The 141,922-nt window shown below is 47.6% G+C and overlaps 2 protein-coding genes and 1 non-coding gene across 3 annotated transcripts; 2 read left to right on the top strand and 1 right to left on the bottom strand.

The window, feature by feature from the left end:
* The first annotated feature begins 18,028 nt into the window (after positions 1-18,028).
* On the top strand, positions 18,029-26,728 carry Zc3hav1l (zinc finger CCCH-type containing, antiviral 1 like). Its single transcript, XM_048337713.1, has 4 exons — positions 18,029-18,432; positions 19,730-19,865; positions 24,010-24,271; positions 26,363-26,728. The coding sequence occupies exons 1-4, from the start codon at positions 18,029-18,031 to the stop codon at positions 26,512-26,514; spliced, it is 954 nt and encodes a 317-aa protein (XP_048193670.1). The 3' UTR covers positions 26,515-26,728.
* A 58,015-nt stretch (positions 26,729-84,743) lies between these two features.
* LOC125347501 lies at positions 84,744-84,850 on the bottom strand. Its single transcript, XR_007210252.1, has one exon. It is a non-coding gene; the product is annotated as a U6 spliceosomal RNA (small nuclear RNA).
* A 1,963-nt stretch (positions 84,851-86,813) lies between these two features.
* Kiaa1549 (KIAA1549 ortholog) lies at positions 86,814-141,319 on the top strand. The gene is made up of 20 exons (XM_048337712.1): positions 86,814-86,841; positions 87,260-89,938; positions 91,638-91,726; positions 93,360-93,537; positions 95,101-95,231; positions 98,439-98,622; positions 101,806-101,865; positions 104,740-104,888; positions 108,457-108,634; positions 111,281-111,465; positions 120,262-120,458; positions 122,607-122,722; positions 124,384-124,589; positions 127,083-127,306; positions 127,400-127,553; positions 131,400-131,717; positions 138,625-138,671; positions 139,079-139,236; positions 139,973-140,118; positions 140,462-141,319. The coding sequence occupies exons 1-20, from the start codon at positions 86,814-86,816 to the stop codon at positions 140,666-140,668; spliced, it is 5,634 nt and encodes a 1,877-aa protein (XP_048193669.1). The 3' UTR covers positions 140,669-141,319.
* The last annotated feature ends 603 nt before the right edge of the window (positions 141,320-141,922 follow it).

The following is a 141,922-nucleotide window of genomic DNA, read 5'->3' as shown; positions in this document are numbered from 1 at the left end:
AATAGGCGACCGGTCGTCTCCAGGGCCCAATTGGCTGGGTGAGCACCCCTTTTGCTATTCCTTTCTTTTCGGCCACAAACAATGTGAATGGTTTATTTACGTCAGGTAGGCCTAAGGCTGGGGCTTCTAGAAGGCTTTTCTTGATTGCCTCAAAGGCTTTTTGCATCTGCTCAGTCCAATGAAATTCTGGGAGGTTTTTGGTGGCTTCATATAAAGGCTTGGCCATCTCAGCGAACCCAGGTATCCACAGCCGGCAAAAACCCGCCGTTCCCAGGAATTCTCTGACTTGTCTCGCTGACTTAGGCACAGGAATTTTTAGCACAGTCTCTTTACGTGCATCTGACAGCCAACGCTTGCCCTCTTTTAATATGAAGCCCAGATAGGTGACTTCAGGTTTACAAATTTGTGCCTTTTTAGTGGAGGCCCTATAGCCCAAATTGCCAAGAGTCTTTAAGAGCCTAGCTGTTCCCTTTAAACAACTATCCTTGTCTGGAGCAGCTATTAACAAATCATCTACATATTGCAATAGACTTATTTCAGTATTTTGGGAGCGGTACTCACTTAGGTCTTCATGTAACGCCTCATCAAAGATTGTAGGCGAATTCTTAAATCCTTGAGGCAGCCTGGTCCAGGTCAATTGACCGCTTATCCCGATTTCAGGATCGTGCCAAGTAAATGCAAAGTAGCTTTGGCTCTGTGAGGCTAAGGGCAGGCTAAAGAAAGCATCCTTTAGATCCAACACAGTATACCACACATGGCTCGGTGACAGGGAGCTCAGCAGGGTATATGGGTTTGGGACTGTTGGATGAATGTCCATTACTCTCTTGTTAACTTCTCTCAAGTCTTGCACTGGTCTATAATCATTGGAATTAGACTTTTTTATAGGCAATAATGGAGTATTCCAGGCTGACTGGGTGGGCTTCAGAACTCCTAAATCTAATAATTTTCTGATGTGAGGAGTGATCCCTTTCTTTGCTTCTAGTGACATAGGGTACTGGCAAACTCTTACTGGGTCAGCTCCGGCTTTAAGTTCCACAAAAATTGGAGGACGATGTTTTGCCAGTCCCATTCCCCCAGTTTCTGCCCATGCTTGGGGAAACGCCTGTAGCCACTCATTTTCTGGAGACTCGGGCTTAAGATGCTGGTATAGCCTATACTCTTCTTCTAACTTGCTAGTTATTAGTATACTAACAGGCTTTTCTCTTGAGTTCGTCACAGAAATCCCACTGTCTGTGAACTGTATCTGAGCTTTCATTTTCGTTAAGAGATCACGTCCAAGCAATGGATAGGGGCAGTCAGGGATGACTAAAAACGAGTGGGTTACCTGGCCCGCTCCCAAGTCCACTGTTCTTTGAGTAGTCCATTTATAGGGTTTAGTGCCCGTTGCACCTTGGACCCATGTTGTTTTAGTGGACATCGGCCCTCTCGGGGCTAGTAATACTGAATTTTCTGCTCCCGTATCTACCATGAACATGACTGGATTCCCCTCCACTTTTAATGTTATCCTGGGCTCAGGGAGGGGATCTGAACCCCGACTCCCTCAGTCACTGTCCTCAGCCATCTCTAAGGTTGACAACACTCTTGATCCTACTTTATGTTTTTCCTCCTTTTTCTGGGCTAGCTCTGGGCAGTTTCTGATCCAATGCCCCTCCTTCTTGCAATAAGCACATTGATTCTTCCCCATCCTTGGTTGGGGTTTGGGCTTTTGCTCCTTACTTGGAGAGGAGGACTGTCTAAAGTTTCCTGCCTGCATAGAGGTCAGGATTTCCCTGAGTTCCTTCTGTTGTTGTTCCAAAATCCTAGCCAGACTCCTTTCCTGTCTTCGTTCTCCTGTTTCTCTCTTATTATAAACCTTTTCCGCCACTGCTACTAGATCCCTAATAGATTTTTCCCCAAGCCTGTCTAGAGCCTGCAATTTCCGCTTTATATCCGGTGCGGCTTGATTTACGTAGGCAAACATAATCATCTGAGCAGATTCCTGGGTCTCAAGATCATATGGGGTGTATTGACTAAAGGCTTCCATAAGACGCTCAAGGTATGCTGCCGGACTTTCACTTTCTCCCTGTCTGATATCATAAACTTTGGCCATATTTGTAGGTCGGCGAGCCGCCGCCTTGAGACCTGCCAGCAGAGCCTGGCGATAGACAAGGAGTCGCTCCCTACCTTCAGCCGTATTGTAGTCCCATGCTGGTCGGGTCTGGGGAAAATAGGTATCAATCAAGGCAGGATCCGTGATGGGTGCTCCGTTGGGGCCAGGGATAAGTCTCCGGGCCGCTTCTTGAATACGACCTCTCTCCTCATTGGTGAAAAGTACCTGTAAAAGCTGGCTACAATCATCCCAAGTGGGCTGGTGAGTGAAAAGTATAGTTTCAAACAAGCGAATTAAGTCCCGAGGTTTCTCAGAAAAGGGGGCATTTTGGGCACGCCAATTGTAAAGATCACTAGTAGCAAATGGCCAGTATTGGAATTGTTGTCGACCGTCCGCATCCACAGGACTTATAGGGCGTAGGGGAAGGGTAGTAGATTTGTGAAGAGATGTAATTCTTTGGCGCCGGCGAGTTGATTGAGCGGGGCCCTCCGGGGCGGAGGGCACAGCTGAAACATCTTCCTCAGAGTCCTCCTCTTGGAGAGTTAACTGGGGTGGGGCGTATGGAGGGGGAAGCATTTCCTCCTCTGTGCTTCCTCCCTGGAGGACAGGTGGATATAATTTCTTTTCTCCCCTCTTAGGTTCTCTCTTGGCACCCCGTGTTTTTTGAGTGAATATTGGGGTAGGGGAAGGAGTGGAGGAGGGAGTTGGTAAGAAAGGCCGAACCCAAGCTGGAGTGTCCCTGTCAACTAGTTCTTTCCAGGTGTCTATATAAGGAATCTGGTCTATATAGCCTGAACGAGGGGCTTCGATTAGGCTTTGTAAGGTACTGATCTTAATGATGTCAAAGCTTCCCTCAGGTGGCCAATTAACTCTCTCAAGGGTGGGCCATTCTGACTTGCACAGGGTAATCCACTTTTCCTTCTTAAGGGCCACACCTCGGTTCTGAGCTATCTCCTTGATCTCCTTCCAGTGAACTAGAGTCAAATCTAGGGGGCTAGATGGAGGACCCCAAGATAGAACGTTACCCATAGCTCTGATCAGATGTTTAGTCCAAAAGGCTACAAAAGAAAAGAAACCAAAACAATTAATACAGAAGGAAAAAAACATAGGCAAGATCAAGAACAAGAAAAACTGGAGATTTCCCAAGTTGGCCCACACATCCCCCTGCAAGGATGCAGAAAGAGTGAATTCAAGTTGAAAGCGGGGCTCCAGAGATCCCCCTTTAAGGGTGAAGAGTCTGGGACATCCCCCGGTCTCACCAGGATTGTCAAGTAAGTACATCTGCTTCGACAACCCCTTCAAGAAATAAGCAAAAGCAAGACAAACAAACAGGCACATTACAGGACAAGACAAATGAACAGCGCTGTTTTCTTACCTTCGGAGTCTGGGATCTCGGGGTCTCTGGGGCTATCCCGGACGAAACCCCAAATGTTGTGCCAAGTTGCAAGACCACCCCCAAGAAGACCACCGAGATTCAGACACTCCAAAATGCAAAAGCAAGGCAAGGCTTTATTTAACGAGCTGCCAACTCGGGCCTCGTCCTACCCACCGACACAGCGGAGGTTAGGAGGAAGCCCCGAGCTGTGATTACACAGGGCTTATAAAGGCAAAGAACAAGGTTACAACAATCAGCTGTGCAAGCGAGATTAGAACACAGGTACAAATCTGATTGGCTCAGGGTTCGATTCTAAAATGGGGTTCACGTGGTGGGGCCTGACTTCAAAGTCTGGCACCTCAGTACCTCGGTGGCAAAAGTGGGAATACCTGCTACTCATTCTGTGTGACTAGGACAATAATACATTCACTAGATAAATGGCTGCAAACCTCATGCCTCAGGCGACACAAATCTAACCTGGCAAACATGCTATGTCCCACACAGCGGGAGTGACCAGTACTCATTTGCAGGCATTGTCTAGGACTCATCCAGTTACTGCAGGGCCCATACTGGCAAGGTAAACAGAGGTATGGCAGGGGCCATAGTTTTTCATCCTTTACATACTTAAGAGTGGCACTTGTCTCTACCATATTCTTCATCCTACAATGAAGTCACTATATATAGTGACTATTTCACAGTGGCCTAGAGGGTAGGATGCAATATCAGATGGTTCCACTTCTTTTTGTTGTTGTTGCTTGAGGGCCTGGAACTCAGGGCCAGAGTGCTGTCCTTGAGCTCTTTTGCTCAAGGCCAGTGCTCTACCACTTTGAGCCACCAGCTCCACTACCAGTTTTTGAGTGGTTTATTAGTTAAGAGTCTCACAGGAACTTTTCTGCTCAGGCTGGCTTCTAACCACGGTTCTTAGATCTCAGCTTTATTATTATTATTATTTATTGTCAAAGTGGCGTACAGAGAGGTTACAGTTTCATACATTAGGCCTTGGGTACATTTCTTGTACTGTTTGTTACCTCCTCCCTCCCTCCTCCCCCTTTCCCTCATGATCTCAGTTTCTTGAGTAGCTAGGATCCAAGGAACCCTGTAAGCTTGAGCTTAATCAAGACATCATTTGCCTCATGAAGATGCTTCCAGTTTCTGGACAACAGCTGACCTCTGACTCTGTGCCTTACAGTCACTACTGTAATGGGGTCCCAAGGGAAGGGGACCACAATGTAATGGGGTTCAAGGGGGAAAAAAATCCCTCATCCCTCCAAGAGTCCACCACTCAGAGACAGTCTCAAGTGAAAGATGGATTTATTGGGGAAGCAAAAATTATACTGACCGGCCAGGGACACAGCCCAGATTCCAGAGCTGGGACTGCGACCAGAAAAAGCAGGCTGGCTGACCAGGGCCACAGCCCAGACTCAGGAGCTGGGACTGTGCGCCTAGGGCCAAGCTTGGGTTAAAAAGGCAAACACCACATGGTCAAGCCTGCCATACACAGGTGGCCAATGAGGTTACAGCACTTACAGAGCATGCCAGGTCACACGCAGGTGGCCAATGGACTCACAGTCTGCCTCATAACAACTGTTTGAACCAACCTATCATGTAAGTTAGACTTGGCACACTGATTTGGAGGGGCTCACATGATGCAGGCGATTCGCCTACTCACCGAGGGTACAGGTTTAACCTTGAACATTCCACACCTCAGGTGGTCAAGCAGTTCACACAATCTTATCACAGCAAAGGGGAACTTCCCTGGATAGGGCCGGGGAGATCTTAGTGAAGATGGAGTTAGCTTCTACTCTCTTTAAGTAATCTGAGATGGAGTCACTCTGACACCCCTCAACAGCCAGTGATGGCACTGGCCAGATCTGACCTCCATCTTACAACTGCACTGTCAGGTGTTTCCTCTTTTCTCAGTGTTTCATCAATGCAGTAAATGGTGTCGGTCTGCCTAGGGAAAAGATTGGAAGAACTATTTAACACATTGCTGCCGTGGTCTTGCAGGTGCTTTACCTAGGGAAACTAGACACTTCTTCAACTCAGTGGCTTCTGAGTTCAAGTATGGAGACTGGGTAAGGAATTGTGATTATGTGAGTTGGCTATTCTTCTAGTCAATCTGCTTTTTAAATCTTGTTCTTTGAAGGGAGGTGTAGTGCTGGAGTTTGTGTGAAGGACTGACCCCCACCCTATTGCCTCAGGCCCATAAGACAGCAGGCAGAAGCTCTACCTGCAAACTGGCTTTGATATGCTGGCCAGACATTTCACCTAAACCCAGCAGTAAATCACCCCCTGTGGGCCGAACAGAAAAGCCCCTACTTGCTACACCTAGTGGCTCCTTCATTAATCTCTTGAAGTGGGGAATGAAGAGTTAAAGTAAACCCCATTTTCAGGCAGCCCCGTTTTGTTGTCTGTTTAAACTATGAGCAAACCCAGGGCAAGCTTATTAGGGCCCAGCTGGTCAAGAACTCTAACTGCCTGGGAATGCTTAACTCTAACCGTCCCCAGAATGTCTCCAGCCCTGAGCCAATCAGATTTGTACCCGTGTCCTAATCTTGCTTGCTTGAACACCTGATTACTGTAACTTTGTTTTTTGCCTTTGTAAGCTCTGTGCAATCGCAGCTCAGGGCTTCCGCCTAATCTCCGCTGTGTCGGTGGATAGGACAAGGCCTGGGCTGCGGCCCACCTGAATAAAGCCTTGCCTTGCTTTTGCATTTCGGAACGTCTGAGTCTCGGTGGTCTTCTTGGTGGTCGTTTCGCGACTTGGCATAACACCTCCTAGTTTAGACTCCATATAAACCTGGTCCCAAATTCACCCCTTTGCACAACCTCCAAACCTGTGGGAGGGTCAATGCCCCTAGCTGTTCAATAAACAGTCCTGGCCTGTTGATGTTGAGTCTGGCCTATTCCTTTTCTGTTCTCCTCCGTTTTCCTAACACTATGTAAATGCTCTGTTACTGTGCCAACGCCTCAGCCCTTTTTGCTTTAGTTTGTTTTTAGAGTAGGTTTTGCTTGGTTGGTCCAACCTCAGACCACGATTCTCCTTTTGCACCTTATGAGTTGCTGGGATTACAAGTGAAGGCTCCTCTTTCATTAGTCATGTCTTACTAGCACTACTGAGCTTTTTCTTTTTAGACAAGAGTCTTAAAGTGTTATTCAGACTCCTCAAAATCACCCTCCTCTCACCCTCTCTCTTTTTTTTTCCTTGTCAGTCTTGGGGCTTGAACTCTGGGCCTGGCACTATCCTTGAGCTTTTCTGCTCAAGGCTAGTGCTCTACCATTTTGAGGCCTAGCACCACTTCTGGTTTTTATGGTAGTTAAGTGGAGATAAGAGCCTCATGGACTTTCTTGCTCTGGCTGTCTTTGAACCTGAATCCTTAGATCTCAGCGTCCTGAGTAGCTAGGATTACAGGCATGACCTATCAGTGCCTGGATTCTATTTCAATTGTTATGTACTATCACTTTTTCACACTTTAGGGAAACATCTTCGCAATAATCTGTAACTTCTGGTTTTTGCCAGAATGCTATACATTGTATCCTGAGAGTGGGCACTGAAGTCAATAAATTCTTCCATATACAGCCATATTTCCATGTGTTTAACAGTTTTCTGGGCTGTGACCCTGGCCGGTCAGTATACTTTTTACTTCCCCAATTAGTCCATCTTTTTACTTGAGACTGTCTCCGAGTCGTGGACTTCTGGAGATGGGGGATTCCCCTCCACCCTCGGACCCCTTTACATTGTGGTCACCTCCCTTGGGGGACCCCATTACAGAAATCAGTGTCTATAGTTTAAAAAAAATACAACAAGTGACTGAAAAGGGAAAAGAAAGAATTGTTAAGTAACCAAAGGAAGAATTTCTTTTTTTTTTTTTTGCCTGTCCTCAGGCTTGAACTCAGGGCCTGAGTTTCCTTTGCTCAAGGCTAGCGCTCTACCACTTGAACAACACCGGCACTTCTGGCTTTTTCTGTTTATGTAGTACTGAGGAATTGAACTCAGGGCTTCAGGCATGCTAGGCAAGCATTCTACCACTAAGCCACATTCCCAGTCCCTAAGGAAGAATTTTGGTCGATTCTTTTTTACTTTTTAATTGTGCCTCTCTGTCTATTGCCATTTATCATTGTTATTCTCCTGGATGATTTGGGCATATGTGGGAATTTCAAAGAAAGAAAGTGAAGGAGAGGAATATGGGAATATGGCGGAGTGGCAAGAGTGCTTGCCTCATATACATGAAGCCCAGGGTTCGATTCCCCAGCACCACATACATAGAACATGGCCAGAAATGGCACTGTGGCTCAAGTGGCAGAGTGCTAGCCTTGAGCTAAAAGAAGCCAGGGACAGTGCCCATGTCCTGAGTTCAAGACCCAGGACTGGCAAAAAAACAAAAACAACAACAAAGCTTTATTGTCCTAAGTTTTCCAAGGATAAAGGTGCAATGAAAGTAGAAAGTATTTCATCCCAGACTTACTTTCAAGTGTGTGTGTGTGTGAGTGTGTGTGTGTGTGTGTCTTAAGTGGTAGAGCACCAGCCTTGAGTGAAAAAGCCAAATGACAGCATGAGGCCCTGAGTTCCGATACACACGCACACACGTAGAAACTTGTAATGTAAACTAGATGAAATTCATTATATAAATGCTCAGGCATGACTATGTTATACTCCATGAGACAGACATTTACTCTTGCTCGGAATGGGTGTTTGTTTTAAGAGTTAAGGGAAGGGGAACTTCCTGTAAAGACATTCAGGGAAACAAGAGGTTAGAGATAGAGGTAACACTGGAATGAAGACCAGTATTAGAGTAAGTTGTAACACGGCCTATGCCTTGTCTGTCTATGGTAAAGGCTTTTACCGTACCTGAAGCAAAGGTAACAATAGCACAGGACACATTACGGATTGTCTCAGAGAAAATAGATGAATTGTAATCTCTCAGACAAACGCGCTAGATCCTACGTAAACGTCCAGCAGGACATTAGACAGTCATGCAGGTGCAGAACAATTCTTCCTCCCGTAGAACATCTGTTCTGCATCTGGCAGCATCTACTCGGTGCCCATGTGGTCCTCACTTACTACGAAACCAATAAGCCGTCATGTTCTGATGCCTACAGTGAGAACTGAAATCCAGATACTGGGTCTAAGTGATGCCATTGGTCCTCATCGCCATCTTGGCATCTTAATTGATGATGGGAACTTGTCACCCAGTTCTGAAAACTCTGTAGCCATGATCTGGGTCATGCTTCAAACCGCAGCTGTGTGGTGGGTTGCTTAGCTCCAGGAGAGTCTTGCTCTAGGGAATTCATTTCCTGGATTGCTCCTGATCTCCCCCCAACCCCTTGTGTGGCTTTTATGAATGCTTTTGCTAAGTTTAGTTCCTCATCCCTATCATGTAGTTTTTGCCTTTTTATGAATGGAGTTTGAGTTCCTTTGAGACATAAGTCGGCTCGCAATTGCCAGCTTCGTAATAAAGAATCTCGATTCTACTTCTGAGTGTGTCTTCTCTGTATCTTGTGATTGAATTCCCATATAACAGAACCAGCTGACCTAGTTTGTGTCCAGCACTCTTAGTTTAGCTCAACTGCCCATTCGGTCAGATCCTTTCCAACCTCTCAAACTCTTGTGCCAAGTTGTGAGACCACCACCAAGAAGACCACCGAGACTCAGACATTCCGAAATGCAATAGCAAGGCAAGACTTTATTCAAGCGGGGCCGCGGCCCGGGCCTTGTCCTACCCACCAACACAGCGGAGGTTAGGAGCCAGCCTCAAGCTGCGATTACACAGAGCTTATAAAGGCCAAAGACAAAGTTACAGCAATGAGGTTTTTAAGCAAGCAAGATTACGGGTACAAATCTGATTGGCTCAGGGCTCGAGGTATTCTAGGGGAGGTTAGAGTTAAGCATTCCCAGTCATTAGAGTTCTCGACCGGCTGGGCCCTAATAAGCTTGTTGTGGGTTTGCTCACAGGGCCTGCTTATTTTCAGGTTCACGTGGTAAAGTGGGGTTCACGTGGTAAAGTGGGGTTCGCGTGGTAAAGTGGGGCCTGACTTCAAAGTCTGGCACTTCATTTCCCCCTTTTTCTCTTTGGTACCTTGGGAGCCAATCATGGCTCCATTCTGTCCATTTCAATGGCTTGCATGTCTAGGGGATGATATAGAAGTAAGGCATGGGCCAGTAGGGCCCAAAGTAGTAACCAAAAATAACTCTGGTCCCTCGGTTTTAAAGGGGGGCTGATGGGTGAAAATCATCCATCTTCTGTAACTTCTTCAGGCTGACTCAGGGGCGTTGACCTTACCTAGCCAGAAACCTATAACCTTAGTCTACTTTACCAAGGGACTGCACACATCAAACTGGACAGGACTCCTGCTCATCACACTCGGGAAGTCGCTTATTCAGGTTCGGGTCCAAGTGATCTGGCACATCCCAGTTGCTTGTGGCCAGATCACATAAGTAAGTCTGGCCACCAGGTTCTTAAGGGGGCTTCCTTAGTTGCTAAAATAAGGGGGTCACCCCACTTTGGAGTGAGCTGCCAAAATAATTGGAAAGGCTGGTGAGGGTTAGCGTCAACATTAGCCAGGGTAGCAAAGAAAGAAGGCAAAAAAGAAAATTATAACAATATTCAGTCTAACATTGTTTTCTTGAGGCGAAGGTGAAGCGGCTGAGTTGGGTGCTTGGAGACCTCCCATGTTCCATCATGGTAGTCGTCGTCCAGGGCAAAGAGGTCAGCTGGCCTGGCATGGAAGCAATGAACCCAAGTGGTGATGCCGTCTAGGGTCCCTTCCACTGTGGTTGTAAGGATTTGGGGTTATGCCTTAGAACAAACACCCAGTCCCCTGGTCTGAATAAATGGGGGGTAAGGACAGAAGCAGAATCATATAATGCCTTAAGTTGGGGCCACATATTCTTGTACATGAGCTGCAAATAATCGAGTTTACACAAAAATTCAGCATCATCCAAATCAGCAAGCAATTCAGTCTGAAGGCTAGGGATAATAGGCGGGGGGTACCCGTACATTATTTCAAAAGGAGTAAAGCCAAGCTGATAGGGAGAATTTCTTCCTCTAAGCAGAGCAAAAGGAAGGAGTGACACCCAGTCTCTAAGGCCAATTTAGTTAGGGTCTCTTTTAGAGTCCGATTCATTCTCTCTACCTGTCCTGAACTCTGGGGTCTATGAGCACAATGCAATTTCCAATCCATCCCCAGTGCAGTGGCTATTCCCTGACTTACTTTTGAGATGAAGGCCGGTCCGTTGTCCGACCCAATGGTGGATGGGAAGCCATACCTAGGTAGGATTTCTTCCAGGACATTTTTAGCCACTACATTCGCGGTCTCATGCTTTGTTGGATAGGCTTCAACCCATCCTGAAAAGGTGTCTACAAAACCTAGCAAATATTTTTATCCAAGTTTTCCAGGTTTAAATCTACTTCCCAATACACACCTGGCCTATCCCCACGGAGGCGAGCTCCTTTAGTAATCTGTTGATTAGGGGCATTGGTAAGCTGACAGACCTTGCAATTTTTAACAATATCTTCAATAAGTTGATCTCCTTGTCTAATTTTCACATTGGAGTGTGGGAGCAAGTCCTGCATTCTTCGGGTTCCCATGTGAGAAGCTCGGTGGATTCTCTTAAGGATCCCCTTACCCAGCCCTTATGGCAGGATAAGTTTCCCTTCACAAGTTTTCCACCAGTCATTGTTTCCTTCTCTGTTCGGGGTTTTGTGGGCCATGGGATTTTTCTTTATCCCCTCTAAGTCTTCTTGGGAATACTGGGGCACAGGAGGCAAAGCTCGTGGCCCTGGGTCTACTAGAGTCAATACCTCTGTTCATATAGAAGCTTGACTATCTCAGCAAACCCAGGTATCCACAGCCGGCAAAAGCCTGCTGTTGCTGTTCCCAGGAACTCTGACTTGTCTGGCTGATTTAGGCACAGGGATTTTCAGCACAGTCTCTTTACATGCATCTGACAGCCAACGCTTGCCCTCTCTTAATATGAAGCCCAGATAGGTGACTTCAGGTTTACAAATTTGTGCCTTTTAACACTCTAGTTTATAAAAGCTTTTTCCTGACTGACTGGGGAACTGATCTCTGATGACCTTTGCAGGCCTTTAAAAGATCTCAATAAGGACACAATCTCAGGTCTACAAGCTTTCTTTCCTGAACAGATGTATCAGCTTAAAATTCTCACTGCCAGTCAGAGCTTTGTTTTTTTGTTTTTTTTTTTTTTTTTTTTTTGGCCAGTCCTGGGCCTTGGACTCAGGGCCTGAGCACTGTCCCTGGCTTCTTCCCGCTCAAGGCTAGCACTCTGCCACCTGAGCCACAGCGCCACTTCTGGCCATTTTCCATATATGTGGTGCTGGGGAATGGAGAGCTTCATGTGTAGGAGGCAAGCGCTCTTGCCACTAGGCCATATTCCCAGCCCCCAGTCAGAGCTTTGAGTAGATGCGGGGGGGGGGGGGGGGTTGGAATTTTAAACTCTCCTCTCATTTGACAAACCTACCCTTACTAACCACTATCACAGATGACTGGCAAGTTCCTGCCCAGTAGACAGACATGGGCATTAGAAAGGCATGCTTATGAACTATGCTTCTAGGACATCCCGGTTTTGGTTAACTTTTGAAAGGCCAAACAGGAGTGACTCTAGGATCTGACACCATCTCTGCCATCCAAGCAGTGGCTTACTGCCTATGGATGCTCCATCACTTTTGTCCCAGGAGGAATGACTTTTCACTGAACTTGGACTCAGGGCCTGAGCGCTGTCCCTCAGCTCTCCAGCTCTAGACTAGCACCCTACCACTTTTGAGCTCCACACCACTCCATTCCCAGCACTCTGCTGGCTGATTAGAGACAAGTCTCTCACAGGGACCTTTCTCTGCTTGGGCTGGCTTTGAACTGCAGATTTCAGATCAGTGAGTCTTACAAGAGGCCACTTTACTCCAATTAAAGCAACAAGGTGGTCCACACAGAAGTAGTTTTTAAGCATGCTCTCTTACCTGCAACTTATTAAGGGCCAGTATTAGATCTTTTTTTTTTTTTTTTTTGGCCAGTCCTGGGCCTTGGACTCAGGGCCTGAGCACTGTCCCTGGCTTCTTCCCGCTCAAGGCTAGCACTCTGCCACTTGAGCCACAGTGCCGCTTCTGGCCGTTTTCTGTATATGTGGTGCTGGGGAATCGAACCTAGAGCCTTGTGTATCCGAGGCAGGCACTCTTGCCACTAGGCTATATCCCCAGCCCCCAGTATTAGATCTTGACAAACTTGTAGGAATCACCTGTGCTTCTCTGTGGGCCTGCTGGAAACTGTCACAAAAAACCTACAAAGAAGCTGGAATGGCAATTAAACATTTTGGTAGCTATAATTCTCCTTTTCTCACTTTGCAATCATTATTTAGGACAATTTTACTTCCAAATTTCTTATCTAGAAATGTATTCTTGATTTCCAAAGCCTTTTTAACACTAACACAACACTTTAGCTTTTATCTGCATTGGAAAAACTAAAGCTCACAGGCATTCTGAAACCAGGTGCCGCCCTTTGCCAGGAGCTGCTTGTTTCAAAAGAGCCTCTTTTTTTTTTCTTCTGTCCCCGTTACTGCGTGGCATGAAGACCTTTAAATTTTTCCTTAATGCAAGAATTACAATTAGAAATACTTATCCATTCAGCTTTCCAATATATTAGTGAGAAATATTGGCCCATTTTGCCATTTCTTCCTACATACATAGAGTTAATGAGAGTTTACTTCTATCCCCATTAGTTTAGCATATATATATATATATATATATATATCCTTTTAAATCCAAATTTCTGACACTTAGCTCTGATTTTTTTTTAATTTTAATTAAAGAACCCTGAGAAATCCTTTTTTAACTCTAGTTCCTTTTTAAAACAATGCAATAATACCTTTAAAGCATTTGGTAATGCCCAAACTTGATGACCATTTGAATTTAAACTTAAACTTAGTTTTGCATCATACTGCAGTCTTGAACATGTTCACACTCACACATGCACACACACATACATTTTCAAAAGATCTTGAAGTGCACTGAATAATCATCGGCAGTACATTTTAAGACAAAAACCTTTAACAAATAATTTTAGCATTCTCCAGCCTCATTTTCCAGGGCTTGATAGTTTTAGTAAAACATTTTTAGTCTTAGTAAAACATTTTAGCACATCAAACAATTTTCTGCTTAAGAAGGCTGGGTGTAGGGCTGGGGATATGGCCTAGTGGCAAGAGTGCCTGCCTCGGATATCCGAGGCCCTAGGTTCGATTCCCCAGCACCACATATACAGAAAACGGCCAGAAGCGGCGCTGTGGCTCAAGTGGCAGAGTGCTAGCCTTGAGCAAAAAGAAGCCAGGGACAGTGCTCAGGCCCTGAGTCCAAGCCCCAGGACTGGCAAAAAAAAAAAAAAAGAAGAAGGCTGGGTGGGGGTCCCCCTAGAGTTCTTTTTTGTGGACATTCTCACTGATTGACTGATTGTGGGCTGTCACCTGTACATCTTTCCAGTGAGCTAAGGTCAAGTCCAGGGGAGTGGAAGGAACGTTCCCCATCATCTGTTTGTCAGTCAGGCACAGCGCAAGAAAGAAACACACAAAAATAATCACAGGCACAAAGACCAGACAACACTTACAGACAGACTTAGGGAGCCGCGGCTTACAGGTTCGACTGTGTCTCTCCTGCCCCTGTGAGGGGGCAGACCACACAGTCTTGAGGCTCTCTCTCTACCATTCCTGTGTAGGAGCAGACCAGACAACCCCGAATATAGAGTGGACTGGACAGGTGCCCGTTAGAAGGGCCTCCCGGTCCAGTCCTTCAGGTTCAGGGTGGTAGTGGGAAGCCTGAGCCCTCTGTGGAGGGCTTGAGGTGTCCCCCAAGTCCTCCAGGACTGCCCATACGAGCGTGTCCACTCCGGCTGGTCCTTCACTACCTACAGGTTCAGATTCAGGTGGCTGGCCAAAACTACAAATCACACAGAAACAGACACACAGAATGAACAGCGCTATTTTCTTACCTTCGGAGTCTGGGTTCTCGGGGGTCTCTGGGGCCATCCCAGACGAGCCCCCAAATCTTGTGCCAAGTTGTGAGATCACCACCAAGAAGACCACCAAGACTCAGACATTCCGAAATGCAATAGCAAGGCAAGACTTTATTCAAGTGGGGCCGCAGCCCGGGCCTTGTCCTACCCACCAACACAGCGGAGGTTAGGAGGCAGCCTCAAGCTGCGATTATACAGAGCTTATAAAGGCCAAAGACAAAGTTACAGCAATCAGGTGTTTAAGCAAGCAAGATTACGGGTACAAATCTGATTGGCTCAGGGCTACCTACTTTAAAAACCTAACAGATTCACTGATAATATGGTTGAATTATGTTGAATACACTCAATTGTTTATGTTTCAGTAGTTGAGTTTTATGGATTCTTTGGTTAATTTGAGAAATTACTTAATAAAAAGAAAATAAATAATTGATTTGGGTTTCCTGCCTTACTTACTGTGTTTGTAGGTATCTCCAGAAAATGATCGATTGAAGATATGGTTTACTCGAAAGGGGAAGATGTGATTTGCCTCTTCCAGTTTCTTCATTCCCAGCAGCGTGCCAGGGCAAGGCCAGGCTGGTGATACATGTAGGGACCCATAGGGGGCAAAAAGGCTTTCCTCTGTGTGTGTGTGTGGGGGGGGGGGGGTAATGGGGCTTGAACTCAGGGCCTTGGGCACTGTCCCTGAGCTCTTTTTTTTTTTTTTTTTTTGGCCAGTCCCGGTGCTTGGACTCAGGGCCTGAGCACTGTCCCTGGCTTCTTCTTGCTCAAGGCTAGCACTCTGCCACTTGAGCCACAGCGCCACTTCTGGCCATTTTCTGTATATGTGGTGCTGGGGAACCGAACCCAGGGCCTCATGTATAGGAGGCAAGCACTCTTGCCACTAGGCCATATCCCAGCCCAAGTCCCTGAGCTTTTGCTCAAGGCTCACACTTTACCACTTGAGCCACAGTCCCACTTTCAGCTTTTTTTTTTTTTTTGGCCAGTCCTGGGGCTTGAACTCAGGGCCTGAGCCCTGTTCCTGTCTTCTTTTTTTGCCCAAGGCTAGCACTTTGCCACTTGAGCCACAGCGCCATTTCTGGCTGTATTCTTTATACGTGGTGCTTGGGGAATTGAACCCAGAGCTTCACATGGTAGGCAAGCACTCTACCGCTAAGCCACCCTGCCAGCCCTTAATAATGCTCCTCACACTTAGTTTTCACAGCTTCTGTTGCCTAATGTCCCTCAAAAAATCTACCCCTTCCCTTTTCATCCCTCACCTGAAGGAATGAATCCAGGGCATGCTAGGACTGAGCCCGTTTGTATTTTTTTCTTTTTGAGATAGACCAGAGAAACTGAGGCCCTTGGAATCAGCAGACAGGAATTGGGAGATAATCATCTGATCCAGGGCTTGATTAAAAACACAAAAGCACAGAAGCACTACTTTTGCTTTAAGAGGTGCTTTTTACCTCACCAACAGCAACATTCCGCTAAAAAAAAAAAGAGCAACCTGTTTAGAACAGCTCTCACTCTGACCTTGCCTGCATGCCCAGCTGATTAGCATGCTCCAAGACTGAGAAGAAAATCATAGATACTGATTCTGGGAGAATGATTCCTTTGGATCCAAAACAGTATTTACTAAGAAAATATTTCTATCTAGGATAGACACCTGTCTTGAAGGAGTGTGTGAAGAACCTACCCTTTATCTGAAAAAAAGTGCAGACATCAGTGACTCAAAAGTTTTGTTTAAAAACCTCAAGTACAACAGAGACCCAAGGTCAGCAGGCTAACCTTGAGGTCTCTCAGCCCAAATGACAAATACTGTAACATCAAGGATGAGAAAATGTTACCAGGTGTTAGACCAAAAGGTAACCTGTGCCCCTGGGGTAGATAGGAACCAAATCCTAATTCTACTTTCTTTTAGCCATAAATAGCTGTGATGTCAAAACAGCTGGGGTGTCTCCTGTGAGCACCCCCACTCTACCTGCTACACGGTGTCTCTCTTTATGCTTGTGCAAAAAGTTCTGCCAAATTTTCTTACCATTGTGACTTACTTGTTCTGGGACAAAAGCCCTGAATGGAAGGTCCTTTTTTTTTTAGGGGGGGGGGGCTTGAACCCAGGGCCTGGGTGCTGTCTGAGCTCTTGCTCAAGGCTAGCACTCTACCACTTGAGCCCCAGTGCCACTTCCGTTTTTTGTTTTTGAGTTAATTGGAGATGAGTCTCATGGTGATTTTTCTAGCCAGGCTGGCTTTGGCGTGGGATCCTCAGATCTCAGCCTCCTGAGTAGCTAGGATTATAGGCATAAGCTATCAGGAGTCAGGCCTTCATTTTTTGTTGTTGTTTGTTTAAAGGAATCTTCGCCAACTCCCACTTACCACCGGTGACAGAGTCATACTAACATCCAGGCTGGTCTCAAACTTGAGGTCCTTCAGCCTCTGTGTCCCGAGTAGCTTCGTATCCACTAGCCTTCTATGAAAGGCAACTGCATACGAGCCGTTTACTTTAGATTGTCCACGGCAAGCACAATAAAATCTAGGCTTACAGCAGCTCCTCAAGCCTGTTTTTTCCTCACTACTGTCTTGTCTTGCTTTCTACAAAGTCATTCCTCTCATTACTACTATTCTTAAAATTGCTGTTAATGGGTTAGGGATGTAGGTTAGTACACAGTGCTTGACCAACATGCACAAGACCCCAAAACATTCTCTCTCTCTCTCTCTCTCATACATGCACACCACCCCACAGACAAGACCCCAAAACATTCTCTCTCTCTCTCTCTCTCTCTCTCTCTCATACATGCACACCGCCCCACAGACATCTCTAAACCACAGGGTCATAGCTAAAAGGGACAATGCCTAGGCCCCAGGGCAGACAGGTGGACAGACACACAGACAGACAGACAGACAGACAGACAGACAGACAGACACACAGACACACACCCCACCACCACCACCACAGACATCTCTAAACCACAGGCTCATAGCTAAAGGTCAGGGACAATGCCTAGGCCCCAGGACACACACACACACACACACACACCACCACCACCACCACCACCACCACCACCACACAGACATCTCTAAACCACACATTCATAGCTACAGGTCAGGGGTAATGTTTAGGCCCCAGGGCAGACAGATGGACAGACAGACACACACAAACACCACACACATCTCTAAACCACACATTCACAGCTACAGGTCAGGGACAATGCCTAGGCCCCAGGGCAGACAGATGGATGGACAGAGACACAGACACACAGACACACAGACACACACCCCACACCACAGACATCTCTAAACCACAGGCTCATAGCTACAGTTCAGGGACAATGCTTAGGCCCCAGGACACGCGCACACACACGCACACAAACACGCACACACACACAGTGCGGCCAGATCACATTTCCAGCGTCATCAGTGCCCACCCGTGACGTCAGACCCGACCCCCCACCCTCCGGCCGCCCCTGGAGCGCCCCGGGCCCCTCCTCAGCTCCCTGGCCAGGCCGCCGCGGAGGCCCTTCGCGGGCCGGCTGGGGGTGGCGGCGGCGGCGGGGCGGATCCTCGCGGCCCGAGCCATGGCGGCGGAGCCCACGCTGTGCGCGTTCCTCAGCAAGGTGCTGTGCGCGCACGGCGGCCGCATGCTCCTGCGGGACCTGCGCCGCCACGTGGAGCTGTCGGAGGCCCAGCTGCGGGCGGTGCTGCTGCGGGCCGGGCCCGAGCGCTTCCTGCTGCAGGCGGCGGCGGCGGCGGCGGCGGCCTCGGAGGGCGGCGGCTGGGACGCGGAGGCCGAGGTGGCGGCGGCGGGCGGCGGGGCGGGCGGCGCGGCGGGCGCGGAGGCCGCGGCCGAGGCCTGCAGGGTGGTGGCCGTCACCGCCGCGCGCCTCTGCGCCCGCTACCAGCGCGGCGAGTGCCCGGCCTGCGACCAGCTGCACCTCTGCCGCCGCCACATGCTGGGCCGCTGCCCGCACCGCGACTGCTGGTGAGGGGCGCGGGAAGGGGGCGGGACCCCGGACCCCCGGAGGCCGCCCCACTGCTGGGTGCGTGCGTGTGTGCATGTGTGTGCGTGTGTGTGTGTGTGTGTACACTAGCACTGCAGCTTGCAGGGCCTTGCACTGCATCTTACTTTCCAGAGTTTATGAGGGTAATTATTAAGGTGATGTACAGGGGGGTTACAGCCCCCAAGTCAGGCCATGAGTACAGTTTCTCCCCGAGCAATGTCACCCTTCAGTTGTATAGTTCCTTTCCCACACACGGTGCCCCCCCATCCTCCCAATGGTGGGTAAAGGCCCAGACCAGACACAAAAGAAAAAATAAGGTGGAGGGGCTGGGAATATGGCCTAGTGGTAGAGCGCATGCCTCATATACATGAAGCCCTGGGTTCGATTCCTCAGTACCACATATACAGAAAAAGCCAGAAGTGGTGCTGTGGCTCAAGTGGCAGAGTGCTAGCCTTGAGCAAAAAGAAGCCAGGGACAGTGCTCAGGCCCCGAGTCCAAGGCCCCAGGACTGGCAACAAAAACAAATGAACAAGAAAAATAAGGTGGAAACAGCAACAAAGGGAAAAAAAACACCTTTTGTTTCCATTTCCTGGAGCCCTTTTCTTTTTGATAGGCCTCTCTTTTACTTGTTTGTTCACTTCTTGCACTTGAAGTCCTCTTCGGGGATATCCTTGGCCCAAGACTCTGCCACCGTCCAAAAAAAGGTTACGCGCAGCGTACTAACATTTTCATTTAAATTCTTAGCATCATTTCTTGTAGTGAGGTCTTACAAAAAAATGCTTCCCAGTGTTAAAATGGGTTGTAGCCATTCTCAGGGACCTTAATGACTTGAGTGTCCTTTAGGCTCTTAGCATAGCACTATTGTTGCACTATTATCCGCAGCTTTATCTAAATCTCTGCATAAACACATTTTGGTAAGCTGCTCCCTGGCTGGCTGGCTGGCCTTGTGCTTTTGCTTAGCTTTATTTCCCTCAAGGCTGTGCTCTACCACTTGAATCACACCCCTAACTCCTGGCCTTTTGCTGGTTGATTGAAGATAAAGGGTGTTTCTGCCCTGCTGTCTTCAGACCAAAATCATCAGATCTCATCGTCCCCAGGAACTAGGATTTCAGGCGAGGGCCACCATATCCGACCACCTCAGTATTTAAATTTTTATTTTCTCAGTACTTGAGAAATTGACTTCGCCTGTCAGCTGGAAGGAAGCTCCCTGGAAAGGGACTTGCGTCCACCTCCCCTTCCTAACCTGGGCTTCTGACCAAGGCTGTTGTACTTTCCTAGGTCCATCTGTACCCTTTCCCATGACATCCACACCCCGGTCAATATTCAAGTCCTGAAAAACCATGGGCTCTTTGGCCTCAATGAAGCCCAGCTTCGCATCCTGCTTCTGCAGAACGACCCGTGCCTTTTACCAGAGGTGAGTCACTGCAAACCCATTGCTACATTCTTACACGAGTTTACTCATTGGCTTTTTGGCTTTAGATCTGAATTCTAGTGGCTTGGGAGCTATATGAGTTAGGCTCAATTTCGTGTGTGTGTGTGTGTGTGTGTGTGTGTGTGTGTTACTTGGGTGTGCCTAGCAGGATAGGACCCCAACCTTGTTAGGAAGGTGTTCTGTGACTTAACCCACGCCCCTAGCTCTTTTTGCCCTAGTTATTTTTAAATTTATTTTATTTTTAATTTTTTTTCCAGAGCCCAGAACTGAACTCAGGGCCTTGTACTTGCCAGGCAAGTGTTCTTCTGCTGAGCTAAATCACCAACCCCTATTTATTTAGTTGGTTGTGGGGCTTGAACTCGGGTTCTGTGCACTGTCCCTGAGCCCTTCAGCTCACAGCTAGTGCTCTACCACTTGAGCCCCAGTGCCACTTTTGGTTTTCTGGTGGTTAATTGGAGATAAGAGTCTCACGGACTTCTTTTTTTTTTTTGGCCAGTCCTGGGCCTAGGACTCAGGGCCTAAGCACTGTCCCTGGCTTCTTCCTGCTCAAGGCTAGCACTCTGCCACTTGAGCCACAGCGCCGCTTCTGGCCGTTTTCTGTATATGTGGTGCTGGGGAATCGAACCTAGGGCCTCAGGTATACCGAGGCAGGCACTCTTGCCACTAGGCTATATCCCCAGCCCCTCACGGACTTCTTTTCCTGCCCAGGCTGGCTTTGAACCTCAATCCTCAGATCTTCGCCTCCTTAGTAGTTAGGATTACAGGTATGAACCACCAGCGACGGCTGCTCTACTTATTTTTTTTTTTTTTTTTGCCAGTCGTGGGCCTTGGACTCAGGGCCTGAGCACTGTCCCTGGCTTCTTCCCGCTCAAGGCTAGCACTCTGCCACTTGAGCCACAGCGCCGCTTCTGGCCGTTTTCTGTATATGTGGTGCTGGGGAATCGAACCTATGGCCTCGTGTATCCGAGGCAGGCACTCTTGCCGCTAGGCTATATCCCCAGCCCCTGCTCTACTTATTTTTGACTGTGGTCTCCCATTTATACCCACATGGACGCGGTCTTTCTCTTCCTACGTAGGAGGGATGATAGGCACTTGATGCCACCCATATTTATTGAGCTGGGGGCTCACGAACTTTTTGCCCAGGCTAGCCTCAAACCTCAACCCTCCCAAAACTCTGCCTCTCTAGCAGCTGGGATTACAGAACTAAACCATTCCATTATGCCTGCTTAATTTTTGAGTCTCAAGATATACCCGTTATAATTGCTACTATAGCAAATTAGCATGTTTGTCTCTGCTTAGCTGTATAAAGAATTTTTAAAAAGGAAGTAGGACTCCAAGTGACTATTATGGGACTATCACAAGTAGAATTTTCCAACCTGGTGGTACATGCTTGTAATCCTAGCACTTCGTAGAGTGAGGCAGGAGAATTGTGAGTTTATGGCGAGCCTCTGCTATGCAGTGAGACGCACCAATGAAATAAAAACAAAACAACCAAGCCAGACCCCACCGCCAAAAGCAGGATTTTCTAATTTAGCATCGTGATCCTATTATAAACATTTGCAGGTGCTGTACACATCGTGAATACTGCCATTCATGATGGTGGTCCTGTTTTAACTCCAATGATGTTGGAGTCCAGAGGCAGGAGAGTCATCCATCGTGAGCTGGGAGTTTGGTGCAGGGGCAGCGGCCACCATTGCAGCAGAATCCGTACCCAGAAGCGGCTCTTAGGAGCCACAGGTTTCTCCTTGGCCGTTTCCTGGCGTGAGCTATCAACAACCAGTTGAGACAAGGTCCTGATCCAGCCTCGCCTTAATCTTGGAATCTCTCTGACTCAGTCTTTACAGTCGCTGAAATTACAGGCCTGGGCCACCACACCTGTCAACCTTTTTATTTTTTGGCTGTTTTTGTTTGGGGGGGGGGGGGTGATAAGGACCTGCATGAATTACTGTAAGCAGTAACCTAGGATACAACATGTATTATCAACTCTATCACACTGTACCTGAGGCTTCCAGAACCATCCATTCTACCTGAAACTTTGTACCATCCAACCTACTTCTCTCTATGCTCCCAAGTTGTGTGTGTTTGTTTGTTTGTTTGTTTTTGGCTAGCCCTGGGGCTTGAACTGGCCTGGGCACTGTCCCAGAGTTTCTTTGCCTTAAGGCTAGCACTCTACCACTTGAGCCACAGTGCTACTTCCAGCTTTTTCTGTGTATGTGGTACTAAGGAATGGAAACCAGGGCTTCATGCATGCTAAGCAAGCACTCTACCACTAAGCCACATTCCCAGCCCCCCTCCCCCCCTTTTTTTAGCCAGTCCTAAGGTTTGAACACTGGGCCCTGCACTGTCCTTGAGCTCCTTTTTGCCCAAGGCACTCTACCACTTGAGCCACAGCATCACTTCTGGCTTTTTCTGTGTTTAATTGGAGGTAAGAGTCTCATATACTTTCCTGCCCATGGCCACTTCAAACCCCAATCCTCAGATCTCAGCCTCCTGAATAGCTAGGATTATAGTCATGAGCCACCGGCATCTGACTCCTCTGAGTTTTAAGAGTGTTCTGATTTTTGGACTGGGGTCTATTCTTGATCTTCAGCTTGGCGCTATGTCCCGCTGTTTAACTTAGTCTATATTTTGATAGCTAATAGAGGTTGTTTTGCCTGTTACTCTTCTTTTTGTTTGTTTAATCAGTTCTTGTTTCCTTTTGCAGATTAGATTTAGAATTAGTTAAATTTCTAAAACTACATTGTAGAAACTTGGAAGGTTAAATTGCATTAAAATTATGTGTTTGTTTTAAAAAATTCATGCCAGGGGCTGGGAATATAGCCTAGTGGCAAGAGTGCTCGCTTCCCATACATGAAGTCCTGGGTTTGATTCCCCAGCACCACCTATACAGAAAATGGCCAGAAGTGGCACTGTGGCCCAAGTGGCAGAGTGCTAGCCTTGAGCAAAGAAAAGCCAGGGACAGAGCTCAGTCCCTGAGTTCAAGCCCCAGGACTGGCAAAAAAAAAAAAAAAAAGATGTTTTGTTTTTAAGTTGGTTACGTGTTCTGTACAATTGTGCATATTTCAGATCAAGCAGTTGCATTCCTGTCTTGTCATTTAACACGTTCCTCTTTCTGAATATTCTAAAGGTTTTTTATGTTTAGTTCAAGTCCTGGTACTGGGGCTTGAACTCATGGCCATGGGCTCTCTCTTCGCTTTTTTTCTTAAGGCTGGTGAAAACACTTGAGTTAAAATTAACACTTGAGCAATATTGCCATTTCTGCCTTTTTCCTAGTTAATTGGAGATAGGAGTCTCTTGCATTTATCTGCTCAGGGTGGCTTTGAGACTCTATCCTCAGATCTCAGCCTCCTAAGTAATTAGCATTACAGGTGTGAGCTTGTAATCTTAATTAATATTACAATTAGTATTAAAAGTAAGAGTTGAAAGAAGATACTATGTAATTCCCAGCTTAGAGAAATTGTGGTTTAGGGCTTAAAAGCCAGAAGCTGAGGGCTCACGCCTGTAATTATAGCTCTTCAGGAGGCTGAGATCTGAGGACTGTGGCTCAAAGCCAGTGTGCTCAAAAAGTTTGTGAGACTTTCATCTCTGCTTAACCACCAAAAATCTGGAAGTGAAGCTGTGGCTCAAATGCTAGCCTTGAGTCAAAAAGCTGTGGGAGGCCTGGGAATATGGCCTAGAGGTAGAGTGCTTGCCTCCTATACATGGAGGGTTCGATTCTTCAGCACCCCATATATAGAAAAAGCTAGAAGTGGTGCTGTGGCTCAGAGGTAGAGTGCTAGCCTTGAGCAAAAGGAAGCCAGGGACAGTGCTCAGGCCCTGAGTTCAAGCCTTAGGACTGGCATAAACAAGCAAACAAACAAAAAAAAGCAAGAACAAGCTCTGGGACAGCATCCAGGGCCCCGAGGTCAAGCCCCAGAACCACAAGCAAAAATAAATAAGTACATAAAAAAAGTGGAAACTGAAGTAGAGATGTGGCTCAAAGTGGCAATGAGCCAACCATGAGCAGGGAAGGTGAGTGAGAGCACGAGGTACCGAGTTCAAGTCCCGGTACCCCCATGAAAAAAATAAAAACAAAAGAAGACACAGTAGCTCTCATGTTTGATATGTTCCCTCACTTCCGCTCCAGGTCTGTTTGTTGTACAACAAAGGTGGCTACCCCCCCTTCGGGTACTGCAATCTCAAGGAGAAATGCACCAAGTTCCATGTGTGCAAGAACTTTGTGCATGGAGAGTGCCTAGTCCAGACGTGCAAACGGTCCCATCAGCTCATCCACGCTGCCTCCCTCAAGTGGCTGGAGGACCAAGAACTAAGCATCTCAAGTGTGGTGAATTTTCAGATCATCTCTGCCTACAAGCATGCGAAGTTGCACCAGATGCTTGAGAAGAAAGGTAGGCATCTCCAAGGGGGCCGAGAACCAAGCATCGGGAGCGCGGTACTTCATTCTTCACTGCAGAAAGGAAGGAAACTCACTTGAGAGCCAGGCGCTGGTGGTGGCATATGCCTGTAATCCTCACTATTCGAGGCTGAGATCTGAGACACGTGGGGCTAGGCCAGGCAGACAAATCTGAGAGACAATCGCCACTTTATCAGCAAAAAGCTGGAAGTCCGGGTATGGCTCAAGTAGGAGAGCTCCAGCCATGAGTGGGAAAGCCAAGCAAGAGTATGAGACCCTGCGTTCAAGCCCTAGTGCACACACACACACCTACACACGCACACACACACACACTTGAAAGTAAGTCTTGGATGAAATACTTTCTACTTTCATTGCACCTTTATCCTTGGAAAACATAGGACAGTAAACCTTTGGTTGGTTGTTATTTGTTTTGTTTTGGTTTTTTTGCCAGTCCTGGGGCTTGAACTCAGGGCCTGGGCACTGTCCCTGGCTTCTTTTTGGTCAAGGCTAGCACTCTGCCAACTTGAGCCACAGCGCCACTTCTGGCTTTTTCTATATGTGTGGTGCTGAGGAATGGAACCCAGGGCTTCATGTATAGGAGGCGAGCACTCTACCACTAGACCAAATTCCCAGCCCCGATCCTCTCATTTGAAATGAAGCATATAGCTAGAAACGTTTGGAGCCGTCTGAACAGCTGGCCTGGGAGCAGAGGAGGGAGATGCTCCAATAATTACGTTGGAAACTCACGGCCCTCCAATGTCAGAAAATGAATAGATCCACAAGAGATCAAGGAGAGATGAAGGCTCTTTGCTTCTGCGGGGAAGGGTGCGGAGCCACTCTCTCCAGAGTTTGGCAGGCACACTGGGCAGGGCCGACTGCTTGGCTTTTATCCCAATCCAAGCTGTCCCTCCTCCTCGTCTAGGACTCGGGCTCCTTTTTTCAATTGGTTACCAGGTGTGATGGGATAATAGAAGAAAGTGAGAAAGTACTCCAACCTCTCGAAAAAGTTCCCACTCATGGGCTGGGAATATGACCTAGTGGTAAAGTGCTCATGTCTTGTATACATGAAGCCCTGGGTTCGATTCCCCAGCACCATATATATAGAAAAAGCCGGAAGTGGCACTGTGGCTCAAGTGGCAGAGTGCTAGCCTTGAGCAGAAAGAAGCCAGGGACAGTGCTCAGGCCCTAAGTTCAAGCCCCAGGTCTGGCAAAAAGCAAAACAAAAGTTCCTACTCAAGGTGGAGTGGAGGGGCTCTATTGTTTAACATGGCTGGCTGGTCACAAACCACACAACACAGCTGATGGTTAGCATTTGAAGACAAGAAACAAATGAATTCTAAGAAATACCAGTACTGAACAGTGACTGGTCACAAGATGGGAGATATTTGGTTTGACAGAAAAGATTGCCTTTTCCTCTCATAACTAGGAAGTTAAAGAACGTATAAGATCACTTTATTATATTTAATGAAAGGTTTTGTTTTTGTTTTTGTTTTTTGGTTGTGGGTCTTGAACTCAGGATCTGGCCGCTGTCTCTGAGCTTTTTCACTCTACCACTTTGAGCCACAGCACCACTTCTGGTTTTCTGGCAGTTAATTAGAGGGAAGAGTCTCACAGACGTTTTCCTGCCAGGGCTGGCTTTGAACAGTCATCCTCAGATCTCAGCCTCCTGAGTAGCTAGGATTACAGGCATGAGCCACTGACATCAGTTCTTTTATTCGTGTGTGTGTGTGTGTGTGCTGGCAATGGAACTTGAATTCAAGGCCTTGCAATATTGCTTGGCTTTTTTGTTTGTTGAGCCACACTTCCACTCCCTGCTTTTTGCTGGTTAATTGGAAATGCGTGGGTTTGCTTCAAACTTTGATCCTCAGATCTCCTGGATTACAGGCATGAGCCACCATTAGCTGGCTCTTGTTACACTTTCAATATATTAGTTATATATTTCAATGCAGATCAAACTAACTCTCCAAGCTCCTGTATCAGGAATCTTGTCAGAGGCCTGGGACGCCGCGCAGGTACTGCAGTATAAAGTGGAATTTTGACAGTAAAGGTGTCATTGGCAAGCTCGTCTCTTCGTTTTTCCTTTTAGATAACTCAGCTTCTACGGAGCACTCACAGGACCTTGAGGAACAAGGAGCACACAAGGCTGGGGCAGCAGAAGCCAGGCCTCTTGTCCCTGTCCCTGCTCTGTCAGCTGGCCAGCCCTGCCCAGGTCAACCTGAAAGGGCATCGGAGAAGTGAGAAGTTTGACCATCTTGGAAGATTCGAAAGCACGGCTTTGCTAATAAGCTTTTGTTTGTAACAGTTGGTTCATTACTTATGAACAGTGTTCATACTAATACCTACCTCACAGCTTGTGGCAACTAAAGATGGAAAAGGAGAAAATGTCAGCTTGGGAGGCAAAAGTTGGAGGTGGGGTTGAACATAGAATAAGCAAGAGAGGGTAAACTCTTGAGTCCAGGGGCTGGGGATGTGGCTTAGTGGTAGCATGCTTCCCTCGCATGTATGAAGCTCTGGGTTCAATTCCTCAGCACCACATACACAGAAGAAACCGGAAGAGGCACTGTGGCTCAAGTGGTAGAGTGCTAGCCTTGAGCAAAAAGAAGCCAGGGACAGTGCTCAGGCCCTGAGTTCAAGCGCCAGGACTGACAAAACAAAACAAATGAACAAACAAACTCTGCATCTAGAAGGGGGTGAGTCTAGTGCAGATCCTACCATGCAGTTTCAGTTTTATATTATTTTAATTTAATTTTATTGTCAAGGTGATGTACAGAGGGGTTACAGTGACTCAGCCTCCTGAGTAGCTAGGATTACAGGCATGAGCCACCGCACCTGGCCTAGTGAAAGCTTTTTTAAAAAAGAAAATTATTAACTGCCTCCAAAAACATAATATTTGAGAAATGGGGACAATGTAGTAAGTTTTCATCAAACTAGATTTATTTAATTTAGAGAAATTTTCCTCATGAACTCTATTGGAAGAAATGTCCTTTTCAAAGTGAGAAATTGCTGTAATTTTTCTTACGACAGCGAGTTATGAGCTATACAGTAATTTTTTTTTAACTTCAGTTGTCAACAACAGTTCTCTAAAAGTATGTTTTTTTGTATTATGTTTGGGGCATTTTCTTCTCATTCTGCGTTTTCCAGGTTTTTTCTTGTCTTTTTTCTTTTTTTATTTTATTTTAAATTTTTTTGGCCAGTCCTGGGTCTTGAACTCAGGGCCTGAGCACTGTCCCTGGCTTCTTTTGTGCTCAAGGCTACTAGCACTCTACCTCTTGAACCACAGCGCCACTTCTGGCCATTCTCTATATATGTGGTGCTGAGGAATTAAACCCAGGGCTTCATGTATATGAGGCAAGCACTCTTGCCACTTGGCCATATTCCCAGCCTTTTCTTTTTTGAAATAGTACTGGGGAATCAAACCCAGGGCTCTATGCATGCTGGACACAGTGCTTTACCACAAGCCCTGCCCCAGCCTTGGTGCTAGCTTCTTTAAAGAGAATATATCTTTACATATTATTATTATTATTATTATTATTATTTACTCTATCATTTTATTCTATATATTTTTGTTGCAACCCTTATGTAACATATATGAAAGTATACCCTTAACATTAAAAGGCTCAGTAGACTTTTACATTATGTGTTCTTATACATCTTAGAGTTGTGTTCTCCTATATGTTATATATGAAGTTATTGGCTCACTATAATCTTTGTTGGAATGTATTCAATTCTTTAATATTCCACTTTAAGGAGCGTTTTGTTGGTATTTATTCTGTAAAATGGCCTTATCTAGTTGTGCCTAGGATAGAGGTGGATGTTTACTCAGTGATAGACCGGTGACGTCTACAGTCCAGGGGTTGAGGCAAAGAAACTTTTTTGGTGTGTTTGTCTGTGTGTGTGTTGGGAATTGAACTCAGAGCGTAGGTGCTGATATAATTCAGTGGTTTTCAAGTTAGCTGTTTTCAGAATTTTTTTTCTTTTGCAGGAAATGCTAAATAGCCCCCACTTTGATTATGGTTAAAAAAAATTTTTTTTGCCAGTCCTGGGGCTTGAACTCAGGTCCTGAGCACTGTCCCTGGCTTCTTTTTGCTCAAGGCTAGCACTCTGCCACTGGAGCCCCAGTGCCACTTCTGGCTTTTTCTATATATGTGGTGCTGAGGAATTGAACCCAGGGCTTCATGTATGTGAGGCAAGCACTTTACCACTAGGCTTATTCCCAGCACCTCACTTTAATTTTTAATGTAATTAATTGGGTTGTGTGGATTTCATTGATCTCCTTATTTCCTTTCTCTTCTCCTGCCTTGCCTCCAGCTGTCCTGTTGCTCTTTGGAAAGTAAACCTAATCACATTGCTTTTCTTTCTGGCGACGCCTGCATGTGATAGGGCAAGAGGCATGGCTTAAATCCTACAGGCCCGAGGAGGATGAGTTGGAACAGTGAAGTAGACCAGCAATGGCCATTTTCTACATATGTGGTGCTAGGGAATCGAACCCAGGGCTTCATGTACACGAGGCGAGCACTCTTGCCACTACGCCATATTCCCAGCCCCTGTCCAGTTGTTCTGAAGAAGCTGGAAGTCCAGCCTTTTGTCAGAAACGTTCTGATGATTAAGTATTGACTTTTAATTGAGTTGTTAAAATGTAGACCAATTCTGTTTGTATTAACCCCCCTGCAATTTGAGGAATGTGTTGTTTTGTCTTGTGACTCTGTGTTTCCATGTGATATTACCACTTTTATATGTGCCATTACAACATATCTCTGCCTGCCTCGGAACCCTGGCAAAATTACAGTCTTGAAAATAATAATTAACCTTTCCTGACCCCTAGAGATGGTTCTTAGAGAATTCCTAGGGCACCAGCGTAGGACTTACCGTGTTACATTCCAATACTTTGCCTCTGAGTGAGAACATGTATTATGCATGGTAATTCTAATACTCAGAGATTAAGACTTTGAAAAAATAAAAAATATAGGAGCTGGGGATATGGCCTAGTGGCAAGAGTGCTTGCATCGTATACATGAGGCCCTGGGTGCAATTCCCCAGCACCACATATACAGAAAACGCCCAGAAGTGGCGCTGTGGCGCAAGTGGCAGAGTGCTAGCCTTGAGCAAAAAGGAAGCCAGGGACAGTGCTCAGGCCCTGAGTCCAAGGCCCAGGACTGGCCAAAAAAATAAAAAATAAAAATAATAAAAAATAAAAAATATATACTGAATTAAACTCTGTGTTTGAATCAGTAAGATATTGGTCTCCCATTCCTACTTAATTTTTAATACTCAATTTTTCTACGGATGTGTTATATAAATATTTTTAAAGTGCTTTAGTGGAATTGTTTAGATCTGAAATGAACTCTTTAAGCTTTGTAGATACTAGTTATTTTCTATTAAGGCTGAAGTCTCTTTTTTTTTTTTTTTTGCCAGTCTTGGGGTTTGAACTCAGAGCCTGAATACTGTCCCTGGTTTCCTTTGGCTTCCTTAACACTACCACTTGAGCCACAGCTCCACTTCTGGCTTTTTCTGTTTCTGTGGTACTGAGGGCTTCGTGCATGTTAAGCAAGCACTTTACAGCTAAGCTATATTCCCAGCCCCTAATGTGGCTTTTTTATTGTACTTATTTTCATAATACTGTTTTCTTATTTTTGTCTAGGTTTTATAAATGTGTTATGTTCATGCTTTTTTTGGGTGTTTTACGTCTATCTTTAAAATGTTAATTTTTAAATACCTTTGGCAATTAGTCTTTGTTCTCATAGTTTTAGGTAGCCACGTTCTTTTTCTTTTTTTGCCAGTCCTGGGGCTTGAACTCAGGGCCTGAGCATTGTCCCTGGCTTCTTTTTGCTCAAGGCTAGCACTCTGCCAACTTGAGCCACAGCGCCACTTCTGGCCTTTCCTAAATATGTGGTGCTGAGGAATTGAACTCAGAGCTTCATGTATATGAGGCAAGCACTCTTGCTACTAGGCCATATTCCCAGCCCCGCCAGTTCATTTTTCTAAATATGATATCATAGGTGGAAAATGGTTTTCTCTCATGTATTTCTGTTACTTTGCTTTAAATATGAACAATATGATGAAAAGATTATTTTTCATTTCTTCATTTAACATGAAGTCAGTTGGCTTTAAATAGAAGAGAAATAATACCTATTCTTGTTTATTGGAAGCTAAAAGTTTGGTCAAATGAATTGGCATCTTTATGTAATAATATTTTTATCATTTAAATCACCAAGATGATTGATTATATTAAAGGTATTCACGATAGTAAAACATCCTCAGATTCCTGAAATAAAATGTATCTGATTATATACTTTTGATGTTTTTTCCTATGCATTTATAAATAAAGTTTATTTGTATTTTATAGTGTCTGCAGTAATTTCTTTTGATTTTCATTGATAGATGGCCAAAGTATAAACGTTGTTCTAAATGGCATTTGAAGTTTTGTACATTGATTCATAATAGCATTTTTATTTTAGGAATAATAATAGATTATTGTGTTTTAAAACTTCCCTGTCATTACTGAGGAATATTTTTCCAAAGGCATTTTTTTTGTAATTTATTTATTAATTAAACACAAATTTTTTGACAAAGTGTTGTGCAAAAAGGGTACATTTACATAGTAGGGCAGTGTGTATATTTCTTGTGATATTTTACACCCTGTTTTTCTTTCCCTTCTCTAGGTCAGGTAGACATATATACAATATACAATGTATCAAGAACATATACAGTAGCCACATGGCCTACGCCCAAGAAAATTCGCCTAGGGCTTTAAATGTAATGCCGATATTAGACAATATGTCGACAGTAGTCTTATATGAATGTACATACATAGCTTTTGAACTATTGTATTCCCCTGAGAGGTCAATTTTTGACCTTTATATGTTGAGTAGTTGTTTGGTTTTAGTTACATAATGTTGGGGCGCTGCCCCAATCCTGTGGGGAATACTATTTGACAAGCAGTTTTTGGTTTCACAGACCTGGTCTCTACTGTCTCTCCGTCACCGTTTCTTAACAGTCATATATCAGGGAGATCATGCCCCTTTGTTTTCTGTGTTCTAGGCTTGTCTCGCTCAACATTATTTGTTCGAGTTCTGACCATTTCCCTGCGAATAACAATATTTCACCATTCCTAATCGCTATGTAGTATTCCATTGTGTATAAGTACCATATTTTTTTGGATCCATTCATCTGTGGAGGGGCATCTGGGTTGTTTCCATATTTTGGCTATTGTGAATTGTGCTGCGATAAACATGGAAGTACAAATGTCTTTTTGATATTCCAAAGGCATTTTTGAAAATACAGTAAAACGTAATATTAGTATGTTATTAATTACATGACATTTTCCTATAATCGTACATCATTTTGGGGTAGTTTTAGAAAGTGTCACGTTTGGGCTGGGGATATGGCCTAGTGGCAAGAGTGCCTGCCTCATATACATGAGGCCCTGGGTTCGATTCCCCAGCACCACACATACAGAAAATGGCCAGAAGTGGTGCTGTGGCTCAAGTGGCAGAGTGCTAGCCTTGAGGAAAAAGAAGCCAGGGACAGTGCTCAGGCCGAGTCCAAGCCTCAGGACTGGCCAAAAAAAAAAAAAAAAGTGTCACATTTGCATGTGAATTCTGCAGCCACACTGGTGAGTGTTGGCAGACATGGTGCCTAGGGTAGCAGCGGCGTTGATGGGTGGGGCCTCTGGGGGGTGACCAGGCCTCTGGGGGGTGACCGGGCCACCGTGGGGCTCTGCCTTCCCAACATGCAGCCACTGACAGGTTCACAGGGTCTTGGGCTGCTGGGAGGAAAAGGGAACCTGAGGAGGCGGAGCCTGGTTGGAAGCAGTAGGTCACTGGGGTGTGCCTTTGAAGGGGCTATTGGTTGCTGGTCCCTACCCATCTCCCACCCTGACCTCTTGGCCCCCTGACCCCGGACCCCTGCCGCTTGGTGGCCACTGTGAGGCGAGCCGCTTTGATCTGCCACATGCTCTCCACCGCAGTGCTGTCTACCCCCAGGTGCAGACACAGCAGAGCCGAGGTACCCTGCCCCGAAGCCTCTGAAACGGCCAGGCAAACAGGCCTCTCCTGCTCCAACTTGATTTTTCACGCAGACTTGGCACAGGGCAAGTTCACACTAACATCTATAAAGCAGCCTCGTTGGTAGGGGGCAGTATAGTCCTACAGAAGAACTAGTATGGGAATCTGAGCTTAAGTTCCGATTGTGCCTTCAACTGACAGTATAACTTTGGATGGACCATTATGTAATTCATCTAGAATAGAGTAGAATACTAATGCAGCATATATGACATATCACAATACACATAATACTAATATATATATACTACGTGCTATATAATTATCACATGCTAATTATAAAATGCTAATGATATTTGTATATTTGCAATGCTTATCATGTAATTATACAATTACACAAGTACTTATAATTAAATTATGTAACTGTGTAATTAAGTATAATGTATAATTATAATATTTAAGTAAAATGGTAAAAACAAAATGAACACGAGCAACAGATTTTTCTTTCTTTTTTAAAAATTTCTTTTTATTGTAAAGGTGGTATACAGAGGGGTTAGTTACAGTTACATAGGTGAGGTAATGAGTACATTTCTTCCTTTTCTTTAATTTTATTGTCAAGGTGACGTATAGAGGGGTTACAGTTACATACGTAATGTAGTGAGTACATTTCTTGTCAGACTTACCTCCTCCCTCATTTTTCTTCCACCCTCCCTTCTCCCATGAGTACATTTCTTTTTGAACATTGCTTTTTTTTTTTCTTGGTCTGAGACTGGGACTCGAACTCACTACCTGCAGCTGCTTCCACTCATTGGCTAGTGCTCTACCAACTGAGCCATGCCTCCAGCCCGGAGCCAAGGATTTTTGTATAGCTCATGTCTAAAGAACCAGTGAGGGCTGGGAATATGGCCTAGTGGCAAGAGTGCTTGCCTCCTACACATGAAGCTCTCGGTTCGATTCCCCAGCACCACATCTATGGAAAATGGCCAGAAGTGGCGCTGTGGCTCAAGTGGCAGAGTGCTATCTTTGAGCAAAAAGAAGCCAGGGACAGTGCTCAGGCCCTGAGTCCAAGGCCCAGGACTGGCCAAAAAAAAAAAGAACCAGTGAGAAGGCATAGCTGACTTATAGGCAGATTTAAAGAACTATTTATAATTATAGGCAACAACCAGGAATGAATTTACTAATAGGTATGTCATTAAAAAAGCATTCACTGGACTCATGAAAACCTTGCATCTCAATGAATGTTCTTTGCATTGTTACTGATTTTCACATCTTACGAGATGCAGCAACTATTTCTGGACGTTCGGCTCACCAACCTCATCCTTCAGTCTGGCACAAGAATTCAAGCAAGACTCAAACCCAGGGAAAGTGAGAAGAAAGCTTAGTAGGAAAGGAATACATTTGCACTAGACGGAAGCAGGTCATCTCTAGGGCAGGAATGACCTCTGCTAACCTTTCTTTCATCTGGGCAAGTGAACGAATATTACCTGCCCTCAGAAGATTGTATACTTTATGATCACCGAAGAGTGGCACAATGGTGGCTCATACGTACTACTTCCTAGCTACTCAGGAGGCTGAGATCTGAGGATTACAGTTTGCAGCCAGCTTGGGTAGACAAACCTGTGAAACTTATGGCTAGTTAACCAGCCCAAAGCCTGGAGTTGTGCTGTGGCTCAGTGGCAGAGCAGTAGTCTTCAGCAAAACAAAACAAAACAAAACAAAACAAAACAAAAAACTAAGGGATGGTGTCCAGGCCTTGAGTTCAAGCCCCAAGACTGACACAAAAAAAGAAAGAAAAAAAAGAAAAAAGATCACCTAGGGAATGCATGGTCTAAGGCAAAGCAGAGATGTCATGTATTGTGTTATATGTACATAACACGAAATACTTCTCAGAACTTTTTTTTTTTTTGGCATGCCAATCTTGGGGCTTGAACTCAGAGCCTGGGCTCTGTCCCTGAACTCTTGCTCAAGGCTAGTGCGCTACCACTTTGAGCCACAGCTCCATTTCTGGCTCTCTCTCTCTCTCTCTCTCTCTCTCCTCTCTCTCTCTCTCTCTCTCTCTCTCTCTCTCTCTCTCTCTCTCTCTCTCTCTCTCTCTCTCTCTCTCTCTCTCTCTGCGTATCTGTGTGTGTGTGTGTGTGTGTGTGTATGTTTTCCTATCTGGGCTGGTTTTGAACCACAATCCTCAGATCTCAGCCTCCTGCCGTAGCTAGGATTCCAAGCGTGAACCACTGACTCTTGGCTTCTCAGAACTTTTTGAGTTCTGAGAAATTAAGGTAAGGATCTTCCCTCAAAATTACTTTTGCGGTTTGATTTGATAACCCAATTAAAAGTGCTTAAGATGTTGATGTTGGAGAAAACCATAACAAATTCATTGCGTGGGAAGTTCTCAGCTGAAAAGAATCTCTCTCTCTCTCTCTCTTTTTTTTTTTTTTTGCCAGTCCTGGGGCTTGAACTCAGGGCCTGAGCACTGTCCCTGGCTTCTTTTTGCTCAAGGCTAGCACTCTACCACTTGAGCCACAGCGCCACTTCTGGCCGTTTTCTATATATGTGGCGCTGAGGAATCTAACCCAGGGCTTCATGTATACGAGGCAAGCACTCTTGCCACTAGGCCATATTCCCAGCCCTGGAAAGAATCTCTTTCAGGTAAGTGACACCAAAAACCACTTCTCACTTGCCATGGCCTTTAGGAAACTAAGGAAAAGAACTGAAGACATCTTAAAACTGTCAGTCTGGCTCATGCCACTAGAAAACCAGAAGTGACACTAGCTCAAGTGGTAGCATGCTAGCTTTGAGCAAAAGAGCTCAGGGACAGCACCTAGGCCCCAAGTTCAAGCCCCACCACCACCAACAAAAAAAAGTCAGTCTGAGGGCACCAGTACCTGTAATTCTAGCTACTCAAGAGGCTCAGATCTGAGGATCCAGGTTCAAAGCCAGCCTTATCTTCAATTAAATGGCAAAAAGCTGGATGTGAAGCTATGGCTCAAGCAGTAGAACGCTAGCCAAGAACAAAAAAGTTCAGGCACTTAGCTTAGATCCTGAGTTCAAAACATAGGACTGGCAACCCCCCTCCACCCCAAAAAAAAGTCAGTCTGGGGCTGCAGTCCAGAGTGAGGCTTCTCCCTAGGTTTGATCCCCAACACAAGAAGAAAAATGTCTGACAAAACAAAGTGCCTTGTATACTCTGATTTTGGTTCATATTTAATTTTTCTTTGGCCAGTCCTGGGGCTTGAACTCAGGGCTTGAGCACTGTCCCTAACCTTCTTTTGTTCAAGGCTAGCACTCCACCACTTGAACCACAGCACCACTTCCAGCTTTTTCTGTTTATCTGGCACTGAGGATCGAACTCAGGTCTTCATGCATGCTAGGCAAACACTCTACCGCTAAGCCACATTCCAAGCCCCTTCATTTAACTTTTGAAATGCTTATATAAATATTGCTATAATTGTGTCATTGAGAAGCTTGATAAATGAATGGTTTTTGCTTTTGTTGCTTTGAAATATCAACCTATGATCTGAGGATTCCTAATGTGAATATCTTAAATAGAAATTATAGTTTTTGGGGTGTCTCTAGGAATACTGGATGATCCTAGAATGCAATTTTTTTTTTTTAGTATATGCTGGAAGTCACCAAATAAATTACCTACAAGAGATAACACCTGCAATCTCATCATTTGAGGTTGGGGCAGAGGATTTCCAGTTCAAGGCCAGCCTGAGCTACACAGTAAGATCTTATCTCAAAAACAAAAACTTCAGGGGCTGGGGATATGGCCTAGTGGCAAGAGTGCCTGCTTCATATACATGAGGCCCTGAGTTCGATTCCCCAGCACCACATATATGGAAATGGCTCAAGTGGCAGAGTGCTAGCCTTGAGCGGGAAGAAGCCAGGGACAGTGCTCAGGCCCTGAGTCCAAGGCCCAGGACTGGCCAAAAAAAAAAAAAAAAAGAAAAAAGAAAAAAGAAAAAAAAAACAAACTTCAATATCAAAATTCCCCAGATGGCTGGGGCTGGGGTTCTGTAGTAGCACAGTAGAGTCAGTGCAGGAGATCCTGAGCTTAATCCCTACACTGGGAGAAAAAGGGAAGGAGGGAAGAAGGGAGAGGGAGGAAGAGGAGAGGAGGGGAAAGGAGAGGAGAGGAGAGAAAGCAGGAGAAAAACATTAAAAAAAAAATGAAGACAATGAGACAAATTGTCTAAGGTCACACTTAAAAGTCCCAAAGCTGGGTGCTGATGGCTCACACCTATGATCCTAGCTACTCAGGTGGCTGAGATCTGAGAATTGCGGTTAGAAGCCAGCCAGAGTAAGAAAGTCCTTGAGACTCTTATTAACCACCAGAAAACCAGAAGTGGTGCTGTGGCTCAAGTGGTAGAGCACTAGCTTTAAGCAAACTAGCTCAGCAACGGGCCCAGGCTTTGAGTTCAAGGCCCATAACTGATTAAATAACAACAAAAAGAAGTTTACAGTCCCAAAGGCAAAACCCAAATGGGAAAAACACAAATTTCAAGCAGAATCTTAGGACTGGTTGTAATCTTATGAAAATGCCAGAGGAACACAGGTTAGGAAGCAAACGATTTCAACACATTTGTAAGGAATTTATGGGAAGTAGGCTAATAATTAATTGTTTTATGCCTAAAATCATATAATCAAGTCTCGTATAGACAATCAGTAATGCCAAAGATTAACTGAAGAATCAAGTTCAAACTACTAAAGGATTAAGTAAGAGGATTATAATATTAGCAGCAAAATTGTTGACCTTGGCATTAGCTGGAGTACAGAAGTACAACTTGTGACGAGCGGCCAGGCAAGCAGCCTAATCAGGATAGCAATGGTGGAGCCTTTCCTAAAACTGGTAACCAGAAGTTAGCTGAGCCTGAAATTAAATAAACACACTCAAGGGACCTCTTGAATATTGTTATGAGAAATATGAATGCACGTACACATACTATCCAGGACTAAGTGCATACTCAACCACTGGGTTACAATGCAGCTCCCAATATTTCCCCCCCTGTTAGTACTAGAGATTGAATTTAGGGCCTCCTGCAGGCTAGGTGGGTGCTCTACTACTTGAGCCATGGACAGACACCTTTATTCCCTAGTTATTTTTCAAGTATTTATTTATTTTTGCCCAGGCTACCCTGGACTGAGATCCTCCTATTTAATTATCTCACATACTTGGGATGATAGGCTTATACTACCACACACAGATTTCTTGTTGAGATGAGCTCTTGTTACTTTTTGGCTTCAAATAATGATCCTCCTGTCTCTGCTCTTGAGTATCTGGGATTAAAGGTATACAGCACCACAGCCGGCTCCAAATGTGGTTGGTGACAAATATATACCAGATAGAATTATTTAGGATCATGGATTCCAAATGAGGTGCCAGAGAGATTTTAAATATCTTTTATCTTTATTTTTGTTGGTTATAGGGCTTGAACTTGGGTCCTAGGCACTGTCCCTGAGCTCATTTTTGCTCAAGGCTAGCTCTCTACTACTTTGAGTCACAGCTCCACTTCCAGTTCCCTGGTAGTTAACTGGAGACGAGAGTTTCACAGACTTTTCTGCCTGGGCTGGCTTTGAACCACCATCCTCAGATCTCAGCCTCCTGGGTAGCTAGGAGGACAAGCGTGATCCACTCGTGTCCAGCTCTGAAGTACCTTTGAGATACTTAGAGTGGATACTTCTCCTAAGTGAGGAGAAATAGTGATGATCGTGGCAGTAGTTTCCATTTCCAGCAGCTTAGCTGGGACGTGACTACTGTGTGAGGTCCTTTATGCAGGCCACCTTGTACAATTGTTAATTACATCATCACTGCCCTTAGATCTGGACCAGAGGAACCCTTAACCTGGGCCTAGAGAGAGGACTCTGCTCATGATTCAGACCATGTAAAACACAAAGGAATATGTTCCCTACACTATGTCTTCATACCTGAAGGTGAGCACACACTTGTCATCCCGGCCCTCAGAAGGCTGAGAAGGGAGACTTAGGAGTTCCAAGCCAGCCTGGGCTACATAGCAAGACCTCGTCTCAACCAAGGACTCAGGGTTTAGCTCAGTGGTAGGTCTTTTTACCCAATATGCTCAAGGCTCTGGGGTTTGAGCCACAGCACCACAAAACTGAAGGAAACAAAACAAAGGGCCCCAAGATTGTGTCAGCGTGACTCAGTGTAGCAGAGTGGAAGCAAAGAGGTAATAAGCAAAACAAATGAACTCATCAAGTCCTGCCTTGCAGAAGACATTGCAAAGCCAAGCCTTTCCCGGTCCTCTCTCGGGCACATTTCCTCTCCTTCCCTGTTTGTTCCAAGTGCACACAACTCTGGAGGATTCTTTACTGTGAAACAAGACAGTTGACTCTGGAAAACATATTACCAGTAGCCTTTCATGTGTCTAATGTGTCTGTGTTTGCAGGGGAGGCATGGTACCAGCTTCTTCCTGTAGCGACTGTCTGCAGGATTGTATTTCTGTAAAATTGTTTTTTTTTTGTTGTTGTTGTTTTGTTTTTGTTGCCAGTCCTGGGCCTTGAACTCAGGGCCTGAGCACTGTCCCTGGCTTCTTTTTGCTCAAGGCTAGCACTCTGCCACTTGAGCCACAGCGCCACTTCTGGCTTTTTTCTATATATGTGGTGCTGGGGAATCGAACCCAGGGCTTCATGTATACGAGGCAAGTACTCTACCACTAGGCCATCATCCCAGCCCTTCTGTAAAATTGTTAAGCTTTAATTGTATTTTAAAAATTACTTGGGGAGCCAGGTGCCGGTGGCTCACGCCTGTAATCCTAGCTACTCAGGAAGCTGAGATGGGAGGATCATGGTTGGAAGCCAGCCCAGGCAAGAAAGTCTGAGACTCTCATCTCCATTTAATCACAGAAAAAGCCAGAAGTAGAGCACTACTTGAGCAAAAGGGGCTTAGGAACAGTGCCCAGGCCCAGAGTTCAAGTCCCACACCCAGCAAAATAAAATAGCATGCTTGGGCTGGGAATATGGCCTAGAGTGCTTGCCTCGTATATGTGAAGCCCTGGGTTCGATTCCTCAGCACCACATATATAGAAAATGGCCAGAAGTGGCGCTGTGGCTCAAGTGGCTTATGCTTATAATCCTAGTTACTCTAAGAATCCATAATTAGAGAACTAACCAATTTATGATAGATCATATCTTGGAATTCAATGTTATCATTAAAAGTCACACTTTAAAAGTATTATTTGGGCTGGGAATATGGCCTAGTGGAAAGAGTGTTTGCTTCGTATACAGGAAGCCCTAGGTTCGATTCCTCAGCACCACATATATAGAAAGGGCTGGAAGTGGCGCTGTGGCTCAAGTGGTAGAGTGCTAGCCTTGAGCAAAAAGAAGCCAGGGACAGTGCTCAGGCTCTGAGTTTAAGCCTCATGACTGGCAAAAAATAAGATAAATAAATAAAGTATTATTTATAAAGGTGAAAAGATAGTCATAATATTGTTTTTTTTTTTTTTTTTTTTTTTTGCCAGTGCTGGGGCTTGAACTCAGGGCCTGGGCACTGTCCCTGGCTTCTTTTTGCTCAAGGCTAGCACTCTGCCACTTGAGCCACAGCGCCACTTCTGGCCATTTTCTGTATATGTGGTGCTGGGGAATTGAACCCAGGGCTTCATGTATATGAGGCAAGTACTCTTGCCACTAGGCCATATCCCCAGCCCCAGTCATAATATATTGTTGAGTGAAACAAAATTTAATGGGTAATAGGATCCATTTTTATTGTTGCTAAAGTATTGAGGATCAGCCTAGTGCTCAAAAGTGCTTGACAAGGGCTGGGGATATAGCCTAGTGGCAAGAGTGCCTGCCTCGGATACACGAGGCCCTAGGTTCGATTCCCCAGCACCACATATACAGAAAACGGCCAGAAGCGGCGCTGTGGCTCAAGTGGCGGAGTGCTAGCCTTGAGCGGGAAGAAGCCAGGGACAGTGCTTAGGCCCTGAGTCCAAGGCCCAGGACTGGCAAAAAAAAAAAAAAAAAAAAAAAAGTGCTTGACAAGGGCTCTACCACTGTCATACAGCCCCTGCCCTTTAAAAGCTACTCTCTCCTTCCCTTCCTTCCTTTCCTTCCCTCCCTTCCCTTCCCTCCCTTCCTCCCTTCCCTCCCTCCCTTCCATGCCAGAAGTGGGGTTTGAACTCCACACTTCACCCTTTCTTCCTTCCTTCCTGCCTGCCTGCCTGCCTGCCTTTTGATAGTTGTGGGGCTTGAACTCCGGGCCTGGGCACTGTCCCTGAGCTCTTTTTCTCAAGGCTGGTACTCTACAGCTTTGAGCCACAGCGCCACTTCTGGTTTTCTGGTATCCAACTGGTGAGAAGACTCTCATGGGTTTTCCTGCCCAGGCTGGCTTTGACCCTTGATCCTCAGATCTCAGCCTCCTGAGTAGCTAGGGTTACAAGCGTGAGCCACCAGCCACCAGCTAGCACTTCACACGTCTGCTAGGCTTTTTCTACTCAAAGCTGGCATTCTACCACTCGAGCCACAACTCTACTTCTGGCTTTTTGTTGGTTAATTGGATATTAGAGTCTCACAGATTTGTCTTCTGGGGGTGGTTTTGAATTATGATCCTTAGATCTCAGTCTCCTGAGTAGCTAGGATTACAATTGTGAGCCCCTGGCACCCAGCTCGTTGTTTTTTTTGTTTTTTGTTTTTTTTAAATAGGGTGCCCCTAAGTTGCACAGGATAGATTTGAACTTACAACCCATTCTGCCTCAGATGCTGAGTAGCTGCTATTACAGTTGCATTTTTAAAAATCAGCATGTGGGGCTGGGAATATGGCCTAGTGGCAAGAGTGCTTGCCTCAAATACATGAAGCCCTGGGTTTGATTCCCCAGCACCACATATATCAAAAACGGCCAGACGTGGTGCTGTGGCTCAAGTGGCAGAGCAAAAAGAAGCCAGGGACAGTGCTCAGGCCCTGAGTCCAAGCCCAGGACTGGCAAAAATAAACTAAAGTAAAAATAAAAATAAGTTTAAAAAACATATGTTTAAAAATCAGCATGTGGGTTGGGGATATGGCCTAGTGGCAAGAGTGCTTGCCTTGTATACATGAGGCCCTGGGTTTGATTCCCCAGCACCACATATACAGAAAACAGCCAGAAGTGGCGCTGTGGCTCAAGTGGTAGAGTGCTAGCCTTGAGCAAGAAGAAGCCAGGGACAGTGCTCAGGCCCTGAGTCCAAGGCCCAGGACTGGCCAAAAAAAAATCAGCATGTGTATATTATGCATTTGTATGTGTGTATATGAATTTATACGTTTATTACATTTAAAGAATCAAGGGAGTGCAGATATCTAATATTAATGCTTCTTTTCAGATGGTGAGATTACAGATAATTTTAATATTAATGGTTTTGCTTCTTTGTATCATGTGCCTTTTCTACAATGTGTGACAAAATAAGTTGAAGTTCTTTTCAGAAAAGTGAGAAAATGGCATGATCCCAAATTAATTGGGTGAATTAAGTAGGTGTCGTTCTTCACATAGAAGAAGATTCCTTAAGAATCCCATTAGAAGCCAATTTCATTTATGAACATAGTTACAGCATTCTTAAAATTTCATCAAAGACTTGAGCAATAATAATAATTATTGTATATTTAACTAGATGCCTATTATCACACTGAGTGCATAGTACATTTTAGGTTGCCAGTTTCTATACTTACCATGCTTGTTATTTCATGGTGCAAGATGGGAAATCTTTTTTTTTCTTTCTTTTGAAAAACATCTCATCATCTTGAAGTACTTTACAAAGGAGTTGCCATTTAACAAAGCAGTTGATGAATACAATACATCCTGATCTATATTACTCCTTTCACCATTCTCCATCATCCCTCCAACCCTCTCCTTTCCTCACTTTTCTAAATTTTATAAGATAAACATGGAATTATTGTTTTCTTTTGCTCTTTTCTGTTCTTTTCCTGGTCCTGGGGCTTGAACTCAGTGCCTGGGCACTGTCCCAGAGCTTCTTTTGCTGGAGACTAGTGTTCTACCACCTGAGCCACGGCGCCACATCCAGCCTTTTGTTTTTGTAAGTTATTGGAGATATGAGTCTCATGGACTTTTCTGCCTGGGCTGGCCTCCAAATGTGATCCTCAAACCTCAGCCTCCTGAGTAGCTAAGATTATGGGCACGAGCCACTAGTGCCCAGCTACATAGAAGTCTTGACTTCATTCTCCCTCCTGCCTTTGTCCCCTTCTCCTCTTCTCTTGTCTACTCCTCTCCCTTTGACCTCACCACACTCTTTCCAAGTACCTGCTTCCTGGTGTTCATTCTGTCGAATTTTGACTTTGCCTTCCTAAGGAATTACACCACTTGAATTCTCCCTTGAATCTGCCCTATTTCAGTTAATACATTTGTATGCAGTTGCATCATCTATTTACGTAGTATAGAAGCTCAAAGCTAGCACTCTACCCACTTGCGCCACTACTGTACTTCCAGCTTTTTGGTGGCTAATTGGAGATAAATCTCACAGACTTTCTTGCCCAGGCTGACTTTGAACTATGCTTCTCAGATCTCAGCCTCCTGAGTAGCTAGGATTTACAAATATGAGCAGTGTGAGCCCCATTAGCTTGTAGATTTTGTTGTTACATTTCCGCATAGGCTTACAATACATTTCAACTGATCTCCTCTCTTCTATGGGGACCCTTTCTTCTGCCAAGGGTGATTAGCTATTTACAATATCATTTACAGGCCACACACAATTATCAATATAGGCAGTGACCACAGGCAGCTGGCACGAAGTATGTGTGGCCATCTTGTCATGTACCAAATGATGTTGGGGGCCTTGGCTGGTGTGTGGGTTGAAATGCTCCATCCCCCCATCTGAGGTATGCTGACCATTATATAGCCACATGTAGGCATTAAAATTAGAATCCATTAACACGAAATCACTTTTAAAATTCAGCTCTTCAAAAGTGGGCACTGGTGGCTCATGCCTGTAATCCTAGCTACTGAGGCTGAGATCTGAGGACTGTGGTTTAAAGCCAGCCCAGGCAGAAAAGCCCCTGTAAAAACTCTTATCTCGGGCTGGGGATATAGCCTAGTGGCAAGAGTGCCTACCTCGGATACATGAGGCCCTAGGTTCGATTCCCCAGCACCACATATACAGAAAACGGCCAGAAGCGGCGCTGTGGCTCAAGTGGCAGAGTGCTAGCCTTGAGCGGGAAGAAGCCAGGGACGGTGCTCGGGCCCTGAGTCCAAGGCCCAGGACTGGCCAAAAAAACAAAAACAAAAACAAAAACAAAAACAAAAACTCTTATCTCCAGTTAACCACTCAAACCCTCGAAGTGGCGCTGTGGCTCAAGTGGTTGCGCACTAGCCTTGAGCACAAAGAGACTCAGGGACAGTGCCCAGGCCCTGACTTCCAGCCTACCACCACCAAGAACAACAAAAAATTCAGCTCTTCAGTTGCTTCAGTCGCTTGTTCAGTGCTTAATGGTGCCTTCATTGGACAGCACAGCTTTATGGAGCAAATCCATTAGCAATTTCTCTAGATAGCAGTGATCTGGAAATTTCTTTTTTAAAAGAACCTTTATTTAACATGTGCACGACGGGAAACATATATACTGTCACAAGCAGTGCGGTTGGACATGACTGTCTAGATCCTCCACGAACACCTACATACCATTCCCTTTCAGGTACCTGAGGTCACATGTTATGTGTCAAGATTTCCCAAGTGTTACGAGTCCACCAGTTCAAATGGAAACGTCTTCACTTCCCTTTTCAGATGGTGAATGAGTGCTACGTAGAGTTGTTCATGGGTAGGTAAGTTTATCATCTGACTTCTTTTACGATTTTCATCCAGAGCCTATGAACTTAAATTTTGCCTAAAATTCAATAGTCAGGCATATTTTATTGTTTGGAGAATGGCATTACCTAAAGGGCAGAGATTGTGTTCTTCTTCTTTCTTTTTTTTTGGCCAGTCCAGGGCCTTGGACTCAGGGCCTGAGCACTGTCCCTGGCTTCTTCTTGCTCAAGGCTAGCACTCTGCCACTTGAGCCACAGCACCACTTCTGGCCGTTTTCTGTATATGTGGTGCTGGGGAATCGAACCCAGGGCCTCAGGTATACAAGGCAAGCACTCTTGCCACTAGGCCATATCCCCAGCCCTGTTCTTATTTCGTCATCGGCCTTCATCCATTGAATTTAATAAACATTTGTTTATTAAATGCCAGGTGGGAGGGCTTTTACTGAATTTTGTGGAGAGTCAAATCTGTCATGACTAAAGCAGCCTCTCACGTTTTCACAGTGTCTGTTGGTGTCACAGTGCAGGACAAAGGAATCCAGCATGTCTTGGCATACTACTTTGCGAAGTTACTCTGTCAGTATAAGAATGTATAAGTAGGCCTGGTGCTGGTGGCTCATGCCTGTAATCCTAGGTTCAAAGCCAGCTTGAACAGGAAAGTCTAGGAGACTTATCTGCAATGAACCACCAAATAAAACTGGAAGTGGAACTGTAGTTCAAATGGTAGAGTGCCAGCCTTGAGCAAAAAAAGCTAAGGGATAGCACCCAGGTCCTGAGTTCAAACCCCAGCACTAGCCTCCCCCCTCCCCCCCACCCCCCAAAAAAGTAAGTAGCTGAGTGCCAGTGGTTCATGCTTTTGTAGCTCCTCAGAGGGCTGAGATCTGAGGATGGAGTCTCCAGACAAATCATTGAGACTGTCATCTCCAATTACTGAGCTCAAGGCTAGCACTCTACCCCTTTGAGCCACGGCTCCACTTCCGGCCTTTTTGATAAGTAGAGATAAGAGTCTTAAGGACTTTGTTGCCTGAGATAGCCTCAAACTACTATCCTCAGATCTGAAGCCTCCTGAGTAACTAGAATTACAGATAGCACTTGGCTATATTTATGTCTTCAATAAGGGTTCATTGACGGGCCCAGTCTCGCAGTGAGCCCACGGGGAGGAAGCGAGGAGGACCAGGTCCCTATCCTTGAAGGTCTACCCTAGTCAGGGAGCATACGCAACAATGGCCTGTAGCCAACACAGTGGCCAGGGCGCATGCGCAAAGGAAGTATAAAGAGCCCATCCTTGGGGAGAACAGCCAGGTTTCCTGGAGGAGCCAGGCCTGCAAGTCCATGAGACTTAAGAGCAGTGGTCTCTCTCGTAGGAAGGGTGCACCTCTAGGATTTGTGCAAAGAAGGTGTTTTTTTAGAGACTCATGGCCATCAGGACAGATAGTTAGTGTGAGGTTGATTTCATTTATTCATGTGACTGATCTGAACTCAGGACCAGATGGAAGAGGAGGGAGCTGAGCTACAGTATGATCATTATTCTCATTCTGAGCTTGAGACACAGGCAGTGAGTTTGAGAACACAGTCATATGGCAGTTGGCGTTGGTATAAAGCCAGAGAATGAGGGAGAGCCTAAAAATAGCTCTCACCAACTGTTGCCATGATTCCAACGGGAGTTTGTGAAGCAGTGCGGTGGGTCGGGGGCCAGGGAGACCATGGCCCTGAGGAGGGGCAGAGGCCTGCACTGCTTCCTAGGGAGGACTTGCGTGTTGGTGGGCAGGAAGCGGAGGCATGGACACAGAGTACATGAAGAAAACTGCAACAGGCAGAGAGCCAAGGCCTGGAACTTGCTTCAGGAACATTCTTGTTAGCCACGACTGCTACATTACTGTGCAAGGTGGTCAGACATCTCTAGCTCAACCCATCTAAGAAAGGATCCTGGTTTTAACCATTGTGCACGTATGTGCTCATGTGGAGAGAATGTTCTTCTTTCCACTGATGGCCTCCCCTTCCTCCTCCTCCTTCCTTTTCTTCTCCTCTTCTCTTTCTTTTTTTCCTTCTTCTTCCTCTTCCCTTTCCTCTCCTTCCTCCCTTGTTTTCTCCTCTCTTTCCTCCTCCTCCTCCTCCTCCTCCTCCTCCTCCTCCTCCTCCTCCTCCTCCTCCTCCTCCTCCTCTTCCTCCTCTTCCTCCTCCTCCTCCTCTTCCTCCTCTTTTTGACATAGTGTCTTCCTGTCTAGGCATGCGTCTGGACTGCAACTCATCTATTTTAGGCTCTGGTCATAGCTGGACTGACCGCGCTTGCCACCAGGCCCACCTGCTTCTGTTGAGACAGAGTCTCACAGACTTTTCTGCCTGGAGCTGGCCTGGAACCTCTATCCTCTTGATCTCTGCTTTTCATGAAGCTGAGAGCTGTATGCCACTGTGGGTGGAGAGAGGGTTTCCTGCTTTCCACCATTGCTTGCTTCACAATGTATTCTTCCTGTTCTCAGGATTCCAAGTAGCTAGAAGTATAGGCATGAGCCACCCGCGCACAGCTAATCAATTATTTTTATGGGGTTTGAACTTCAGGCCTCATGCTTTATCCATCAAGCCTCATCTCCAGTTTAAATAGTGAACTAATTAAAAAATTTGAGAGATAAGGCCATATTGTCCTTTGAAATCTATGTACTGATTAACATTCTCACTGGTAGAATTGTGTCTATTTCCCCATATTCTTGCATTAATGGATATAATCAAATTTTTAAAAAGCTTTGTCTATTTGGTGGTGAAAAATAGTCTGAGATCCTTCACATTTCATGCATGCAGGGTTAAGATCTTATCCTAATTGGGCTCCTCACTTGCAGTCTTCCTCCAAATCATCTTATATATTCTTAATAGAATCTCATATTTCTTGTGCTTCGTTCTAATAATAACGCACAGAGATCTTTGCTGATAACTGCATTGCCTGCAAAATTAAGTCCAGCCCCTTATGCCCCAAGGCCTTGTCTCCCTCAGCCTTACACTTCTTTTTTTTTTGATCACCTCTGAAGCCCCCAGTGATTCCTTTGAGTGGAAAGGTGGACTCAGCCTTCTTTCTCAGTACTTTCTGTCTCTGAATACACATGTTGCATGTCTCTGCATACAGAGAATCGGATGTCATTGTTTGGAAGTGTGGCCCAGAGGTGGCTTGTTTTGTTGACTGGAGCCCTGGTGATTTTAACATGCAGCCACTGTAGTGGCCTAGAGTTCCAGCTGCACTAACACATTGGTTAGAAAGACCTCCCATTCTGTCTCTGTCTTGGTTCAGACCATCCATCCTCCCAGCCTGCAGCACCTGTCTGGCCCTTTCAAATTCTCCAAATCTCGCTCATCCCCATAGGCCCGGTTCATAGGCAACCACCACCAAGCTGTCCTCCAGGCCTCCTACCCCAAAACAGCTCCCTTCTTGGAACATTTTGTGACTTTCTTCTGCCATTTATCATGTTCTGCTTGGTAGCAGAATCATTTTTGAAAGTTTATTGTATCCCCATAAGATTTCAAGCTCTTTGAAGTAACTCGAGCTAATTAATCTAACTCATCACCTAGAATTCTGCTCTGTGGGGCATTTATCCAGTAGGAGCTTCGTTTTGATGTTTGTTCGAGTTGCTTCTTTATGTTTTGCACAGCTGTTCCCTCTCCTGGCACCCTCATTCCGAGGGATTCCCAGGACTCAGTGGCACCTTATTAGAGTGAGCAACAGTCCCTGAATGTTCTAGTTAGCTTCGTCACTATCAGGCTCCAAACAGCTATCATCAGCAGATGAAACCTGCTCATGGAATTTGATGAATGAACTCTGTGGACATTTACCTTATTTGTATAACTCTTTCCACAAGCCACAATTAGCCAAGGTAGGCATATCAAATGCATCATCAGACTTGAGGTTTTTGGTTTGTTTTGGTGCCAGTACTGGGGCTTGAACTAAAGACCTCCTGCTCTTGCTTAGCTTCTTTGCTCAAGGCTGGTCCTCTACCACTTGAGCCACACCCCCACTTCCTGCTTTTTGTTCAATTGGAGATAAGAATCACACGAACTTTTCTGTTGGCTGTGAACCATGATTCTCAGATCTCAGCCTCCTGAGTAGCTAAGGATTTACAGGTGCAAGCCTCTAGTGCCCAGCAAGACTTGAAATTTTGAATCTAGGGCTAAACCTTTGCACAAGTTCACAAGCTTTCAATGGGCCAGAGTGGAGCCCAGAGCTCAGCTGTCCTCTTTCATGGCCTGGGGCCTCTTCTGCCTTCTAGCATTCCCCTTGCTGAGCAGCCTGTCAGTGTTTCTTCCCCATTGGTATCCAGGCCCACCCCCGAGGATGGGACAGCCCAGGTCAAGAGGGCACTATATGGTGAAATATCTGCACGCCAAGCAGGACTGAGTTCAAGGGCAGCATTTTAGATTCCTGGTGATGGAAGTGAATAGGAACGTGCAGTCTTGTTGCCCTATGAACCCGCAGCTGGTCTGGTCTTCCCCTTCCATCTTTGCTTCCTTGCCTCACATCTACAGGCTTCCTGTGCCTATCTGTGGATACCTTCCAGGCCCATGCAAGTGTTCCCTTGTCTACCCCATGGGACCAGAGGCAGCAGCTTCTAGTCTAGAGGAGAGACGTGAGGAAGCGCCTCCATTGGCTCTGAAGTGAGGCATGGGGCAAAAGAGCAGGGAAATCTGGGGTTCTGGACACTGGGAATGGCTGGGCACTAGTGGCTCATGTCTGTAGTCCTAGTTATTCAGGAAGCTGAATCGCTGAGGATTAAGGTTCCAAGCTGTTCCAAGCAGGAAAGTCCACGAGACTCTTATTTCCAATTACCCACCAAATAGCTGGAAGTGGAGCTGTGGCTTAAGTGGTAGAGCACTAAGGGACAGCACCCAGCTGCTGAGTTCAAGTCAAAGTACACACACATACACACACACACACACACAAATGCACACATGCAAATGATGGGATCATGGTGGTTTTCTCCGGGCCTCACAGATTTGTCAGATTGCAGCGTAAGGTGCGGTTGGTTGGTAGAGGACCAGAGTGAGGCTCAGATCTAAGGTTGGAACTGATCTCACCTCTCACCTTCTCAGACCCAGATAGCCTGACGGGCCAGATTCTCCTCTTTCTCCAGAGATTGTTGGTGAATGGAAAGCTGCAGATGCCAAGTCTACTTGAGACAAAGCAAAAGGAACCCACCTTTCTGGCTTGTTAATGTATAAAATGAGCACTGGATGAGCTGATCTCTAAAATTAATTCTTTTATATCTTCCACAGAACACTAACAATGCTTAGAAATGCCTTCTAAATTTATTTTTCATATAATTTGGTATGAACACTCAAGATTTTGTCTTAATCCCTTTTCTTAGATACTAATATTTGTAGATGTGTTTGGTTTTCTTTCTTTCTTTCTTTTTGGAGGGGGACACTGGAGGTTTGAACTCAGGGACTTGCTCTTGTCAGGCAGCCATTCTACCAGTTGAGCCACACTCGGGCCTGTGAAAAGCATAGTGAAAGTATAATTTCAGAGCTGGGGGACAGAAGGGCCCTAGGGATCTCTTTCCTTAGAGTGGACACCCATGAATCATTTCAATTAGCTGACATTTGTGAGTTTTATTTTTATTTCCAGCTGTCCCTGCGTTGGTTGGAAAGGACGGAGAGAGTTATGTCTCCCTCACTCTCAAGTCTCCCACGGGTGGGAGCTGCTGGGGGCTGAAGCCAGATCTGATTGGCTCACCTCTTCACCGGGCAGCAGTTGCTCTGGCTCAAACCAACAATCGGGTAAGGAAGGTTTCCTGATGCCATGGCAAATCCTAAGCAGGAGGTTCCTATATTTGAACTTCATATGAGTTTCGTGGAGCGTAAACCCCTAGATAAATAAAATAACATAGCAGGATCATAACGTGTCAAGAATCCCCCAAGGCAGAGGTCTGTGGTCAAACGAGAAAAGGAAAGCCATATTAAGAAGAGGTCCCAGAGGCAGCGCCATTGTGTCCAGGGACCAGACATGCTCTGACAAGCCGCGTCTCCACTTAGGTACTTACCTGAGTGTGTACACTAGAGACAAGGTATGCAAAGCCCTTTATAGGTGGGGCAGGGGAGCCATTGTTCGGAATGGACTGGGTGTGCTTTGTGGTGTAATAATTCACAAGAATATTAGCCTCATCAATACAATCTATCTCTTATCTTAATACTCCCTTGTTTTTCGTGAGACTGACAGTCCACAACTTAGGAGGGGGTGCCTCTGTGGTATTGTGTGGAGGAACTGTATTGATGGTTGGGCAAAGCCGGGCAGCTCCTCCACTGGGCCTTCTGGGGGAAACCAGTTAGATTCTTTGACCAGGATTTTTTTTGGTGGGTGGCTGATTCACACTGTCCACTGTCCGTCCACCCTAGTGTTTTGGACAATCATTAGTTACTGTTCCTCCTATAAAAGCCTTAGCACCCGGCCCTGTGCAACTTGCCTAACAGGATGCAAGCAAGCATCCTGGTCTCAGGACCTTCCAACCACCATGGCACATCTTGGGTGTTACACGCTTGGCACCTAGTAGGCGCTGGCAAATGTAGACTCCCTTCTTCACAACCATTGTTTCCTCCAGGAGCTCTACATCCTGTCTTCACCTCCCACCCAGGGCCTGGCTCTTTTTTTTTTTTTTTTTTTTAATGATCGTGAGGCTTGCACACAGGGCCTAGGCGTTGTCCCATAGCTTCTTCTGTACGCTAGCCCTCTACCACTTGAGCCACTTCAGAGCAGGGGATTGGAGATGAGCTTCCTGCCTGGGCTGGCTTCAAACCGTTGTCCTCAGATCTCAGCCTGCTGAGGAGGTAGGATTCCAGGCGTGGGCCACCAGTGCAGGCTAGGACGTGTGTGCGTGTGTGTGTGTGAGTGTGAGTGTGTGCGTGTGAGTGTGTGTGCATGCTCTCACTCTCCTCAATCCGGCTCAGCAGGCGCTCCCTGCAGGCCCACTATGTGCGGGCGCGGTGGCCCTGCCCGGAGCCCGCCTCGCCGCGGTGGCTGCGTGCGGAGGGGCTGGGCGGAGCAGGGAGCGGGCGGGTGCTTGGGGAGGGCTGCCCCGGTCGTCTCCCCGCTTTGTCCGCCCGCCCTGCAACCCCGAAGGCTCTGTCCGCCCGGACGCCGGTGCGCCGCGCACACACCTGCTGCCCGCACCGAGTCAGGCAGCGGCCGAGGACGATCGATCGGGAGCCCGGCTGCTCCCCGCGGGTGGCCGGCTAGGTCGCCCGGCGGTGGGGTGGGAGGAACCCGGGCGGGGACCCGAAGCTAGGTGCGGAGCCGGGCGGCGCGATCCGTCCACCCGCCCGCCCAGCCCGGGCCTCCCGCGTCCCCCGCGTCCCCTCCCGGGAGGCGGGTCCTGAGCGGGGCGGGCGGGCGGACGCCGTCCCCGCCGCCGCCGCCGCCGCCGCCCCCGCGCCCGCCGCCTTGGGTCGCCCCGCAGGCAGGCTCCGGCCGGCCGGGAGGGGGTGCTCGCCTCCCCGCGTCGAGCCCGCGCGCGTAGCGGGGCAGCGGCTCCGGGGCTCCGAAGGGGGCGGAGCGGCGCGGCGTGCGGCTGGCGGCCCCCGTCCGCCCGCGGTTCCGGCCCCCGGGCCGCCCCCGCCTCGCCGGCCTCGCTCCCTGCCGGTGCGCGGCGCCCGGTCCCAGCCGCAGCCGCAGCGGCCGCCCGCCTCCGGGGAGCCCCCGAGCGCGCCGAGCCGCGAGGCCGGGAACGCCGAGCTGGGGGGCGGGAGGGGGGGGCGGCTCCGATCGGGAACGCCGGGGGCTCCGACCGGGAACGCCGGGGGCGCGGCGCCGACGCCGAGGCGCGGCCATGGAAGGGAAGCCCCGCGCCGGGGTCGCGCTGGTCCCGGGGCCGAGCGGCTACGGGCCTTCCGCTCGCCGCCTCCGCCCGGGGCTGCTGCTCCCCGGCCTCTGGCTGCTGCTGCTGGCCGGGCCGGCCTCATGCGCCCCAGGTAAGCCCCGCCGAGTCCCCCTCCCCGGGATGCGGCCGGGGACCCTGCCCGCCGTCCCCGCGAGCTCTCCCAGCCCCGGGCTCCCCCCCCCCCCGCCCCGCGCCCAGCCTCTTTTATTCTCCTCGGCTCCCTCGCCCTCCTTTGGTGGAGACGATTTTTTTTTTGTGTCCCCCCCCCCCCCTTATTCTTCCTGGGCCCAGCAAATAAAGAAAGGCGGAGAGGCAATAAAGGAACCCCACCGAAGCGAGCCTGGCGCCCAGGCGGGGCTGGGTGGCCTGGGCTCCCCACCATCCATCGTGCCTTCCCTCCCCTGCGGAACCGCACGCTCCCGGGATCGCGTTGGTGGCATGGCCGCGTGAATGTGGCATAGCGAATGGCTTGGGATACTTCATGGTCGAGGTGTTTGATTTGAAGCAGGGGCATTGCGTTGCCATGAGCGGCTGTGTGTCCCGTCCCCCCCATGCCCTCCCCCCCAAGATACAGGCAGGCTGGTCGTGTCCTCCCCTCCCTCCCCCCCCCCCCCGCCCCCCGTGTGTCAGGACACAAAGAACATTCAAAGAAGCATCTCTTGGAAAGCGCCCTTGGCCATGGGTCTTTCCAGGGAAAGAGCTCTTGCTTGGTCTTACTTCTGCGATGGCCTTATTGGTTACAATGGAGTGTGAAAATATGTTGATTCTGAAGTGTCAGGGCGTGAAAGGAGAGTTAAGCCCGTTTTTTTTTTTTTTTTTTTTTTTTTTTTGGTAATAGATGTGATTTTGTAACTGTTCATGGGTGTGAGATTGGGAAGCATGATTTATGAAGAAGCGTGTGGGGGGTGGTTGTTGGGGGCTGGGGGAGGAAATGATTTAATTCTTGTTGCTCCTCTGAAATGTTTATTTGTCCATGGGGAGTGTACACACAGCTGACACACCTAAGCCTGTGAGGGCTCAGCACACACTTGACCGCTTTATGGGTGGGAAAGGGAAGGTGGAAGGAACGGTTTGGGGGTGGAGAGCTGCTTCACCCCGAACAACAAAAACCAGAGGGCAGTGGAAGCTACTCAGACCCCCTGTCCCCCTTTCACGTGGGAGCAGGGCCAAAGGACTGGCAAGCGGCTTTGGAAGGAGTTGGAACGCAGTTTAAGGCGTCCCTTAGGCCTGACCCTAGATGATTCCTATTGCTACCTAGGGGGTGGAAAGGAACTCTAGGTAGTGCAGAATGGGACCCTTCCTAAGAGAAAAACTAGGGCTGGAAAGTGAGTCATTCAAGGTCAGAGGGTGGGTGGTCTGTCCTGCAGGCCCCATTCCCCTTCTGCTCTTGACCCACGGACAGCTACACAACTGAAGGCTCCATTGAGATGTCCCCTAACTCGGGGGGAACCCTAACTCTGAGAGCCACACGGGAACTGGGGTTGAAGGAGTAGGTCTCTTCCAAGCAGTATACAACTAGAGCAAACAGTTTATCCAACCTAGCCCCTGGGGCACATCCTGTGAGTGTCAGCCCTGGGTCTAGAGAATGGGAGATTCTTCTGGATTGTGCTTTAGTCCACAAAGAAAGCCCGGTTTAGACTACTGGATTCTCCTGTGGTGGGACCCAGCCCACTAATAGTTTCCATTCCCTGAGTGCATTTTATATACTTGATCCAGCCATGAAAAAAGTAGGCCCAATTACCCCCATATTGCGGACGGGGAGACTGAGGATTGAGGAGTTTGGGCAGAGTTGGAGCAGGCTCTATGATATACTTTCCTCTGGCCTTCCCACAGCTCCCCCTCTGCCGGTAGCCATCTGAATATTTGGCAGAGATTGTGGAGACAATTGTTAGGTAACTTGAAAATGATTAGAGGAGCTACTTGTACCTTCCCTCCATAACTTTCTCTTCTGTGGAAGTCTAGCCCTGTTTCCCCATGACTCTCCTCCCTCCCAGTCCCTAATGTTCAGTTGGGAGACTTGAAATCCTTTTTCCCTTTCGCAGCTGAGGTCATGGAAGCAGAGGACATGATCCTGTCACCCACTGTTACTTTGGGCCCCTCTAGTTTGCACAGCTTGCTTCCGGGCTCCAAGGTCAAGGCCCCTGAACTCAAGGACCCAATGGGGGAAAAAAACACACCCAAACCCAGCAGTGTGTAAGCAAGTAGAGCCCCTTGCGCAGACTTCCCTGGGTAGGAAGGGGGCACCAAGTGAGCTACGAGGTCGAGGGATCTCAGGGGTGACCCTGACCCATTTCTTGAATGCCGTGGTGGTGGTGGGTGATTTTGGTGGCAGTGGGGACTTTCTTAGAAGAACTGCTTGCAGAATGCCCCGGTATGGCCCGTAGCTGTGGGTCCCGGGAAGAAGTGTCATCCTCGGGCCTGTCTGGAGTTGCGGTACGAGCAGCAAGCTCCTCTGTGTCTGGCTGACACGTTTCCTCTCAAGCCGCATGCTGGTTCAGTAGTCTACGTTCCAGGTGGCCCCCTTATTCCAGCCTTGAGTTACATTTCTATGTTGTATTGATTTCTTGTCTATTTCTATTCTGTCCAGCATTTTGCACACACTTTCTTTTGGTTTTTAAAGTTTTATAAGTTGGGTCTGGATTGATCAGTGTTGTGGAAATAAAGAACTTGGGATGCTATGGACTTGGTGTTTCAAAGGCAGTGGTTTTCGTCAACCAACTACCCATAACATAAAAAGAGAGACCTGTGCCGCATCACTTCACCTTATGCAGAGAAGTCTTCTTAAAAAAGTCTAGCAGTTATGAAATTGACAGCCTGTTAGAGTCTAGAGATTATGGAAAGGTGCAGAAAACCATCACTCAAGGGCCGAGGGTGTGGCTCAGTGGCAGGGCACTTGCCCAGCCTGCTCTAGGCCCCAGCCCAAGAGGATTAGGGGAAGCGGAAGGGCAGAAGGAATGGGGGAAGGATTGGGGACATAGCTCAAGTGGTAGCCTGCCTAGCAGCTTGAAGCCCTGAGTTCAAACCTCAGTACCACCAAAACAGAAAGGAAAGAGAACCTAATTAATTTCAGAGATACTGGATGACTCTATAGTTTTTCCTGTGTTGACATGAAGAATATGAGAATTTAACAATCTGTGTAATTGTAATACTATTTTTTTACCCAATATTTAACTAAAACATTTCCATATTCATTAGCTATTATTTGAAAATGCAGTTTTCTGTCATAACAATTTACTTTTCTTCCAGCTTTTGGGGGTGTTTTTGTGAAGAAGAGCTGTATAGATAAGGCTTTGTCTATGGTTTTTATTTTTGTCTTTTTCAGCGTGTACAGGTTTGCTTCAGTAGAGATATTTGTAGAAAAGGACCATTAGAATCTGTCTGGATCACCAGGCTGGGATTCCTGTATGTTTTCTTCAGAATGCTAGGTGCCCAATGGCTACCCAGGGTGTGGTTGTTGAATGAATAAATGTTTTGAAAATTGTAATGTTGAAATAAACCCTGGAGGTTCATGTGGTTGACTTTAGTCATCACCTCCACTGAATTTTATTTTTAGAACTCTTGTTAAATAAGCCTGTAATACATTGTTTCCATTTACTCCCAATTTCTTTAGGTTGATTTTTTTTTTAAGCTGTTTATGTTGTACTGGTATTCAGTGAATTTTCTTGGTAGTTAAGTTCATTTGGAAAACACACACACACACACACACACACACACATAAAATTTAAGATAGAAACTATTGTTTCTTTTGTTTATTGTCCCCCTCCCCATGCCCATGCATTTTCTTAAGTTTTAGATAATTTTGAAATGTAGAAGTTTGGGATGATTTTGATTAGGAAAATCTGTTCTTTCCCTCCCCCGCCCCATCCTCTTTTTTTTTTTTTTTTTTCCCCTTCTTTGTTTTGGCAGTACTGGGGTTTTCAGGGCCTGCTGTATGCTATGCTGATTCTACCACATGGGCCGCACCCTAATCCTTTTTTGTGCTTTTTTTTTTTTCTTTTTCAGGTAGTATATCTCATTTTTGCCTGGGCTGGTCTCCAGCCTCCAGCCTCTCACATCACTCTATTGACAGGTCCACAGCAAGACACCCAGTTTATTATTGAGATGGGGTCACACTAACTTTTTGCTCACACTGGCCACCAGGATGCTTGCGACTCTTGCTGAGTAGCTGGGATTCCAGTGTGAGCCATCACGCCTGACTTGATTTTCTTTTTGTGATTGTTTTCATTGCATTTCTGCTGATGGCATGTTAAATTTTCATCCTGCCTAAAGTGCTAATGTGTTATTGGCTAGTTCTTTTTGTTTTTGTTGGTACAATCAGGGCCTTGTGTTTGCTCAGCTTGCTTGCCTGTCTGGCGTTCTTCCACTTGAGCCATACCTCTAGTCTGGCCTTTTGCTGGTTAACAGGACTTGGAATCCCAAGGACTTTTCAGCCAAGCTTGATTTTGAATCTTTGATTTTCCGGATCTCAGCCTCCTGAGTAGCTAGGATGCAGGCACGAGTCCCTGGCACCTGGCTATTGGCCATTGAGAAGTGAATATTTGTGAGTAGGTTAGTGCCCTAGAGACAAGTTCTTTAAAAAAGGCTTCAAAAGTGTGGTCCCAAACTGGGTGCCGGTAGCTCACACCTGTAACCCTAGCTTCTCAGGAGGCTGATATCCGGGGATTGCAGTTCGAAGCCAACCTGGGCAAGAAAGTTGGTAAGACTCTTATCTCCAATGAATCTCGGTAGTGGCGCTGTGGCTCAAGCGGCAGAACGCTAAGCTTGAGCAAAAAGGAGCTCTGGGACAGTGCCCAGGCCCAGAGTTCAAGCTCCAGGGCTGGGGAAAAAAAAATGTGGTTGCAGACCTCGTGTGTCAGCTGCATTTGGGGTTGGAAAAGAGCTTGTGTTTCTGGGGCTCACCCTGACCTGAAATTTGAATCTTTAATGGTAATGCCTAGGGATCTCCAATGCAACAAGTCCACAGTAAAATTTTTTAGGCAGTTTAAACTGATCTAGATACTTTAAATGAAATTAGTAGTGTTCTGCAGATGTATTATTTCATGCTTTGCTATAATCTTTTTTATGGTTAGTTCATTTAAAATTGGTCTATTGAAACTGGCATTTTTTCTGTTTCTGGCTCTGCCTCTCTCTTTCTCCTATTGTTAGTACTGGGCCTTGAACTCAGCCTCTTATTCTTGTTCAAGTTTTTTTTTTTTTTTTTTTTTTTTTGCCAGTCCTGAGCCTTGAACTCAGGGCCTGAGCACTGTCCCTGGCTTCCTTTTTGCTCAAGGCTAGCACTCTGCCACTTGAGCCACAGTGCCACTTCTGGCCATTTTCTATATATGTGGTGCTGGGGAATCGAACCCAGGGCTTCATGTATACGAGGCAAGCACTCTTGCCACTAGGCCATATTCCCAGCCCCTCAAGTTTTTTCTTTTGAAGTTGGCCTTCTGCCACTTGAGCCACTCCTCTACATCTGGCTTTTTTTTTTTTTTTTCTCCTGGTGGTTAATTGGAGATAAGCGTCTCTCACAAGATTTCTACCTAGGATGGCTTTTAACCTTGGTCCTCAGATCTCAGCCTTCTGAATAGCTAGGATTACAAGTGTGAGCCACTGGTGCCTGGCCTTGGGTTTCTTTTTCCTTTTCCTTTTTTTAATTGGCCATGGGCTTGAACTCAGGGCCTGGGCGCTGTTCCCGAGTTCTTTTGCTGAAAGCTAGTGCTCTACCACTTGGAGCTACCGTGCCACTTCTAGCTTTCAGGTGATTAATTGTCTCAGGGACTTTCCTGTCCAGGCTGGCTTTGAACCACAACCCTCATATCTCAGCCTCCTGTGTAGCTAGGATTACCTGAGCCACTGAGGTCCAGCCTTGGGTTTCTTTTACTCACTGTTGTTTTTTTTGTTCTGGTGGGGGTGGTTTGGGGGGTGTGTTTCCTTGGGTTTTCTTTGAGCACTGAGGACTTGTCCTCAGCCCCTATCCTTGACCACCAGCCTCTGCAGTCTTGTCAGAAAGGACTTACCTTAGTGCTGAATGTAGACTCCTATTGTTAGTTGTTGGAGGAGATCTGGGAGCCTGGGGGTTTCTATCAGTACCCCAGGTGGTAGAGGCAGCTAATCAGTTCTATTATAATTGCACTGGGTGGATTATCCCCGTTAAGAACATTGAGTTTGTCTTAATCTCATCTGTTTTCAAGTTGTGACCACCCACCTTTCACAAAGATGCGGGTTTTCTCTGGTGTGTACTTAGGCAGCAGGATTTGTTGGACGGGGAGCTGGGAAACCTAGGTTGTACATTTCTAGGTATAGGTATAACTAACTTACTGTGACTAAGCACGGGGCGCTTTGTCCTGAGTTTCCCTACAGGTGAATGGCTCCAGGGGAAGATCTTAGATAGCTCTTGGGCGCTTTCTTACTTTCTCCGTCTAGGATTGCACTGACTGTTGGTAGCAGCTTTGTTGCTGTTGGTATTTAATGAGTGCCCTGGAGATGTTCTGTGTTTACATTCAATTCTTTAAAGAAAATCCCCTTCCTTGGGTGTGGGGGATGGCTCATATCTGTGATCCCAGCTCCTCAGGAGGCTGCGACAGGAAGATGATGAGTCTGAAGCCAGCCTGGGCAACTGAGACACTGTCTCAAAATACAATTGAAATTGAAAATACACTTATGTAACTGTGACCCCTCTGTTTTTAGCATGTACAAATAAAACTTTGAAAAGGAAATGGAGAATAAAGGAACCAGGAGGTCAGGTGCTGGTGGCTTACAGCTGTAATTCTAGCTACTTAGGAGGCTGAGATCTGAGGAAGGTGGTTTGAAGCCAGCCTCGGCAGAAAAACTTGTGAAAGACTTATTAATTAGCCCACAAAAAGCCAGAAATGGAGCTGTGGCTCAAGTGGTAGAGTGTCACCCTTAAATGAAAAAGCTAAGAGAGAGTGTTCTGGCCCTGAGATGAATCCCCAGTTCTGGTGTGCACATACGCACGCACAGGTGCACACATGAGCACAGAGTTACAGGGTAGCTGAGGGGGTAGCTTAGATGCAGAGCAATTTGCCTGGCATGGTCAAGGCCCTGGGGTTGATCTCCTGCATCTTCATAAGGAGAAAAACCCTCCCTCCATGGCCTCCCCTCTTGCATCTCCACACCCAGGTACACCTGTGCTTTTGCTTCTCACTTTCTTTCTTTTTTTTTTTTTTAAATTGTTTATTAATTGAACACAAATTTTTTGACAAGGTGTTGTGCAAAAAGGGTACAGTTACATAGTAGGGCAGTGTGTACATTTCTTGTGATACCTTACGTCTATCCCTTGTCTAGGTCAGGTAGACATATATACAATATACAATGTATCAAGAACATATACAGTATTCACAGACTTGGTCTCTACTGTCTCTCTGTCTCCCTTTCTTAACAGTCATATATCAGGGAGATCATGCCCCTTTGTTTTCTGTGTTCTAGGCTTGTCTCGCTCAACATTATTTGTTTGAGTTCTGACCATTTCCCTGCGAATAACAATATTTCACCATTCCTAATCGCTATGTAGTATTCCATTGTGTATAAGTACCATATTTTTTGGATCCATTCGTCTGTGGAGGGGCATCTGGGTTGTTTCCATATTTTGGCTATTGTGAATTGTGCCACGATAAACATGGAAGTGCAAATGGCTTTTTGATATCTTGGGGTTCGCTGTTTAGGATAGATGCCTAGGAGTGGTATGGCTGGGTCATAGGGTAGGTCTATATTGAGCTTTTTGAGAAACCTCCATACTGTTCTCCAAAGTGGTTGTACTAATTTGCACTCCCACCAACAATGGAGAAGGGTTCCTCTTTCCCCGCACCCCCTCCAGCATTTGTTGTTGCCTGAGTTCAGAGTATAGGCCATTCTAACTGGAGTGAGGTGGTATCTCAGGGTTGTTTTTATTTGCATTTCCTTTACTAGCAGGGATGTTGAGCATTTCCTCATGTGTTTCTTTGCCATTTTTATATCTTCTCTTGTGCTTCTCACTTTCTTATTGGCTCTTGCATTTTGTGGTCTGTTTGGATGGTGCTGTAGGTGTGGTTATTGCATCAGGCAATACTTCTCATTGGTGAATAGCTAATGTCTCCAGTGCTGTCCACAGGCCTTGAGTAGCAGTCTCACCTTGTAGTTACAAAAATCATATTATTCTATGGCATGGACAGGTTTGAGTTAGTTCTATAGTAGACTATTTGGTGGTGTGGGGCTGATTTGAATTTAGCATGTATTATAGGTTTAATCATGTTTCAAGAAAGAATGGGTAAAAAGGCAGTGCCTGAAAATATAAGGAGGAGTAGAAGTAACGGATGTGTAAGTCACCTAGTGAGAGCGTTCACACAGCAGTCAGGATCAAGCCTAAGAAGGCATGGGAGAGGTCACGTTGGAAGAAGGAATGGAAGGGACTGGTGGAAGGCTGGGAGTGGAGTCTAAGGGAGGAGACGTCTGTGTGGACGTCAGAGCCAGATGCCCTGCGATTTTGACCTCTGGCAGTTGATGCTCTGGGGTGGCCATGCAAAGGTGAGCAATGTGATTGGCTCGAGGCAGGCTGGGGGAATCATAGACAGGCACGGAGAGCCAATGGGAACTGAGGGGATTGGTAAGTGACGGCTGGATGGAGGTAGCCAGGGGCTGCAGCAGTGGAGGAGGACGGGAGGAAGGGGGGCCAGGTGACCGGAGCTCTCTACCTGACAGGGAAGAACCTTACCTGAGTACCTGCCTTGCCCTGCCTGCCATCACCACCGTGCCCCTCTTCCTCCACCTCCCGCTGGGGTGTCTCCCTGGAAACACATCTGGTTAAATCACTTCCTTCTTGCTTCAGGGTAGATCGAGGCCACCATAGGTTTTTTTTTTTTTGATGCCAGTCCTAGGGCTTGAACTCTGAGCTTGGGTGCTGTCCCTGAGTGCTTGACCACTTGAGCCACACCTCCACTCCTGGCTCTTTGGATAGTTAGTTAGAGCTAAGAGTCCCATGGGTTTTACTGCCCAGACTGGCTTTGAACCTTGACCCTCAGATCCCAGTCTCTTGAATAGCTAGGATGATGGCTGCCAGCCACCAGCGCCTGGCTCTGCCATAGTTTTCATGACATTCCAAGCATGCGTCAAGTGTGGGCTCTGATAGGGGGATGTAGGAGATGGGGGGGGGGGGTTGGATGTGAGAAATTGGGCACAGTGGGTACCAGACATTCAGTGTGTTGGCTCTGGGAGGACCTAGCACCATCCTTTCAGTAAGAGAGGCAGAGGGGGATGCGGGTGAGGCTGAGCTTTGCCCTCAGATTGAGCTCAGGCAAGAAGCCATTCCTCATCCCAAAGGGTGGCAGCCCAATGACAGACGGGACAAGGGCCCAGTAGACCCCTGCCCCTCAGCGGATCCAGGCCCAGGGCTTTGGGGGCATTGTGTGTGTTCAGGAGTGTCACAGATCTAAGCTGGGGATGGCAGTAAGGCACAGGTAAGGAAATAGGCTAACTGTGAGTGGGACTGGGGGGGCGGGGGGGGGTTGGAGGGGGAGGAACACATGGCCGGGGGAAGGGAGGCAGAGAGGACAGACATGAAGTCTGATGTGGAAGGGAAGGGTCCCAGGGCATGCCTGGAGAGATTCGTTCTAGAGGAGGGCAAAGTGGAGAGCCACAGGTGGCGAGTTCTGGGGACGGAGTGCATTGGGGCGCAGGTGACCATGGAGGGGAGAGTGGTGGGGGTTAAGGCAGAAGTGGGAGGCCTGGAGAAGATCCAGCTGGTTTCCAGGGGAGAGCGGAATGGGAGATGGCAGGCAGCCACAGGTCTAGGTGGGGTTGGAGCGTGAGCCAGGCACACCCCTCCGGTCGCCCGGCTGGCTCAGAGCCGTGGCCCACAAGGAGCCGGCGCCAGTGGTCCTGGCTCGCCGAGGGCAGGGACGGTGGGGAGGCGCCGCACTCCCGGTTGCCCGGCTGGGAATTCTCAGGCCTGTGCAGTCATTTGGAAACCGCCTGGCTGCTGCTTTGTTCTCCCGGCCTCTTGTTTGGGCGTGTGGAAGGAGCCCTTCATCACTGGGTGCTTGGGGTGCTGGGATTAACGGAAGGAGCCAGGCAGTCTGAAGGACTGTGTTAGGATGCAGGAGGCACACTGCTGGGGAGCCTTCCAAGACGGGAGCCCGAAACACACAAACCAGCCATCTTCAGCCAGCTGCTGGGAACTCAGGACAGGTGGGGACTCGCACTGGGGCTTTGCTAAGCCAGGTGTGGCCCCCGAGTCAGCAGTCAGCTCCTTAGAAATGCCCATCCCGGCCCTGTGGAGTGAATACCCTTTAAACAGCCCCCCCCCCCCCCCCCGCCATGGTGTCTCCGTGCACTAAGATTTGGGGATCCCTGGCCTGGGCAGTTTCTCATGGACACTGGGAGCATTTCAAATTTTGGGGTTGCATTCGAATTAGTGAGGAGTCCTTAGCTGGTCCAGTCCAGATTTCAAGTAGAATGGAAAGACAAGGGCCGAACAGAAGCAGGGTCTGAGCTGAGTGGGTGTTGGGTTAGATGTGTTCAGACATCTGGGAGAGTTTTTCCAAGTACTAGAGAGTCTGCCATCCTAGAAAGCACCAGGTCCTGAGTTCAAATCCAAGTATTGCAAAAAGCAGGTAAGAAAGAAAAGGAAAGAAGGAAGAACAAGATGAAGAAAGAAAGAAAAGCTAGGCGCTTATGGCTCAGGCCTGTAATCCTAGCTACTCAGGAGGCTGAGATCTGAGGATTGCAATTCGAAGCCAGCCTAGTCCAAAAAAAAGTCTCCTTGAGACTCTTATCGCCGAGTAACTACCAGAAAACCTAAAGTGGTGCTGTGGCTCAAGTGGTAGAATGCTAGCCTTGAGCAAAAGAGCTCAGGGACAGTACTTAAGCCCTGAGTTCAAGCCCTACTCCCGACATAAAAGCAAACAAGCAAGCGTGCAATATTCTGAGACATGCAGCATAGACGAATCTTTAGGACATTGCTGAGTAACAGAAGCCACTCACAAAAGGATCAGTGCTATATGATTCCACTTAATTTGAGATATTCAAAGAAGAGTGACAACCATACAGACAGGCAGTGGAGTGGTTCCTGCCAGGGCCTGAGGGTGGGTGGTGGTGGTGAGTGGGTACAGTGTCAGTTTCCCAAAGGGAATGTTCATGAATTGGTGGCCCAGCAGTGTGAAGCGTACTCAGTACTACTGAGCTTTGAGATGGTGGAGCACAAGTTTGGAAGAGATGGGAGCTGGTAGCTCAGGCCTGTGATCCTAGCTACTCAGGAGGTTGAGATCTGAGGATCGCAGTTCCAAGCTAGCCTAGGCAGGTACATTCAAGAGACTCTGATCTCCAGTTGGGTGGAGGTGTGGCTCAAGTGGTAAAACATGAGCTCTGACTGGAAACAGCTTAAGCGAGAGTGGGAGGCCCTGGGTTCAAGCCACAGTTTTGGTATAAAAAATTAAGAAATAAGAACATCGTGGTGGAGTGGGAAGTAGCTGGCAGCGTGGTAGGAATGAACCTTGGATGGAGCTGGCATCGGTGGTGATCTGGTCTCCCTCCTGGCATGCCAGGTCAGGGGTTGGCTTGGCTTTGGGAACCGCCCAGCGGAGACACGTAATGAGCAGGGATGGGAGACACCTGTGTGGTCTAGCGCAGGCAAGGTCTGGATGGGGCAGGGCGGAGGTCTAGGGCAGTGGTCACATGGTTGCCCTGGGCTCTGCAGCACACGAGGGTCTCCGGGCCTTTCTGTCTCTCAGCTTCCCCCTACCTTATCTTGCCTCACCTCATCGGAGTCCTCTCCTGGCTAAGAATGTTTTCTTCAGGATGTTTGTCGAGGCTGATTTTGTCTTGTTTCTTTGTGAGACAAGGTTGTACTCTGCTGCCTAGTGTGGTCTGCAACTCTTACACTTAAGTAACCCTCCCGCCTCAGCCTCCCAAGCCCAGTAGAGTTTTACAGAGTACAATCTGTAGTATCCACTCAGTTCAGGGCTCTTAGAATACATCAGTGAGTGAATGTGTGAGTAGGTGGCAGATAAATAGTTTGGGATGGAGAAATAGAAGGTTTTTGGTTTTTTTTTTTTTTGCCAGTCCTGGGGCTTGGACTCAGGGCCTGAGCACTGTCCCTGACTTCTTTTTGCTCAAGGCTAGCACTCTGCCACTTGAGCCACAGCTCCACTTCTGGCCATTTTCTGTATATGTGGTGCTGGGGAATCAAACCCAGGGCCTCATGTATATGAGGCAGGCACTCTTGCCACTAGGCCATATCCCCAGCCAGAAGGTTTTTTTTTTCTTTTTTTTTTAGTGCTGGTCCTGGGTCTTGAACTCATGGTCTCACATTCTTCCTTAGCTTTGTCACTGAAGGCAGGAGGTCTACCACTCCAGCCACAGTTCTGCTTCTGGTTTTTGGCCGGTTAATTGGTGAAGTGTCTCTCTGACTTGTCTGCCTGAGCTAGCTTAGCACCGAGGTCCTCAGACCTCAGCCTCCTCAGTAGCTAGGATTATAGGCATAAGCCACCAGCGCAAAGAAGAACTTATGTTTTAATACAGCCCCACTGTAGTTCATTTACATGCATTGCTGTAATAAAGTACCACTCTTGTTGAGTAGGGTAAAATTCTTAAAAATCGCCTGGGTATGGTAGTACATGCAGGAAGTGACCCTATCTGAAAAAAACAGACAAACCCAAACTGAAGAAGCAAAAATGATTTGGAGTGTGGCTCAAGTGGTAGTTTGCTTTGCTTAGCAAGAGCAAGGGCTTGCGTTCAATCTCTAGTGCTGCACAAAATAAAAAAAGCAACCCAAGAGCTCCATATTGTTCTTTGCTCTTGGAATTATGCTGTTTAATGCTTTTTTAATAAATGTATTTTGAGAGTTACAATAGCTTTATTCGCTTTTTCCTGGTTATGAAAACAATATGCATTCCCTGGGATAATTAGTACTCATTCTTCTCTCTGTCTAGGACATTCTTATCAGATTTTCTCTCCCTGGATTATTCCTCTTCCTCGGTCTCTGTTTAAACCTCACATTATCAGAGAGGCATTTCTAACTCCAGTTAAAAAGTAAGACTGGCCACCATCATGCTACAGCTACTGCCTGCTCTGTTTTCTTCCAATTAGATTATAGGTTCCAGCAGGACAGACTTAAAAAAATTATTATTTTTTTTGGTGCCAATCCAAGGGTCTGGGTGCTGTCCTTTAGCTTTTTTTATTTTATTTATTTATTTTATTTTATTTTGCTTAAGGCTAGTGCTCTATCACTTGAGCCACATCTCTACTTCTGGCCTACTTTCCTGCCTGGGCTGGCTTTGAACCACAATCCTCAGATCTCAGTCTCCTGAGTAGATAGGAGTACAGGTGTGAGCCACTGGTGCCTGGTTGTTTGCCATTTATGCAGCCAGTGTTGAGGGCCTACCCTGCACTGGGCCCTTGAGATAACATTTTTGAGCAAAGTCTGCTATGTCACATGACTAAGTGATAAAAGTCATAGTTCACAGGAGAGATAAGGAGCTTGAGACAGGATTTGCAGTTTTAATCCTTGGGGGTCCTAAAATGGAAAAGTTGTTGCCTCTTGCATGGATTCTGGTGGTCTGAAAAACATATACAGAAGCCAGACATGTGGGTCAAGCTTGAAATACCAGCTACATGGAGCTGGACATGGGAGGATTGCAACTCTGGTCCTGGCCAAAGCAGGGAGAAAAGGGTCGTTGAGACTCCATGGTAGCCAATGGCTGGGCCTGCTGATGTTTGCCTGGGATCCCAGCTACAAGAGAAACAGAATGGCTGTGCACAGAGGTCCTTGAGGGGAGCTCACACAGGAGGATCACAATCCAGGCTGGCTCAGACATTAAGTGAGGCTCTTGTTTTGAAAACATCCAATATAAACAGAGTCTGGCCGAATGACTCCTGTGGTAGAATACCCACCCAGCCTCAAGTTTAATCTGTAGTACTGCGAGCCGTAACAACAAAGAGTATAAATTAGAAAGCAAAAATCACTGACTGAGAGACGTAGCGTAACTGGTAGAGCACTGGGCCCTGAGTTCAATCCTGTGTTACGTTATTATTATTTTGTCAGTCATGGGACTTTTTTGTTGTTTTTTTGTTTTGGTCATGGGGCTTGAACGTGCGGGGCCCTGAGCTCTTCAGCTCAAGGCTAGTGCTCTACCACTTGAGCCACAGCGCCACTTCCGGTTTTCTGGTGGTTAATTGGAGATAAGAGTCTCGCCACTTTCCTGCCTAGGCTGGCTGTGAACCGTGATCCTCAGATCTCAGCTAGGATGACAGGTGTGAGCCACCAGCTTGTCTGATCCTCAGTATTATTTAAAAAGAAGGAGGAGGAGGAAGAGGGGCGATGGTGATAGAGAAGGAGGAGGAGGAAGAAGCAAAAATCACTGTACACAAACTGCTATGACATTTTGTGTCTCTCTTTTTAGGCTTTTTCACGTTATAAGTACATGAGTGTGTGTGTGTGTGTGTGTGTGTGTACACATGTTATTATCATTGTGCATGCTGTTTGGCAACTTGCATTTTTCCACTTGGCATTTTATCACCGGATCTTTATGTTGTGAGGAAATACAGATCCACCACATGATTTTATTCGAAGCTGTGGCGCTTCCATGGTTCATTTAGCCTGTTCTCTGTTGCTGGATAATAATGATATTGCTTTCAACTTTTGCTCTTCTATGAACCTCACTGCACATATATCTTTTACACACTTCTCTAATTATTTCCGTAGAATAAATTCCCCCAAATAGAATTGCTGGACCAGGCAGTATGCACACATTACATTTTGCTCTACACTGCCAAACTGCTCTCTAGAAAAGACTGAAGCAATCAATATTCTGTCTAGCACTGAAGCAGCGTGCTGGGTTCCCTCCCAGCCTCCACAGGGCTGCCTCTTACCAATCTATGCCATCTGTGCCAAACTCCTAGGTAGGCAGTATCTCCTTAACAGTGGCATTTCTTTGAGCCTTTCATTGATTGCCTGGCACAGTTCTTCTCTCTGTGTCTTCTGCAGAGATCGCAGGACTGACCTGGAAAGAAGCAACGGCAGCGAGTGCTTGCCGCTCCGCTGTGGTGGGAGTCACGTGTCTCCGGGAGGCACCTGTTAACCATCATGGCCATTTCACAGGGAGCGTAGAGCTCAGCGGGACTCGACAGCTTGCCCAAGGACATACAGCCCATGGGAGTCCTCCTCATTGCGCACGCGCATGTGTGTGTGTGTGTATGTGTGTGTATAAACCACAATGCTTTCTAAAACAACTTTGTGTTGGGATTTTAGATACAGATTAAGAGTTCCTGTAGTTAAAAGCAATTTTCCAGAGAGAGAACACTTGGTGAGATTCCTATTTTTTCCCCACCCTGGGGCCCGGTTAGCATCTGTCTCGCCTCCCTCAGACACAAACACGCGTGTTTGCTCATGAAGGGTCAAGCTCATGTTCCAGAGTCCAGGAATCTGGGCTCCATGGGAGTGCAAAGAGGCCAGCTCGCTGTTTTCTGGGCTGCTCTAGGTAGGGTCTGGTGGGGAAGGCCCAGAGCTGGAGGCTCGGCCCTTTTCCGGTCCTCCTCTGCTGACTGGAGCCAGCCTTGCTGACTCTTCTTGGCCTCCTTTGGCCACAGCTGTATTTAGTGTCTCTCCTCTGACTGTTTCCAACTTGAATTACAGTGATTACTTGATTTCTAAAATACATAATGGCATAAGGCTTGCCATCGGAGCTGTGTTTAAGTTCATGGATAAGTGGTGTGAAGGATCTTCAGGAACTCCTTTCATCTTTGCAAAACTGGAACGCTGTATCTATGGAAGAAAACAATAGTACATGTTTGTAGTTGTGGGACTATTTGGGGGGGGGAATTATTAGAGGATGGGGTGGAAAAGAGAGTTTTAGAGGGTGAACACACTGAAGTGCATTTCATCTGTGAATAAATGAAGATAGCCCAAGGAAACTCCATGGGCTGTGGAATAAGAATGGGTAATGGGATGGGGAAGTGTGCCTTGGGAGATACATGCCTTACCTGTGACAGTCAGCAGTGGGAGACAGACAGGGTGTGGGTATTAGTGGGAGGGTGAGTGAGGTCAGGGTACTTTATGCCCATGTGTGAAAATGAAACCATGAGGTTTGTTGTGATTGCTTTGGGATGAGAGAAGGGAGCATGAAGGCGTGTGATGGAGGGGATGAGCCTGGTCATTCTAGAAGGAAACGGTGATTTATTAACGCAGGGTTACTTGGAGATTCTAGCCTAGTTTGTCCAAGGGTGGAGGCTGTTCTTGCTGTCCGTCCGTACCATTAGCACCGGGGCTGAGCCCTGGGGATTAAACTAAGCCAGCTGTGTTCTGTAATATTTAGAAAGGTAATGCAAGGAGCTTTCCAGTTTCTGGTTCTGTGCAGATCTCTCTACTGGGTCCTTTCCTTTCTTTTTCTTCGGTACAGGTCCTGGAGGTTGAACTCAGTGCCTGGGCACTGTCCCTGAGCTCTTTTGCTCAAGGCGAGTGCTCTACTACTTGAGCCACAGCTCCACTTCCAGCTTGTTTGGTAGTTTATTAGAGATAAGAGTCTTCCGGACTTTCCTGCCCAGGCTGGCTTCTTTCTAGCCGCAATCCTCAGATCTCAGCCTCCCGAGTTGCTAGGATTACAGGCGTGAGCCACTGGCTCCAGGTTTCACGGGTCCTTTTCCCACGTCAACTCCCATACCGGAGCAGTTGGTGGAGGAATGACTCGAGTCTGGGTGTTCATTTGACTCTGAGCTCATTTGGAGCCGTCCTTTCTGTGGGGAGAGCGGTGTTCTCACCTGCCCGATGTGGGCTAGCATGCACCAGCTCAGCCGTCTGCGCAGGCAGGGGACTGTGCCCCTGCATGCCTTGTTGGGATTCAGGAAGCTCTTGAGGGAGGGGGAGGGGAGGGATGCACTTGACCTTGAGGAGGAAGGAAGGATGACAGCTAGAGAGGTGGCTGTGACCTCATTTAAAGGGGTGCTGATGACAGCCAAGCAGGACAGGGGTGCCGTGGAGTCCGGAGAGCAGGAGTCACGAGTGGCAAGGCCCGAGCTGGCCAGTCCCTGGCTTGTAGCAGTTCCTGAAGGCATCCTGGGGAGGCCTGCCCTAGAGCCAGGTGAATTATGGGAAGTTGGAGGTGATTACTCTTGTCCTGACTAGTCTTTAAATGACAGGGGTCCCCCCAAGGCCCTGAAATATAGAACTCAGATCCCAGAGGTGCTTTGCATTTGGCTCTTTAGGAATTGGTCTTGTCACACATCAAGGCTCAGAAGGGAATTCTCCTTCTAGAAGACTGGCAGAGAGCAGTCGGTGAGAGGCAGCCTTCCCTTCTGTGGCCAGCTGGGTGGAGTGACTTTCAGACCATTTTGAGATCTGGTAGGAAGTGTCTTAGGTTTGTTTTTGTAAAATTGATAGAAACTCATTTTGCGAGTATAAATTAAGTAATTCTTGAAGCTATAATCTGTACATATACAACTTAGATGTGTGTATACACATATATAAGTATATGTATATATTTACCTCTTTAGGATGCAGGCTAATGAGTTTCCACAAACTGGTTGTAGTCATAGAATGCCAAGATTAAGAAACAACACACTTGTCCCTTAGAAATCCCCCCGTCTCTCCTTCTTGTCACCTTCCCCCCAGGGTAATGAGTAATAACTGTCTTGCTTGTTTCTTCTTGTTTTTGGCGTAGGTGTGGGTACCAGGACTTGAACTCAGGGCCTCCTCCTCTCCTTTGCCTTTTTCCTTTAAGGCTGGTGCTTTACCACTTGAGCCACAACTCCACTTCCTGCTTTTTTGGTGGTTAATTGGAGATAAGAGTCTCATGGACTATCCGGCTCAGATTGGCTGCAAATCTTGATCTTCAGATCTCTGCTTTCTGGGTAGCCCCTGGCACCGGGCTGTCCTGGTTTCTAACAGCTGTAATACTGAATTTGGGCATCACCAATGATACTGTAGACCCCCTTGAGCACGGTAGAGACCACTGAAGAGTTGGCTTCGTGTGGTGGGGTAATTTGTTCTTGTGCGGATCTTGGAGTATGATGGCCACCGGCTCTTTGAAAGTATGGCTTCCTTGGGAAGGGGTGCTTGGCACAGTCTTTTGTCTCCCCCCCTTGCCTAGCTTCAGATTCCTTATGTGTGAAATGTTGGAAGGGGGCAGGGGAGTTGATGGAATTGACTTAATTCCAGGAAAGTACTTAGTACAGAACTTGGCATGCATCGGGCACTTGGTAAGAGTAAGTTCTCACGAGAATGAAGGACTTTGCTGTTCTTGTTTTCCCTGGGAGTTATTTTATTTAAGATTTCACCTTGGGGGTATTGGTTAACACGGGGCCACACATTTCACAGGAAGCTCAGCAGCATGGATCCTGAGACGCTGGACCCACGGAGAGATGGGTGTGGAGGAGCCCAAGTTTCCTTTTACCCCCCTCCTCCTGGGTGTGTAAGTTACGCCCAGGTGAACGCACTCCTGGGCGGGCTATGGGGCTGGTTTTCCCTGTTCAGTGATCACAGTGTATCCCAGGGGTTCTCAGCTGGGGGCAGGGACTGGATGGGGTCATGGAGTCAAAGTCATAGTCTAGATGGCTCTGCGCAGGACCGCTACAAGACCTTTGTAAAATGTTGTGGTTAGGATGTCTGTGCTGTGAGACTTTTCTTTCTGCCAAGCACAGAAAGAGTAATTGTATCATGACAGTAGAGCACTCTCAGATTTCACTGAGGACGCCTGTGTTTCTTATTGAAATAGCCTCAGTAATCAGGCCTCGTTTTCTCTTAAAGACCACTGAGTCCTCTGGAGAAATCAACTGAGGCTCACATACAAGCAGAAAAAGTTAAAAAAAGAAAAGAACAAATTGTAATCAGTGTTTAAAAAGCAGAGAATAAAAGGCCATACTCCTGATGTAACAATGAACACAGTATCTTATTTGGCTTCATGTGATTATGCTGTTTAGCCAGTGAAGGAGGGGAGGGAGAAAGAGAGAGGCAATCTCCCAGACAGTGAGGAGAGGCAGATGGAGGATGGAGATGTGGAAGATTGTATGGCAGAGGCAGGAAGACTGTGTGTGTGTGTGTGTGTGTGTGTGTGTGTGTGTGTGTGTGGTCATGGGAGGGGCAGGAGGAGGAGGTGATGGAGATTAGTACATTCAGCAGAGAGATTCAGTTTAAATATGTTCTTTGCTAAACTTACTATTGGCTTAGACTGTGGATATGTTTTAAAATCAGCATTTCATGTGAAAAAAGAGATCAGCCCTATCTAACCTCTCTTAAGAACTAGTCACTTAGCCGGGGGCTGGTGGCTCATTCCTGTAATCCTACCGACTGAGGAGGCTGAGACAGGAGGATCACTGTTCAGAGCCAGCCTAGGTATGAAAGTGGATGGGACTCTTTTTTTTTTTTTGCCAGTCCTGGGCTTGGACTCAGGGCCTGAGCACTGTCCCTGGCTTCTTTTTGCTCAAGGCTAGCACTCTGCCACTTGAGCCACAGCGCCACTTCTGGCCATTTTCTGTATATGTGGTGCTGGGGAATCGAACCCAGGGCTTCAAGTATACGAGGCAAGTGCTCTTGCCACTAGGCCATATCCCCAGCCCGATGGGACTCTTATCTCTAAGAGCTGGCAAAAAGCTGGATGTGGAGCTGTAGCTCAAGCTGTAGAGCACCAGTATTGAGTAAAAAAGCTAAGTGACAACCCTCAGACCCCTGAGTTCAAGCCCCTGTACTGGCACAAAACAACCACAACAATAACAATAATGACCCCCTTCCCCCCCCCCCCCCGCAACTAACCCAACCAGAAGTGGTCACTGAAGCAAATGATGATTATGTTCTTGAAAACATACTAAAGGGTGATTTTTAATATGCTTAGGAAAAAAAAAAAAACACAACCATGTTAGCACCCCACTTTTCAAGTAGCAGTGGTCAGAAGTCAATCACAGTCTTTAATGACCCGAGTGACTTCATGCTTCAGATACTGAAAGCAGATGGTTGAACTACACACAAAGCCAAAAGTATCTGACTCGTTCCCACAGCAAGTAATGACCTCTGTGGACCGGAAGGAAGTGGCCCAAAGCCCCTGAGTAGTTAATGGGTGCTCAGCTTTGGCGAGGTGGAGGAGATCAGCGAGGAGAGTTCCCTAGAAGCTGAACATGGCAGCCGCTGACAGCTTGGAGCCGGTACCTAGGCAGCAGCTGTCAGCATTAATAAGGGAGTGATTAGTGCCTTCTTTCCCAGAAGCTCTGGGAGTGTGCTAGAAGGACAAGCAGTCTCTAGGAGACCTGGAGGTACATTCATAGCTTATTCCCTCCGAGTATGGACATCCAGTTTTGTTTTAGAAGCACGTACTAGTAGAAAGGAATTATACGAGGAGTCATATAACACATGTGCCTGTATAGGTGTGTGTTCACTTAGTACAAGGTTTTCAAGGTTCATCTGTGTGAAAGCATGTATCAGAGTTTCATTCGTTTTTTTATGGCTGAATGATGTTGCATCATGATGTGGCCCTGGAGCATTTTGTTTCTTCATTAGCTGATGGATGTTTGGGTGGTGTCCATCTGTTAGCTGTTGTGAGTGCTGCTGTGAGCATTTGTGTACAGGCTTTTCCTTGAGACACCTATTTTCAGTGATTTGGGGAATTACTGATAGTGTTCCAGTATAATACGGGAGCGGAATTACTGATGATGTTCTCAGTGTAATAAAGGCCAGTGGCTGAGCACTGGTCGCTCATGGTTTTCATCCTAGCTCTTCATGAGGTTGAGATCTGAGGGTTGTGGTTTGAAATCAGCCTGGGCAGAAAACTCCATGAGACTCTCACCTCCCATTGACCAGAAATAAGTCAGAAGTGGAGCTGTGGTAGAGCAAGTGTTAGAGCATCAGCCTTGAGTTCAAGCCTCAGGAGGACACACATGAAAAAGAAAATTAAGTGAGGTTAACTGATTTGATTTAGCCATTCTACAATGTTTATACAAGGAGATCCATTTTTTTTTTGGCGGGGGGAGGTCCATCATGGGACTTGAACTCGGGGCCTAGGTGCTGTCTGTCCTGAGCTCTTTTGCTCAAGGCTAGTGCTCTACCACTCTGAGCCACAGTGTTACGAGCCTCAGATCACAGCCTCCTGAGTAGCTAGGATTATAGGTGTGACACACCAGTGCCCAGCCATACATTGTTATTATCAATTACTAATATTATTATATATTGCATATTACATATTATATTGTAATATATAATATATTATTAACAATTGTCAATTATCAAAAGCTACAAAGAATAAGAAAAGGAGATAATTCTGATAAGTGGTGTTTTCCCAGGAATAGATGATGTCACTGAGGCTGTAGGTACTGTTGGCACCGCACAGGGTACCAGGCTTTGGACAAACCCAAGCTCTTGGTGCTGCCTGCCCTATTATACGAGGCACAAGAAATTGGGATCCCCCCCCCCCCCACCTTCCCCAGGGCCTTGTGAGACAGGAAGTGCCCAGGTACAAGGTGAATACTGTAGAATTGTCCTTGTCATCATTGTCTCAAATAAGGCCATCTGTTATCATTCCACTCTTTCTCATGGGCCCAGCAAAGCTGCCTCTGCTTCCTCAGCCTCGGAGGGTGGACACAGGTTGGCCGGCCATGTGGTATGGGGCCTCAGGTAGTTGGTAACAGGTTTCTGGGGGTAGTTGGCAGATTCATTTGGTCTGTGGTCAACCTTCCCTGGCTTCCAAACCAGCCCGCAGCTTTGTAGGCAACATAATGCCTGTGTTCTCAGGCATTGGACTGGGAAAGCTAGGCCTTGGGGAACTCGCTGACCCCTCCCCGCGTCTCCTCCTTGGGCCTCTCGTGGGCCTAACCATTCATGACCGCATACAACGTCCTCTGGACAGCATTCACGCGAAGCTTCTTTTTGTTTTTGTTTTATGCTGGTCCTGGGGTTTGAACTCCAGGGTCTGGGGGCTATCCCTGAGCTCTGTGTTCAAGCCTAGTGCTCTACCACTTCAACTCAGGTTCCCACTGTTTTTTTTTTTTTTTTTTCTTGGTAGCTAGTTGGAGATAAGAGTCTCACAGGTTTTCCTGCCAAGCCTGACTTTGAACTGCAGTCCTTAGATCTCAGCCTTCTGAGTAGCTAGAATTGTAGGCATGAGCCACTGGCACCTATTTTTATTGTGTTGGTTTTTTTAAGTGTGATTTAGTGGTACACAAAGCTAGTGGCCCTGTGCTGAGGTGCAAAGGGCATAATTCACAAAACTGTGTTTTAGTATATACAAGGCTTTTTTTACTTTGTAATTATGAAATTTTGTGCACAGTTACTCAACAAAATTTTTCTTTAGCCGGGCACCAGTGGCTCATGCCTGTAATCCTAGCTACTCAGGAAGTTTGAGATCTGAGGACCTAAGTTTGAGGCTAGCCTGGGCAGAAATGAGACTCCAATAAACTACTCAGAAAAAGTGGGGAAGAAGCACTGTGGCTCAAGTGGTAGAGTGCTAGCCTACAAAGAGGCTCAGGGACAGCACTCAGGCCCTTAGTTCAAGCCCCAGGACTGGCAATAAATAGATAGATGTGTAGGCCATGCGTTCTCAGCAGTGTTATGGCCAGAACAAGGGGCTTTGGCATTGGATAGATCTGGGTTCATATCTTGTGTCCACTCCTTGCTGGTTGTGGGACTTGAGCAATTCCGTCTTTTGGAGCCTCCGGTTTCTTGAACAATACAAGGAGAAGGAACCTGCTGGTCTGTGGTTGGTGGCTATGGCTGTCCAAGCTTCTCCACCTTGAAACTGGCCGTGGTGTTTCTCTACAGTGGTCTGATACACATGCCATCCCCTTGGCCAGTGGCTGGTACAGTTGAGTAGAGCTGGTACAGCAGTGTTCCCTCCCTCTTTCCCCCTCCCTCTCTCCCTTAACCTATCTCTAGCTGACAAGCAATTGATGACTGATGAAATCTTTCCCTAGTGTGTACACAGAGCCACACAACCCCTGGTTCCCAGGCCTCCATCTTGGAGGCCTTCTTCTCTGTTCCTTGCTGGTGTCTTCAGGAGGACCCAGTCTGCTGACTCCAGCTGGAGGCTCGCTGTCTGGGGGTGTTGGGGGGGACTGGTGAGCGTGTTTATTCATAGAGGTACTCTCAGGTCATTAACCGATTATGGGGAAGGTATTAACCGGCCTCTGATTAGGAGGAGTTCTCCTTTCTCTCAGGCAGGTAATTATAGACTGTTTACTCATATTCCTTTGAGGAGGGGTTAAGGGAGAAAGGAATTCAGATTTTTTTTTTCTTTGCCATTTTTCTGGAAACTCTAGTGAAGGGGTTTGAGAAGAGACCAGTGGAACTGCTTCACTGTTCATGTCTTAAGGTTATTTTTGTACTTCATTAATCTATTCTTTGGAATAGGGACTAAAATAAATGTACTGCTTTGGAAATATTCTAATTTCCTCCCCTCCTTCTTCATAAGTGTCATAAATTCTAAGACCTACTTTAGTCCTTTTTTTTTTTTTGGCAGTTGTGGGGCTTAATTCAGGACCTAGGTGCTGTCCCTGAGCTCTTTTGCTCAAGGCTAGCACTCTATTATTTTGAGCCATAGCTCCACTTTTGGTTTTTTGAGAGGTTAGTTGGAGATAGGAATCTCACACACTTTCTTGCCTAAGCTGGCTTTGAACTGAGATCCTCAGATCCCAGCTTCCTGAGCGGCTAGGATTATAGGCGTGAGCCACCAGTGCCTGGCTTGCTTTAGTTTTTATTCACCATCTCTTTGTAACCTCTTTGGAACTTCAAACTTGAGAGACAGAGGGAAGGCTTCATCCTAATACAATCATAGAGCTATGTATCTGTAATATTTATATTTATTTATTTTTTGTATGGCAGTACTAGGCTTGAATTCAGGGCCCCAGGCTCTAACTTGGCTTTCTTGCGTAAGACTGACACTACCACTTAAGCCAGACCTATACCTCCAGCTTCTTACTGGTTAGTTGGAGATAAGAGTATCATGTATTTGTTTGCCTAGGATAACTTAAAACCTCAGTCCTCAGATCTCAGTCTCTTGAGTAGCCAGGAGGATTACAAGTGTGAGCTAAAGGCAACGTGTCTTTCTAAAGACCACGAGATAACAGCAACTTGGTGCTGAATTTTCCAATCAGACAACTTGTTTTGGAATAGTCTTAACACATACATATCGTTTTCAGACACCAAACAATGATTATTCTTTCTATAATTATATCTTAGGGAGTTGGGATATCTTTAATTAACAGGGACTTTAAAACAAAAACCCCACTCTGGGCCCCAGTGGCTTATGCCTATAATCCTAGCTACTCAGGAGGCTGAGATCTGAGGATCAAGGTGTGAAGCCAGCCGAGGCAGACAAATCTGAGGGACTCTTATCTCCAATTAACTACCAAAATTCTGGTAGTCAAGGTGTATGTAGCTCAAGTGGTATAGTGCCAGCCTGGAGTGGAAAAAAACTAAGCAAGAGTGAGAGGCCCTGAGTTCAAGCCCCAGTACTAGTGTGCACGCAAATGCACGTACACACACACACACACACACACACACACACAAACACTTTCCCCCCCGCCCTTTTTAGCAGGGATCATGGCTCTGCTCCATCCTAGGGCGAAGCAAGAGGTGACCCCCCGAAGCCCCTCATGGATTTTAGTATCAAAGTGACACAGCTAGTAACTAGGTCCCTCTTCTTGCCAGGCAGTCAGCAGTTCAAGGACCACATACGAAGTGTTTCCGCCCATAGCATTGGCCCTGAATCTGAGGAAGCCTCTTCATCTACCTATCCATTTATAAAAAATTTGGGGGGTTGGAAGAACATGTTAAATGTCACCATGACAATATAGCTAGCCAGATATAGAATATGGGGTGTCTACAGGGATAAATGACCTGTTTTCCTTCACAAGTAAATAGTGGGAGCTTAAAAAAGCAAAGGAGAAAAAGAAATTAAAGTAGATTTCCTTTTCTCACTTATAAAGTTAATAGACACATGAACCAAGCAATGTGTTTCTTGTTTAGGGCTTGACTTGGGGGAGGGGGGGAACAACCAAAGCAACTCTATGGAAATATTTTGATGCTATCAAAGAAAGTTAAATAAGAAGTAGATCTTTAGATGATATTAAGAAATTATTTTAATTCTGTTTGGGTGTGATAATTATGATTATGGTTTTATAGCATCCTTTTTAGAGATATGGAAATATTTATTGTGGTGAAGGATGATGTCTGGGATATGCTTTGTTTTTGTTAAAAAATGGATGGGATGGGGCTGGGAATATGGCCTAGTGGTAAAGTGCTTGCCTCGTATACATGAAGCCCTGGGTTCGATTCCTCAGCACCACATATACAGAAAAAGCTGGAAGTGGCGCTGTGGCTCAAGTGGCGGAGTGCTAGCCTTGAGCAAAAAGAAGCCAGGGACAGTGCTCAGGCCCTGAGTTCAAGCCCCAGGACTGGCAAAAAAACCCCCAAACAAAACAAAAATTGATGGTGTTGGACCTGAGTTCTAAGCTTTCAGCTTTTAGGTTTTCTATTTCTGAACAGTATTTGTGTATGTATGTGTGAGTGTGTGTGTGTGTGTGTGTGTGTGTGCGCACACACACGCATGCATGCACTAGTCCTGGGACTTGAACTCAGGACCTGAGCACTGTCTGAGCTTTTTTGCTCAAGGCTGTCATTCTAACCCTTGAGCCACAGCTCTACTTCTGGCTTTTTTTTTTTGTGTGTGTGGTTAATTGGAGATGAGTCTCGTGGCCTTTGCTTTGAACTGGCTTTACTGACACCCTCAGATCTCAGCCTCCTGAGTAGCTAGGCTTATAGGTGTGACCCACTGGCTGGTCTGAGCATTTCATAATGAAAAATGCCAAAGTGTGTTTATTGGTATTATTTTATTGTAGGTAACATTTATAGAATTCCTTACACTGCCTTTTTGCTTATTTAACTTTCAGTCTGGTTAATTTCTTGGCAAATTAGTATTTACATTAAGTTCATGGTATTCCTTATCCCTGGGGTCCCAAGGAGCTCTCAAATAAACTACAATAAGTCATAATCATAGCTACTTAGGGAGCTAATGTTATGAGTAATTGCCCATCAGTAGGTGCTTTATACCAGTAAGTACACAGAAGAGGGGGTTTGTGAAAGATTGCCAGTGACTAGAACTCTATTAAATAAGGATGAAGATTTTGTGTGTGTGTGTGTGTGTGTGTGTGTGTGTGTGTGTGTGTGAATTGAATCAGAAAAACATATGTAAGCTGGGCACCGGTGGCTCACACCTGTAATCCTAACTATGCTGGCAGCTGATATCTGAGGATTGCAGTTCAAAGCCAACCTGGGCAGGAAAGTCCATGAGTCTGTCTTCCTGGCTTCTCCCTCTTCCTCCACCTTCCCTCCTGCCTTTCTCTATCACAGCACCTTGCTTGTTTCCTTGCTGATCTCTGTACGCCAAGGACTATGAGCAAGGGCATGCTGATTGGTTAATGGGTCATGCCTGTGGTCAGGAGGGATTTGGATTCAATAAACCAATGGACGTATCGGGAGACAGATGGATGAAGCTCTCCTTTCACTGAGTTTGTGGTCTTCTAGAGGAGGCAGAGGGGTAAACCAAGAACACCATGTAGGTTTGGTGAGGAAATGAAGGTGGAAGAGGAGCGCCTAGGGTATGTATGACAGGATCTTGGTTCGCGAGGCATTGTGAGAGCTCTTGGAGCAGAAAAAAAAAAGAACTCATGAAGGGCTTTAAATATGGAATAAAAAGAAGTTTAGGTGACATACAGACATGGATTATCGAGCAGATCTGCATATTGGAAAACTCCAGATGAATCAGAGGAGCTAAGAGGAAGGGCCAAAGATCACAGAGGATAGTGGGCTATGGTTTATGTGGAGAGAGAGACCCCAGCCCCAGCTGGGTGGTGTCGGTGGCCGGGGTGCACCCCTTTGAGGAGGGCTGGGGCAGTTACGACATGGTTAGTCCTGCATCCCTCGCGGGCTGGGATATATCTGGGGTACCACACAGCCCCAGTGTCTCATCCACATGAGGTACAAGACTGTTCTGAGGGCTTCTGGCTTTACTCGAGCAGTACAGTAGAAGCCATTTGAAGGACGGTTTGGGGGTGTCTGGGCTCTCCTGGTTCTTAGCTATATATACTCAGAGGGCCGGGGGAAGCAGGGTCACGTCTGTCACCCGTGCTTCTCGCACTTGGCACCTAGAAATCCCATCTCCCATGTAGTCGTCACCAGGGCTTATTTATTACATGGAATGTTGTGATAGGGGCAGCAGCAGGTAGAGTTCGCAGTGGAACCTGGCTGGCTGGTGGATGGGAATTTTAAAAGTAGGCAGTAAGGTTGTCTTTTCATTTATGAGATGGGGTCTTGCCGTGTGGCCCCCCAGGCTGGCCTCAACTTCCAAGTCTCCAATGATCCTCCTATCCCCACTTCCCCAGTAGCTGGGCCTGTGGAAGCTTGCTACTGCACCTTGCCTTGCATGACCTTGGGCTGCTGTTCTTCTTGCTTATTACGCATCTGTTGCTTTGGGTCTAGGCTTTTGGTCTGTTTCACTTGTGCATGGTCTCCAACTTGGAACTGCCCCCCTCCCCCCCCCCCCCCCGCATTCCCTTCACTCTGCCTTGCTAGGTGCACAGTGTATTTTGTGCCAGGCTGATTTTCTTTAGGGTAATGATGCTAAAATACCTGCTTTGCTCAAAATAGCCTGTCAGCCATTCTCCCAAGCAAATGGAAACAGTACTGCCCGCAGCCCCAATACATCCCATGTTCTCCAGACGCAGGGTTTTTTATGCCTGTTGGTACTTCCAGCCAGACCGACCCCTTCTCTCTCTTCTGCCTCCTGTTCCCTTGATGTCCAAGAAAAAGCTTCCTTTGGAGCTGGATGAAGGTATGAAGGCGGTAGCATTGCTGTGTGTTGGAATTAGACCTCCCAGCACTGCCGCAGGCCCCGGCCCGGGCAGGAAGGTGCCGGGCTTGCCTGTCTTGGGATGTGGTGCCCATTCAGCCCCCAGTGGAATCTGAGACCACATTATCTCCAGGCCACCGGTGTCCTCTTCCCTGCAGTGACAGGACTGTGTTAGGAATTAAATTATTTTAGGAACAGATGGTGGGCAGCGAAGTCTTTCCCTTTTGTTCTTGGTGAATCGAGTATTTGGTTGGTTTTGGGTGTTTCAAGTGCTGGCACTCTTGCTCTCCAGGTTGGTAGGGGAGGGTTGCGTTTTCTTCAGGAAAGAAGAAAAATAGACAAACCGAAATATGGTGTCTTCCAATAAATGCCAACCAGAGCTCATCCATAGCCTGAGCTCCTCAGAGGAGAAAGTCATACAAAGAAAAGAGTCCTTGAATCCCAGCATGAGTCTCTCCCATGCTGATGGTTTCACTGTAATAGTATAAATGTTAAGAATGCTTTGCAGTGCCATTATTTCAGCATTGTTTGGTGGTAGTGGCAATTTTATTATCTATCTATTTATTTATTTATTTTTGGTGCTGGTACTGAGTCTTTTTTTTTGCCAGTCCTGGGCTTGGACTCAGGGCCTGAGCACTGTCCCTGGCTTCTTTTTGCTCAAGGCTAGCACTCTGCCACTTGCGCCACAGCGCCACTTCTGGCTGTTTTCTGTATATGTGGTGCTGGGGAATTGAACCCAGGGCCTCATGTATACGAGGCAAGCACTCTTGCCACTAGGCCATATTCCCAGCCCTGGTACTGAGTCTTGAATTCAGGGCCTGATATTCTTTTTACCTCTCTCTCCTTTGGCCTGCCCTCTCTCTCTTTCCCTCTCTCTCTCTCTCTCTCTCTCTCTCACACACACACACATCTACTTATCTATCTCTCTGTCTTTGTGCTGATAGTGGGACTTGAACTCAAGGCCTTGCGTACTCGCTTGGCTTCTTTGTTCAAGGCTGATGCTCTGTGCTTCACTACTTGAACCTCAACTCCATTTATAGCTTTTTGCTCATTAATTGAACCTAAGAGTCTCACGGACATTTCTGCTTGGGCTGGCTTCAAACCCTGATCCTCAGATCTCAGCTACCTGAGTAGCTAGGATTCTAAATATGAGCCACCAGCACCCAACTCTAACAATCTATCTTAAATAGTATTTCTTATAATATAGCCAGTGCTGGCCAGAGAAGCAGGTAACATGGTAGGCGCAACTGGTATTTATCTGGGATTAGAGAAAGAAAAGTAGGGGTAGGAACAGATAAAACATGGGAGTGAGGGAAGGGCGGTGGTCTCAAGGACACTAAAGACTCTCTGACAAGTAGAAAGGAATAAAAGTGGCTAGAGATTTGCTAAGTTGGCCAGCCATTTAATTATGTAGCTCTTTTTGTTTTTAAAGTCTTAGAAATGCTAAAGCAAGTGTGAGTGGGTGTGTGTGGGTGTCTCGTTTTGTGGGTGCAGTATCCACGGGTTGAGATGATGCAATTTAGCAAAGAAGCTAACATGGTCGCTCCATTTGGATTCAGGCTCTGTAAAGAGGTGGGGCAGTGCGGAGCCCCCGCTTCCTGGCCCGCCCTCTGGGGCCGTGCTGTCTCCTCCGCACTCAGGCCAGCAGCCAGGAGCTGGCCCCACGTGGATACTTCCCTCCCCTTCAAAAATACATGCCCTGCTGGTGGCTCATGCCTGTCATCCTAGCTACTCAGGAGGCTGAGATGAGAATCACGGTTCAAAGCCTGCCTGGGCAGGAAAGTCCATGAGACCCTTTTATCTCCAGTTAACCATCCGAAAAGCCAGAAGTAGCACTGTGGCTCAGGTGGTAGAGTGCTAGCTTTGAGCAAAAGAAGCTCAGGGACAGTGCCCAGGCCCTGAGTTCAAGTTTTAGGACCAGCATACACAGACACAGACAGACAGACAGACAGACAGACAGACAGACAGACACACACACATACACACAAAATATGCCTTTGTGTTGTCTCAGTAACTGAATTTAGCACATACTTTTGATTATAATATAATTTGGCCTTTTTTCCAATTTACTTTCTTTACTAACATTATTATTGTTGTTGTTGTTCTTCTTCTTATTGGTGCTGGTACTGGGGTGTCAACTCAGGTCCTGGACACTGTCCTTTAGCTTTTGTGTTCGAGGCCTATGCTCTATCACTTGAGCCACACCTCTCTGGCTTTTGGTGGTTAATTGGAGATAAGAGTCTCCCAGATTTTTCTGCCTGGACTGGCTTTGAACCATAATTCTCAGATCTCAGCCTCCACTAGCTAGTTAGTGTGAGCCATCAGTGCCCAACTTTTACTAACACTTTAAAGAAAATCTGGTGTGGTTAGAAGGCCATATGGATTCTGAGAACATAAGACTTGCCTTTTCTTCATTGCTCTGTGTGCCATTTTGTGCTCGTCCTTAAACTCTTGGGGCTTCATTTGCACCAGAGGGGTTTGGCTGATCTCAAAGGGCCCATGCAGCTTGAAAGGCCCCTGATTCTGTGACTGACTGTTGTAGACAGGTAAGGGTTCCAGTAGGAGAGTGTGATTACCTTCATTGTCTTGCCTGTGTGGGCCAGGGGCAATGAACCAGCCCGGTGATGACCAGGGCGTGTGGGCAGTGTCATGGTGGACATCCCATAAAAGATGTATTTTGTGGGCTTCTTGCAGTGGGGTCCCAGCTGTGGGTCATCTGGAAGCAGGGCGGGGGACGGGCTCCCCACAGAACCACTGGGTGACATCTGCGTTGGATACGTCGTTTGCTGGCATGTTGTGGTTCTGCCTGGGTCTGGTCCCAGCCCCTGTCCCTTCTCTGTGTCGTCAGAGAGAGAGAACCTTTCATTCTTTTGTGGTCCAAGGCTTTGGAGCTTAGAAATTAATCTCCAGGGCTTGAAATGAGAGTCCCTGGTGCCTTTTATGCGGACAGAGTCTCACCTGGGTTTTCTAACCTCTTCCCAAATTAACTGCAGAAGTAATTCCCTGTGGCACAGCCGCTGCTGTCTCTTGGGCCTGCCGGTTTCTCCCCCAGGGTTTGGCAGAAAGAATAAAAGCATCTCAGCCTGGCACATCTTATATTTCCCAGTAGGAAGTTTTTGTACCTGTGTATCTCTCCCCCTGCCCCAAGTCAACAGGACTTTTTTATTTTGTTCTTTTGACCCCCCTCTGCTGTCCTCATTCTGTGTCCTCTTAAGGCCAGGTTGACTTAGTTGTAATGTGCATCTGATCCTTGGGTTCATAAATCAGCCACTAAGTCTTGCTTGCTTATTATGTGCTATTTCATCTCTTGCTGTCTTCTCGTTCACTTGCAAATGCATTTCAGATTCATTTAAAATGGGATCTTGCTCCCTGTACAGCTCTTATATTTCAAAACAAATTATATCATAGTAGAGTTTTAAAACAAACACATGAAATGCTTTATGCTTAGGGGAATTCTCAACTTGTATAACACACAGTTGGACAGAAGCATAGCTTTATTATTCCTTAAATGTATGACTTTGCGGGCTACCTCAGGCTCTGGCTTGGCTTTTCTGCTCATGGCTGGCACTTTATCATTTGAGCCACACCTTCAGTCTGGCATTTTGCTGGGTAATGGCAGATGGAGTCTTGAGGACTTTTCTGCCCAGGCTGGCTTCAAACTGCAACCCTCAGATCTCAGTCTCTTGATGAGCTAGGATTATAAGCATGAGTCACCAGCACCCTGCCATGAGTAAATATCATTTTGTGTGTGTGTGTGTGTGTGTGTGTGTGTGTGTGTGTGTGCTTTCAGTTGGTTGTGGGGCTTGAACTCTGGGCCTGGGTGCTGTCCCTGAGCTCTTCAGCTCAAGGCTAGCACTCTACCACTTAAACCACAGCACCACTTGCGGTTTTCTGGTGGTTAATTCTCATGGACTTTCCTGCCCCAGCTGGCTTTCAACTGGCAAAAAATAATTTTTTTAAAGAAACAAGTAATAGAGACAATATTCAAAGAGATAGTACAAAGAATGTTCCAAAATTAATAAGCAACATGAATCCTGTACTGCAAGAAGATCATGCAGTCTTAAACAGGGTGCTTGGACTGTCCTGGCTTCTTTTTGCTCAAGGCTAGCACTCTACCACTTGAGCCACAGCGCCAATTCCCGCTTTTTCTGTTTATGTGGTACTGAGGAATTGAACCCAGGGCTTCATGCGTGCTAGACAAGCACTCTACCACTAAGCCACATTCCCAGCCTCTTAAAATTTTTATCTAGTAGATGTTGGACGATAACATTCTATCTTTGCTGTAACTTAATGCCTTTTTTTTTATGTTTTGTATCTATTTGTATCTCTGTTTCCCATTTTGAGTAAATTCTTCAGTTTTATCTTTCAGTTTACTGAATCTCACTTTATCTGTGTCTAAATTGCTGGTCTACATGTATAGTGAGCTATAATAGTGTAATTATTGTGTTTTTCATTTTGAAATTATTTTTGTTTTCAGATATTTCTGGCCAGTTTTTTGGGCTTTTTTTCTTTTTGCTTAAACTCAGGACCTGGTGAGCTTTTCTGCTCAAGGCTAGTGCTCTGCCATTTTGAGCCACAGTTCCACTTCTGGTTTTTTGGTGGTTAATTGGAGATAAGAGTCTCACAGGCTTTCTTGGCTGGGCTGACTTTGAACCACAGTCCTCAGATCTCAGCCTCCTGAGTAGCTAGGAGTACAGGCGTGAGCCACCAGCGCCCGGCCAGTTTTTATAACTTGATGCTCTTTACTCATGTTTATAGTCCCTCATTACTTAAAATGAGTTAAACGTATCTTTAAAAAAAATTCTAGAATTTTAGTATCTACAGTTTTTAAAAGATCTGATGTTATTTGTGGGGATTTCTTTTGACTTGGACTTGTTTCATGGTACCTTAATTCCTTGTGTGTGTGTGTGTTCTATTTATTGTTAAACTGATGTACAGAGAGGTTACAGTTTCCTACGTTAGGCCTTGGGTACATTTCTTGTGCTGTTTGTTACCTCCTCCCTCATTCCCCCCTCCCCCATCCCCCTTTCCCTCTCCCCCCCATGAGTTGTTCAGTTGGTTTACACCAAATGGTTTTGCAAGTATTGCTTTTGGAGTCGTTTGTCTAAAAATATGGAATGCTTCACAAATTTGCGTGTCATCCTTGCGCAGGGGCCATGCTAATCTTCTCTGTATCGTTCCAATTTTAGTATATGTGCTGCCGAAGCAAGCACCTCTGGTTTTTAATTTTTATTCTGTACTCGTATTTGTTATCATCTTAGCTATAGCAATTCTTGAGTGCTGATTGGACATCATGCTTTTCTTTTCTTTGGACTTTTTTTTAATTTTTTTTTGGACATAAGATCTTGTTATGTTGGCCAGGCTGAATCTTAATTGTGTGGATTCAAGTGATTCTTCTGCCTCAACCTCCCAAGTACTCACAACTGTAAGCGCATGCCACCGTGCCTGGCCTGGCGACAATTAATGTTGGCATCTGCCAGGCGTCGTAGAGCAGATCTACTTCAAACTAGGAGTTTTAGCATATAATATTGGGCTATACAAATAATATATGTTCTGAACTTTTTGCATGCTTGCTGTCCAAAGTCAGAGTTGAAGTAGACACTCTCTTGATTTTTGTTGTTGTGGCCTAAAGGACAGAGATGAGCGATCTCAGCGATGGGTGTTGCAAGTCCCAGATGAAGGCGGAGGTGGGGCCAGTTCCCTCTGTGGTCTGTGAGGGCGAGCCTTCTATGGGAGCCCCCTAGTTGCTGGGGGTTGGCTGGCCGTCATTGGCATTCTTGGACTTGTAGCTGTATCCCCTGATCTCTCATCTTCACATCCCGTGTGTTTCCCACACTTCCCTCTGCTAGTCCGGACACCGTCATAAAGTAGAGGAAGTTAAGGATTATCCCCATGCTAGTTCACCCACTGGGACAGTGAATGTGGTTGGTGACTGTTGCCCCTTATGAAGTGGACCGCAGTACCCTGTGTGGTTATCAGCTGGACCGCGGCTTTGCCTTCTTGTCTAGGCAGCCTATATCAATTACAAGCCAAGTTGCCAGTACCGTGTCAATAAATGATGGCAGCTGCTCACGCCTATCATCCTAGCTACCCAGGAGACTGAGATCTGAGGATCACGATTCGAAGCTAGCCTGGGCAGGAAAGTCCATTAGCCTCTTACCTCCAGTACATTACCCAAAAAAAGCCAGAAGTGGTGCTGTGGCTCAAGTGGTAGAGTGCTGACCTTGAGCAAGAGCAGCACCCAGGCCCAGAGTTCAACCGGAGTTCCAGCCCCAGGACTGGTGACAGCTGTGATTGGGATGAAGGCCAGGGGACTGGATGCTCTGGCACTTCTCAGAACACAGTAGCAGCATGTCTGTTATTTACCCATCAGGTATTTATTGAGTTTCTAAAACGCTGTGTGTTCACTGTGCTAGGCACAGGAAAAGAGAAGAAGCAACCTTTATCTGTTGCTCTCTCCTGTCTCTGAGAAGCCACGCTCTCATGTGGTGGTTGATTTCATCAGGTACACTGAGAAATGGGACTGGAAGGGACTCCAGCTGCCCTGTAGTCAGAAGGAGGAGGCTGTAGCCCTGCCCGAGCTGAAGGGCCAGCGGGGGAATCCAGATCGAGGGTTAAGGACCGAGCAGGAATATGCATGTCACAAAGCCAGAGGAGATGTGGGCTTGGAGAAAGAAGCATATACATATATATTTATGGTGTGTGTGTGTGTGTGTGTGTGTGTGTGTGTGCGTGTGCGTGTGTGCGTGCACGCACACATGTGCGCTGGTCCTGGAATTTAAACTCAGGTCCTTGAGCTTCCGCCTGGCCTTTTCACTCAAGGCTGATACTCTACCACTTGAGCCACAGTTTCACTTCTGGCTTTTTGGTATTTAATTGGGCACAAGAGTCTCACAGATGTTCCTGCCCAGGCCGGCTTTGAACCATGATCTTCAGATCTCAGCCTCTGAGTAGCCAGGATAACAGGCATGAGCACCAGCATACCACTTAGGAAGTCGATTTGTCTAGAGAATGGTTGTGTAGGCTGCGGGTGGGGCAAGGGCTTGGAGGTGTCTGGAGCCTGCATAGGAAGGGCCAGAAACTGCCAGGGAGCACAGCTGGGAAACTGCAGGAGCCTCTAACCGGACGAACATCAGGAGCTCTGTGGCTTGTTTCTCTTAGGAGCCAGCTCTTACCATGGGCTTGGGAGTTGAGGCAGCTGTGGGTGGGTTGTCTTGCAGGTAATTTATTGATCTTCCCTAGCCAGTGAATGTGTAGTTGATTTCCTGACCTTCCCTAGCCTCCCATTCCTCGTATGTGCAGGGAGTGAGGGAGAATGGGCCGGACGACCTTGTAAAGCCCCTTCCATTTCCTGTCTTCTGACTGCGTGTTGTTAGAACCAGACCAAAAGTATGTAAATGTGTTCCCATGTATGCAAGCTTCAGTCAAGGTGCTGCCCAGGTTTATGCATATTCGCAGATGTTGTCTTGTGTGTGATGCTGGCAGTGAACTTCTAGCTGTGAATCGCGGGGCTTTCTCGTGAACGGGTGTTTGCAATGAGTGTGTTTTTTTCTGTCTGCCACGGGGTATTAGCCGTGCGGCTTGGTGCCGCCTGCCTAACGCAGCTGTGGTTTTCTTCCTAGATGAGCTCCCCCTGGAACAGCACAACCTTTCCTCACCCTCCGTGGGGCTCGTGCTGGAGACGAGCACCGTGCTCAGCACTGCACCCGAGGCCTTCACAGAGCCTGCCCCGCGGTCTCAGGCCAGTGGGTCTCTCCCCGTTCCCTCCTCTTCATCTGCCGTTGCTTTCGACACCCCCTTTTTAAACTATGGTCTGCAGAGCCCCAGTGCGGCAGACCACAGCATCTTTGCGGCCAATTATGGCTCGGTGACGAGTAACGAGATCGCCTTCGATGATGAGGAGATGGACAACTGCCTGCCGGAGGCCCCCTGGACCACTTCACAGATGGATTTCCCAGCGCCAGATATCACCCTCAGCCCCCGAGAGCTGCCCCGGGAAACGCCTGAGCCGAGCCTCACTCCATCCATCCCCACCGTGTCTTTGCTGGATGAAGTGACTTCAGCCTGGCAGAACACCCAGCAGCCATCGCCGCCGGCATCTGCCGAGTCCCCCAGTCACGTCAACACTTTCGGGTCAGCTTTTCCCACCTCCAAGGGCTTCGTGCCAACTCCTAGTAGGAATGTGGTGCTTTACCCTACTACTGAAATTCACAGCCAGTTATCAAGTAGGACTTTGCCAGAATTCTCAGCTTCAGTCATGGAGGAGGCAGAGACTCTGCTTTTTAGCTCTCTGTCTTTGATGCCTCAGCCGTTAGGCGATGGCATGACTCAACAGCCATCTGTCCCCTTGGGGGAGGCCTCACCGCCTCTAGAAGATGTCCCGGCCACAAGCACAGATCGGTACCCTGAGGGGACCCCTGTTTGGAGTCAGCGTCTAGAAGAAACCACCCTCCCAAGGGTGTACCCCACTGTAACTGTGTTGCGCACAGACCCCGCCTCCACCAGCACGCCTTTTGCTTTATCTTCAGATTCTCTGGTATTTGTGTCCTCTGCCAGCCAATCAGCAGATGTGTCACGCCACCCCTTCCCACCGAGCCATGCCGGTGACGCGTCCGAACTGCCTGGCGGTTCTGCGGTCTCCCCTTGTGCGGGTGACGCATGTGGCTCGAGCCCGGCGGCCGCTCTCCGAGTGCACACTTGGTGCACGTCTTGTGCTGAGATGTCACCTCGGCCGGTTCCGGCCACGAGTCTTACGGAGAAAGACATAGGGTCAGGGGACGAGCCTGAGACGCTGACCACGGCCACGGCCGACAGAAGCCACTCTCCGTGGAGCCGTGTGGGCATAGAGCTCTCCACATTTGAAGAAAATCCCCGAGGATTGAATACGCTTTTCCCCTCCAGGCCTGTTCTGCCCCTTTCTTCCAGATTTGTGGAGCTCTTTGACGCAAGCTCTGGCATGTCAGCTAGGATGGACGTGGCCAGTGTTACCACCACCCAGGGGTCCCCTTTCCGTGAACACCTCTCCCTGTCCGTGTCACCCGATCCTGCTTTGGACTCCTCCTCTGCCACCTGGGCCCAAGAGACGCTAGTCAGTGTGACTTCTGTGTTTCCCTCAGTGGCCCCGAGTATTTCCCTTGACTCATTTTTCTCGGTCACATCCAACCAAAACATGCCATCAGATGCTGGCAGAGACCCAACCTCTCTGACCTCTTCTTCCAGTGTGGTTGGCTTAGTAGAGTCTACACATGTGTTTGACCAAGAATCTACCCGTGTTTTTGAGCACGGATTGGGCTTTTATTCAACCCCACCCCTGGAGCTCAGCAGCCCAGGTCCTTCGCCTTCAGAGGGTCTGGCTTCCCCCTCTGGGAGATCAAGGGATCTGCCCACCTTCCTTTCCCAGCCCTTCCCCACCCAGGTTGAGACCCTTACCTTGTCCGAATCTGTCAACTCACAGTCATCTCCACTTTCTGTTCCGAATTCCTCAAGCCTGGAGTCTCCTCAGCCCTGGCCAAGTTCTGAGCTGGCTTTCGACACCGTCACTTTTCTTTGGAACCTCTCTGCCAGGTGGCCATTACTCTCAAGCTCCCCCTTGGACTCTCTCCAGTTCACCAAAGCATCGACCAATTCACCAGTGGATTCAGATGCTCATTTTACCTCAGCTTTTACTGAAACTACCTCCACTTCTGCGTTTCCCCTCACTCCCCACGAATCTGAACTCATCACACTGGTGCCCGCCGGCTCTGAGCCCATTCTCGACACCTCCTCTGCCGAGACTCACTCTCAGTCTGTGTCTCCTGCTTCCCCTTGGACACCCATCTTAATGGCGTCCTTTCTGTCCTCAACTCTGACACCTTCCAAGAGCCATATCCATGTTACTGATGCGCACACATCTCTCTCCGCCCCCTTCTCCACAGTCATTCCCAGCAGTACAGAGCTGTTGACCCACGTGTCCCTATCATCTGTCTCCTCATTGGTTTCTGAGGCGAGCCCCTCCCCTCTGCCCACAGAGCCAATCCCAGTGCACCCATCCTCCACGCCCGCAGATTTCTCACCGAGTCCCTCCCCTGCGCCCAGCACTCCCAGTACCACTGTTGCTACAGAGGAGGCAGCCGACACCGGCCTGCAGAGCCATCCTGTAAGCGAGACCCCCGAGGGGAGCAGTGCGGCCCCTCCTCTGCCATCCCTTGGTCCCGGGACCACCTCCATACCTGAAGCGACAGTTGGGACTCCAGCACTGGTCACCACCAGGCCGCCATACGTGTGCGACATTACTGTTCCGGACGCTTACTTGATCACGACTGGTAAGACTGTGTCTCATCATCTCTATGGGGTAGGAGGTCTTGCTTAGGACGTTGGTGTGCCGGCCTTGTGGGGCAGACCATTGTAGCTAGGAGTACAGGCAGTGGCCTCCCAGACCTTCCCATAGCGATCCTCCTCCTCCACCTGCCTCCCATGAACCTTCCCATCCCCCAGCCTAGTCCTCTCTCTGTCTCCTCAACTCTTAAGGGTGAAATTGACACCGCTGCACTGCCTCATTGGAAAGATTTGCACGCATTATGTTATTGTAAAGATAGGCATGCATGCATATAACATATTTAGTCTTGCTGCGAGCTGGTAGCTCATGCCTGTCATCTTAGCTACTCAAGAGGCTGAGATCTGAAGATCATGATTCGAAGCCAGTCTGGTCAAGAAAGGTCAGGAGACTCATCTCCAGTTGACCACCAAAGGAGAGCTGTACCAATAGAAGAGTGCTAGCCTTCAATGAGAAAGCTCGGGGACAGTGCCCAGGCCCGGAATTCAAGCCCCACGACTCACCAAAAAACATGTCATCTAGGGATGCACAAAATATTGCACATTAGTTTGTTGCAATAAGGGCAAGTAAAGGTTTTCAACGAGCCACAGAAATTTGTGTTTGCATAGATGACATGATTGAAATGAAACACATTGTTATTTAGTTCAGGCAGAGAATTGGCAATGGAATTAGGACAACCCTTACAATTTCTTGTGAATTTACTCTTCTTTTGCTTTTATATATCATTTTGTCCCAAGGATATTTGATTTCTTCCTCTCCTTTCTCTCATCTCCTCTCCTCTCTTCTCTGTCCTCTCCTCTCTCCTTTCTCCTCGCTCCTCTTGCTTCTCTCTGGTCATGGGGCTTGAACTCCAGACCTGGGCACGGTCCCTGAGCTTTCTCATTGAAGGCTAGCACTCTTCTCTTAGCATAGCTCTCCTTTGGTGGTCAACTGGAGATAAGAGTCTCATGGATTTTCTGGTCCAGGCTAGCTTCAAACCATAATCCTCAGCTTTCAGCTTCCTGAATCGCTAAGATTACAGGTGTGAGCCATTGGCTCTCAGCTCTGTTTCTCTCTTTTTAGTAGTTATCTGTCAGTGAGAGAGTACAGAGAGGGGTTTGAAGTGGTGTGTGTGTGTGTGTATGTGTGTGTGTGTGTGTGTGTGTGTGTGTGTGTGTGTGTGTGTATGGTGCTGGGGGGGAATTGAACTTAGGTGCTCTACCATTTGAGCTACACCCCTGTCACCCTTTCTTTGGAGCTCTGTTGGAGAACAGAGCTGCTGTTGGTCCAGGATGGGTTTGGAGGGAGGCATGTGACCATAGGCAGTTAGTGAGGGGTGAGTGTAGTCTGGAGGTCTCTTCTCCTATCGCCTCTGAGGGATTGTGCATAGCTGGACAACTGTTAAGATGAAACTGGGAACTGGGAGCACTGTCTCGTGGCTGGGTCACACCAGCTGCTTCCTGATCTGATCCACCAGGGGCGGAGACTTTGCCCTCCTGCTACGTCTGCTTACCTGGCATCTTCAAGTCCCCACAGATGTTCCTTCTAGTACTGGCCAGCTGGGACCCTTCTAATGTGGTGTGGGTCTCGTATTACAAAACAGTTTTGGAGCTGACACACCGTGGTATTGTCCTGGGCTCTGGAAGCGGGACACCATTCTTCTTTGTAGTGGCACTAAAACACATTGGCTGGTTGGGTTTCATTTGTAGTGCTGGCCCGCAGAGCGGTGCAGGAGTACATCATCACGTCGATTAAGGAAGTGTTGAGGATCCACTTCAGCCGGGCGGTGGAGCTGAAGGTGAGTGCCCGAGGCTTGGGGTCTCACGCTGGAACAGTCTGGGCAAGGTGGCAGGGGCCCACAGTGGTCTAGCTACTCTCCTCTGTATTACGCCTCCCTGGTCCACTTCTCATTCCATCAGGGGAGACTTGCCTGATGTCAGGCCGGCTCTGGTTTTGTCTACTGGGGAGGTTGTGTTGCCAGAGCTGGAACAAAAAAAACCCTCTCGATCCAGAGAAAATGGTTTAGTATGAGGAGCTGAATCATTTTGCTTCCCTTTATTTCCATGAAAGGACTCGGGTTTGAGTCCACGTGTCTTTCTGTACACCAGTGAGAGGAATGGAGTTCTGTATTGTTTATACTGGACCCCGTGATGGGAGCCTGCTCCCAGAGGAGTGTGGGAGCTAGGCGGAGCTAGGTAGAGTGCTTGCCTAGCATGCATGAAGCCCTGGGTTCGATTCCTCAGCACCACATATACAGAAAATGGCCAGAAGTGGCGCTGTGGCTCAAGTGGCAGAGTGCTAGCCTTGAGCAAAAAAACAAAGCCAGGGACAGTGCTCACGCCCTGAGTCTAAGCCCCAAGACTGCCCCCCCCAAAAAAAATGCAGAGAGAAAAGGAAAGTCACATACAGAAGTGTTTTGTTTTTGTGCATGATAGGCAAGCATATCATAGCCAGTCACAATATAGTGTGTGTGTGTGTGTGTGTGTGTGTGTGTGTGTGTGTGTTGGTACTTGGGCTTCAATTCAGGGACTAGCTTTCTCACTTTGCTTTTTTTATTCAAGGTTGGAGTTCCACCACTTGAGCCACACCTCCACTTATGACTTCTTTTTGTTTATTTGGAGATAACCAATTCCATCTCACATTTGTTTAACCTGGCTAGCTTAGAACCAGAATCCTTAGATCTCAGCTTCTTGAGTAGCTAGGATTACAGGTGTGAGCCACCAGCCTTTGCTACTAGTAATTTTTTGTATTGACTACATGTTGAAATGATGTTTCACATATATTAGACCAGGGGCTGGGAATATGGCCTAGTGATAGAGCACTTGCCTCGTATACATGAAGTCCTGGGTTTGATTCCTCAGCACCAGATATATAGAAAAATCCAGAAATGGCACTGTGGCTCAAGTGGTAGAGTGCTAGCCTTGAGCAAAAAAGAAGCCAGGGACAGTGCTCAGGCCCTGAGTTCAAGCCCCAGACCTGGCACCAAAAAAAAAAAAAAAAAAAGAAGAAGAAAAATGTTACACACACACACACACACACTCACACACACACGACCAAATGAAATATTTCAAGTTTAATTTCACCTATCTATGTTTTTAATGTGTCCACTAGAATTCTTACAGTTGCATAGGTGGGCTCCCGTTTTGTTTATTTTGGATAGTGAAGCCCAATAGAATGAGTTCTCTGTTTTGTGTGGTTTAAGTATAGCAAACATTGGTTTTTCCATAACTCATTATTCAATTTTCTTCTTGCTACTTCATGGTTTTGAGATTAGAAGAATATAAAAGGAATAGATAACCTTAACTCTTGACTATGTAACATCTACTCTTTTACTTTAAAGTATTGATACTTTCTTTTACCTAATTTATTATCTTCCTATTCAACACAACTTCCTTTAGGTCTGAATTATCCTGAATGTCTTCTTTCCCTAGGTGTATGAACTGTTTCCTGACTTCACATTTCTGGTAACGTCTGGCCCTTTTGTTTACACGGCAATATCAGTCATCAACGTTCTCATCAACAGTAAACTAGTCCGAGACCAGACCCCTTTAATCCTGTCCGTGAGACCTTCCTTCCTCGTGCCGGAGCCCAGGCTCCAGGTTCAAACAGGTGAGACCACTAAGCACAGTTGTCGTGATTCGTAGGCAGAATTTTGTTTCTTGTATTTTAAGAGATTGGGTATTGTTTTTACAATCTGCTAGTTGAATCCCTTATATTAGGTTATAGGTTAAGCTGGTATGATAATTCATTGGCTCAAGCTGTTTCAAGTTTAGTTCTCTTTCACATAACATGGCCATCAGTGAATCCTTCCAGCTTGGTATTCCATCAGGCCGTAAAACCTTTTCCTATCTACAAGGCCACATCTGGCTACCAACACCCAGTGCTTTACTTTACTTTGGAAAAGAGAAACTGGAGACCAGGCAATTGAAACAACACACACACAAAAACTGAACACCTACTGTAAGGTTCACCCCCCGGAGGGCTCCATGCAGATGCCCCCCACCTGTTTAAGTCTGCACCCAGTACCTGAGTTACCTAGGTAACTGGCCCACCTGGAGGCAGTTACCTCCTCCTTCTCTGAGGTCACATCCAATCCACCAGCCATATGTCCCACCTTTTCCCATATAATCTGGCTCAATGAAGCCCTCTTTCCTTTTCTCGCTTGCTTTCTCTTTCTCTCTTTTTCTCCCTTTCTTCCCCTCTGGCTCCCCACACCTCCATCTTGTGTGGGCTGGAAGTTGGCTTTCCCTCCCAATAAACTCCTTTCTGCCTGAACCATGTGGTAGGTTTCCTTTCTGGGCAAACCTTACGTGTGTGTGCGTGCTGGTCCTGGGGCTTGAACACTATACCTGGGTGCTGTCCCTGAGCTTTTTGGCTTAAGACTAGCTCTAGACTACTTGAGCCACAGCTCCACTTGGGGCTTTTTGCTGGCTATTGCAGTTATGAGTCTCAAAACGTCCTTCTCTGGCTGGCTTCGAACTGTGATCCTCAGATCTCAGCCTTCTGATTGGCTAGGATTATAGATGTGAGCCATTAGCACCTGCCTGATCATTACACATTGTACACATGTATTGAAATGTCACATGCTACCCCTTTGTATGTACAGTTACCTGAGTTGATTAAATGCATATTTAAAAAGATTTTTCTGAAATAATATCTCGGGCTGCAAATGTGGCTTAGTGGTGGAGTGCTTCCCTAGCATGCACGAAGCCTGGGTTTGATTCCTCAGCACCACATAAACAGAACAAGTCGGAAGTGGCATTGAAGCTCAAGTAGTAGAGTGCTAGCCTTGAGCAAAAGAAGCTCAGGGATAGTGCCCAGGCCCTGAGTTCAAGCCCCAGGATTGGCAAAACAAATAGATAAATAAAATAATAATGTCTCATAATGCTTAGCCCCATACTGTGGATGAAATTATTGATTTAGCATTTTTCCTCAAGGGTAGCACTCTGCCACTTTGAACCACAGCTCCACTTCTGGTTTTCTGGTGGTTCATTGGAGATAAGAGTCCATGGGGACTTTTCTGCCTAGGCTGGCTTCCAACTGTGATCACTCAGATCTTAGCCTCCTGAGTAGCTAGGATTACAGGCATGAGCCACCAGCACCCGACTTTCATCTCTTAGTTCTTCAGCTGCATCGCTTCCATGAGACTTTGATCACTGTCCTTCTTTTCAGTGCTGCAGTTTGTGCCTCTAAGTGTGGATACTGGTTTCTGCAACTTCACCCAGCGCATTGAGAAGGGTCTGATGACAGCCCTCTACGAAGTGAGGAAACATCACTCAGCCACCTACAACCTCACGGTGCAGGTAAGCATCTCGCCCACAAAAGAACAGGGCGCTCAGTCCTTAAAGGAAAACGTTGTCACAATGCCTCTCCTGCCCTCCGGTGGAGGAAGCCCAGTGGGTGTGGACCAGGGTTGATTGCATCCGGTGGCACAGTCTAGACAGCATGAAGGCACAGTGTAGTGCTGGAGGCAGAGCTCTGGAGTAGCTGATAACCAGGGAGCTCAGCTATGGTGAGCTGACCACAGGAGACCTCACACAGCAGAGTTCGTAGTATTCAAGCCAGTGGAGGGAGGCCTAAACGATCTGTTGTTTGCATGGAAGTTGAGTATGCCTTATCTGAAATGCTTAGGATCAGACTTTGGAGTTTTGACATTTCAGAATATTTGTAGAGGCCTGAGTGGTTCAGCTTCTCTGGTCTGAGAATCTGAAAGGACTCAGAATCCAAAACTCTGTGTGTGTGTGTGTGTGTGTGTGTGTGTGTGTGTGTGTGTGTGTGTTGTGTGCATGTGTTCGCTGATACTGGTGCTTGAACTCAGGGTCTGGATGAGGGCCCTGAGCTTTTGTGCTCAAGAATAGTGTTGTGTTCTACCGCTTGAGCCACAGCTCCACTTCTGGCTTCTTGTTGGTTAATTGGTGATAAGAATCTCATTAACGTTCCTGCTGGGGCTGGCTTTGAACTAGTTCTCAGATTTCAGTTTTGTGAGTTTCTAGGATTACAGAGATGAGCCTCCTCACTCAGCTCCAAAGCTTTTTGAGCATGGTCTTTTTTTTCTTTTTTCTTTTTTGCAGTTGTGGGGCTTGGATTCAGGGCCTGGGTGCTGTCCCTCAGTGCCCAAGGCTAGCTAGCGCTCTACCACTTTGAGCCACGGTGCCACTTCAGGCTTGCTGGTGGTTCATTGGAGCTAAGAGTCTCACAGGGACTTTTTGACAGGGCTGGCTTCGAATTGCAATCCTCAGATCTCAGCCTCCTGAGTAGCTAGGATGACAGGTGTGAGCCACCAGCACCCACCCAGCTTTGAGCATGGTTCTTTGTTGTTCCCCTGAAGTTTGGAGCTGATGAGAGTTTTTGATTTGAGATGGCCCGTGGAAATGTCATGGGACACAGTCTAAAACATAAAAACAAGGATTCGTCTCAAAGAACTGGCTTCAGATATTGTGTGCATGCTGCTGCTATTTCTCTATTTCTTTGATCGCCGCTGATGTTTTTGTATTTCTTTGATGTTTTGTTTCTCTCTCCTCCAGACTCTTCTCTTTCCAGAATGCATGTTAACTAGGCTTTGGCACTCCTGCATACACTTCCATGTTTCTTAGTTCTTCCTTATATTTTACATATCTTTGAACTCTCTGTTTTTACAGATTTCCCTAAACTGTGTCTTCCAAGTCACTTATTTAGTCTTCCATGGTGTTTATGAGGTTATTCAATTTCTCTGAGACTTTTTTTCTTGTTTGCCAGTCCTGGAACTTGAACTCAAGGCCTAGGCACTGCCCCTGAGTTTATTTTGCTCAAGCCTAGCACTCTGCCATTTGAGCCACAGCACCACTTCTGGCCATTTCTGTTTATGCGGTACTGAGGAATCAAACTCATGTCTTCATGCATGGTAGGCAAGCACTCTACCACTAAGCCACCTTCCCAGCCCCCTGAGGCTTTTTTTAGTAGTCATCTCCCCCCTGCCCCATTCTTCTTTGCCCCTTTCCTGAGATAATGTAGGCTCACCTTCAGAGTCTATGAGGTCATGAATTAGGGTCTGAAATTTTTCCTGTTATTACCTATAGTAATGATAATATGTCAGTTTTCTCTGCAGTTGTTGTGTTGACTTCTGCCCTTTGCTTTTATGCAGCTAATATCCTAGTAAGTGTTTGGAGACTGTTGGATGGTGCTTGGTTGGTTGTTAGGGATGAATAACCAGGTTTATTTTGGTAGTTGGTCCACCTTTTCGAGTGCGTGTGTGTGTGTGTGTGTGTGTGTGTGTGTGTGTGTGTGTGTGTGTGTGTATGTGTTTCCTTTGCAGCCCTGCTTTGTCTTTTGCATGGCCTGATGTGCACTTGGGTTATTATAGCCTTTCCCTCTCTTGCCTTAGGGTTTGAGGTCTTTCAGTCTCGTGGGGCAGTGGCTCTTTTCTCTTAGGATCCAGTTCTCTGGGCTATTTCTGGGAGATGGGGTGGGTGGCGGTTAGCACCTGGATGTAACCATTAAGAGGAGAAAAGGAGAAAGGCAATGAATTTGGCTCTTTGGGATTCAGTCTCTTTGCTTTTCTTGGCCAGTCCTGGAGCTTGAACTCAGGGCCTGAGCACTGTCCCTGCACTGTCCCTGGCTTCTTCTTGCTCAAGGCTAGCACTCTACCACTTGAGCCACAGCGCCACTCCTGGCTTTTTCCATATATGTGGTGCTGAGGAATCGAACCTAGGGCTTCATGTATATGAGGCAAGCACTCTATCACTGGGCCATATTCCCAGCCCCTGGGATTCAGTCTCTTAATTGATTAGTCTAATTCCTGTTCCATAGCTACTTTTGGTCTCCCGTCCTCTGCTCTCTCCCATGGGGCCTCTCCAGCTGCCCTGGGGGAGCAGGGACTCCCCCCATAGCTTCGGTGTGTGCCTGTGTGTGTGCGCTGGGTGTTGGGTTCTTTCCTTCTTGTTTCAATACGATTCTCTCCCTTTTCCATCATCATCTCAGCTCTGCAGAGCTTTAGTCTCCTTATTGTTTCAGTGGGCGGCAGAGGCAGAAAGGCTAGAAATCATGAGCTCAGCTCAGCACTGCATGCAAAAAACATTTGGGGGCAAGTATTGCAGAAAGGAACTGGGTTAGAATGTTAGATGGTTATTCTTCCTTTAAAAGTTTTTTTTTTTAACCTCACCAGGCACTGGTGGCTCACATCCACAATCCTAGCTACTCAAGAGGCTGAGAACTGAGGATTGTGGTTCAAAGCCATTCTCTCCCTCAAGCAGGAAAAGTCCGTGAGCCTCTATCTCCAGTTAACCACTAAAAAGCCAGGCGTGAAGCTATGCTTCATGTGATAAAGTGTTAGCTTTTAGTGAAAAAGCTATGAGATAGTGCTCAGGCCCCGAGTTCAAGCCCAGTACCAGCAAAGAGAGAGAGAGAGCGCGTGGGGGGTAGGGTGGGAGGGAGAACCTGTGTGAGAGAAATCATAGTCCATTTCAGTTATTTTCAGCTGAATGTTTGAATTTATTCTAGAAGCTTCTTCTGATCTTTTTTTTTTTTTAATGCAGATCTTGAATGTGACTGTCAGCTCTTCGAGGGTGGCCCCTCGGCGGGGCCCTGTGAATATTATCTTTGCTGTTAGAGGCGCACAAGGATTTTTGAATGGGTCGGAGGTGAGCGAGCTGCTCCGGAACCTGAGTGTGGTGGAATTCAGCTTCTACCTGGGGTACCCGGTGCTGCAGATTGCAGAGCGTGAGTACTGACTGAGCTCCTTGGAGGAGCTGAGGTATTCTTGATGGTGGATCTCTTTGTTTTGCTTTTGGTTTTTAATCAGTTGTGGGGCTTGAACTCTGGGCCTGGGCGCTGTCCCTGAGCTCTTCAGCTCAAGGCTGGCTAGCTAACGCTCTACCACTTGAGCCACAGCGCCACTTCCACTTGCCAATGTTGTGCCAAGTCGCAAGACCACCCCCAAGAAGACCACCGAGATTCAGACACTCCGAAATGCAAAAGCAAGGCAAGGCTTTATTTAACGAGCTGCCAACTCGGGCCTCGTCCTACCCACCGACACAGCAGAGGTTAGGAGGAAGCCCCGAGCTGTGATTACACAGGGCTTATAAAGGCAAAGAACAAGGTTACAACAATCAGCTGTGCAAGCGAGATTAGAACACAGGTACAAATCTGATTGGCTCAGGGTTCGATTCTAAAATGGGGTTCACGTGGTGGGGCCTGACTTCAAAGTCTGGCACCTCACCACTTCCGGTTTTCTGGTGTTTAATTTGTTTTCTGGTGTTTAATTGGCGATAAGAGTCTCACGGACTTTCCTGCCTAGGCTGTCTTTGAATTGTGATCCTCAGATCTCAGCCTCCTGAGTAGCTAGGGTTACAGGCGTGAGCCACAGGCACTAGTGGTAGATCTCTTTAAAAAATTTTTTTAACTCTGTGTGTGTGTGTGTGTGTGTGTATGTGTGTGTGTGAGAGAGAGAGAGAGGGAGAGAGAGAGATGGCACTGAACTCAGGACCTCATGCTCTCACTTAGCTTTTTTTTTCTCAAGGCTGGAGCTCTACCACTTACACCACAGATCCACTTCCAGCTTTTTGTTGGATAATTGGAGATAAGAGTCTCAGGACTTTTCTGCCTGGGCTAGTTTTGAACCATAATCCTTAGTATTAGATTATAGACAGGAGCCACCAGTGCCCAGCCCATTTTTTTTTTCTAGTCCCGGGGGTCTCGAACTCAGGGCCTGGACACTGTCTCTGAGCTTCTTCTGCTCAAGGCTAGCGCTCTACCACATGAGCCACAGCGCCACTTCTGGCTTTTTCTGTGTATGTGGTGCTGAGGAATGGAACATAGGGTTTCATGCATGCTAGGCAAGCACTCTACCACTAAGCCACATTCCCAGCCCCCAGTCCTTGTTTAATTTTATAGAAAGTCTTTAAAGCAATTTCAGGTTTATAGCTAATAGAGGTACTGAGATGTCCCCTTTTTCCTACGCCTCCCCACCCCCACAGCACCCCCCATCTCAACCTGCACTGGAGTGGGCCATTTGTTGTGGCTGGTGAGCCCGGGTTGTCCATGGTTGATGTCGGAGCTCACTGCTGGGTGGGCATTCTGTGGGTTTGGACATGTGTATGGCGCCTTTCTTCATCATGGGAAGTTGCACTGGGCCCCTTTTCCCAGAGGAACTCCTCGATGGAACGCCAGCATAAATCAGATCAAATTGGAACTTCTCACGTTTCAGCCGGGCTGGGTCTCCAGAGCCTGCAGTGTGCCCTGTGTCTTGCTTTGTGTTGCATTATGCAAATCCTATGCTAGGCAAGAGCTCCCTTACTGAGTTGCATTGCTAGCTCCTGTTTTTTTCCCTCTTGAGGCAAATAGGATGTTGTTTAAAAGTATGCCAATTCTAGCCAGATGCTGGTAGCTCCTGCCTATAATCCTAGCTACTCAGGAGGCTGAGATCTGAGGATGGCGGTTCAAAGCCAGCCCTGGCAGGAAAGTTCATGAAACTCTTATTTACACTTAGCCACCAGGGGTTAATTGTGTGTGAATAATTTTTATTTATTTATTTATTTGCTCAAAATGCTAACTTTGAGCAGAAAAAAGCACAGGGACAGTGCCCAGGCCCTAAGTTAAAGCCCCAGTACCAATGTGCACGCACGCGTGCACACACACACACGCACAGTATACCAATTCTAGAAAGGCAAAATATAGAGATTGGGAATAGATCTGTGGTTGTCAGTGTAAATGGGGAGGAAAGTTTGACAGTAGAAGGGCAGTGGAAGGTGGTTGGGTACTGTGAATTTCCCTGTATCTTCATTGTGGTAGATTTGGTGACCCTATACATTTAACACACTCCCTAATAGTAGATGCCCCAAAGAGTGGATTTTACTCTGTACTAATTAAAACAAACAAAAGAAATGAAAACAAACCCTTTCTTCCTGGCTTAGACTGGTAGATTCCCAGTACAAATGGAGATAGTTGAGAAGAATGGAGGAAAGTTTACTTCAAAAGATAGTAGGTTCTGGAGTTGAAGTCTAACCAAAAAAAAGGGCAGGGGGAGGGGCCAAATTCATTGTCAAACTGGAGCCACTATATGGCCCAATGATCCTTAATATTTTTTACTTTATTGTTGCTTAAGAAGAATAATCTTGGGGCTGGGAATGTGGCTTAGTTGGGTTTGATTCCTCAGAACCACACAAACAGAAAAAGCCTGAAGTGGCGCTGTGGCTCAAGAGGTAGAGTGCTAGCCTTGAGCAAAAAGAAGCCAGGGACAGGTGCTCAGGCCCTGAGTCCAAGGCCTAGGACTGGCAAAGAAGAAGAAGGAGAAGGAGGGGGAGGGGGAGGGGGATAGAAAAGGGGAAAGGGAGGAGGGGGAGGGAGGAGGAGGAGGAGGGAAGAAGAAGAAGAAGAATCTATAAAGCCTAGCAGTCATTAGGAATAAGGCTGTTACTTACATGTAACAACTTTTCTTTCTGCACAGTACAGTGGGTAAGACCCAGACCATACAGATACATACCCAGACTGCCCTGGGGCAAGCCAGGAACTGAGGTCATTTGCCCAGAGTTACCAATGACGCAGAAACCCAGGGCTCTGAAAGTGCAGCATGTGAGCACTTCGTTCTGGAGCACTGCCTGCCATTTGCAGAACTAGGGGTGGACGATATCTTTGGGAGGCAGCCCCCCCCACCCCACTCCGTGATGGGCCTGGGGTAGACCCTTTCCCACCCACCCTTGTCCTAGAGACAAACATCCTTAGCAACTGCTGTCTGTCTCTTTATGTGCTTCAAGCATTTTGCTTCCTAAATTTAAGAGTGCAGTGTAGCCAGGGGAGGTGAAAGCACGCGTTACAATTTACCCAGCGCTCCCTCGAACACTCACCTTTCCAGCTGATGCAGCTGTGTGTCTTACAGATGTTTCTTCCTTCCCATCTCTCTTGTAGCTTTCCAGTACCCGCAGCTCAACTTGTCTCAGCTATTGAAGTCTTCTTGGGTCAGAACAGGTATGTTTAACTTTGGTAATGTTTTGGGACCTGTAAGAATAAGCAGTCTGTGCGTGCATATTGAGGGCACACCCTTCCTGTTGCCTAAATTCAGGGCAAAATGTACTTTAAAATCTTGGCAAAGAATGAATGAGAATGAGATTCACATTGGGCTGTGGGAATGTGTCCCACTGAGTTATGGCACATACAAAAAAAAGACTGACCTTCTTTAGAATTCTTCCTTCAAGTCTAGGGCGGGATGGGATGAATCAGCCATCTCCTGGCCGGGACTGGGGGTGGAGAATGTTTTCATCTTCAATGATATTTTGTTTGGTTTTATAAGGACAAGTGAGGTAGTCCTGGGAGCCTGGGTCAGACACGTATAGAACAAGAACTGATGGCATGACTGTGGTGGGTGCTCGTTCTCGAACAGTATAGAAAGGAAGGCCAGGGGTTGGGAATATAGCCTAGTGGCAAGAGTGCTTCCCTTGTGTACATGAAGCTCTGGGTTCCATTGCTTAGCACCACATAGATAGGAAAAAGCCGGACGTGGCGCTGTGGCTCAAGAGGTAGAGTGCTAGCCTTGAGCAAAAAGAAGCCAGGGACAGTGATCGGGCCCTGAGTTCAAGCCCCAGGACTGGCAAAAATAAAAGAAAAGAAAGAAAGGAAGGTCAGGACCGGACGGGGCAGTTACAGTAGATAGTGAGGGAACAGAGTTTATTTAACAAAGGGAAAAAAAGTAAAGGCGGCTCAGAAGAATGAATGGTTCTGGCTGTTGCTTTCCATTGCCCCTCCCACTCCTTCTCCTCCTTTCAGCTCGGCATTGCCGAGTTTGAAGCAGGCAAGGCCCCCATCCTGGGCAGCGTTCCTGCAGGATATCTTTGGCCTTCTCCCTTTTCCTCCTCCCCTTAGGCAATTGTGGTTGACTTGCGTGAAACAGGAAAGACCCTTCCCTGGGCTGTCAGCTGCAGGTGGGCCGGCCCAAAATGGAGGCTTTCTTTCCCCTGAGAACACTGCAGAATAAAAAGGCTTTTTTTTTGGGGGGGGGGGGGTGCCATTACTGGTGGTTGAACTCAGGGCCTAACATTCTCCCTTGACTTTTTCCACTCACAGTGGTGCTCTACCACTTAAGTCATGCCTCCAGTACCCTTTTTGCTGGTTAATTGGAAATAACGCCTCAAGGACTTTTTTTTTTTTTTTTTTTTTTTTGCCAGGCTGACTTGGAACTGTGATCCTCACTTCCTATACTCCCGAGTAGCTAGGATTACAGGCATGAGCCACAGATACCTGACTAAGAAAGGTTTTCTGACTTGCCCCCCAAGGCCCTCTACTTCCAGCTACACCCAGCTACCCGTCGCCAGAAAAGAGCTTACAGTCACCAATTTCTGGGCTTCTCGGGCCTGGAGGTTCTCTCTCTTTTTTTTTTTTTTTTGGCCAGTCCTGGGCTTGGACTCAGGGCCTGAGCACCGTCCCTGGCTTCTTTTTGCTCCAGGCACGTAACACTCTGCCACTTGAGCCACAGCGCCACCTGTGGCCGTTTTCTGTATATGTGGTGCTAGGGGATCAAACCCAGGGCTTCATGTATAGGAGGCAAGCACTCTTGCCACTAGGCCATATTCCCAGCCCTGGAGGTTCTCTTTAATGTAGAATGTTCCATGGAAGGGTTCACCTCTTTTCATGCTGCCTCAGCCCCAGGTTCGAGCTTTCAAGGTGATTAAATGACTTGGCCTAGAAACCAGTCTTGGACCCTGCTGATTAACTGATTGTCTCTCTAGATAATCTTGTTCAATGCAGATAAGAGAAGACAGACAGAGACTCTCTTTCTTCCAGTTAGTAGGTGAATCCAATTCGTAAGACAGAAGAGGATCTCCTGATAGTTTCTGAAGTGTTGAAGGTAGATTCTAGGCTGAGTTCCTGTGACTTTTGACCTCTGGTCGGTGGACTGGAGCTTGTAGATGGTGCTAAGACCCCTGAGTGCCAGTTCCCCAGCCCTTCCTCTCTCCAGCCAATTGTTTGGTCCACTTTTAATATCTCTTTTTAATATCCCCTCCTAATATCTTATAACATAACGCCCCCCCCCCAACCTACTTTTGGTGCTGTATAGGGACTTGAATTTAGGACTTAGGCGCTGTCCCTGAGCTTTTGTGTTCAAGGCTGGTCCTCTACCATTTGAGCTCCACTTCTGGCTTTTTTGCTGATTAATTAGAGATACGAGTGTCTCTGATTTCTTGCCCCAGCTAGCTTGGAATCATGGTCCTTAGATCTCAGCTTCCTGAGTAGCTAGGATTACAAGCCTGGCTAGGCCTGCTTGAGTTCTTGCTTGGCTTTTACACTCAAAGCTGGTGCTTTACTACGTAAGCCACATCTTCAGGACTGGCTTTTTGCTGGCTAATTGGAGATGAGTGCCTAGAATTTATCTGCTCAGTCTGATTTTGAACCTAAATCCTCAGATCTCAGCCTCCTGAATTGCTAGGATTATAGGCATGAATTAGGTATCTTTCACAGCTCCTCTCTAGGAACTGTTTTTTTTTTCTCTCTCTGTCTCTGTCTCTGTCTCTGTCTGTCTCTCTCTTTGCCAGTCCTGGGGCTTAAACTCAGGGCCTGAGCACTGTCCCTGGCTTCTTTTTGCTCAAGGCTAGCACTCTACCACTTGAGCCACACAGCACCACTTCTGGCTTTTTCTGTGTATGTGGTACTGAGGAATCGAACCCAGGGCTTCATACATGCTAGGCAAGCACTCGACCACTAAGCCACGTTCCCAGCCCAGAATTGGCATTTTATAGTGATATCCTATGACTTTCACACACAGACATATACACATACTCATGCACACACACACACTCACACTTCCCCTCTGACTTGCGTGGGGTGCCATGTGTTTCCTGTTCGCTGCAGTCCTCCTGGGTGTGGTGGAGAAGCAGCTCCAGAACGAAGTGTTTCCGGCTGAGATGGAGCGCAAGCTGGCCCAGCTGCTGAGCGAGGTGCCCACGGGAAGGCGTGTGTGGAGGAGGGCCACGGTGGCTGCTGGGAACAGCGTGGTGCAGGTACCTCCAGGGAGGGGAGGGAGAATTGGAGAGAGAGCGAATCCCCTCAGAACCTGCTCTTGTCATGCACATGGGGAATGCCGGGAGAACATTCTAGTGCGGACCCATCGCTTTGTTAGGTTGCAATTGGATATGGCAGCATCACAGGCCAACTGGAGTCCAGACAGATACTGACCGAGTCCGGTAGTAAGTGGTTGGCCTGAAACTAGACCTGGGGGAACACATCGTGGGCATTGGGGCTGAGTCCCTGTATGATCACGTGACTTCTTTCTGTTTGTTTGCTTGGCAAGTGTTCCACTGCTTGAGCCACACCCCTCGTCTGCATTGTAGCTTGTTTTTCAGATAGAGTCTCCAGCTTTGGCCTGGCCCTGCCTCCTCTTAACCTTCACCGCAGCAGTGGCTGGGTTTATAAACAGGAGCTGCCATGCCTGGGGCTTGAACTCAGGGCCTGGGCACTGTCCTCCAGCTCTTCAGCTCTAAGCTGGTGCTCTACCACTTGAACCACAGCACCACTTTAGGAAATAAGAGTCTCATAGACTTTCCTGCCGGGGCTGGCTTTGAACCCCAATCCTCAGATCTCAGCCTCCTGAGTAGCCACCGGTGCCTGGCTTAGTTTTTTGGGTTTTTTTAATTATGCAAAGTTTAGCTGATTTTATGGAATGGCAAGGATCACTGATGGCGTCATAGAATTGAATCATTCACTTAGAAGACTCTTTAAGAGGGAGAAGAAAGAAGCTAACTTGCTGCTTGTGATTCAAGTATCTCCTCCTCTCCCCATCCTCCAGTCCCCTTGTCGCCTGCTCTCCCCAAATCTTCAGTTGGGTAGGCTGGTAGAGAAATCAAAAGCCGGTTTTGTGTGAACTGAAGTGGTCCATTTTCCAGTGCATGTACTCAGTGCTGTTCACTGATTTGGAGGCTGATGCTGGGATTTATTGCTGTCTCTGTGAGAGTGATAGGAATTGTTACCTTTACTCACTGCTGACTTGGGGGGCTAAGATAAGCGCCATTTCGAGGTGTGGTATTTTGGAAACAACCAGAAGTGCTGGTATAGGGCTACAGGCTGGGTGGGAGGAGGCTTGTGTGGCGGCCAGAGAAAGAAAGATGCGAATGCCCAGCAAGGCGGGGCAAGGGTTTCAAGGGAGGCCTTGTCCTCAGCTTTTCCCTCGTGTTCACCTCTCCCCCAGATGTGCTTCTCTAGGTTCCTAAAACGCTTCCATTTCCAGATGTTGAAACAACGGAGCAATTTAAAAACCAGTAGTAATGTAAAAGCGAATGAATTCCAGAGTAATCCTAGAAAAAGAAGCATGACCGGAGATGAAACTGAATTGCAAAAGCTTTGTCTTATTCCACAAATGGTGGCTTTCCAGAGCTCAGGGGCTGAGTGTGGGGTGACTTATGCATATAAAGCAATTATAGAGACCCATAAAACTGCGTAATGAGGTGTTAAATCGGGAGTGCAGGCTCCCTGAGGTAAGAATGCCACGCTTGTGAATCTTAACCAAGCCAGCCAGGTAGCGACGTCATGTGACAGATAACATCATTATCCCCTCTGAGTGCCAAACAGGGACTTCTAGAAATGAACAGCAGTGCAAGTCTCCTCACTTGAACTTAATTTGTAAACAGGAAGACACTGAACCAACCCAAATGTTCACCAGTTATGGGGTGGGTAAATCGTACATGTTCATATATTGGATTCTTATGCAGCTATTTGTGTGTGTACGTGTGTGGGCAGAGGTGTGTGTGTGTGTGTGTGTGTGTGTGTGTGTGTGTGTGCTGGAGCTTGAACTCGGGGCCTGACACTTTTTAAAAAATGTAATTTTATCATTATTATGGTATTGTACCATTAATCAGGCAATGAGTACATTTCTTTTCTTTTCTTTTTTTTTTTGACAATGTCACCCCTTCCTTTGTTGCCCCCCCGTTTTCCCTTCCCATCCCCTGCCCACAAGGCCTGATATTCTTGCTTGGCTTTTTTTTGGCTCATTGGTGCTTTACCATTTTAGCCACAGCTTCACTTCTGGCTTTTTGCTCCATTCTGTTCCACTCTATTCTATTCCATTCAACCTCACTCCACTCCACTTCTTCACTCTGTTCCATTCAGCTCCATTTTATTCCACTCCACTCCTTTTCATTCTATTCCACTCCACTCCATCCCACTCTTCGACTCCATGTCTTTCCGTAGGCTAGTAAAGAACTCATCACTACAGAAGGGCCGCGGGTGGGAGATGATAATTGGAGAGCAGATGTGGTCAAGAAACGGGCCTTCATGCAGTGAGCATCCGGCAGGACAGCCAGCCTTCTCGGGAACAAGTGGACTGAATGCTGTTGAGGGTGACAGTGTGGGCCTGTGTTGTTAAAGATCCTTAGACAGGACCCACTGGCGTAATCATGAAACTGTTGACTTACCAGAAGCTTCTGTGGTGAAGGCGGAGTCCAGCTGTGGTGTAGGGAGCATTGGGAGGCGTCAGATCTTCACACATGAATAGAGGAGTCGCAGTTATGTTTTGCCAATAGCAAACACAATTGCAAAAGCATTCACATTGCAGGGGCAAAACAAAGCACTGTTGGTCCTTTCCTTGGGGTATCAGCCCCGTGTAAATGGGTAACAAATAGTTGAGTGTTACTAAGAGTAAAAACAACAAACAAAATGCTATATTCGTGCAGAAGTGATACACGAAGCATGCAAGCACTAATGGCAGCTTAACATGGAGATAAGTGCTAGGAGAAATGGAATTTCTATTTGTGAGGTTTTTAATCCTAGTCCAGTGGTTTTCAGTGGTGAGCACCAAGCCCAGCACTGGCATGGTCTAGAGACGTGGATTCTCACGTTAGGTAGGCCAGAGGGGCACCTGCTCCTGGCATCTGTGGGCTAGAAGGTAGAGAGGCCTCTAACCATTCTCCCATGCTCTCCATGTCAAAGAATCATCATGTTTTATGGGGTAGAGGGAGTCATTATATTCAACTACTTAATAATGATTTTTATTTAGTTTTTTATTTTTGCCAGTCCTGGGGCTTGGACTCAGAGCCTGAGCACTGTCCCTGGCTTCTTTTTGCTCAAGGCTAGCACTCTGCCACTTGCGCCACAGCGCCACTTCTGGCTGTTTTCTATATATGTGGTGCTGAGGAATCGAACCCAGGGCTTCATGTATATGAGGCAAGCACTCTTGCCACTAGGCCATACTCCCAGCCCAATAATGATTTTTTAAAGAGCATTGTCAATAGGGTTGAGGTTGAGCAGAGGAAATGCTAACCGATTCAGGAAGAGAACCTCTCATGGCTGGCTCATAGGGACACCCTCCCATGATACAGTGGCTTTGCCGGAGTGACAGGTTTAGACTGCCCACACCTGCAGCCCCATGTTCTGTGTAGCTTACTGACCTTGTTGTCTAGAGAAGAGGTTGTACTCTGCGCAGAGGAGCTTTCACTTTGATTGGCCTTCCTATCCACCGAGCTCCACCATGGCGCTGGTGGGGCCCGGGATGGCGTAAAGAGCGTATCATGAGACCTGGAACAAATCCGGAGGAACACAGGGGTGTCTGGGATGCTCAGGATTTCTACTACCTCTCAGGTGGTGAACGTGTCCAGGCTGGAGGGAGAGGACAACCCGGTGCAGCTCATCTACTTCGTGGAGGATCAAGACGGAGAGCGACTCAGTGCCGTCAAGTCTTCAGATCTGATCAACAAGATAGACCTTCAGAGAGCAGCCATTATCCTGGGGTACCGCATTCAAGGAGCAATTGCCCAGCGTAAGTGTATCATCGGGGCTGTGTGCCGGGGTCCAAAGGTAGTGAGTTATGACAGTGAGCTCTGAATTTCCAACCTACTGATGGGTGTATGGCAAACTTATTTTTATTTTATTTTTTGCCAGTCCTGGGGCTTGGGCTCAGGGCCTGAGCACTGTCCCTTGGCTTCTTTTTGTGCAATGCTAGCGCTCTACCTCTTGAGCCACAGCGCCCACTTCCCACTTATTCTGTTTATATGGTACTGTGGAATCGAACTCAAGGCTTCGTGCATGCTAGGGGAGCGAGCATTCTACCGCTAAGCCATGTTCCCAGCCTGGTAAACTTATCTTAAACCCTTACTACAGCCAGCTGCTGGTGGCTCATACTGGTAATGGTAGCTACTCAGGAGGCTGAGATTGGAGGATCAGGGTTCTAAGGCAGCCCAGGCAGAACAATCTACAAAACTCTTATGCCCAGTTAACCACCCAAAAGCCAGGAGTGGAGCTATGGTAGCACTGGTAGAGCACCAGCCTTGACCCAAATGAACGAGGTCCCGAGCTTAGCCTCCAGTACGGGCATTAGAAGTGAAAAGTAGAAGAACATAACTAAAGCTTTATTATAAAGTGACACTTACCGAGGAAGCCAGTTCAGTTTGTTTGTTGAAATTTCAAATGGGTTTCCATTGCTCATAGTTGAGGCTGTTGATGTTTTTCCTTCCCTAGCAATCCTATTCATGGGATATAATGTTACAGTACCTTATATCGACTTGTTTCCTTGTTCCTGCTCTCTTTGTCTCTTCTATAAAATAAGTTGTCTTAGGTAAAAATAATGTGCTTATTCGGTTTTTATTTTGCAATCGTCTATGTGATATTCTGCATGTCGAGGGGGACAGTGAATCACTCAGGAAGTCGGGAGGTGCACCAAGGCTTTATTGGTTTCCTTCAGGGTCTTTTGAACACAAAGAAGTCCTTGATCCTGACCTTTCTCCATCCTGTTCCTCCCCTACCTTGTCCTCACACCCATGCCTCAAGTTAGAAAGAGGCATTTTGCTACTTCTCTGTTGCTGTTGGCAGGCACTTGGTCCCTGCCCGCCCAGCAATGGTTAGTCTTAGTGCCTCTTTTCCAACAGTCAGATTTTGGGGTACATATTTAATATGAAGAAAAGGAAAAGGTATGGTAGAACATATTCCTCTACATGTGCCTGAATGAATCTGCCTGCTGTTTCAGTGTGGATGGTTTTCCTCTGTTTCCCAGAGCGTTCCTTGTAAGAGCATGGTGAGACTTGCTCCCTGCAGTAAAGGGATAAGACCATGGAGGAGACCAATCAGTGTTTTTAAAAACATCAGCTTTATGGCTGGGAATGTGGCTTAGCAGTAGAGTACTTGCCTAGCGTGCACGAAGTCCTGGGTTCAAGTCCTCAGCACCACACCCACAGAAAAAGCTAGAAGTGGCGCTGTGGCTCAAGTGGCAGACTGCTAGCCGTGAGCAAAAAGAAACCAGGGACAGTGCTCAGGCCCCGAGTTCAAGCCCCAGGACTGGCAAAAACAACAGCTTTAGCTGGGCGCCTGTAATCCTAGCTACTCTTATCACCAAAAAGCCCCAAGTGGAGCTATGGTTCAAGTGGTAGAGTTCTAGTCTTGAGCAAATAAGCTAAGGGATGATACCCAGGCCGAGTTCAGGCCCCAAGACTGACACACACACAGAAGAAGATACTAAAAAGTAAATTTAAAAAAAAAAGACAGTACCCTAAATAAAAATTTATAAGTCTTTTAATAAAAAGGACCTCACATTTGTAGCATCTAGAGAAAGTCACAAGGAAAAACGTCAATGTTCATAAGTCACATGTTAGAAAAATACAGTGAAGCTCCTGCTTTTATTTATAAAACCTAGGGATTGTCTTATTATTAAAAAAATAGTTATGGCTGGATGTGACGGTACGGAGACCCCCAATCCTGGTACTTGTGAGGTAGAGGCAGGAGGCTCTCAAGTTCAAGGCTAGCCTGGGCTACAAAGGAAGACACCTCTCAAAAGACTCAAAATCAAACAAAAAAAATTTTTTTTGGTAAAATATATGTAAGATAAAATTTCCTACCTTTTTTTTTGTGGCAGTACTGGAGCTTAAACGCAAGGCCTCCTGGTTTTAGTTACCTTTTTTTGCTCAAGGCTGGTACTCTGGCTTTTTGCTGGTTAATTGAAGATCAGAGTCTCCTGGATTTGTCTGGGCTGGCTTTGAATCTCGATTCTCAGATTTCAGCCTCTTGAGTGCTAGCATTATAGGGGTGAGCCACTGGTTCTGACCAGTTTGTACCAGTTTTGATGTGCATATGTCCTGCAGTGAGAATTGAGGAGTAGATTAGTGGAATAAACTAGAAGCCCAAGAACTTTAGGATCAACATAGCTTTGTAGATCCAACCTAGCTTTGGCATGAAAGTGGTCCTGTGCCTTCAGCGACATCATGTGTGTGTGGAGTCATGATCCCTAATGTACTCCATGTGTGATGTTCTGTGTTGCCTGACCACATTTCCTGTCAGGGGAGATTATGACTCAGATCTTGTCTTGAACTGAATGACAGAGGCAGTTCCTGGCTATCTCATAGGAGAAGACGCCTTTAGTCCAGTACAGGTGTGCATTCAGACACATTTCTAAGAGTCTCTGCTTCCTCGTCTGCAGCTGTAGACAGGGTGAAGAAGCTGTCCCCTGAGTCTCAGAGCAACAACCTGTGGGTCATCGTGGGCGTGGTCATCCCGGTGCTGGTGGTCATGGTGATCGTCATCATCCTCTACTGGAAACTCTGCCGCACGGACAAGCTGGACTTTCAGCCTGACACTGTGGCCAACATTCAGCAGAGGCAGAAGGTGAGAGTCCTTGCAGGCAGATGTGCGTCCAAGTACTTGGTACTCCAAGATGGTGGGGAGGGCCAGGAAAGAAATCCTCCGGCTCTAATGGTCTCGTGCCCTGGGCCTTCCTTTCTGCTTACCAAAACCCTTGTTCATCTGAGCTAGTCAATCCATTCCAAGGATCTAGTGTGATACTACTTTGGAAGATTCCATCCGCCAATGTTCCAATTCTGATCTGTTTCACTTCGGAGCGTTTTCAGAGACTAGAAGCCAGGCGAGTTTCTCGGATGTGTGTGTCCATGTCTTAACTCTACTCTACAGGCTTGTGTGCGTGTGCCATGATTGTGCGGCTTGCACTCAGGGCCTGAGCACTGTCCCTGGCTTCTTTTTGCTCAAGGCTAGCACTCTGCCACTTGAGCCACAGCACTGCTTCTAGCCTTGTCTGTTGTATATGGTGCTGAGGAATCGAACCCAGGGCTTCATGCTTGCTAGGCAAGCACTCTACCACCAAGCCACATTCCCAGCCCCCTCTGTGATTTTTCTTGAAATAAACCTCGCGTGTCAGCCACAGTTTCCAGTGTGGTTCTCTTTTAAGGAGAGCAAAGTAATCTCAGGCAGGAGTCTCTAGCCCTTTCTCCATGCCTTCTTCCACCCCACCCCACCACCTCACTTGGCAGTTTTTAAAAAACTCGTTTGCCTACACCTAATTAGGCAGCAATTGCTTTATTGGCCTGTTTTTCATATGTATTTCCAAAACATTCAACTTAATTTATTAGAGGACTAGCAATTCTCTTTCCACATGCATATTTCAACACTGTTCATAATATTTCAGTGTCACATCAGGTTTCACAGCAAAGCAATTGACTTCAGGTCATCAGCTAGCTCATCTGGTGTGAGCACACCCAAGCAGAAGCCCCGGGAAGAGCTCAGGAGTGACAGATGTTTGTCCCAGCATGCACTTGAGTCAGTGCGGTTACCAGGGGAACAGAATGTGGTAGTTACTCTGCACTATTAATTAGCACACACCTCTGCGAAGCTCTTGGCTTCGAAGAACTTGCTCTACTCAGAAAGTTTGATAAGCATAAGACTTTTTTTTTTTAAAAAAAGCAAAGAATAAAGGATTATTCTAGTAGCCTTCTAATTGTATCGTGATCATCTGGGCATAAAAAAAATTCTAGCTGGGCATTGGTGGCTCATGCTTGTGATCCTAGCTATTCAAGAGGTTGAGATCTGAGGATTGTGGGTTTGAAGCCAGCGTGGGCAGAAAAGTCTGTAAGACATATTACCAGTTATCCAGCAGAAAAGCTAGCAGCAAAGCTGGGTCTCAAGTGGGACAGCACCAACCTTGAATGGAAAAGTGGGGGGCCCAGCGGCTCATACCTGGAATTCCAGCTACTCGGGAGGCTGAGACCTGAGAACTGTTCAAAAGCAACAGGGGCAGGAAAGTTCATGAGACTTATTTCCAATTACACACCAAAAAGCTGGAAGCAGAGATGTGGATCAAGGGCTTAGCACCCAGGCCCTAAGTTCAAGCCCTAGGACGAGAGAGAGAGAGAGAGAGAGAGAGAGAGAGAGAGAGAGAGAGACAGAGAGACAGACAGACAGACAGACAGACAGACAGACACAAAATATGTTCTGCCTTTTAATTGATTTTACTTCTGTAAAAGAAATGAACGCAGCATGTTCTTTTTTCTCCTGAATTAACTAAAAAAGGAAACAAATCTTGCCAAACTTGCCTGCTCGTGGCTTGTCAGCTATATTAGGTGCATTTTATACACTACTGTTATATTCACGAGCCATCTTCATTTATTATTTACATAGTCTGCTAAGGTTTTGTTGTTATTGTTATACTAGTCAGTAGCGTGGAAAAAAGCGCCTGTCAAATTGAGTGGCTCATGGTGTGAATTTCCTTGCAATGAGCTCAGTACTAGGCAGGCAAATGTTTTTGTCCTGCTTAAAGCATGTCTTCATAGGGAGACTTAAGAAGAGTAGATGGCTACATTTTAGGTTGTCTGTGCCCGTATTTCCTGACACAGACTCTAGTGGAAGACTGTACTGTCTATGTCTATTAGGTTAAACATAGGACTTGCCCAAGCTTTCTCTTTGCCTCAGTTTACTACTGAAGTATTTCCACAGCCCAGATGTGACCATCCCTAATGGGTCCTGTGTGTTTCTTGTGCTTGTTCTGGGGCTTGAACTCAGGGCTTGGGCCCTGTCTCTTAGCTTTTCTTTTGCTCAGACTGGCACTCTGCCACTTGAGCGATACCTCCACGTCTGGCTCTTTGGTGATTAGTTGGAGATAAAAGTCTCTTGGTTGACGCCATGCCACATGTCTCCATGTTTGCGTCCTGTGGTGTCCTGTCTCCTGGCTCATCTCTTGTCCCCATGGTGTCCCAAGCCAGCTCTCCATCGGAGCTGAATTGGTTTGTTGGTAGTGTTTTTGTTCTTTCTTCCCTCTTTGGCCTGTTTCCTGATAGTGTTAAGGGCATGTGTGGGCTGCAGGAGTTACTTAGAAATCTTCCGGAAGTAAGTCTCTGTTTCTCTGCCCTGTTTTGTATTATGTTTTCCTGAAACCTGGGACCGGTCCATCTGGAACTTCCCCAATAAATCCATCCTTTTACTTGAGACTGTCTCTGCCTGGTGAACTCTTGGAGGGACGGGGGAATCCCCTCCCTCGAACCCCATAACATTTCTGGTGCATTTGCCGGGAAGAGTCCTTAACTACCTTCTTTATGGGGGAAAGACCCCCGGGTGAAGAAAAGATTGCTTGCTAATTAATTGTGCCTTTTGTTGCTGAGTTAAGTGTATACTATGATGTCATAGTAAGACTCTATCTTAAGTTACATATAATCAGGCAAATATTTTAAAGTATATATATTAAACTAATGGGGATAGAAGTAAAAAAAAAAAATGTCTCTTGTACTTTCCTGCCATGAGTGGGAGCATCTTGGAGTGCTGCTCCCTAACTTTCAAGACCACAGGGTCCCAAGTCGCAGGGCTGAAGATGAGCTGAGGGCTGTCACTTAGCCTTGGCCTTTCTAAACGGGCGCAGCATGGCAGTTGTGGGTTGTCTTACTTCCGTCAAGTCACAAACGCTCACAGTGGCACCCCCGTGTGATTGAAGGCTTTCACATGGACACTTCTGGATTTCCTGTGAGGATTCCACTGTGTCCACTCTCCCTCCCCCGGGGGCAGGCCACCTGAGCCCTGGGATTCCCCTGTACCACACGCCGTGTGCTGTGTGGTCCTTGTTACATTTCAGAACCATGTGTTTTAAAATTGGCCAGGCATCTTTCTTGTCCTTGGGTGAGCTGCTTGGTTAGCCCTCTCCCACTCCTCAGCAACACAAGTTCTGAGACACACAGACATTGTGGCCACTCCCCTCTGGGCTATATGAAAGAAAGCAAGACTAAAGGAAGTTCTCCTTCAGAAACACCTGGGTCCTAATGTGAATACTGAAGACCTCAATTAGTCCTGACTCCTCTTCCATACAGTACTGACTGCGCCAAATATCAGTGGCTCACACCTGTAATCCTAGCTACTCAGGAAGCTGAGCTCTGAGGATGACAGTTGGAGCCAGCTTGAGCAAGAAAGTCCATGAGACTCTTACCTCCAAATGACTAACAAAGAGCTGGAAGTAGAGCTGTGGCTCAATGATACAGTACCAATCATGAGTGGAAAAGCTACAGGACAATGCCCAGGCCCTGAATGGAATAGGCTTGTGCATGCGTACATACACACACACACACACACACACACACCCCAAAGTTGGGAGCAGGTGGCTCATGCCTGTAATCCTAGCTACTCAAGGGGCTGCGATCTCAGGATTGCAGTTTGAAGCCGGCCTAGGCAGGAAAGTTTGTGAGACTCATGTCTCTATCCACTCAAAAGACAGAAGTGGAGATGTGGCAGAGAGGGGCAGAGTGCTAGCCTGGAGTGAAAAAGCTAAGGCACACACACACACAAAAATACAGATTGAAGACTAGTGTGCATGATGAAGCCGGATGTAATGCCATCCAGACCCAAGTCTCGATTTTGTTTAAAAAAAAAAAAAAGGAAAAACGAGTTGTGATTCAGAAAGTAAACAAAATGAATGAATGAATTCTATAAGTGGGGGGAATTCTCTGATTTTTTCCGGGAATTCTCTGATTTTTTCCTTCCGTCCCTACATGCCTTTAGTTGCTATTTGTAGAAGGGGCTGACTTAGTCAGTGAGACCGAGAGGCTCTGATGGATGTATTTGAAGTTGTTTGGAATCAACAATAATCTGGCAGGCTTGTGTAGTTCATGTATGAACATAAAAACCTTTCCTTGGTTCCACAAAAAATCCAGTGGCTTCAGCTGACCTTTCGAAGTTCACTCAAGTCATCAGGTCTTTATTGTGTCCCATCCTGGTGCTAACAAAATGCCCTGTCTGACTTTATAGCTATAACTATATCTGATGCCAGCTCTTTACTTTCATTGCCTCGTGTTTTACCAGCCAACAGCAATAAGAGTGTGCCTGTACTGGGGCTCGAACTCAAGGCCTCACACTCTTGCTTGGCGTTTTCACTCAAAGCTGTTGTTCTACCACTTAAGCCATGACTCCACTTCTGGCTTCTTGGTGGTTAATTGGAGATAAGAGTCTCCCAGACTTGTCTGCCTGGACTGGCTTTGAACTTCAGTTCTTAGAGCTCAGCCTCCTGCGTAGCTAGGATGACAGGTGTGAACCACTGGATTCTGGCTACCATGTTTGTTTCTTCCATAGTGCTGACAGATTCTCAGGAACAGGGAGTGTGTGGCCAGCCCTGTAGAGGCCGAGTGGTGTATGTGTGTGTTTTGTCTGAGTCCCTTTTGAGGCTTTTCATTTCAGGGGCCGGTCTACAGTTCCTCTCTCAATTTAGGTAAAGCAAACCCACTAACATGTGAAAGAGACGGTTGCTCTGTCCTGAGACGCGTGGGCTTTCTTACTGGGAAACACACCAAAAAGGATGTTCGAAAGATTTATTAAATGATGGTGGTGGTGTTTAGATGCCTGTTGGTTCTATCTGTTACTCTTTCATTTTAGAAGCATTTGTTTAGGGAGCTCAAAGGAATTGCAGCTGAAGTAAAGCAACCTTGTAAAATTGGACATCGGTGTCCAATTTTCAACTTCTATCTTGAAAAATGCCTACTTGGCTGGAAGCCCATGGCTCCTACCTGTAACCCTAACCACTCAAAAAGACGCTGAGATCTCAGGATTGTGGTTAGAAACTAGCCTGGGCAGGAATGTCTGAGAGACTCTTTATCTTCAGTTAGCCACCAAAAAGCTAGAAGTGGAGCTGTGGCTCAAGTGGTAGCAAGCGTGTTGTTAGCTTTGAGCGAAAAAGCTAGGAGACAGCACCCAGGCCCTGAGTTTAAGCTGCAGTACTCGCAGAGACACACATGTAAGAATCGACTTGACAGGTGCCTGTCAAGTAAGTACTTGAGAACTATATAGACAGAATTGTAATTTCAAGATGAGAATAATATTTAGAATTATGTATTTCACAAACTAGGACAGCATGTCAAAGACTGTGGCATCTCGTCTTATTGCACTGAGTTGATTTAAAGTTCAGGAGTTTCCTTCTGACTTGCCTAATTCTATCTGTATTCATTCATATATAGATACTTTGCTTAAAAAACAAAATAAAAACACCAGGTACTGGTGGCTCGTGCCTGTAACGCTAGCTACTCAGGAGGCTGAGATCTGACGATCACAGTTGGAAGCCAGCTCAGGCAGGAAAGACCATGGGACTGAACTCCCATTAACCACCAAAAAAACTGGAAGTGATGCTATGGCTCAAGTGGTAGAGTGCTAGCCTTGAGCTGAAGAACTCAGGGACAGTGTCCAGGCCCAGAGTTCAAGCCTCATGACCGACAAAAATTAAAAATCAAATGAAGAGGCATAGAGGAGGGGGCCTCAGGAAGGTCACTCAGAACGGAATATATATTCTGTTCCCACAAGGAGCAGCCTGCTCCAAGGAAATTGCTAGCAGGGGTGCAGGTAAGGCAGGTGAGGAGAGGCTGGCGGGGTTTAGCCTTTGGCTAGTATTGTGCTTTTGTAACAGGAGCTCATTAATAAGAGAATTTGCCTTTTGTTTCCAAGTAACTCGCAACTCTTTGTAAGATCTTTGCAGTGAGTTTTGTCTCCCCCTGCTGGCGCAAATCAGCATTGCAGACTGCTTTCCTTGTAGCTGGGATCTTGGAGGTTTTTAAGTCTTAGAAAGCTAAGCCACTGATGTCGTTTTTTTTGTGTAGGAAGGGAAACAAGTATGACGACACCATTTGCTTCTTTATACAGTGAATTATTTAAGATCACTCCTGGTATCTGAATGATCATATGTAGGTGTGGCTGGAGCCAGGCTGCTAGCAGGCTTTGATTGCACACGTCACTCCTGCTAATAAGGCGTCTTCTCAGGACGGATCTTTGCATGCAGTTTATTCCCCAAACCATGAAGGCTAGATGGAGGGAACTGACAGTCAGTGCTCCCCAAAATGTGAGTGCTGTTATCAATGTGGTGTCATAAAAAATGGAGCTCCAGGCCAGATACCGGTGGCTCATGCCAGTAATCCTAGGTTCTCAGGAGGCTGAGATCTGAGGATCACGGTTCGAAGCCAACACCCCCCGTCCCCTGCCCGCAGAAAAGTCCATGTGAGACTCTTATCTCCAGTTAACCACTCAAAAAACCAGAAGTGGAGCTGTGGCTCAAAGTGGTAGAGTGCTAGCCTTGGAGAAAAGAGCTCAGGGACAGTGCTCAGGCCTTGAGTGCCAAGCCCCAGGACTGGCAAAAATAAAATAAAACAAAATAACTGGTACGGGCTGGGAATATGGCCTAGTGGCAAGAGTGCTTGCCTCATACCCTAGGTTCAATTCCCCAGCACCACATATACGGAAAACGGCCAGAAGGGGCGCTGTGGCTCAAGTGGCAGAGTGCTAGCCTTGAGCAAAAAGAAGCCAGAGACAGTGCTCAGGCCCTGAGTTTAAGGCCCAGGACAGGCAAAAAAAACCAAACTCGTCCAAAAAGGACTGGAGGCGTGGCTTAGCAGTAGAGCACCTGCTTAGCAAGCACGTGGCCCTGAGTTCAAACCCCATTACCACCAAAAAGAAAAAAAAAATAGTGCTCTTGCTTATCCTTCCTGTCTCACCATAGGCTTAGGGCTGAAGCTTAGAGCAGGTGTAGCTCCCGGGGTGTAGGTGTGGGTGAGGTGCTGGTTGGACTGTGTCCCCAGGGAGGACCTCTGCACCACCCCTTATGTGAATATGGACTTGGTTTGAGGACCCCCCCCCTTTTCTCTTTGAGCTTTGTGTTGCCATTCCTTGTTGCCTGGTCCTTTTGGAAATTCTTTATTTGGCTTGGTTTGTGTCAGGCTGAACTTCTACTGTTTCTTTGAAGTCACCTATTTTCTTCCTTGCTTGGGCTTCTTTCAGCTCTTTGATGTTGGTTTTAGTGTCTGTGTCGCCTCTGGGCCTGAAGCTCTCCTGAGCTATTGCCCTGTCTCCAGCCACACTGAGCTGTTTTCCTTTGAGAGCTGCTCTGTCCTCTCCAACTAAGATGTTTAAAGTGAAGCCTGTGTTTTATCTGCTGCTGGCATCCTTTCTTTGTGACTCACTTCCTTTCCTTCCATTCCTCCCCCCACTGCAGATCTCTGCCTAAAACTTACAGGTGGTCACCCAGGTGCCCGGGACTCAAGCCTGTGACCCTCGCTACTCAGGAGGCTGAGATGTGCAGATCATGGCTTGAACGGCGTGGGTAGGAAAGTCCCTGAGACTTTTATCTCCAACGGACAAGCAAAGAGCTGGGGAGTGGAGCTGTGGCGCAAGTGGTAGAGTGCCAGCCTTCAGTGAATAAAGCTAAGGGACAGGGCCCAGGGCCTGAGTTCAAGCCCCAGTAGTGGCACAAAAACAAAGAAACATTGCTGGCCATTGCTGTTCTTTGCTCCTCCTCTGTCTCTGCTTTCTGTTTGGCTTGCAGTTGTTGGTTTTTTTTTTTTGGCCAGTCCTGGGGTTTGGACTCAGGGCCTGAGCACTGTCCCTGGCTTCTTTTTGCTCAAGGCTAGCACTCTGCCACTTGAGCCACAGCGCCACCTCTGGCCATTTTCTGTATATGTGGTGCTGGGGAATTGAACCCAGGGCCTCATGTATAGGAGGCAAGCACTCTTGCCAGTAGGCCATATCCCCAGCTCCGTGGCTTGCAGTTTTTTCTGTCTGGTTTCCAGAGCTGTCCGTTTCCTTCCATTTTCTTGGTTAGGCCTTTGGGTTCGGCCTTTCTGGTTTCATGCGTGTGCCGTCGGCAGGGCCCTCCTCCCTCCTGTCTCCTTGGATTTTAGAGCTCTGCCTGCTTGGAGATATTGGTAGTTTTCTGATTTCCCAGAGGGCAAGCTGTAGAAGCTGACATTTGAAGTTGTCTGGGTCCAGGCTGGCTTCTCTCTCTTCTGCCTCCTTTCATACAGCTAACATGATCTCTTCTCTTTACTGATCCTTCATATGATACCATCTAGAACCTTCTCTGTAGTCTTTTCCTGGCCTGGCTCAAGCCCCCTTATCTCTCTAAAGAGGTATTCACGCCCGCGGGCCCCTCCCTGTCACTGTTAGAATGGCTCTTGTAGCGCGGTATGGTCTTGCGCTTTGACCTTTGTACTGGGGCTTAAGTTTCTGGGTCTAAGCTGCACACCCGGCTGGCAGGCCCGAGAGGCCTCTGGAATTGTGTCGGTGACATTGCCACTTCAGTCTGGGGTCAGAGGTCACGCTCTGGGTCAGCGCTCACAGCCTATGAACCGCCTTGTTCACGCGTGTGCTTTTGTGTGTGTGTTTCAGCTGCAGATCCCCAGCGTGAAGGGCTTCGATTTTGCTAAGCAGCATCTGGGCCAGCATAATAAGGATGACATCTTGATTATTCACGAGCCGGCGCCGCTTCCCGGACCCGTGAAGGAGCACGCCACGCCCTCTGAAAACGGAGACGTGCCCAGCCCCAAGTCCAAGATCCCCGCCAAGAACGCCCGCCACAGGGGAAGGTTAGGGTTGTGCTTTCTGGATTGTTCCGTCGCGGTGGATGGTTCTGTTTGCAAGGTGGTCAGTTCCACTAGCAGAAGGCCTGGGACCGGCCCTGGGTGGACAGCCTGGGGGACCCACACTTGCCGGAGGCACCGAGGGACCCAGGAGTGTCTCAGTGAGCAGCCCGTCCCCCAAGGCCTTAAGAAGATGAGCAGTCAGGGGGCTGGGGATATGGCCTAGTGGCAAGAGAGCTTGCCTCCCATACATGAAGCCCTAAGTTCGATTCCCCAGCACCATTGTGTGGATCTTATGTAAGCACGGGATGCATAGTTTGCAGAGTGTGCATGGCTCCTTTGGAACATAGTATGCGTACTTTGCCTAGCGTGCAAATTCACGTAGACAGCGTAGTAGAGCACACACGTGGTTACTACATTGTCTGCAGGTGACCTTGGTCCAGTCCCCTTTTGCTTGTTTTTCCCCTCTGTCCTGGCTGTCACCTTTGTTTTGCTTTTCTTCTTCTATTTTTCTTTGCCAATCCCGGGGCTTAACTTCAGGGCCTGAGCACTGTCCCTGGCTTCCTCTACCACTTGAGCCACAGCACCGCTTCCAGCTTGTTCTGCGTATGAGGTGCTGAGGAATGGAACCCAGGGCTTCGTGAAGCATGCTAGGCAAGCACCCTCCCGCTAGGCCACACTCCCAGCCCCCTGGCTGTCGCCTTTGGGAGCACACTGCAAGGGACTTCCAGCCACCTCCTCCCGGCCCGCTCCCCATTCCCAACTCATTTCCCACCCCTCAGATTCAACTGGAGCACCGGTAGAACCGCTTATTAATTTTCCGAGCTGCTAGGAAGCCCCTCGAGAAGGGCTGGCTCTGAGTTAAGGACGGAGCCCAGGGTCAGGTATGGGGAGGTTTGTTTTGGCTCCTGGCACCATGACGCGTTGGCTCCAAAGGCCTCATGGGCTCATCCGGCTTCCTTTGAGCACCAGGACTCAGAACTCCAGAATTTTCTACGAAGAGTGGAAAAAGCGTGTGGCCACACTGGCACCTAAAACAGTGTCACCATTTCTGTCTTATCAGAAAACCTACCCCACGAGTCTGGCCTGGTTTTAAGAACTTAATATTAAAGCATGATGTTTATGAAAGAAAATCAATTATATGGAGAGATGCTCTTTGCTTAATTAAATCAGTGTGGATGATTTGATATGCTAGTATTATTTTGCAAAGTATTCTATTTCTCTTTCTTGGAGCATCATCCTAGATGTTTAGTTGCATCATGTCGATGATCTTTGTAGTGTATACCATTCCAACAGCTGTGGATCAAAAATGCTCAGGAAAAGAAGTTACATCTGTAAAAAATATGGATTTTTTAAAAAATTTTCAAAACAATAAGACCATCTACACCTAGCATTCACATTATATTGTGGATTACAAATAAGCTAGATCTGGGCACTGGTGGCTCATGCCTATAATCCCGGCCACTTGAGACACTGAGGCCTGGGAATTGTGGTTCAAAGCCAACCCCGAGCAAGAAAGTCCGTGAGACTCTTCATCTCCCAATTAACCACCAAAAAGCCGGAAGTGGAACTGTGGTGCAAGTGGTAGAGCACCGACGTTGAGCAGAAAAGCTCAGGGACAGCAGCCAGGCCCTGAATTTAAAGCCTCAAGATTGGCCCCAAATGACAACAAATTATACAGAAAGATGGGTGTGGTGTACTCATACTGCAGCGCTTTATACAAGGGACTTGAGCGCTGTGGGGTTCAGCGACTACGGAAGGATGCCTGACAGTGTCACTTGGGGTAATAGGATGGCTGGCATCCCGCATTTCTGTGGAAGCCAGGGAACCCGAAGAGATGGGGGTGCTAGTTTTCCTAGCCGGATGAACCCAGGTGCTGGGTTTACCGCCGTGACACAGGAGGACACCAGGCCTGTAATCCTAGGCACTTGGGAGGCAGAGACCGGAGGATCGGAATATACCAACAACATCAGCCTAGGCGGGAAGTAGTTCTTGAGACTCCGTCGTTACTAACCAGTGGCTCGGTGCGGTGGCACACCCCTGCAATCCCCGCTCTCCATTTCTACCCAGAAGCCCGACTTGCACACGAGCGTAACCTTCTTCCTTCCCCTCCTTCTTGCTCCTCTCATGGTTGTGCTTTGTCTGTGTCTGCAGAGTCTCCCCCTCAGATGCCGACTCGACGGTCAGCGAGGAGTCCAGTGAGAGGGAAGTCGGGGACAAGACGCCCGCAGCGGCCCAGGAGGGCAAGGCCCACCGAGCCCCGCAGAGCGGTCTGTGACTCTCCTTGTTTGGTCAGATGAGATTGCCGTAGGCCAGGCTGTCACTGTACCCTCAGGATCAAATACATCTACTAAAGGGCTGGGATGTAGCTCAGTGGCAAAGCGCTTGCCTCCCAAGTGCAACGTCCTGGGTTCGATCCCCTATACACTAACAAAGAAAAGACAGCGAAAAAAATACAGTTAACAACCAAACAAACAGAAAATCTACAGAACTAAATGGGCAGGGGCCAGTGGTTTATGCCTGTAATTCTAGCGATTCAAGAGGCAGAGAGATCTGAGGATTGTGGTTCAAAGCCAGCCCAGGCAGGAAAGCCTGTGAGACTCTTATCTCCAATGAACCACCAGAAAACCAGAAGTGGAGCTGTGGTTCAAAGTGGCTGAGCACTAGCCTTGAGCAGTAGAGCTCAGGGACAGCACCCAGGCCCGAGTTCAAGCCCCATGACTGACCGAAAGAAAAAACAATCTACTAAATGGAGCTGTCCCATGCTGAATTTCTCAGCATTGATAGTCCCTGTCGAACTCTGTACTGGTGTCTGCTTCGAGAGTTAGGGTTTGTGGTAGAGATGAGGGGTTCACTGAGGCACATCTTCCTTTCATATTCTCATTTAGGGTCCAAATAATATTCTTTTTTTTCCCGGAAGGACAAAGAGAAATTAAATGGAAACTCCAGTCCTAAAAACTGCCTGTTGGAGATAGTGAGTCTCTTGGGGATCATTTCAGGATGTCACAGCGCCGCTGTGGGGTCATCACACACCCTTTGCCATTACGCCTGGCCCTCCGCGTCTGTAGGCTCCGGGCCATCCCATGATTGGCTTTAGCATCTTTGCCTTGGGAGATCCGTAGCTCTCAGATGAGCTTTGTCCCCATTCTAAGGAGCATCGCTGAGAGACTTGAGCCCTGAATGAAGCCACACCCTCAGGCCTGCCTCACCTAGGGAGCCATTTCTGGACGGATGCCAGGGTAGTTTGGTTTTAGTTTAATAGGTCCTATTACGTAAATGTGTCCATTCAGCTATTGTATTGACCGGAGCTTTATTTATATCGTAGGATTGTGTTTCAGTAATAAGGGAAACCTGAGGATGTGGGGTTTTTGTGTGTTTTTCCAGTCCTGAGGCTTAAACCAAAGGCATCGGTAGGCACTGTCCCTGGGTGTATTTTGCTCAAGGCTAGCACTCTACCACTTGAGCCACAGCGCCACTTCCGGCATTTTCTGTGTATGTGGTGCTGAGGAATGGAACGCAGGGCTTCATGCATCCTGCGCATGCACTCTACCACTAGGCCACATTCTCAGCCCGTTAGTCTTTTTCGTTGTTGTTGTTGGCGGGGGTGGTGATGGTGGTCATGGAGTTTGCACTACCCTTCAGCTCAAGGCTAGCGCTCTACCGCTTTGAGCCACAGCGCCACTTCTGGTTTTCTGGTGGTTACCTGGAGATAAGAGTCTCACCACTTTCCTGCCTAGGCTGGCTTTGAACCCTGATCCTCAGATCTCAGCCTCCCTGAGTAGCTAGGATGACAGGTGTGCGCAGCTGGAGCCCAGCTGTGTCTGTCATTTTTAATGATGCTGGAAGAGGCACTGTTTAATGTAGACCATTGAGGGTCAGCCGTGCTGTTTCTCTTAAGTGACCTTGTCCCTTGTTTTTCTCTCCTTTCCAGCACCCCCGCTTCCCAGTTCGGGGACGGAGCAGCACTCCTCGGCGTCCATCTTTGAGCACGTGGACAGGCTCTCACGCTCGTCCGAGGCCAGCCGGCGGGTCCCCAGTAAGGTGCAGCTGATCGCCATGCAGCCCATCCCCGTGCCCCCGGCCCAGAACCCCGTGCTGGCCAGCCGTGTGGCCGAGACCAACAAGATCAACAAGGAGGTATGTGTTCCGATTCAGATACGCCTTAGCAAGCCCGGGCAAGCTGGTGGCTCGTGCTTGTCATCCTAGCTACTCAGGAGGTTGAGATCTGAGGATCAGGGTTCAAAGCCAGCCCATGCAGACAAATCTCAGAGACTCTTATCTCCAATTAACCAGCAGAGAGCTGGAAGTGGAGGTGTGGCTAAAGTGGTAGAGTGCCAGCTTTGGGTGAAAAAGCTAAGGGACAGCACCTAGGCCCCAGAACAGATAAATAAAAAAAAATACAAACCCAAAACACCAAACATTAACAACAATAATATTATTGTAACAAAAGCTTCACATTTTGGTTTAGTCAGTACTTAAAAGTGAGCAAACAGGGCTGGGAATATGGCCTAGTGGCAAGAGTGATTGCCTCATATACATGAGGCCCTGGGTTCGATTCCTCAGCACCACATATACAGAAAATGGCCAGAAGTGGTGCTGTGGCTCAAGTGGCAGAGTGCTAGCCTTGAGCACAAAGAAGCCAGGGACAGTGCTCAGGCCCTGAGTTCAAGCCCCAGGACTGGGGCTTGAAAAAAAAAAAGTGAGCAAACAGCACACTGTCAGATGGTTACTAAAGGCATAGTAAGTATGCTTTGTTTGAAACATTCTTAGCTTAGAGTCAGTAGAACACTCCTGTAATCCTAGCTATTCGGGAGGCTCAGCTCTGAGGATCACAGTTCGAAGCAGTTGGGACAGGAAAGTCTGTGAGACTGTTATCTCCAGTTAACCAGCAAAAATTGCAAGTGGAGGCATGGGTCAAGTGGTGGAGTACCAACCCTGAGCAAAAAAAGCCAAGCAAGAATGTAAGGCCTGGGGCTGGGAATGTGGCTTAGCGGTAGAGTGCTTGCCTAGCATGCGTGAAGTCCTGGGTTCCATTCCTCATTACCACATAAGTAGAAAAAGCTGGAAGTGGCGCTGTGGCTCAAGTGGTAGAGTGCTAGCCTTGAGCAAAAAAAAGCAAAAAAAAAAAAAAAAAAAAAGCCAGGGACAGTGCTCAGGCCCAGGACTGGCAAGAAAAAGGAAAAAAAAGAATGTAAGGCCTGAGTTCAAGTGCTCCAATACTGGCATCAAAACAGACAAAAATTATCTTCATTCTTATTTTTATTTTTTTTTTGGCCAGTCCTGGGCCTTGGACTCAGGGCCTGAGCACTGTCCCTGGCTTCTTCCCGCTCAAGGCTAGCACTCTGCCACTTGAGCCACAGCGCCGCTTCTGGCCATTTTCTGTATATGTGGTGCTGGGGAATCGAACCTAGGGCCTCGTGTATCCGAGGCAGGCACTCTTGCCACTAGGCTATATCCCCAGCCCTTCATTCTTATTTTTTAAGATCAGATACTGCCAAGAAATGGAAACAAGAGGTTATTTTTTTTTTGTTATTTTTGTTTTTTCTCTTTGTAAGGTTTGCCAGAAAAGAAACCCACCGCATGGTTCAGGCAGAAAGGAATTTATTGGGGGGAAAGCAAACTGCCAGCCTACACAAGATGGAGGTGTGGGGAGACAGAGGGAAAGGAAGAAGGGAAAAAGAGAAAAAGAGCAAGAGTAACAGAGAAAAGGGGAGAAAGGGAATAAGAGTGGGGACTGTGTTGAGCCGGATTATATAGGAAATGGTGGGAGGTATGGCCAGGTGGATTGGATGTCACCTCAGAGAAGGAGGAGGTAACTGCCTCCAGGTGTGCCAGTTACCTAGGTAACTCAGGTACTGGGTGCAGACTTAAACAGGTGGGGGGCATCTGCATGGAGCCCCGGGGGGGGGGACCTTACACTCTTGTTTGTTCATTTATCTGTCTTTGGGAGGGTAAAGGGAGGCAGAGAAATGGAGGGACAAAGGATCAACAAGTGCAGCCGTGGTGCTCACTAGACACTACATGGAAAATGAACTATACAGCTTGGGGGTGGGGATGGGAAGGAAAAACTCGGAGAGAGGGAGAGAAGGTGTGACCCTGTCCCAAAAGAAACACACTCTTTACCTGAATCGTAACTGCAACCCCTCTGTACATCACCTTTATAACAATTAAAAAAAAATAAAAACAAACAAGGCCAGACGCTGGTCAAGCCCGGTTGACTCCGTTCAGTGGGGTTCAAGGAGCCCACCTGGCAACGCCTCCGAAAGCCCTGCTCTGACACCGCTTCAGCCCTGGGCTTCAGGACCACCCTGCGTGGCCAGCACGGGTCTCCACCTCTCCGGGGTGGGGAGGGAAGGGGTGCAGACAGACTCTGGGACGCTGTCTCCCCCCCCCCCCCCATCTGCTTGGATGCAGATGCCTTCCTTGCACAGGTTGCACCTGCCTCTCAGAGAACCGGGCCTTCTGCCTTGCCTGCGCCTGGGCGCGGGCCGCCCCTGCCCTGGCACTCCCGCCCCGGGTGTGGGGGAGAGGGAGCGATCCATCGAAGGCTTGGCCCAGGAAGGTTCTAGAAACCTCCAAGCGTACCCTGTCTTCGCCCCCCCCCCCCCATCCGCCCCCCATATCCCCCAGATCCAGACGGCGCTGCGGCACAAGTCCGAGATCGAGCATCACCGCAACAAGATCCGGCTGCGCGCCAAGAGGCGCGGCCACTACGAGTTCCCGGTGGTGGACGACCTGTCCTCGGGGGACACCAAGGAGCGCCACCGCGTGTACCGCCGGGCGCAGATGCAGATCGACAAGATCCTGGACCCCACGGCCAGCGTGCCGTCCGTGTTCATCGAGCCCCGGAAGAGGTGAGGTGGGCCGGGCCGGGCCGCGGCACCCCGGGGTCCCCGGGAGGCGGGGAGGCTTCTTTCCTGAAGACCGTTTCCCACATTGCCTGGCAGCTCGCGGATAAAGCGTTCGCCCAAGCCGCGCCGGAAACACCAGGTGAACGGGTGCCCGGCGGACGCGGAGAAGGACCGGCTCATCACCACCGACAGCGACGGCACCTACCGCCGGCCGCCCGGCGTGCACAACTCGGCCTACCTGGGCTGCCCGGTGCGCATGCGCGGGAGGGGGCGGGGCCGAGGACGGGAGGGGCGGGGCGGTGGCCGAGGGGCGTGGTCTCGGGGGCGGGGCGCGGATCCTGCTAGCCAGGCTGTTCCCATATTTCCTTCCTGCATGCGAGCCCTGCCCTCGAAGCTTTATTATTAATTAATTGATTGATGAATTGAGCTGGTCCTGGGGCATGAAGTCAAGGCCTTTGCACTCTCCCTTGGCTTTTCTTTGTTTGCTCAAGGCTGGTTGCTCTGCTACTTGAGCCACAGCTGGCTTTTTTTGGTGCTTCACTGGAGATAAAAGAGTCCTGTGGGCTTTTCTATCCAGGCTGGCTTCAAACTTTCATCTCAGTGTCCCGAGTAGCTAGAAATGACAGGCGTGAGCTACCTGTACCTGGCTCTTCGGACTGTCAAGTGTCATCTTCATGAATTTTATTGAATATGGGGGGAGGGAGAGAAGGGAGGAGGAGAGACAGAGAGAGAGAGAGACAGAGAGAGAGAGAGAGAGAAAGAGAGAGAGAGAGAGAGAGAGAGAGAGAGATTTATTTCTCCCCACTGGTCAGATGAATGAGCTGTTAGGGTTTTCTCCCCCCTGGCCCCCTTGACCAGAAGAAGGCTGACCACTGTCAGTATCAGCTCAGTATCCCTTGCCTAAAGTGTTTGGGGTGTGAAGAGCGTCAGATTTGGGGTGTTTTGAATTTAAGGAAGTTCATCTAGCAGGCTATACTCACACCTGTAATCCCAAATGAAGTCAGGAGGCTGAGTTTTGAGGATGAGGGTTCAAGCCAGCCTGGGCAGATAAATCCAAGAGATTCTTATCCCCAAATAAGCAGCAAAAAAGACAGGAATGGAGCTGTGGCTCAAGTGGTAGAGTACCATCCTTGAGCAAGAAAGCTAATCAAGAGCTCAAGGCCCTGAGTTCCAGCCCCAGTAAACACACACACACACACACACACACACACACACACACACGAAAAACAGGGTTTGACTGTGACCTTTGTATCTCACTGGAGAAGACCGTAGGACCCTGGCCTTAGAAAGTCTGAATGAGATGCCTCCACCCTGTCCAGCCCCTCATCACTTCCTCTGCTGGCTGCACTTCCCACAGTAGGTGGCGCCCGTGAGCTGCGATGGCTATCTGGACAGTTCCTTAGGTCCCCAAGATTTGGTCACCTAGTGCTTTTGTCTGTCTGCAGCAGGGGCCCTCCTCTATTTAATAGAAGCATCTGGAACATTCCTTCCTCATCTGGTTCCATAACCAGTCTGGGCTCCTCCTCTCAGACTCCCACAGGAGCGCCTTCATTCCTGGAATTTCCACCCATGGCCTTTGCTGTTGAGTGGCCAGTGGGGAATGACCTACCTTCTCCTGCTGTCCATCCTTGACCTCATCGACCACCCCCTGTCTTCTTGGTGGTCCCGATGCTCCTTCTTCACTTGGTTTTCTGGGGGGGAGGGGGTATAGTTTTGTTGTATTGCCCAGGCTGATCCAATCTTCCTGTCTCAGCTTCCTGAGTAGATGGGACTAAAGGCATGTACCACTGCACCTGGCTTGGATTTCCTTTCCAGAAAATATAGAATTTGGAAAGAACCTTTTCCCTGGAGACCATCGGGGGGCTGTTTCTCTCTATAACTTCGTTTTCAAAGATTCCTTTGCTATAAGGAAAATCTTTATCTCTCCCTCTTCCTTCCCCTCCCTTACCTTTCCCACTTCTCTCCCCCTCCTTTCCTCCTCCCCTGCATCTTTACTATTTCATATTCAGCAAATGTGGAAGGGAATTGAGTACCAAGGGGGGGGAAAAAAAAAGCTGAGCCGAGAAGAGAATGGCACAAGGAGTTTCCACATCCGATCTGCTCACCTGCTCTAACCTTACAAAAGGCCTACCTTCTGGTTAGCTGTCAAAAGTGTTTATTTTCTGCTTTTTCTCCCTAAAAACCTCTGAACCACGTGTTTTTCAACAGCAATGCCTTTCTCTGAACTCATTGTTTCTTAGGGAGCTTGCGTGTGCTACTGGGTTTTGCATCATTCTGAAGTTTCTCCTTTTCCTTCCAGTGCCCTTGTCCTTGGGAGCCCTTGTTCTCTGCCAGACACGTTTCCTCGGCCTCCTCAGTGGAGTTAGTGTTCTCGCTCAGGCCTGGCAGACGGGGCCCTCTGGCTGCAGCCAATTATCTGTTTGGGTAAACACAGGGAAGCTTTTGCAAGACAGTCACGTCTGTGCGGGGCATCTTTGTCTTTGCTGCTTTTGCAGAGTTGAGGGTTTGTAAGACTTGCAGGACCAAAACTATTTCCTGTCAAAGCTCTCTTCGTTTGCAGAAGCAGGTGTGGTGCTTCCTCATAGTTCTTGCTGCGTGGGAGGCTGGGATAGAAGGCTTGCTGGAGCTCAAGAGTCTGAGGCCAGACTAGAAAACACTGAGAACTATTAAATTGGGGCAGTAGGCATAAATGGAGGTTGATCTAGACAAACTAAAACACCTCCTTAATATAGTCCACCAAACATCACGAAATAGGCTCAGAAATGAGCATAACCTTTGATTTCTAATAGTTTTTTTTTTTCCAGTCCTGGGGCTTGAACTCAGGGCCTGAGCACTGTCCTGGCTTCTCTTTGCTCAAGGCTAGCACTCTGCCACTTGAGCCACAGCACCACTTCTGGCCTTTTCTGTATAGGTAGTGCTGAGGAATTGAACCCAGGGCTTCCTGTATGCTAGGCAAGCACTCTACCACTAGGCCACATTCCCAGTCCCTCTAATAGTTTCTTATTCTTTTTTTCTTTTCTTTTTTTTTTTTTTTTTTGTCAATCGTGGGGCTTGAACTCTGGGCCTGGGCGCTTGTCCCTGAGCTCTTCAGTTCAAGGCTAGCGTTCTGCCACTTGAGCCATAGCACCACTTCCGGTTTTCTGGTGGCTAATTGGAGATAAGAGTCTCATCATGGACTTCCTGCCCAGGCTGGCTTTGAACCGTGATCCTCAGATGTCAGCCTCCTGAATAGTTAGGATTACAGGCATGAGCCACTCACTGGTGCCTGATTTATGATGTCAGATTTTTTGAAAGAATAGCTCATTTTTTTTCTTTTTTCTTAAAAGAGGCATAGGCTAAGCAAAGCAGATCTGGCCAGTTTGCATTGTGGTTTCGTCTACCTGGAATTCAGTGGCGGCTGCCTTTTGTGCTGGTGTGATAAATCCTTCATCTTCCACGGATACACGCATCTTGGTCCATGGGAAGCAGTTTCCAGATAGCTGCCCGTGACATGACAGCGAAGGCTGTGTCTAGGGAATAGACAGTTTCTGTGTAGTGAACTCACTAACACACACAGACGTGGGGGTGTCTTCCTACAGGAGGCTCCGAGCCAGCGGAGCCGGCCTGGCCACTGATGAGCCAAGCATTCTGGGGAGAAGGAGGCCACCCTTCTGCATACACAGCGGAGGTCCCCCCAGAACCCCTTGTCACACTTAGAGCTCTCATAAAACCATGACAGACACAAAAAGGAGGCAGTGTTAGTCAGTGTGGGGTCATTACAACAAAATTCCTGATCTCATCAGTTAAATTTGTATCCTAAGTCTTTCCTAAGTGTCAAAACAATTGGAGTTCATAGCCAGCCCAGGCAGCAAAGTCCGTGCGACTCCTTATCTCCAGTTAACCAGCAAAAAGCCCCAAGTGGAGCTGTGGCTCATGTGGTAGAGTACTAGCCTTGAGCAAAAAGAAGCCAGGGACAGTGCTCAGGCCCTGAGTTCAAGCCCCAGGACTGGCAACACACACCACACACACACACACACACACACTATTAAGTTCCATTTTGGCCTGAGTCTCCCCGCCGCTCTGCCTGATTCTCCCCTTTGCCCTCTGGCCTCTGCAGTCCGATCCCGACCTCCCCGCTGAGGTGCAGACGCCGTCGTCCACTGAGCTGGGCAGGTATCCCGGGCTGCCCTTCCCCGCCTCGCAGTACATCCCGCCGCAGCCGTCCATCGAGGAGGCCCGCCAGACCATGCACTCCCTCCTGGACGACGCCTTCGCCCTCGTGGCCCCCAGCAGCCAGCCCGCCCGTGCTGCAGGCCCCGGCCCAGGCGCCCCGGCTGGCCTGCCCGTCAGCAATACCCCGTCCCGGGAAGAAAGGCGCGCTGCCCAGTGGGCGTCCTTCTACAGCCCAGCGCAGACAGCCAACAGCCCCTGCAGTGTAAGTACCGGCCTTCTAGGATTCTCTCCCGGACAAGATGTGGGAGTTTTGCTGTTTGACTATGTCTGTGCAGACTCTGGTTACACGTAATGAAAGTTTAAAAAGTCGAGATGAAGCCCGCTGGCTCACAACCTCTTATCCTAGCTATTTGGGAAGCTGAGGTTTAGAGGATCTTGGTTCAAAGCCAGGCTGGGCAGAAAAGTCCAGGAAACGCCATCTCCAAAATAAGCAGCAAAAACCAGAGTTGGGAATCACAGCTCCAGAGTAAAAGCATCAGCCATGAGCAAAGACAGTGCTCTGAGTTCAAACCCTGCTACTAGCAAAAAAAAAAAAAAAAAAAAAAAAAGAATTCACTCTTGGATGGTAGGCCGTAGGGTTTTTATCCTATTCCTCTAAGTTCATTGTTCATGCTGGAAGTTTCCATCACTCTCATCTTCTGTTGGGAATGCAGAGGGTTTCAGGGAACACCACTTCTAGGTTCACCATGATGTTATAGAGTTGGTTTAATTGTCACAACATAGACTCACAGTTTAGAAAATGCTGGGAATGTGGCTTAGTGGTAGAGTGTTTGCCTAACATGCACAAAGCCCTGGGTTCGATTCCTCAGCACCACATACACAGAAAAAGCCGGAAGTGGCACTGTGGCTCAAGTGGTAGAGTACTAGCCTTGAACCAAAGAAGCTCAGGGACAGTGCTCAGGCCTTGAGTTCAAGCCCCAGGACTGGGGAAAAAAATGCCCAAGTTTTTTAACCTTCTGTATGGTCACTGGTGCCCAGACTGCTGCTTGACGTTCAGGGAGACACAGCAGCTAATCTCCTAGCCGGCAATGACAACTGCAAGTGCCAGCTTCCCATCTCCAGCTGCCATTTCAGGATTTCATCTAGCCTCACGGTCCTGTCAAATTCTCCCCTAACACACAGAACAAGTTGAATGGAAGGAAGTTCCACTTAGAGTGTTTTCTGTTAGTGTCAAATGAAATGATTGGGTTAAAAGGTAAGTGGCCTGTTAACTGTAGAGAGAAGTTAATAGGTCACAATTTAAATTTATTAGCTGGCGAGTGTTTATACTGAGTTCTCCTGATTTTTTTGTTATCCTTGTTAAGGTGAACGTGGGTGGACAATAAACATATTAAAAGAATTTCCAGGGGCTGGGGATATAGCCTAGTGGCAAGAGTGCCTGCCTCGGATACACGAGGCCCTAGGTTCGATTCCCCAGCACCACATATACAGAAAACGGCCAGAAGCGGCGCTGTGGCTCAAGAAGTGGCAGAGTGCTAGCCTTGAGCGGGAAGAAGCCAGGGACAGTGCTCAGGCCCTGAGTCCAAGGCCCACGACTGGCCAAAAAAAAAAAAAAAAAAGAATTTCCAACCATATGCTGGCAGCTCATCCCTATAATCCTAGCTACTGGGAAGACAAAGATCTGAGGATCACAGTTCAAAGACAGCCGGGGCCTACAAATTCGAGAGACTCTAATTTCCAATTAGCCAGCAAAGAGCCAGATGTGGAAATGTGTCTCAAGTGGTAAACCACCAGCCTTGAGGGAAAAAAACACAAACCAGCACAAAGTATCTTTAAGGGCTCTACGGTGCTCCCTTCTGTCTGTGAGCCGCTGCCCTCTCCCCATGATGGGTTGAGACCCCTGAAACTGGTGCCGGCGGCATGGCTCATCTCCACACGGGCCTTCAGTGTGGTTAGCCTTTTGCTTTTTAGTAGAAGGAAGATGACCATCTGCTTGAAAGCCCTTGGGGCACAGCCCGTCAGAGGAATGCCTGGGTGGTTGTGCAGTCACCAAGATGGTTGATGGTTGTCCCTGGACCCGGTGCTCACCAGCAGCCCCGCAGCTTTGTACAACAGCAGCTGTTCAACTGCTACTACTTCACCCCTGGGGTGGGGGGCGCTTCTATGCCCAACGCCAGCCTGTCGGATTCGCCCGCTGGGCCTATAGCCTTACAAGAATGGCCAGTTGTCACTTGTTGGCCCTTTTTGGAAATCCAGTTTCCTATGTTTAGATAAAGTCACTCTTGTGTATTGAACAATCTGGTGATAATTTCCCTTACTATTTTGAAAATATGAGGAAGGACAGTACCATCACCGAGAAAAAATATTATTATTTTGTTTTGTATCATCCTGGGGCTTGAAGTTGAGACTTCACATTCTCCCAGGTCTCTTTTGCTCGAGGCTAGCGGTCTACCACTTGCGCCACTGAAGCTCCACCTCTGGCTTTTTGATGCTTCGTTGGAGATAAGAGTCTCAGGCACTTTCCTGCATAAGCTGCCTTTGAATCATAATTCTTCGATTTCAGCCTACTAAGTAGCTAGAACTTCAGGCATGAGCTACCAGCACTAGGCTGAAAAAAGGAAATTTTTTTAATTTCTGAAATTGGTTTTCAAAGCAGGCCAAGTTCCAGCTTCTTTCCCTCAATGCAGGAGAGGCACCTGGCTGTGGCATGGGTAATGGCTGCCGGGTAAGGGGAACAACCCGCGGAAAGTCTAATTAAAAAAAAAAAATTCAGCATTTTAAAAGTGGCTATTATCAAGGTGATGTGTACAGAGGGGATGGCCATTTCATAACTTTGCATCATTTTTTTTTTTCCAGTCCTGGGGCTTGGACTCAGGGCCTGAGCACTGTCCCTGGCTTCTTTTTGCTCAAGGCTAGCACTCTGCCACTTGAGCCACAGCGCCACTTCTGGCCGTTTTCTGTATATGTGGTGCTGGGGAATCGAACCCAGGGCCTCATGTATATGAGGCAGGCACTCTTGCCACTAGGCCATATCCCCAGCACTTTGCATCGTTTTTGATGTTAAAAAAAATAGCTGTTCTATTCATCTTTCTGGAAGCGTTCTAGCACGAGACTTGGGGATCGGTGTGGATGCAGATCCATGTTCTCTGGTTGTCTTAAGCACTCCTCGTTCGTTTATTCACAAACACTTGTAAAGCACATGCTGCGTGCGCTACATTGGGGATGAGCGGCTGCAGCACAAGGGTTTGTTCTTCTCTGACACCCGGATTTGACATCCGGGTACAGCACTGGCTCCTGTGCTGCTCATTCCTCCGGGTATGCCATGGGTCCCTGTTGCCCGCCTCGTACATCCAGGTACAGCATGAGTCTCTTCCTCCGGTGGAGGACGTGGGAGCAGCCAGACAGCTTTTCCAGCGCATGGTTGGCGCTGCTCTGGGGAATTCACATGGAAGAGCACTGGCCTGGGTCTCCAGGGGTCTTGGAAAAGGATTTTCTGAAGGAAATGACATCCGTGTAGTGGTCTAGAGGGTAGTCATCGGTTAAAGAAGAAGAGTGCCAGGCGCCAGCGACTCATGCCTGTAATCCTAGCTATGCAGGAGGCTGAGATCTGAGGATCAAGGTTCAAAGCCAGCCCTGACAGAAAAGCCCATGAGACTCTAGCTCCCATTAACCACCGGAAAACCGGAAGTGGCGCGGTGGCACAAAATGGTAGAGTGCTAACCTTAGCAGAAGAGCTCGGGGACAGCTCCTAGGCCCTGAGTTCAAATCATACAACCGACAAAAAAAAAAAAATCCAATGTTGGGAAGTATGGTAGAGGCCCAGAAACAGAAGCACATGGACCATACTTTCTCCTCAGGCCAAATGGAAGAACAGGGACTGGATCTACCTTCTTTCTTGGAACAGTTGAAAATCTGAGTAGAATGTATGAGTTTTTCATGACTCTGAACATCAGGCAATGAAGGAATGGATTACAGAGGAGTGCATTGAGCCCTACCGTTGTCCCAGAATGTCTGGGGGGAGGGGGGGGGTTCAGACCCGGGTGGGATGGGCAGAGAGGACACTGACTTGCAAGTCTAGGAAGGAAAAGGAACTTTGGTTCTCCCACATCAAACCCAGGCACTAGGAGAATTTACCCAGGAAAATGGAAAGCATTTTCCCATACAAAGCCTTTACCCCCCACAGAAACTTTCTTTGTAATCGACTGGGAACAGAGTAAATACTCAGGGGCAAGAATCTGGGTACACTCATGTGGTAGCGCTCCATAACTGTGTACTGCAGGGTCGTCAGAGTGAATGAGGTGTTGCTGCTACGTACAGACACAACTGGATCTCACTGATATGGAGTGGGAGAAACCAAAATAAAAGTGCATGCTGTGTGATTGTTATCAGTGGACAATTCTAGAAAATGTGGAGAAATCTAGAGCAACAGGAAACAGTTCAGTGGTTGTTCCAGGAGGGCGCAGGGGAGGGTAGACAGGGCAAGAAATGGAGGCTTCTGCTGGAGCACCGGGGAACTTCGAGGGTAAAGCGTGTGTTCGTTACTTTTTCCTGATGCAAGGGTTTGAGCCTTGTTCATGCTAAACAAGAATTCTTCATATAAAATGCCGATTTGTTTTACTGCTGGTACTGGGGCTGAACTTAGGTCCTCACACTCTTAGCTGTTTTGCCCAGGGCTCAGAGGGTTGTTTGTTTGTTTTTGCCTGGTCTGGCTTCAAGCCTCCATCCTCTAAATCTCAGGTTCCTAAGTAGCTAGCTAGTATTACAGGAATGATCTTGAAATGCCTACTGTGCAGAATGAGAGAAACAAGATTAGGATCCCAGGGATAATTTCTTCCCAAAGAAGTCCTTGTTGGGGTAGACAATCATGAAATTATAGTGGTGTGTTTTCTTCATCATGGACCTTTGATGTATTTAGAGAACAGTGTAATCTAGTGGAAAACCAGAATCATGGGCTGTGCCACTCCAGGCCTGCTACCTGTGCCCATGAATTTCAGCACGTTGACAAATTTGCTGGTAAAGTTACTGCTGGTTTCCAAGAGAACCCGGTCACCCTTTATTTGCTGCCTCTGACTGTAGTCAAAACCACAAGAATGTGGATCTCAAGGTGCCTTCTGTGGCCACATGGGCTTTTCACACTGCGTCTTGTGACCTTCTGCTCCATTTTATCAGCACAGAGGTGCAGAGTGTGCATTGTCAGGACTCTGGAGTGGCGACCTCCCCATCAGGCATGAGCAGCTGAGCTGGCTTCTCTACCTCACCCCTGTGCCCATACTCCACCGCCATTTTGACTTGTGTTTCATGTAGAATGAGAAAGATACCGGGCTGGGGTTATGCTCTAGTGGAAAGAGTGCTTGCCTAGTATACATGAAGCCCTGGGTTCAGCTCCCCAGCACCACATATACAGAAAATGGCCAGAAGTGGCGCTGTGGCTCAAGTGGCAGAGTGCTAGCCTTGAGCAAAAAGAAGCCAGGGACAGTGCTCAGGCCCTGAGTCCAAGCCCCAGGACTGGCCAAAAAAAAAAAGAAGAAAGAAAGAAAGATACACTTGGGTGGGATTTTTTTTTTACATGGCTGGTAGAATCTTTCAGTATCAATTTTGTGCCCCAAACTTTTCTAGCTATATGCTTCATTTAAAATGAGAGGATCGGCTGGGAATGTGGCTTAGTGGTAGAGTGCTTGCCTGGCATGCATGAAGCCCTGGGTTCGATTCCTCAGCACCACATAAACAGGAAAAGCCAGAAGTGGCATAGTGGCTCAAGAGGTAAGAGTGCTAGCCTTGAGCATAAAGAAGCCAGGGACAGTGCTTAGGCCCTGAGTCCCAAGCCTCAAGACTGGCCAAAAAATAAAAAAATTAAAAATAAATAAAATGAGAGGATCACAGAAATTGCCAGTGATTTTTTTTTCTTCTAAATATGCCATCTCTTAAAATAGGACAGCCTCTTTTTCACTGTAGTAAGTTGAACTGCTTTACCCTAAATAATCAAACAGATCAAATGTCAACAACCATTTCCCACTGTCTTTCTTGGTTTTTCACTTAAACCTCCTGAAGTCCCCACTGGTAAAGTAAGCTTTGATTTAAAAAGAACAACAAAAAGCAAACTGAGACACTTTACATATGAGTGTTTTAAAACTCCAAGGTTTGTCAGAAAACCCAGGGACACAATGAATATCAGTCTTTATTATCCAGTCTCAGATTTACCTTTAGTCATTTGGAAGAGGAATTGAAGCTGCATTTCCTTCTGCCCCTCCTTTCTTCTCTAATCCTTTTTGATTTATTGCACCTCATTTGGTGGCTCTCTAAGGTTCTGAACTCCCTCCATCTGCCAAGAGGCTGGCAGCAGAGAGGGTGGCGAGAAGCAGTAATCTGATCACAGTTTTGGTTTTTGGTGTTTTTTTTTGTTTTTTTTTTGCCAGTCCTGGGGCTTGAACTCAGGGCCTGAGCACTGTCCCTGGCTTCTTTTTGCTCAAGGCTAGCACTCTACCTCTTGAGCCACAGCACCACTTCTGGCCTTTTCTATATATGTGGTGCTGAGGAATCGAACCCAGGGCTTCATGTATACGAGGCAAGCTCTCTATCACTAGGCCATATTCCCAGCCCTGATCACCGTTTTATATATAATAATCCCTTCAGGATTCTGGGAGTCACAGACCCTCCTATCTTGCTTGGCATCAGGTAATAGGCCTGGGGAAAATGACGAGGCCAGCCTGCCTCCTAAACCTCTGCTCTCCTACCCCTGTACACAGCAGAGTAGGATTTGTCCAATGGGAAAAGTCTGACTGGGGACCCAAGAGCAGTACGATGGCGTAGAGGAGAGCCTGCACTTTGAAGAACCTTATAAGATTATAAAACGAAGATCCAGGCCAGGTGTGGCTGCTCACTTGTATAATCCCAGCAGCTAGGAATGGTGGTGGATCATGGTTTGAGAGCTTCCATGTGGACCAACAAAAACTGAGTGTAGGGGAGCACACCTGTCAACCCAGCTATGTAGGGAGCATAGACAGGAGGATCAAGGTCCCCAATTCTATGTATGCATGTATGGATGTATGTATACGTGTAGGTATGTTTGTATGCATGTATGTGTGTGTGTGTGTGTGTTTAGTTATACCAGAGGCGAGATGAGAAGTTGGGTATTGAATTTCAATCCTCTTGCTCTTTTGAATTTCTTCCAGAGATATGAAGAGTACGGGATGACTCCCCCGTCCGGCCCGCTGCCAAGGTAAGACTTTCAGAACAAAATGTACCGTGACTTTCTCACAGAGGCTGTTCTTGTTAACCGAGTCAACTCCTATCCCTTAACTAATATGAACACATGCAAAACTCCGACTTGTATATTCTCTTGATCTAACCAGAAGAGGAGGTAAAACAAAGATAAACTGGTACTGGTGGCTCCGGCTTATCACCCTAACCTCTCCAGAGGCTGAGATCTGAGGATGCTGTCTGAAGGCAGCCCGAGCAGGAAAGCCCAGGACATTCTTATCTCCAATTAAGCACCAAAAAGCCAGAGTGGAGCTGTGGTTCAAGTGATAGAGTGCTAGCCTTGAGCAAAGCAAAGCTCAAGGATGGCGCCCCAGTGCCCGCCGGGGAAGGGGTCCTGATGGGTGTGTGTATGTGCTTTGCCTTCAGACCGAATTTTGGCCCTGGGTTGCTGCCGTCTTCAGAGCTGGTGGCCTCCGAGCCCCCGCAGCCTCAGGCGGCAGCCGAAGCTCCGTTCCCTGCCCGAGGGATGTACTCTGAAGACCTGCCCTCCGTGGCCCGGCCGCGGCCTGTGGGGGGCACCACAGGTACGTGTGGCCATTGCGATCGCAGTCTGCGCTGCAGGACACTTGCTTTGGGGCTGAACCAGAAAAGGCCAGTTTAGGCTTTGCCCAGCACCCACGTCCTGATGTTCAGTGGCCTCGGCCACTGGGTGGGGCTTCTTCTCTGAGGGGTAGGCAAGGCCACAGGGGAGGAGGATGGGTAGTGGCCGACACCTCAAGGCTGGTGTCCTGAAGCAGCCATCTTGATTGAAAGTACACCCTCACGCCTTCCTGGAACATCCCAAGTTTCTGGTGGCTTACTCCTGTAGATACTCAGGAAGCTGAGATCTGAGGATCAAGGTGTGATGTCTATGGTTCTCTTATCTCCAATTAACCCCCACCAAAAAAAAGGGTAGAAGTGGAGCTGTGGCTCCAGTGGTAGAGCTCTAACCTTGAGCAAAAAAAAACAAGCTAAGCGAGAGTATGAGGCTGTCAGTTCAAGCCCCAGTACTGGCACGAAGAAACCTCTCCCCTCCAGAAACAGAAAGCCTACAAAGAATGCGATTCCCTGACTTTTATGTTGAAGGTGTATTATATGTTCAGATCCCTGTGAATGTTAAAGTCACCGGCAAGAAGCAGCCAGGTGTCAGCTCCTTTTGCATCCGTGTCTGAGCAGTACCGGTACCCGCCTGTCCTTGAAGGAGCGGTGGGTGCTCAGAGCTGGTGGCGTCTGAGCCACCGCCCCCTCCTGCAAACCCTGACCACACGGCGTTCCTTCCAGGCTCCCAGATCCAGCACCTGACGCAGGTGGGGATTGCTAGCAGAATCGGGGCCCAGCCCGTGGAAATCCCGCCGGGTAGAGGTGGCCAGTACAGTGGGCCAGGCTGGCCTGCCTACGGGGAGGACGAAGCGGGACGAAGAGAAGCCGTGAGTACCCGGGGCCCCTCCGCCAGAACTCGAGCACAACCACGCCTCCGAGTCTTGTTTTGAAAACCAGTTTCCAGCTCCCCTGCCCTTTCGGCTTTGCTTGTGTTTGCTTATGGTTTTAGATGGTGACTCCCCTCTGCTTTTGGGGGGAAGTACATGATTTTCCTGGAGACAGACTGAGGCTTTCAGCAGTGAGTTTGACCATGGAGATGAGATCATCCTGTGTGATTGTCAGTGTGATTGATGGGCATGGTGCCCTGGTAGGAAGTGCAGTAACCTTTGCCGTGTCTTTCAGCCCCACATGCGTGGACATCAAGAGTCTTCTTCTTCACCGCTGTTGCAGGTGCCAAGGACTTCGGGCAGGGAGCCCTCGGCTCCGCCCGGGAACCTCGCACCCCGGGGACTGCAGGACCCTGGGCTGGGGTACCCCACCAGCTCCACCGAGGACCTGCAGCCCGGCCACTCCTCAGCCTCCCTCATCAAAGCGATCCGCGAGGAGCTCCTGCGGCTCTCCCAGAAACAGAGCGCGGTGCCCAACTTCCACAGCTGAGGGCTCCCTCCGCAGGTGTGCCAAGTATCCGCTTCCCGTGGAAGCAAGACCAGAAGGAACCCGACTGAGCGCGTGCGTGCTTGGAGCAGCACCGGGCATCTGTCTCCGGGCCCGCTGCCCGCCCGAGGAAGGGAGCGAGGTTCAGGGCTAGAAGATGCCATCGGTCATACACCAACCCCTGAGACTTGTACACTAGGTTGACAATTTGGTGGCCACTGCGGTTCGTTCATCATGTGTGTACTTTTGGCCCAGAGCCAGCAGAAGTTCACAGAACACAAACCTACGCTAACAAAAAGCACGGAGGTCGTCTGCTTTGTGAAGGTGAAAGGTTAAACCATGTCGCTGGCTCAGGGCTGAGAGGAGCCGGGCATGTCCGTGGGCTCACAGTGTTGTGTGCGATCGCACACTGCTGAAGACATTTTTATTAACCGCTTCATTTCCTTCTTTTCCTCCATAGGAGCTTATTTTAATAATATTAACGAGAATACTAAGGCTGTTTGGGAATAAAACAAAACAAGAAAAGGTACTTGTGAGAAACCAAATGATAGATTGTAGAACCCGAGGATTCCCAATGAAGCCATCGCCTCCATTTGCTCTCCTCCTCCTCTTCTTTCTCCCCTTCTTCCTCCCCTTCTTCCTCTTCCTCCTCCCCTTCTTCCTTTTCCTCCTCCCCTTCTTCCTCCTCCTCCTCCTTCTCCTCCTCTTCCTCCTCCTCCTCCTCCTCCTCCTCCTCCTCCTCCTCCTCCTCCTCCTCCTCCTCCTCCTCCTCCTCCTCCTCCTCCTCCTCTTCGTCTTCTTCCTGGTGCTAAAGTTCAAGGGCCCTTTACTTTTCTGGCTTGGAAATGCAACGCTGGCTTTTGCAAATGGGAGACTATGTTGAAGGTTTCATTTTGTTCTAGAAAGAACAAAAAAAAACCCCCAAAACTCCCAAATTAGGGTGGGGTGGGACAAGGGGAGGACTTAATATTTATTTGGTTATTCAAAATACATATTGAAGTTTAGATTTACATTCTTAATTGTATTTACCATTTGTCAATTGGTCATGTACAACTCCTAACCCACGTTAGCACAACCCTTAAGGTCCAGACCCCAGAATGAAATCCCTGCACTTTGCTGAACATCTCCTTCCACGCGATCTTTAAATGATAAGTCAAATATGAAAATACATGGTTTATCCTTCATTCTGGAGATCACCAAGCAGGGAGGAGAGTCAAATTCCCTGTGTTCAAGTCCTGGGAGTGGACTGGTGTTCAG

Source organism: Perognathus longimembris, chromosome 2 (genome assembly GCF_023159225.1).
Source record: "Perognathus longimembris pacificus isolate PPM17 chromosome 2, ASM2315922v1, whole genome shotgun sequence".
NCBI lineage: Eukaryota > Metazoa > Chordata > Mammalia > Rodentia > Heteromyidae > Perognathus > Perognathus longimembris.
The sequence above is the reverse complement of the archived record's forward strand: the minus strand, read 5'-3'. Positions and strand labels throughout refer to the sequence as shown.

Excerpts from the sequence above, each read along its gene's own strand:
- Zc3hav1l (XM_048337713.1), top strand. The coding sequence starts at position 18,029 with ATGGCGGCGGAGCCCACGCTGTGCGCGTTCCTCAGCAAGGTGCTGTGC. Across the intron at positions 18,433-19,729 it reads TGCCCGCACCGCGACTGCTG|GTCCATCTGTACCCTTTCCC; the intron begins GTGAGGGGCGCG and ends GTACTTTCCTAG. Across the intron at positions 24,272-26,362 it reads CCAGATGCTTGAGAAGAAAG|ATAACTCAGCTTCTACGGAG; the intron begins GTAGGCATCTCC and ends TTTTCCTTTTAG.
- Kiaa1549 (XM_048337712.1), top strand. The coding sequence starts at position 86,814 with ATGGGCTTGGGAGTTGAGGCAGCTGTGG. Across the intron at positions 101,866-104,739 it reads GTCTTCTTGGGTCAGAACAG|TCCTCCTGGGTGTGGTGGAG; the intron begins GTATGTTTAACT and ends TGTTCGCTGCAG. Across the intron at positions 108,635-111,280 it reads TCAAGGAGCAATTGCCCAGC|CTGTAGACAGGGTGAAGAAG; the intron begins GTAAGTGTATCA and ends CCTCGTCTGCAG.